This window comes from Aristolochia californica, unplaced genomic scaffold, assembly GCF_029961685.1.
Source record: "Aristolochia californica isolate CCGP_79_NKW_82.1479 unplaced genomic scaffold, dmAriCali1.0.hap1 SCAF_2, whole genome shotgun sequence".
In the NCBI taxonomy this organism is placed as follows: Eukaryota; Viridiplantae; Streptophyta; class Magnoliopsida; order Piperales; family Aristolochiaceae; genus Aristolochia; species Aristolochia californica.
This window is the reverse complement of record NW_027181881.1, coordinates 3925434-4067444: the sequence shown is the minus strand read 5'-3', so window position 1 is coordinate 4067444 and position 142011 is coordinate 3925434. Positions and strand designations below refer to the sequence as shown.

At 37.7% G+C, this 142011-nt stretch overlaps 11 protein-coding genes, 1 long non-coding RNA gene and 1 pseudogene across 19 annotated transcripts; 7 read left to right on the top strand and 6 right to left on the bottom strand.

Annotated features, from left to right (window-relative positions):
• Positions 1-916: 916 nt before the first annotated feature.
• On the top strand, positions 917-9110 carry LOC137955396 (kinesin-like protein KIN-7A). Its single transcript, XM_068802320.1, has 15 exons — positions 917-1070; positions 1624-1875; positions 2093-2182; positions 2667-2767; positions 4555-4668; positions 4754-4835; positions 4905-4972; positions 5214-5273; positions 5364-5488; positions 5608-5803; positions 6093-6230; positions 6437-6529; positions 6784-7635; positions 8048-8349; positions 8640-9110. Exons 2-15 carry the CDS (start codon positions 1644-1646, stop codon positions 8971-8973), a joined length of 2787 nt encoding a protein of 928 aa, XP_068658421.1. The 5' UTR covers positions 917-1070; positions 1624-1643; the 3' UTR covers positions 8974-9110.
• Positions 9111-11574: 2464 nt separating this feature from the next.
• LOC137956181 (eukaryotic translation initiation factor 3 subunit K-like) lies at positions 11575-15001 on the top strand. The gene is made up of 8 exons (XM_068803556.1): positions 11575-11803; positions 12735-12791; positions 12918-12968; positions 13081-13143; positions 13330-13380; positions 13465-13531; positions 14157-14239; positions 14572-15001. The coding sequence occupies exons 1-8, from the start codon at positions 11684-11686 to the stop codon at positions 14773-14775; spliced, it is 696 nt and encodes a 231-aa protein (XP_068659657.1). The 5' UTR covers positions 11575-11683; the 3' UTR covers positions 14776-15001.
• A 19842-nt stretch (positions 15002-34843) lies between these two features.
• LOC137957059 (small ribosomal subunit protein uS2-like) lies at positions 34844-37907 on the top strand (annotated as a pseudogene).
• A 1081-nt stretch (positions 37908-38988) lies between these two features.
• Positions 38989-47840, bottom strand: LOC137955439 (phosphoinositide phosphatase SAC2-like). The gene is made up of 16 exons (XM_068802379.1): positions 47152-47840; positions 45763-45967; positions 45487-45652; positions 44724-44946; positions 44123-44199; positions 43820-44007; positions 43634-43731; positions 43414-43547; positions 43176-43304; positions 42567-42927; positions 41109-41230; positions 40867-40980; positions 40456-40644; positions 40035-40205; positions 39689-39797; positions 38989-39575 (listed from the first exon to the last, which is right to left on the bottom strand). The coding sequence occupies exons 1-16, from the start codon at positions 47245-47247 to the stop codon at positions 39459-39461; spliced, it is 2499 nt and encodes an 832-aa protein (XP_068658480.1). The 5' UTR covers positions 47248-47840; the 3' UTR covers positions 38989-39458.
• Positions 47841-50873: 3033 nt separating this feature from the next.
• Positions 50874-52791, bottom strand: LOC137957055 (GDSL esterase/lipase 1-like). The gene is made up of 5 exons (XM_068804757.1): positions 52527-52791; positions 52173-52291; positions 51729-51959; positions 51378-51636; positions 50874-51232 (listed from the first exon to the last, which is right to left on the bottom strand). The coding sequence occupies exons 1-5, from the start codon at positions 52789-52791 to the stop codon at positions 50937-50939; spliced, it is 1170 nt and encodes a 389-aa protein (XP_068660858.1). The 3' UTR covers positions 50874-50936.
• A 748-nt stretch (positions 52792-53539) lies between these two features.
• On the top strand, positions 53540-70937 carry LOC137954956 (uncharacterized). Of its 3 annotated transcripts, XM_068801848.1 has the most exons (12): positions 53540-54520; positions 56326-56602; positions 57061-57246; positions 58591-58743; positions 61865-62407; positions 62522-64744; positions 64892-65100; positions 65202-65357; positions 65640-65874; positions 68775-69088; positions 69885-70771; positions 70857-70937. In XM_068801848.1, the coding sequence occupies exons 1-11, from the start codon at positions 53742-53744 to the stop codon at positions 70195-70197; spliced, it is 5388 nt and encodes a 1795-aa protein (XP_068657949.1). In that variant the 5' UTR covers positions 53540-53741; the 3' UTR covers positions 70198-70771; positions 70857-70937. The 3 variants fall into 3 exon arrangements, with proteins under 3 accessions (XP_068657949.1, XP_068657950.1, XP_068657952.1); XM_068801849.1 differs by lacking the exons at positions 69885-70771; positions 70857-70937 and adding an exon at positions 67796-67845 and having other exon boundaries at positions 68775-68885; XM_068801851.1 differs by lacking the exons at positions 65640-65874; positions 69885-70771; positions 70857-70937 and having other exon boundaries at positions 68775-68885.
• On the top strand, positions 70901-78423 carry LOC137954957 (uncharacterized). 3 transcript variants are annotated; one of them, XM_068801852.1, is made up of 11 exons: positions 71020-71059; positions 71276-71458; positions 72379-72845; positions 73254-73457; positions 74139-74196; positions 74396-74458; positions 76697-76772; positions 77467-77582; positions 77661-77750; positions 77834-77965; positions 78067-78423. In XM_068801852.1, the coding sequence occupies exons 3-11, from the start codon at positions 72427-72429 to the stop codon at positions 78202-78204; spliced, it is 1296 nt and encodes a 431-aa protein (XP_068657953.1). In that variant the 5' UTR covers positions 71020-71059; positions 71276-71458; positions 72379-72426; the 3' UTR covers positions 78205-78423. The 3 variants fall into 3 exon arrangements, with proteins under 3 accessions (XP_068657955.1, XP_068657954.1, XP_068657953.1); XM_068801854.1 differs by lacking the exons at positions 71020-71059; positions 71276-71458 and adding an exon at positions 70901-70969; XM_068801853.1 differs by lacking the exon at positions 71276-71458 and having other exon boundaries at positions 70970-71059.
• On the bottom strand, positions 78359-79123 carry LOC137954958 (17.4 kDa class III heat shock protein-like). The gene is made up of 2 exons (XM_068801855.1): positions 78703-79123; positions 78359-78617 (listed from the first exon to the last, which is right to left on the bottom strand). The coding sequence occupies exons 1-2, from the start codon at positions 78961-78963 to the stop codon at positions 78360-78362; spliced, it is 519 nt and encodes a 172-aa protein (XP_068657956.1). The 5' UTR covers positions 78964-79123; the 3' UTR covers position 78359.
• Positions 79124-82163: 3040 nt separating this feature from the next.
• On the top strand, positions 82164-82919 carry LOC137956995 (auxin-responsive protein SAUR76-like). Its single transcript, XM_068804687.1, has one exon. The coding sequence runs from the start codon at positions 82249-82251 to the stop codon at positions 82621-82623; it is 375 nt and encodes a 124-aa protein (XP_068660788.1). The 5' UTR covers positions 82164-82248; the 3' UTR covers positions 82624-82919.
• A 5814-nt stretch (positions 82920-88733) lies between these two features.
• On the bottom strand, positions 88734-95497 carry LOC137957256 (uncharacterized). 2 transcript variants are annotated; one of them, XR_011113327.1, is made up of 5 exons: positions 95265-95497; positions 94614-94761; positions 93377-93537; positions 92543-92657; positions 88734-89266 (listed from the first exon to the last, which is right to left on the bottom strand). It is a non-coding gene; the product is annotated as an uncharacterized lncRNA (long non-coding RNA). The 2 variants fall into 2 exon arrangements; XR_011113328.1 differs by lacking the exon at positions 93377-93537.
• Positions 95498-97138: 1641 nt separating this feature from the next.
• Positions 97139-97877, bottom strand: LOC137957261 (putative glutaredoxin-C14). The gene has a single exon (XM_068805015.1). It carries the CDS (start codon positions 97709-97711, stop codon positions 97394-97396), a length of 318 nt encoding a protein of 105 aa, XP_068661116.1. The 5' UTR covers positions 97712-97877; the 3' UTR covers positions 97139-97393.
• A 17660-nt stretch (positions 97878-115537) lies between these two features.
• LOC137956957 (glutaredoxin-C1-like) lies at positions 115538-115849 on the bottom strand. Its single transcript, XM_068804631.1, has one exon. The coding sequence runs from the start codon at positions 115847-115849 to the stop codon at positions 115538-115540; it is 312 nt and encodes a 103-aa protein (XP_068660732.1).
• Positions 115850-125671: 9822 nt separating this feature from the next.
• On the top strand, positions 125672-140153 carry LOC137956414 (membrane-anchored ubiquitin-fold protein 3-like). Of its 3 annotated transcripts, none has more exons than XM_068803900.1 (5): positions 125672-125759; positions 126126-126315; positions 126410-126618; positions 138490-138657; positions 139753-140153. In XM_068803900.1, the coding sequence occupies exons 3-5, from the start codon at positions 126486-126488 to the stop codon at positions 139806-139808; spliced, it is 357 nt and encodes a 118-aa protein (XP_068660001.1). In that variant the 5' UTR covers positions 125672-125759; positions 126126-126315; positions 126410-126485; the 3' UTR covers positions 139809-140153. The 3 variants fall into 3 exon arrangements, with proteins under 3 accessions (XP_068660001.1, XP_068660000.1, XP_068659999.1); XM_068803899.1 differs by having other exon boundaries at positions 125672-125896; XM_068803898.1 differs by having other exon boundaries at positions 125672-126315.
• The last annotated feature ends 1858 nt before the right edge of the window (positions 140154-142011 follow it).

Below are 142011 nucleotides of genomic sequence, written 5' to 3'. Positions count from 1 at the left end.
GAACATGAATATCGTTGTAAGTAGGAAAGGCATTTAGAAGCAAAAAATAATGAACTTTACCTTGTAAGAGAGTTGTAGGAAGTCGATTTATCAAATATATTGTAGTTTAAAAAAATTTCATCCCAAAAACTAGTTGAAACATTAATTTCATATAATAATGTTAATCCTGTTTCAACCATGGAGATTAGACTTTTTAGTATCAATCTAATCACTTGGAAAAAGATGAATAAAATTCATTTAAAAATAATTTACTTGTATATAATTCTCATTATATGAAATCCAAACAGTTAAGTATATGTAATTTGACATCTTATGAGATGAATGTGAGACTTTTTGCAATTAAATGGTTCTTTTATTGCCTCTTCCCTTGTAAAATTCGAATGATTAATGCCTAAAATGAAAGCCATTAAAAAATGTGAACGGCTTTACCTTTTAATGCCATGATTGCTTTCCTTTTATCACCGAATTGTAAGCTTACGGTGTGGCATTTAAATAAAAAGATTAGAATTCTAACGGCGTAACAGTTGTTGAGCGAGAATCCGATACGAATGAAACGGAAAATTTTTAAAACCCGAGTCTCTACAGGAAAAATCTTGAACCATCTATGAAGATCGACAAAAGGAAAAGATTAAAATAACAAACTCATTTAGTTACCGCGCAAATGGGTTTTTATACTAAATGAAAGTACTTATTTACCCCCACTTGGTCGAAGAAAAGGTTAGGTGCAGACCCAGAATGGCAGGGGTGGGTTTGTCAGTCGACAGTAACGAATCACTGGTTCAACCGCTCACCTCATGAGCGCGAACAAAACGGAAAAGGAGACGACCCATTAAACTAGCCGTTACGCTTCACTGAACAGCTTTCTTCAATTTTCAGGGATTGTGAATTCGAAAACACTCGCTGACTGCAAGCTCCTGCAACGAGCGCTCCTCTATCGGGTATTGGAAACCGGATTTTCCCTTGTTCTTGACTCTAAGACTCTCTTTGTGTTGGCTTGTGGCGTTATGTCGAGTTCATCTTGCTTCATCCTTCAACTTGGGTTTTCTTGATTCTGAAAAACGGTATTTCAGGTGATAGTCGAAATCTCTGGGATCAAGACTCTGCATTCTAGGTTTTATTTGTGTCTTTTCTTTTTCGTTCCATTTTCGTTCTTTGATGTACATATTTTTTTTGGTATGTGTCAGGATGTTATTTCTTATTTTTTTATTTTTTTATTTTCCGATGTTCATTTTTCGTGTGAGTCTAAATTTGAAGAAGCAATAGTTGTTATACCTCTTTACGTATTTCTGAAAACGCAGCAGTCATTTATCAAGTGCAGCTAAGGGAAGTCATGGTCCAATGTTTCTTTGAATTATTTGAATTTAAGATATGATTTTAACTTCCTTTAATTCTTGCTTGTTGGATTTGTTGTCTTGGAAATCAAGCTTTTAGTTGAAATTTTTTTAGCTCAGGATTTTCTGATTCGTCCTTTGGAGTAACAGAATTTCTTTGCCCATTTTCTATTGTTTCGATTGGGTCTTACTTCAGATACTCATTCCCGAGCGCTTGAATGTCTTCATTTTTCTTGTTTTTCCTCCAAATTTTAGTTTGAAGATTATCCACCAAATTAATTTCCTGTGGCAGGTAATTTACTTGTCAATGTAATGATGACATCAAAGGACACCTCTACTCCTCCAATAAAGGTAGACAAGAATCCGTCATCCACTCCTGGAGGTCTGAAAGTAAGTGAGGAGAAGATATATGTTACAGTCCGTGTGAGGCCTCTTAGTGAAAAAGAACAAATGATAAATGAAGAAATAGTTTGGGAATGCTCAGATGATCACACCATCTTGTTCAAGAATGCACCTCATGAGCGCTTAAATACTTATACTTTTGGTAAGCAAGGCAATGATTAAAAGAAAAAAGAAGTCATTAGCTAGAAAACTTCAAGGTCGAGACATTTTTTTGGCTGCATTTTAAGTCTTTATTTATTGTCAAATGAAAATATTGAAAATAAAGAATTAATCTTCTCATTGAGGTAAGCCTTTCTATGTAAAATTGCTTTTTCCCCCTTCCTTGTCCTCTGTTAATGATTCGTTTATATTGGTACCAGATAAAGTGTTTGGTCCAGCGTGCTCAACTGAGAAGGTCTATGAGGAAGGAGTCAAGGATGTTGCTCTATCTTCTCTTACTGGGATCAATGGTACCTAAAAAGTTCAAACAGAGTTTCTGTGAATCCTATATTTTTTGTTTCACTTTTGCTTGTGTTGGAACTTTGATTTAAAAAAGTGGCAAGGATGGAGGACACTCAAGTCCACCCAGGGTGGCTGCACTGGCGTTTTCCCTCTTTGGAAAAGTCTTACAAGATTGCCATTTACTCCCACCCTATTTTAAAAAATCCCATATCTCAGATTTACAAAAAAAGAAAGAGAAAAAACAGAGAGAAAAGCATGATACATAGAAAAGGAAAAAATATTGTAGAGTGAAAATCATTGAAATTATGCCTTTAAATCTAAATACAAAGGCAAAATAAAAAAGTGGATGCACTTAACTTATATGGACTTGAGGACATTCCTATTTCCTTTGAAAGAACCATTATGTGGAAATATATTGTCGAATCCAGGCTGTCTGATTTTTTTTTATTCACTACTTTTCTTCTTCTTCTTCTTCTTTTTTTTTTTCTGCAGCAACTATATTTGCATATGGACAAACGAGCAGCGGCAAGACATTTACCATGAAAGGGATCACTAAGAGTGCCATAAATGACATATACAAACATATTGAGAATGTAAGTTTAATATGCAATGAGATACAATGATACAGATCCACAAATTGCTTCTCTAAGCTTATGTTGAGCTTGTTAAAAATGATTCTTTGCTAATTACTTGAATGGAGTTCATGTACCTTGAGCTTGTATAATTTGACAGTCATATTCAATTTTTTGGTGAAAATGGACTCTGAGAGAGAGAGAGAGAGAGAGAGAGAGAGAGAGAGAGAGGTCTGAATATAATTCAAGTGGATGATGCTTTTGAAAGAGGCAAGCAAAAAATATTGCATAGTTTGCTTATCTTTTTCTCACACATTCACATCACGACATATACACACAGAGAGACACACTCACACATGCATAAGAAAATAATAGGTATAACATCCCAGGATGAGCAACATAACATGATAGAATAATAATTGTAAAACTCTAATATGACTGGGATAACAGTATCTGAATGATTTTTTTGTCTCACTAACTTGGTATGTTCAAAGAAAAAGTATAGGCAACCAAAGGTTATCTTAGGATTTTGTATGTGAGTTGCATGAAACATTCCCTTGATGAAACCTTTTTTAATAGGAAGTCTTTAACTTATCCTCTTGAAGTTTCCCCTGAGAATATTTAAATAGCTTTAAAGATGATTCATGGAAGATACATGTTTATTCTAGAGCCATATACAAAATTGTTATAAAATACCTGTTTCTAATCCCTAAGTTGGATGACATGTTGGACCAATATGATGAAGCTTCATTGCTCATGAAGATAGATCTCTCAAGTCGAAACAAGTACATAGAATAGGGCCTGGATGAATGGAAAATAAATTTTAAGAGTAGGGAAGGACTTTCATGAGAGTAACGTCAGAAATTCTGAGGCCTTTTATTGACAGATTTGTTGTTCTATATTTTAACGACATAGTGGTGTAGGGTCATGACTTTTTTTTTCTTTTGGCAGTGCTTTAAAAGTTCTTAATGTGTTAAGGATGTCTTTTTTTCCTCTTGGCAGTGCTTTAAAATAAGTTCTTCATGTGTAAGGAAGGAGGAGCTGTATGTCAACCTAAAGAATTACAATTTCTTTATGCCACCAATTCTCTTCTTCTTAGGTTACAAAGTTTTGATAGAAGAAATTGAACCAGACACTTCAAAAAGAGCTATTAATGATTGACCAGCACCTACTTCCTTATCGTATATGTAATATTTAGTGATTCCTCGTGTTTGTTAAAATACTTTTCATGATGGAGTAAAAGAACTCTTAAGGAAAAGTTTGTTACTGTGCTGCTAACCTGATGGTGCTGATCTGATATTGGTTTCACTGGCTATTCTCTTCTGTCTCTTCCCTCCTGTGTCTTGGTCCTCTCCTCTGCACTTATGTTCAATAAACTAAATTCCATAAAGTGGAGTTACTAGTGCTTTTTCTCTGATTATGTTTTTACATATTGGTTTCAGTGTCTATTATCTTCTACCATTTTCCTCCTGTGTCTTGGTTTTCTCCTCGAACTTGTCTTTTCATGCCAAGTCAGCTGAGTAAATCAAATAAACTGTCCCATAGAATGGAGTTCCTAGTGTTTTTTCTCTAAATATGTTTTATATACCCATAATGAAACGTGTATTGTAGCTAAAATAATCTTTCTTTTATGATTTCTATTTAAAAATTAGTTTTCCTATTTGAGTCATTGTCAGCAACTCATGTCTGAATACACTTGGTTCTTTTTATGAAAGAATTTTTAATGTCTGCCACTTGTACCCACTTTTTTGTAATAAGCATCTGATTACAGAATATATAACATTTATCCACTGGATAACCCTCTGCAGAACCCAGAGAGGGATTTCATCATAAAAATTTCTGCTTTGGAGATCTACAATGAGACAGTGATGGATCTATTAAATCCAGAAACTGGTCCTCTTCGGCTTCTAGATGACCCAGAGGTATTTAGATTTTGAAGACCAAGAAAATTTGATTTCTGTGATCCTTGTTCCGTCTTATTGACTACTTTTTACATGTTACTTGTAGAGGGGGACTGTCATTGATAAGTTAGTGGAAGAAATACCCAAGGATTGTCAAGAATTGCAACATTTCATAAATCTTTGTGAAGGTATGTAACCAAACCTGATTACTGCTTCATCTCATCTAGTTCAGCTTTGAGACCTTTTGTATTATGCAGCTCAAAGGCAGGTTGGTGAGACTATTCTGAATGACTCGAGCTCAAGATCTCACCAAATACTGAGATTGGTTAGTTGAATTACCTTTATCTAGTTAAAGAGCAACATATGTGTAATCATGGATTTTTCCGCCAGCTCTGATTTCATTTTTATATCCCATCAAATCATAGGCTTACCTTTTAACAAAGGAGCATGTATTCTAGGAATTCACCATCTTTTACTTTCATTTACGTATACTGTCATTTCACATGGATATTTTACTTTGGCCATTGATAATATTTTATCGATAAGCTATATTACCTTCATTTCAGACAGTGGAGAGTAGTGTTCGAGAAAACATGGAGTGTATAAAGTCCTATATAGCTACTTTGGTAAGTTCATCTTCTTTCTCCTTTTTTAAAAGAAGATTATTAGAATACCTTCTTCCGGCACTGTTAATCAAGGATTACAGGATTGTGCAGAATTTTGTGGACCTTGCAGGAAGTGAGCGTGCCTTACAAACGCTTTCTAGTGGAACTAGGCTAAAGGAAGGTTCTCACATCAATCGAAGCTTGCTAACTTTGACCACTGTCATAAGAAAGCTTAGGTTAGCCATCTATATGGTTGATGTGGTTTAGAGTTTGAAGATTTTAACTTTTGAAATCCTTTTGTTTTCAATAACTGATGTAGTTTGAATTAATCAAAAATTCATTTCCCCTCTCACAGTGGTGGAAGAAGGGGACACATACCTTACCGTGATTCAAAGCTTACAAGAATACTGCAGACGTCTCTTGGGGGAAATGCACGTACTGCAATCATATGTACCATGAGCCCAGCATTAGGTCATGCTGAACAATCTCGTAATACCCTCTTGTTTGCAGGTAGTGCAAAAGAAGTAACAAACAGAGCCAGTGTGAACATGGTATGGACTACACTACATGAACTTTACATGACCCCATTTTATATAGTCATTGACATGCTAATATGACAGATGCATAATTTAATTTTGATATTGCCATATGCTGTTTCTGATAACGTAGCTTTACATACTCCTATTAAACACTTTTTATTCAGGCAGAAAATTTTTATGAGCTTTAATCTCCTGAGAATAATGAAAATGGATTTCTTTCCTTGTGTTGCTAAAAGTGAATAAGTGTAATTAGTGTTTTCGTTTGGGTTGTTCTCTGATGAGGGAAGTTTTATTTCAACAGGTTGTTTCAGAGAGGCAACTAGTCAAGCATTTACAGAAGGAAGTGGCAAGGCTTGAGGCTGAGTGCCTTAGGTCTCCAGAGACACCTTTGACAAGCTCAAATATCCTATTAATGGAAAAAGATCTCAGAATCAAACAGGTACCATGCTTGCCAGTTTAGTGAAAGCTGGGACTAATAAATCTTGGCAGAACACAAGCATCAGGACCCTTTTTTTGTGGATGCATTAATACCATTTGACAAGCATTCTACTGTAATAAATGCATAAATATGCTCATTTTGGGGGACTCACTTCATTAGTTTTCTCTCTGTAAACTTATGATTCTTTTTGAACACCTGTCATGTAGTTGGAAATGGAAGTGGAAGCTATGAAACATCAGAGAGACATTGCACAATCTCATGTGATTGAATTGCAAAGAAAAGCACAGCAGAACAACATGGTATGACAGAACTTCCATTCTTTCTGCTCTGCCCTCCATGTAAATTTTTTTATTTGTTTTTCTTTTTATTTTTTATTTTTTAATTAATTCCTTCTCATATTCCTTAATACACACACAGCAAAGGTACCCCAGACATCTGTTAGACTTGAATAAAAGACCTCACCTAAACCAATCCTCTAATATGGCTATTGACCCTAGGCTTACTCCATAAATTTTAAGAACGAGTATATTCTAATTTTGCTGGTCATTTGCAGGGTATGGACTTTTTTAAATCTCCTAGTGGAATAGTAAAATGCTTGTCTTTCTCTGGGGAAAAAAGGAGTAAGAAAATAGCTAAAGTATCGGCGAAGACACCTGTGACAATTGTGCAAGAAATTCAAAAGCTTGAACAGATGCAGAAGCAATTGGCAGAAGAAGCAAAGGGAGTACTGGATGTGCTTCATAAGGAGGTCACATGTCACAGACTTGGGAGCCAAGATGCTGCTGAAACCATATTGAAGTTGTTGGCTGAGGTTAATGTGACTCAAATCCATAATAGGAATGATGAGGTTGGAGGCATTTTCATGAAGCATAGTAGTGATGTAAACCTCAAAGAAAAGATCACTCAACTGAACACTCAAGGAAGTGCAATTTTTAGCTTAGAGCAGCAGTTAGAAAAAGTTCAGAAATCTATTGATCAGCTAGTGCTATCTCAGCCATCTATTGAATCATCTCCCATCTCAAACACTGAATCGAGGAAGAAGAAAATGCTTCCATTTGCCTTGCACAATAATGTTATCAGGCAAAAAAAAGAAAATTTCCCATGTTCACCTCTATCATCTTCTGAGAAGGTGACTGAGAGGGAGATTGAGAACCGTGACCCTGAGAATGATGGACTTGTTCAACATATTGATGCTACTCCAACAAAGGGTAACAGCAATGACGGTGCCTTCTCAGGGGACAATACACCAGGTAATGGGCAGTCAAGTTCGGTTAGTGTCAAGAAGATGCAGAAGATGTTCAAAAATGCATTTGAGAATAACTACCAGAGCATTAAGGCATATGTGGTTGACCTAAAAGAACGCATAGAGAAGCTTCGGTACCAGAAGGAGTTACTTGTTTCCAGGGTGAGCAACACTTGTTTCATTCGCTCATAGCTATTCTATTTCTGTTTGGTGGTAAAAACTCAGAACAGTTTCTGCTTAATCCCATTAAAGGGGACTGGCAGTTGATTGTGAAATCATCTAGTTGAAAGTATCCTTTGATTTATGTTGGTGGAACAGGACATATTTGGGATGATTTGCAGAATATCAATATCATATTTCCACTCTTTCTTCCTAACCATTAACTCTTAGTAATTTTGACTGGGATTAAAAATTAATAGGACATTTTCAGAAAAGAATATACGTGGATTTGCTTTTCTGAACTTATGAACAGATCTTGCATTCAATATGATCTTGTGATGCATTGCGTTTTTTTTTTTTTTGAAGTCCACTTCTTCATGCTTGTCATGTTTTCTTGACTTATTCACTTCACTAGGTATTGGCTCTAGAAGCAAATGAAGATGTGGAGTGTGAGATGGAAGCACACGATTCCCTTTCATCTTGGCATTTGGACTTTGAGGACAAAAGAAAGCAGATAATCATGTTATGGCACTTGTGCCACATCTCAATTGTTCATCGTACACAATTTTATTTGTTATTCACAGGAGATTCAGCGGATCAAACATACATGGAAGTCGAGCTAAATAGATTAACATGGTTGGAACAATACTTGGCAGAGCTTGGCAATGCAAGCCCAGCACTCTTAGGAGATCAGCCTGCAAACTATGTTTTCTCAAGGTATAATTGCAATTATTTTCTTAAAATGGAGAGTATTCCAAAGGAGGACTAAGGGAGCACCCGCTTGCCCTGTCACTCCAGAAAATTGAGGACCATGCAGTACTGCCTGAGAGATCCATGAATATGACAGGGATGACATAACTTGCTAATATTGCCACTGGGATAAATGCCTCTTACCTTAATTTCTCACTAACTTTAGATCCTTTAGTAACTGTAGCCAACTTTGCTTTGTTGAGCGAATAAGTCCATTATTTGAATCCCTTTTTTTGTTTTTTTTTGGTTCTAAGCAGCGTCAAAGCCTTGAAGCAAGAGAGAGAATCCCTTGCTAAGAAGGTAAATTCACAGTTAACTCCAGAGGAACGGGAAATGCTTTACAGGAAATGGGAAATCCCTCTTGATGGAAAACAGAGACGGCGTCTTCAATTGGTTGATAAGCTCTGGAGTGACCCAAAGGATATGCAACATGCGCAGGAGAGTGCTGAGGTAGTGGCAAAACTATTAGGATTCTTTGAAGACAAAGATCACATCTCAAAGGAGATGTTCACACTTAGCTTTGTTCCTCCTGTTGACAAGAAGTCTTGGCTGCCTGGTTGGAATGCAATCACGAACTTCTTGCATCTATAATTGAAGTATTTTTGGTTTTGGGTCCCGTCTCTTTCTTTTTTAAAAGATGGCAGCTTGTATATCAACGGTACATGATTGTGGATAGCTCATCAACCTTTCTTACACATGCATGGCTGGTTAGAGGAGAGTACTGTTTTATGTAGTAGATGAAAGCTTCTCAAACTGAGCAAAAATTAAATGTTTCTCTTCTATTAATTAAACAAAAATAAATAAAATTAAAATTAAAATTAAAAAAATAAAATGTTTATAATATTAAATGGCAGTAAAAAGATATATAATATATGCATAATAAGATCCTTCCTACATAAGTCTATAAAAAATTATCTTAAACCGACTCACGTAACCTGACTCAGTTGACTATCTATATACAATAAGGGTCTGTTTGGAACCCCTAGAAAAGAAAAATATAGAATTTGACATTTATTATTCTAAAAAATAGTTAATAAAAATGAGATGATAATCAAATTCTCATTTTCAAAAAATATTTTTTGGAAAAATAATAATTAAAATTTTATTTTTATTTTATTTTTCATAAGTTCCAAACAAACCCTTTATGAAAAAAATAAAAAAAATAGAATTTGACAATTATTATTCTAAAAAAATAGTTAATAAAAATGAGATGATGATCAAATTTTTATTTTTTAAAATTATTTTTAGGAATAATAATAGTCAAATTCTTATTTTATTTTATTTTTCATAAGTTCAAAACAAACCCTAAAGGGGGGTTTGTCCACAATGAACTTCAAATGAATTGAAGATTTCAATTCATCTTAAATAAATTGATTTAACTTGTTTAGTATAGACGAGTTAAAGTGCATTGGAAAATAGATTTCAGTGTTAGTGCCCCAAAATGAAAAATATGATATAAAAAATATTATGAGTAACTTTTTGTAATATACTTAAATATAACAAATTGATATACCTAAACAAATAAGGAACCAAAATAAATATGGTTACTACACTTATAAGTGATTTAATGTGTAGTATTAAAATATATTAATAAAATATTTAATTAATACTATATTATATTACTTAATAATTACAGTTTATTATAAATTAATATAATAATTACGTGTGACTAGAATAAACTAAAAAAAAAATAAAAAAATAACATAAGTGAATATAATAAATAATTTTTTTAATAACATAAGATATATTTTAACATTAAAAATCACTAATTTAATACAATAATTAAAAAATAAATATAATAAACAAATAATATATATTATTTTATCAATAACATAATATATATATATACATATTATTAATTAATAGTATATCGCAACAAAATTTAAAACCATTGGTTAATTAATTATAGCAATGGGATAATTAAACCAAAATAATTTATCAAATGTTTATTTTAATAATACTTTAATTATGACTATTAAATCATTAATTTAATACAGTAATTACAAAATTAATATACTGAATAAATAAAACATAATTATTTTATAAATAAAAATATGGATTATTTTACAAAATAAATATAATGAAGTTATGAAACTAGTTTAATTTTTCCTAACTTAGGAAAAATTAAACCAACGTTGTCTTCCTCACAGCACTAATAATAGAGGGAGACAACGATGACGGAGGCGGCACTCCAACGGTACGCCGAGAGGGAGAAGAGAGGGAGGCCGAGAGGCTCGACCTCCCGTGCTTTGTGATGGCGACTATGCGACGGAGGCCAAGAGGGAGAAGAGAGGGAGAAGATAGAGGGAAAAAAAATTCGGGGGTGGAAGGCCGAGAAGGGAGAAAATATGCGTTGTCTTCCCCACAACACTGATAATGGCAGGAGACAACGACGAAGGAGGCAGCGCTCCAACGGTACGTTGAGAGGGAGGCCGAGAGGCTCGACCTCCCATGCTCTGCGATGGCGGCTATGCGATAGAGGCTGAGAGGGAGAAGAGAGGGAGAAGATAGAGGAAAACAAATTCGGGGGAGGAAGGCCGAGAAGGGAGAAAAGCCGAGCGGGAGAAAAAAATTTCAGAGAGAGGGAGAACAGAGCGAAATGAGGGAAAAATTTTCATTTAGGGGAGGGAGACTCTCGTCCTGCGTGCGATTCATGTGGATGATTTACAAAATAGGTATGAAACACGATTCCCCCATTTTTGCCTGAGAAGATTACCTGACATGATTCAAATGAAGAAGATATCATTTTGGACTAACGGCCTAATCAAATGAACGGAGTAATGCGCACGTAATTCATATCTGCTTCATTTTGGACTAACCCCCCCTAAGTGTTATTTGATTTTCATTTCGTTTAATAAGCAGGTAAATGGGTAAACAATTGAACGGGTAAAATTACTCAATTATTTATAAATGTAAGAGTTTTTATTCAATATCATTTATGTTTAATAGATGGTGGACAAGAAATTGAATAATTGGATAAAATTAACACTCTTACTCGAGTCCTCTCAAGTTTTACTGTCCAAAGGGGTGACTTTATCCGACTCGGGTAACCTGACCCAGTTGACTATCTGACTCCGCATCCGACCGGGGTTCGGCGTCCGAGTCGCATCCGAGTCTGGGTGGCTCAACAATGGATTGTATCTCTGTTTTTCTTTTCTTTTTCCTTTAAACTATCGGGAGAGTTTTGTAGGAGTACCTTATTACTCAACTGAGAACCGAAGCCCTAGTTGCAGGTGCTCTTCGGAACTTCATCGTTATACTCTCTGTACGGCAATTTCCAACTTTTTCTTGGCTGGTGGCCATGGGCAGGGAGAGGGAGGTTCAAAAGTCACAGGTCTCCTACACAGTGGAGCAGCTCCTCGCCCTAAACCCTTATAATCCCGACATCCTTCCTGATCTGGAGAACTATGTGCACGAGCAGGTAAGAGGAATTTTATATTTTCGCCTATTCGGGACGCTCACGTCCAATTGGACCTTTTATTCAGAGAAATCAAGTGCACAATGCGTTCAGAAATTATTAGTATTTTGATTGGTAATTCAGGGGAGCTTATTGCTTTCTGTTTATTTTCATGTTTTCAAGGGTTTGCCATCTACATTTTTTTTCTTTTGGCAAATGAAAGAGGTCAATTATCTCTGGCGTTTCTTTGTGGGTTTTTTTTGTGTTTTCTTCTGTATGCTGTTGCTACTATCAGAAAAGTTTGGCTTTCTGGGAGCTTTCCTTTACAAACACCTGACCTTAATTGGTTGGGAAAGCTCAACGACTTGACGACGCGTAGATATTGGGTGCAGCGTCAGGTGCCGTCGGATTTTCTTGTTCTCGCCTTTTAGCACTGGTTGTATGTAGCTTTTTATACTCATTCAAAATCTTGAGAAAAATAAATAATTTGGACAAGGCTGACCAGAGGATATAATAAGTGTCTATGAGACAATCCTGGAGAAACAAAAGAGATATTTTTTTGCGTGATGAACACGACAAAACAGAATGGGTATTTATGACTAATACACGGTCTGTATGTTAAGTTTGTGTGCGTGAGGCAAAGGTGGTCACTTTGCAAGTATTGGTGTTATGAATCATATATTGAGGAATTAGTATGTTGGATGGCTCCTAGTAGAGTTCTATATCAGCAGAATCAGTTGATACAGGCCAATAGCCCAATAAGATACTCGAGTCTGTGCTATCATCTTGTTAAAAACATTTTTCAGGTACTTTATAAACTAATCCTGGTAAGGGGGACCTTGATCACATGTGTTTTGCATGGTATGACGTCTTCATGTCCTGCATCAATCAGATTTATTTTGCCTCTTTCAATTTACTCTATGTGATGCAGCAAACTTGTCCATTTCTGATGTAGGTGTCATCGCAAACATACAATTTGGATGCAAATCTTTGCCTTCTTCGACTCTATCAGGTTGGAGATAGAAAACCTAGATACACCTTCTATGAAAAATATTCTCTTTACCTGTTTTATTGGATGATGTGCGACACTGGTGAGCAGAAAAGATGTGGTACTTACATTAGTTGTCTCTGTTTATAGTTTGAGCCAGAGAGGATGAGCGTTCAAATTGTTGCTAGGATTTTGGTTAAGGTATGCTAATTTTTTTCCCCATTCAGAAGATCTGTTGAATCTATTTAATTTAGAGATTCAAGGTTAATCATAGTATCCATTGTTTATTCACATTTTTTTTGTCTCTCAACAGGCGCTCATGGCAATGCCAGCTCCGGATTTTAACTTGTGTCTCTTTTTAATTTCAGAGAGAATGGTATGTTCTTCATTTTAAATCATCTTACCTTCATGCCACACTTTTGGCAGTTGCATATCCAAGCATGGTAATCTGCAACAACGGCCTGTACCTTGATGTAGAGTATTAGGGTTTCGTCTTGCATTTTACACACAATTAAAATGTATGTTACCTTTTGTATGATCATTGTTGTTGGTTTTTTGTCAGCAAATGGAAGAACAGTTCAAGACTCTGATTGTTCTTTCGCATTATCTTGAGGTATGATTAGTGGGGTTCTTTTACGTATGTATATCTTTGAGATAATGTTTGCAAGCTTTTTCTTACTCATACATCTCGCTGTAGACTGCAAGATTCCGTCAGTTCTGGGATGAGGCTGCAAAGAATCGAAGCATAGTGGAAGTTGTACCAGGTAATAAAAATTCTCCTCTATTGTATAAATTTTATGCTCATATTGGTAATTAAATTACAGAAACTTGGAAAACATTTGACATCCAGTGCATTGGAGGCCTCGATATATGATTTTTGGGTTTGGCAATTTTAGTTGATACACTTCTTACTAAAAGCCATCTAATACATGTCACTGTTGTACGGAACAAAAAAATAGTTGTACCGAAACACCTCTTTCGAAACTTTAAAAGTCATCTTGGTCATTTACTCAATGTGTTTCCAATTTTTAGGAGTATAAGTTGACACATTTATCATTTTTATGAGAAATATAACCTTATTGATTGCTCTCTTTTGGAAGGATCAAGCTGATCAATGACCTATGGGTTATAAATAGGTTATCGTATTTGTTTGATATATAAATAGGTTATCTTTGTAGTTCTAGAAAGAAAAATGTTATCTTGTATCCTCATTTTTTTCAAGGATTTGCTGTTTGCGAAATAGGGTGCTTCTACTTTTTTTTTTGGGTATGATTTACCGTTCTCTACTTCCCCTGGCAAGGACGTGTGCATTGATGTATATGGATACGTGTTTATTTGGTTCTAGTGCATTTCTTTGTTGATCACTGTTGCTCATATTGTGCTTCTCAGGATTTGAGCAAGCAGTCCAAAATTATGCCATTCATGTCCTTCAACTTACATACCAGAAGGTTCCCCGGGCTGTGCTTGCAGAAGTAAGTATCATATGTTTTTTTATGGTGTAATTGTTATTATTGCTGCTGTTGTTGTTATTGTTATTGTTATTGTTGTTGTCAACGTAATTATTTTTTTAAATGTTGAACCCATAGCCTGGTGGTACTTGAACCAAGGACCTGACACCAGAAACCCCCCATGGGGCCATTGTGCCAAAGTCCAAATTCACTTATTATATTATACTTATTACTAGGCCTAATAAAATTATAAATTGGAAGTATATGTGATCTAGATGCCAATATTGTTTGCTATGACTTTGCGTCTACACGACTTGCATGAAATTAACAAATCTATTTCTTGCTTACTGTACCAGGCTATTAACATTGAGGGCCTCTCTTTGGACAAGTTTCTGGAGCATCAGGTGGCGAACTCTGGCTGGGTTATTGAGAAAGGTCATGGCCGAGGTCAGCTGATTGTTCTCCCTCGTAACGAGTTTAACCAACCAGATCTCAGGAAAAATTCAGCTGACAGCATTCAGTTGGAGCAGATAACCCAAATTTTCCCCATTCTGGGCTGATTTTTGTCATTGATACTGTAGTCTTCCCTGACTGAGTTCATCCTTCTTTATGGCACAAGACAATCATCATTCCCTTCGTATATGTTGATTCTTCTTCAGAGTGAAACTAGTTTCTGATGGAAGACCCTGAAACCGAAGAAAGAAAAAAAGAGATTTCCTATGGTGGTGTAATACTTTTAAGGGCCTGTTTGGAGCCCACAGAAAAAAGAAAAGTGAGAGAAAATAATTTACTGTTGTTTGGTAATAGAGAATCATTGAGAGAAAAAAAAATAAGAGAAAAAATTATTTTTTTAGTTAATAAATTTTTTGTCATAAAATGATGGAATTTAGGGAGAAAAGAAAAGAAAAAGCCCTTTGAATGATCCAGAAATGGGAATGAGATATATAATAGTGTTTGCATATTTGTGTTTGTCATCGTCACACTTGTTAAGGAAGATGGATCATGCTCAACCGTAGATGAAGGGGTAGATGTAGTGGTTAACTGACAAAGTCTGAAGTAATTGTTGAATCCTAAGCGGTCTTACTAAATTTCTTCCTTTGTTTGTCAAAAAAATGGTTTAAATGACTACAATGAATGTATTTTAGATCTCCTCTATCACTTCAACCATGATTTCGTGTAGAAAAATCTATCCTTTGGCCTTTACTATTGTTTTTCTATCCTTTGGCCTTTACTATTGTTACGTTTGCCTCTACCTTTAAATTTGAATGATGAGTGAAGATTAAGTGTAGTTGCATTAGCCATCATGATATCCCTCTTTTAGATGTATTTGCTAGAGTTCTTTTTGTCGAATAACTCTATTATAATAAATAATATAGTTTTTTAAATTAAAATATAAATAATTTAAAATTTAATTACTTTCCATTTAGTCTTGAAGTGTAAATATTGCACTTGAGCTTTCTCGAAAAGATTAGTAACCAAACGCCTCGCATGCCCATCCGTCGTTAACTGAGAGCGATTTGTCAACAAATACAGAAGGGAAAGATAATTTATTGTAAATTAACATAAATTTATTCGTATAGCAGTAATTTGCTCATAAAGAGATAAATATTGTAATTTGATACAAATAAAGCTGAAAATTTGATTTTTATATCATAATAAATATAAACTATTTATTATTTATTTATTAGACTATTTATACATGCAACCATAAATGGCTTCATATTCAGATTCGGCTGTCGTTCGGCACCATCCAGTGGAACTCACTGAAGGAGAATTTTACAATCAGATAAGCAAAAGCAGAAATTATACAAAAATACCAGAGAGAGAATTGCTGGAGTTCACCCATAATTTTCGCGCTGTTGTCAAGAAAAAAAACGAAGGGTCATCTTCTTTCGTTTTTCAATACCAATCGAGATTCAAAGAAATGCAGAAACGTAATTGGATTCATTGTGCGGCCTCATGGTTTTCCCTGCATGAGAAAAAAACACAAAATGCAAGCCCAATTGCAGTAAGATTTGATAAGAAAAATACAAATAGTTATTTACGGAACTGGAGCAGAAAGGTGTCTCATGTTCAAGAATCAGAGTTTTCTTCATTGAACCAATTCCTTGAGGAATAGACAATCGACAATCTCCACAACTTATTAAGCGATACTCAGATTTTGCACTAAAAAACCCATCCAAATCATAAAAATAATCTTCGGTAAATACCCGGGATAATTTTTTCTTTAATTTCGGAAACGGGTAGCCAATACGAGGAGAATCATCAATGCGACAGACGTGAAGAAAAAGAAAAGGAGATGAATCCACCAAAAGATTAGCGGATTCGCTCTTGCCATATGGGCGCGACCAATCGTTACTGATTCGAAGAAAGAATTTAGGCACCACATAAGAAGCGCAAACAAGAAGAGGAGACGCCGACCGGAACGAAGGGGAAGAGGAGGGAGTGATCGTTGTAGAGAGGAGAGAGAGATCCTTACCGATTCTTGCGCTGAGAGAAAGACCGGAAAGAAGATGTAAAGAGAGGTGTTGAGGACGACTTCGAACGGTGAGGACGCCACGCCATCACCCCTTCCACTCCGGGTAACGTTCGTGATGAAAACCCAAAAACGTTACCGGGAAGGGAAGAGGTAGCGGCGTGGACTTCTTGGCTGGGTTTCTCGGGGCTTCCAGGTAAGGGGTGGAAGGAGACGAAGGGTTGATTTCCTCTTTTAAAACAGGCCGAACGAGAATATGGAGTCATTGAGGAAATAAGGACCATTAAGGGTACGTGTGCGTAAGAAAACTATTACATTGATATTCGTCTTATGAAATTGACTCTAGAAATATTGTGCCTCATTTGATACATGTGTAAGTTATTTATATTCTGAATCAATTTTTTTTAGTTGTAAATGAATTGAGTAATGATTTTTAATCCTTGTGATGAATTGCATTTTTTAATGTAAGAATATCAGTAAGTTTAATGTATGGTTTGTGTTGAATTTAGGACCTCAAGCTTGAAACCTCGATCGAGATGAGAGAGGGAGAAGAGAGGGGAGATAGAAGAAAAGAAAAGAGCAAAGAGAGAGAAAACTTTGGTAGAGAGGCCATAAGAGAAGAGGGAGAAGAGAGACTTTAGGTTGGGAGAGTGATTCTTCAACCAAGACCCCTATTTATACTATTTTCATTATATATTTAGGGAAACTCTTCAATCATTTAGGATCCATAATTATATTGTTGGGGTTTTCTGAGTTTCGGAGAGACGACGGCCAGAGAGAAAAATAGAGAAACAGAGCTGGAGTTCGAAATTTCTTGATTATTCCATACTAAACCTAAGTTACAAGAAGTTAAATACTTCAAACAGAAAATTACAGAAAAGGTCTAAATAAGACCAATATTTACAATTCTGTCCCGAATAAAATCGGAACCTAACAAAACTCCTCCTCCCAATTTATGAGGCAGAACCCTCAACCAAACCCGCTTTGTCACGACAAGCTTCAAGCTCCGAAGGAGGTAAGGACTTTGTCAACATGTCGGAGCCATTCTCACTCGTGTGAACTTTCTCCAACATCAATTCTTTCTTTTCAAGCACATCACGTATCCAATGATGACATAGATCAATCTGCTTTGATCTCAAATGAAATGTGGGATTCTTGCTCAAATGGATTGCACTTTGACTATCACAAAGTAACACATACCTCTCTTGCCGAATGTCCAATTCTTGAAAGAACTTCTTCATCCACAATAGTTCTTTGCATGCTTCGGTGATTGCAATGTATTCAACTTCAGCTGTGGAGAGTGCAACACATTTCTGTAGTCTCGATTGCCATGAGACAACACCATTCACAAAACAAACCAAATAACCGGATGTTAACTTCCTCGAGTCAACATCTCCGGCCCAATCGGCATCCTTATATGCCTCCAGAACTGGTTTGCTAGCCCAGTAACAGAGATAATAACCCGTAGTATCGCGAATGTACCGAAGAATCCATTTCACAACATCCCAATGAGCTTTTCCAGGGTTGGAGAGATAACGACTTTCCACTCCAATAGCATGAGCAGTATCCGGCCTTGTACACACCATTGCATACATCAATGAACCGACCACGGATGCATACGACACCTTCTTCATTTCTTCTTTCTCCTTTTCATCCTTTGGACAATCATCAAGTGTCAACTTGAGATGACTACCAAGTGGAGAAGAACCCGGTTTGCATTTGCTCATATTGAACCGTTCAAACACCTTTCCAAAATACCTTTCTTGTGACAACCAAAGTTTGCACCTTTCCCGATCTCTAGTGATTCTTATACCAAGAATTTGCTTTGCGGGGCCTAAATCCTTCATTGCAAACTCATTCCCAAGTTTTTCTTTCAAAGCTCCTATCTCCTTTGTATCATTACCGACAACCAACATGTCATCGACATAGAGTAAAAGAATAATGAAATTACCACTAGAGTACCTTTTCATGAAGACGCAATTATTGAAAGTGGTCTTGCTGAAATTGTTGTCACACATAAAGGATTCAAATCTTTTATACCAGTTTCGCGGTGCTTGTTTCAAGCCATAAAGGCTCCTCCTCAATCTGCACACCAAGTCCTCTTTGTCTTTTTCAGCAAATCCCTCGGGTTGCTCCATATAGAGCTCCTCCTCCAAATCACCATGGAGAAAAGCGGTTTTCACATCAAGCTACTCAATCTCCATATTCAAACTAGCGGCCAAACCGAGTATAACCCGAATAGAGGACATCTTGACCACGGGCTTAAATATCTCCTCAAAATCAATCCCCTTCTTTTGATCAAATCCCTTCACAACTAACCGAGCCTTGTACCTTGGCTTTGAATCTATGCCATTTGATTTCAAACGAAACACCCACTTGTTCCTGAGTACCTTCTTACCCTTAGGCAATTCAACTAACTCAAATGTGCGATTTTTATGCAAGGAATTCATCTCATCTTGCATAGCTTCAAACCACTCACCCTTTTGCTCATGACACATAGCTTCTTCAAAGCTTTCAGGTTCACCACCGTTAGTGAGCAAAACATACTCATGTGGAGAGTATGTTGAAGTAGGCCTTCGTTCACGATTTGATCTTCTCAACTCTTGTAAAGGTGGACCTTGATTTTTTGATTGCTCACCTTGATCTTCAGTTTCGGTATTCTGGTTGCTTTCAACTTCTTGGTTACTTGAGATGGGTGTAAGATCAACAAAGTGACTAGAAGAGGTTTTCACATTTTATGGATTTCCCAAATTCTCAACAGTTTCTTCTTCAAAGAAAACTACATCCCGACTCCTTAACACCTTCTTCTCAATCGGATCCCATAGTCTATAACCAAATTCGCCGGTTTTGTAACCCAAGAAAATACACTCATTTGTCTTGTTATCAAGCTTAGCTCTTTCATCTCTAGGAATGTGTAGAAATACTCAACAACCAAATACCCGCAAGTGTCCATAAGATACATCTTTATCGGTCCAAACCCGCTCCAGAACATCACCATCTAGTGCATGAGAAGGTGAGAGATTAATCAAATGGACAATGGTATTCATCGCTTCACCCCAAAAAGCTTTTGAAAGTTTCGAATGAGAGAGCATACACCGTATTCTCTCACAAATTGTGCAATTCATTTTCTCGCCCACTCCATTCCGTTGCGGATTTTGACACCGTTCTTTCAAGGTTGATTCCATTAACCTTGTAGAAGGTTTCAAATGGCCCGCGGTACTCACCACCATTGTCAGATCGAATGCATTTCAATTTTTGACCTGTTTCTCTTTCAACTGCAGCAATGAATTGTTTGAACACTTCCAAAAATTGATTCTTTGTCTTCAAGGCATAAGCCCATAGTTTTCTAGAATGACCATCCACGAAAGTGACAAAGTAAAGAGCTCCTCCAAGTGTGCTATCACCCATGGAACAAAGATTGGTATGAACCAAATCCAAAACATTTGACTTCTTAGTGGTAGGACTTCTCTTGAAAGCAATTCGATGTTGCTTACCCACCAAACAATGCGTACATGATGTCAGAGATGTACCATCACTCGGCACACAATCCTTTCTAGCAAGAATTTGAAGCCCTTTCTCACTCATGTGACCTAGCCGCAAGTGCTACAAATCGGTTGAGTTACCATGTACTGCATTCACCTTGCCACATAATTTAACCCACGTTGTATAAAGCGAGTTTGGTTTCTCACCCTGGGTAACAACAAGAGAGCCTTTGGACAACTTCCACTTCCCGTCACCAAAATGACTACGGTACCCTTCATCATCAAGAGCACCAACAGAAATCAGATGAAGCCTCATATCTGGCACATGTCGAACATTCATTAGAAGTAACTTGCACCCCACACTGGTCTCCACACACACATCTCCTATGCCGGAGATGTAGCATACCCCATCATTCCCCATTCTTACCTTGCCAAAATCACCTTGCCTATAAGAAGTGAACAAGTCACTTTGAGAAGTGACATGAAATGAACTTGCTAAGTCTATCACCCAAGTGGAGTCTTGGCTTGTGAAATTGACAAAACCGGCATCACAAGCAATGATCACTTCACCGTCATATGCAGCGGCAGCTGTAGAGGTGCTTTCCTTCTCATTCTCATCATATCTGTGTCTAGACTGATCCTTCTTCGTCTTTGCCTTCAACTTTTTGCACTCAAACTTCATGTGTCCCAGTTTTTGGCAATAGTAGCAAACAATGTCCTTGCGAGATTTCGATCTCCCTTTCGACTTATCATTGTTGTCATGTCCGTGAGAGTTTCTATGTCTACTCCTTCCACGATTCTCAATAGCAAGAGCAGTTGACTCATTTGTAATGCCCAACTCATTACGCCTCAACTCCTCATTGAGCATGCTATCTTTCACCATGGCAAGAGTCACAGTACCATTCGACGCCGAATTGCTCAATGACACTACAAGAGTCTCCCAACTATCCAGTAACGAACTCAAAAGAATCAAGGTTTGTAGTTCTCCATCTAAAACCAATTTCATAGTAGCTAGTCGATTTACATAGTCCTGGAACCGACTCAAATGCTCACTTACTGATGAGCCCTCGTGATACTTCATGTTCACAAGTTTCCAAATGAAAAATGCTTTGTTTTGGGCTGTTTTGCGCTCATACAAACTCTCAAGTTTCTCCCCCAACTTTTTGGCATTGGTTTCTATTGAGACATGATGAAATACTGAATCATCAACCCACTGTCTGATCAAGGCTACGGTTTTACGGTTGGATAAATTCCAAACAACATCAATTTTATCCCTAGTTTTACACCCATTACCAGTTCATAGGCATCCTTACATAACAGGAAATCTTCCATTCTGGACTTCCAGATGGAATAATTGGACGAAGACAACTTAATCATCGTACCCTGATTTTGATTTCCCTCCTTCATTCTAGCAATTTATTGATAAATTCAGAACACAAAAATTACTAGAATGAAATTACAGGAACAACGTCGTCAGACTAAGCGCACGACAAGCTCCTCTCCTCCTTCTGCCGGCAATAGCGACGACGTCGCAAGGTTACTACAACGACAACAACGAAAAAGTCCCACATACTCTCCTCTCTCTCTCTGGCAATAGCGTGTATGGAACGGCATTCCATATGTCAGCTAACCGGGAGGCTAGCATGCGGCGACGATGCTGGGGTGATACGCAACGGAGAACTGAGACCCGACGCAGCGAAAGAGGCAGCCACTGTTTACGACAACGCCACAATCAAACTCCGGGGCGGAGATACTCCACCCAACACGGAAAATCGATTGGGAATCTCCCTGCGTCGTTGCCGAATTGGTTATTCCAGCTCTGATACCAGATGTTGGGGTTTTCTGAGTTTCAGAGAGACGATGGCCAGAGAGAAAAACAAAGAAACAGAGCGGGAGTTCAAAATTTCTTGATTATTCCACAGTAAACCTAGGTTACAAGAAGTTAAAATACTTCAAACAGAAAATTACAGAAAAGGTCTAAACAAGACAAGTATTTATAATTCTGTCCCGAATGAATTCAGGACCCATAATTATATCAATCATAATTAGCTAAATTACAATAATCAAAGAAAGATCAATCCATTACATTAATAATGGAAGATTGTCAAATCTTCCATCTCATGTGATGAGGATTCGACCTTGTGTGATGACTCATCATGCCACTTCATGTGGTGACTCATCATGCCACCTCATGTGGGCACAATAGGTTTGGTCCCACCTTTTAGCAGTTTGATTATAATTTAAAATTGAATATGAAAACTTGTAAACTTGAGTTTCCTTGATTTTTCATTTGTTAATTTATCTCTAATTACTAAGTGGTCAGGACTAGGATTTACTAGGAAAATGCCCACCTATCTATGTGGATGTTCTTGAGGAATAAGGATAATTGGGTAGGTAGTGCATAAGGACTTATATTTCTTTTTATCATGACATGTGGAACTCTCAAGTAGGGACATCTAAAGTTCTATATATGCACAAAAATATCATCTAGTAGATAGAATGTTACAATCATATTCAGATTCGGCTGTCGTTCTGCACCATCCAGTGGAACTCATTGAAGGAGAATGTTACAATCAGATAAGCAAAAGCAGAAATTATACAAAAATACCTTCCTGATGGAAAGCGAGAAGGAGACAGTTTAATGATTTTCTTGATCAGGACGCTGATGGAAACATGAACCCTCAACTCAAGGGACTGAAAAAGAATATAATCTCAAGGCCATTCTGAAAGATGAGAATTGCAGGAGTTGCATCCATAATTTTTGCGCTGTTGTAAAAAAAAAAAAAGGGTCATCTTCTTTCGCTTTTCGATACCTATCGAGATTCAAAGAAATGCAGAAACGTAATTGGATTCATTGTGCGGCCTCTTGGTTTTCCCAGCATGAGAAAAAGAAAAAATGCAAGCCCAATTGCAGTAAGATTTGATAAGAAAAATATAAATAGATATTTACGGAACTGGAGCAGAGACTGCGAAGGTGTCTCATGTTCAAGAATCAGAGTTTTCTTCATTGAACCAATTCCTTGAGGAATAGACAATCGACAATCTCCACAACTTATTAAGTGATACTCAGATTTTGCACTAAAAAACTCATCCAAATCATAAAAATAATCTTCGGTAAATACTCGGGATAATTTTTTCTAGGAAATTTCACTAAAATACCCATTTAAAATAAATTATTTTCAAAAACACCGACGTCATCAAAATATTTCTAAAACTACCCAAAAGCGATAGGGCACTAAAGCTGCAAGTAAGCTCTCGGGCATGCACTAATGCTTGCTCCTCGCTCCGTCCAACTCGTGCTTCTGTCAAGTGAATCTGACGAAGACGCGATGCGCTTATTAGAATGTTATTTTTTTTATTTTTTAATATTTATGTTTTTACCCTTTTACCCTTAGTCATTGTATTTAACCATAACTTGTAATCTGTAAAGTTACGAATCAGAAATCAAATTTTATTTCACTGTTCGTCTTCCCGACGACAGAGCTCAATGACTCTTTTCCGTTTGAGGTTTCAATATGGTATCAAAGCGATCAATTCTCATTCTCTGATTATCTCCAGACGACGGACCTCTACTCATCCATTTCCCCAAAAAATTTCGGCGACTGGTTTAGGCCATCGATTTTCCGGCAGCGGCTCACTCCGTTGATTATTTTTTCATCTGGTTCGGCCATCGGCCTCCTGGCAAAGGTTAGCCCACGCCCCTCTAATTTTATCTCGTCTGGTTCCGTTACTGAGAGGACGGATTTTGACGAAAACTTCCGGCCTTCGACGACCTATTTTTGGCCTTCGGCATTCTACAGTGGCTGATTTCTCCCTTCGTTGGCTACGTTGGTTATCTCCTGGCAAAGAGGTTAGCTTTCACACCTCTTTTAATTTTTTTTTTCTTCTCTTCGTCTGGTTCCGCTGTTGATTAGATTTCCTGTCTGGGCGTTTCCGTTCTTGAGGAGATACGAAACTGTTGGCAGTGGTATTGGCAGTGATCGATTGAATTTTTTTTTGAGGCGCTACCTAACTGGCTGGGGAAAATATTTGGTTGGATCTGTTAAATTTTTTTTCTGGCTGGTCGCGAAGGTATTTTTTCGCGCAGCATTCACGGTTGACCTTTGGGAAAATATTTGGTTGGATCTGTTTGGTTGGCCGATTTGTGTTAAGATTTCTATTGGATTGGTGCATTTTTTTTTGCGTTGCATTGGTGGACTGCTTCAGTCAGCGCTCCATGGAGACTTACTCATCGACGATTGCTCCCGATTCTGGTCGTCGTACTAGTGCGTCTCGTTCCGTTTTTGAAGAACCATTGAACCCATATTATATTTACCACTCGGACAACCCCAGGCAAGTTCTTGTCTCGCAGCTGCTCACCGGTGAAAATTACATCAGTTGGAGTCGTGCGATGTTGATCGCCTTATCTGTGAAGAACAAAGTGGGTTTTGTCGATGGTTCCATACCTGAACCTCAAAGTGCTGATCCTATTTTGCTTAACTCTTGGACCCGGAATAATAACACGGTCCTCTCTTGGATCCTAAATTCGGTTTCCAAGGAAATCTCTGCGAGTGTTATCTTTGCTGCTTCTGCCCGAGAAATTTGGCTTGACCTTCGGGATCGTTTTCAACAGCGCAACGGCCTGCGTATATTTCAGCTTAAACGAGAATTGATGACCTTGCGTCAAGACAAGGATTCCGTTAGCACTTATTTCACCAAGCTGAAAACCATTTGGGAAGAACTAAGCAATTACCGCCCTAATTGCTCTTGTGGGACATGCTCGTGTGGTGGCGTTAAACATCTTACTGATTTCCACCATATGGAATATACTATGTCCTTCTTAATGGGACTTGATGACTCTTTCTCCCAAGTTCGTGGTTAGCTGCTCCTCATGGATCTGATGCCCCCTATTAATCGTGTTTTTTCTCTGGTTGTCCAAGAGGAACAACAAAGGAAGACTACTCAAGCCTCGTGTTCGCATACTCCCACTGACACGATGGCCTTTACAGTTAAATCTGGGAAGACAGACATTCATAAACCTGGCTCACAGTCCTCTTAGAGATTCCAATCCACTTACAGTGCCCCCCGGAATCCGAATTACAATGCTCCTCGAAATCAGACTTACAGTGCTCCCCGGACTCAGAACAAGGACATATATTTTTGTACCCATTGCAAGATTGCTGGTCATACTATCACTTGTTGTTTCAAGCTCCATGGCTATCCGCCTGGCCCCGCAACCAAAACCCACCAAAATCCTCATGCTGCTGCTCATCAAGTTTCTATTGCTAATGATAGCCAAGGCGCTCCTTCTGTTGGAAGCTTTGTTCAGAATCTGGACCCTACTCAATATCAGCAACTCATGTCAATGCTTTCTACATACCTGCATAGCTCAGCAACAGTCACTACTACTCTGACATCTTCTACATCCAAATGCTTGGCAGGTACTTATTTTTCTGTAACTTTAAATCCTCTAATTTCTTCACCTCAGTCATGGATTGTAGACTCAGGAGCCACTAGACATATCTGCTCTCACGCTCATATTTTTGTTTCCTTGCATGCTATCCCACACACTACTGTTACTTTGCCCAATAACTCTCAGTTTTTGGTCCACTTTGCTGGTGATATTAAATTGCATTCTCACCTTATGCTTAAAGACGTACTGTTTGTTCCTCAATTCAAATTCAACTTGATCTCTGTTAGTACTTTAGTTACTAACTCTAACCTCACAGTAAGTTTTCTTCCTGATTGTTTTGTTATCTAGGATCTCTGCACCCAGAGGACGATTGGCAAGGGTGACAAAATCCAAGATCTCTATGTCTTCCGTGCTCAGAATTTGAATTATGTTTCTCATGTTTTTGTTAACAATATTTCTGCCCATGTTTGGCATAATAGGCTAGGACACATTTATTTTAAGAGACTTGATTTTTTGAAGGATCAATTAAACTGCGATGTAACTAGATTACATAAATCAAATCCTTGTTATATTTGTCCTCTCGCTAAACAACGTAGATTATCTTTTGAATCTCATAATCATTTGTCAGCATCTCCCTTTGATCTTGTGCACTGTGATATTTGAGGACCATATCAAACTGTTTCCTATACTGGTCATCGTTTTTTCTTAACTCTTGTCGATGATTGTACTAGATTTACTTGGATTTACCTATTGAAGACTAAATCTGATGTTGTTTCTGTGATACCGCATTTTTTTTAACATGGTTTCTACGCAGTTTAATGCCAAAATCAAGGTTTTTCGATCTGATAATGCACCTGAGTTATCCTTTATTGAATTTTTTCAAACTCATGGAGTTTTGCACCAGTTCTCATGTGTTGAAAGGCCTCAACAAAACTCGGTTGTTGAACGTAAACATCAACACTTTTTCAATGTGGCTCGATCGTTGTTTTTTCAATCCCGCATCTCTGTCCCTTTTTGGACCGAGTGTATTCTTACTGCGGCTTTCTTAATTAATCGAACTCCTTCTCCTCTCTTACGCCATAACACCCCCTTCCATTTGCTCTATAACACTTCTCCTGATTATTCCATCTTCCGCGTCTTTGGCTGTTTAGCCTTTGTTTCCACCTTGCTACTCATCGCACCAAGTTTCACCCTCGTGCTCTGGTTTGTGTGTTCCTTGGTTATCCAACTGGTGTGAAAGGTTATAAATTTTATGATGTGAAAACCAAATAGGTTTTTCTTTCCAGAGATGCTGTGTTCCATGAGGAAGTTTTCCATTTCCATACTATCACACGTTCAGATCAACTTAATGATCCCTTTCCTGATTTAGTTCTGCCTCACTCCTCCCTCCAAGCTCATCCTTTTCCCAACCTCAATTCTTCCCCTATTCCCGCTTCCCCCGTTATTTCTGATATTCCAGTTGCTGGTCATCCACCTCATGATCTTCCCACACTTGTTCCTTCCTCATCCGCTGGTGCTCTTCTTCACACATCTACTAGGAAGACTCATCCACCTCATTACTTACAGGATTATCACTGTAATTTACTTGTTGGTTCTCCTCCATCTGTTCCACTCTCTCAACCTTCTCCAATCTCTAACTCCATCTCTTACCATGCCCTTTCTGATTCCCACAAACACTTTGCAGTCAGTCTCTATTCTCAGGTTGAACCTCAATATTATCATCAAGCAGTGAAGTGTCCTGAATGGAGGTTGGCTATGCGTGACGAGTTGGCCGCTATGGAAGCAAACCACACCTGGACCGTCACTCCTCTGCCCCCTGACAAACATACCATTGGATGCAAATGGATTTATAAAATCAAACTTAACTCTGATGGTTCTCTTGAGCGCCATAAGGCTCGTTTGGTAGCTAAAGGCTATACCCAACAAGAAGGTTTGGACTTTGTCGACACTTTTTCTCCAGTAGCCAAATTAGTAACGGTGAGGGTTCTTCTTGCCCTTGCTGCCTCCCATGGTTGGCATCTTGCTCAACTTGATGTCAATAACGCCTTTTTACATGGTGATCTTTTTGAAGAAATCTATATGGATCTCCCTCTTGGCTACCTTCGACAGGGGGAGTCCTCTTCCTCTCATAACAAACTGGTTTGCAACCTTCACAAGTCCCTTTATGGTCTCAAACAGGCTTCACGCCAATGGTACTCAAAATTTTCTCACGTTTTAATCACCTTTGGTTTTCTTCAATCGAAATCCGATTACTCTCTTTTCACCAAAGGACATGGCTCCTTCTTTGTCGCCCTCCTGGTTTATGTGGATGATATCATCCTTACTGGTCCTTCATCTAGTGCTATTACTGAGTTCAAACAATTTCTGCATACTCAGTTCAAGCTCAGGGATCTTGGTTGTCTTAAGCACTTCCTTGGTCTTGAAATTGCTCAGTCCAAGGCCGGTATTGTGCTTTCTCAACGCCATTACACCTTACAATTACTTGAAGACTCAGGTTACCTAGCTTGTAAACCCACTAGTATTCCCATGGATCCCAAGCTTCCTTTAACTGCCACTGACGGTGACCTGCTTCCTGATATAACCCACTATCGACGGCTTGTTGGGAAATTTCTTTACCTTACTTTATCTCGCCCTGACATTACTTTTGCCATTCACAAGCTCACTCAATTTGTGGCCCAACCCCACCTTCCCCATCTCCAGGCAGTACATCACCTGCTTCGTTATCTCAAGACCAGTCCTGGTCAAGGTTTGTTGTTTTCTTCTACTTCTTCCTTGCAGGTACGCCCTTACTCTGATGCTGATTGGGGATCATGCCGATCTACTACAGGCTTTTGCATCTTCATTGGTGATTCTTTGGTCTCTTGGAAGGCCAAAAAGCAGACCACCGTCTCCCGCTCCTCCGCTGAAGCTAAATATCGAGCTCTTTCTTCCACTGCCAATGAACTTATTTGGTTACAACAACTTCTTCAAGATTTTCAAGTCAAAGTTGACTCTCCTGCGCTGCTCTACTGCGACAATCAAGCTGCAATTCATATTGCTTCTAACCCTACATTTCATGAGCGCACCAAACATATTGAGATTGATTGTCATTTTGTTCGTGAACGTGTTACTTCGGGAGTCCTCAAGTTACTTCCCATTCGTTCTCAGTACCAGCTAGCCAACATGTTTACTAAATCTCTCCCTTCTACCCACCTTTTTTCTTTGTTGTCCAAGATGGCTGTCAAGGACATTTACAAGCCACCTTGAGGGGGAGTATTAGAATATTATTTTTTATTATTTTGTAATATTTATGTTTTTACCCTTTTACCCTTAGTCATTGTATTTAGCCCTAACTTGTAATCTGTAAAGTTATGAATCAGAAATCAAATTTTATTTCACTGTTTGTCTTCCCGACTTCGCCTTCCCGACGACAGAGCTCAACGACTCTTTTCCGTTTGAGGTTTCAATAGCGCTCTTTCGTCCCATCGCGCATGTGGTCTCCTACGCCGAAAAAAGTTTGTAAACCTCTGCTTCAGCAGTTTTGCTGGCAAACCATTTTGTCTTTGTTGTCTTTCGGAAAGGAGAAGGGAAATGGAAGAATGAGTTGCCGGCTATATCTATCGAAAGGAAAGATAAATAGGGGAACAGGAAGAATTGTCACAGCACGGCATGAGAGGAGTTATAACCTTATATTTTGATATTGTCCTAGAGAGGTTCTCAAAAATTGATATCGATATGGAGACCTTGAAGGGAAGGATGGATAGCATGGAGAATGGTCTAACTACTGGCAAGAAATTTGCTGCATTGGAGGAGAAGTTCACTCTCAGTTTGGAAACTTTGAAAGGAAGGATAGATAGCATGGAGACTGGTCTGAGCACTGGCAAGAACCCAATTCCGAGAGACCATTCGCAGATCAGAGGGGGAGATGAGTTTACTAGACACACAAGTTTTTCGGGTCAGCAAGGACCCTTCATTCCGGAGGGACACCTCAACCAGGGGGGAGGCACTGTAACTCTCATTCCAGATCAGAGAGGAGGGGACCATTCGTATAACAAAGGGGGAGATGAATTTCCGAGGCGCACGAGTTTCTTGGGACAGCAAGGACCCCTCATTCCGGGGGGACACTTCTACCAGGGGGGAGGCACTGTTCCGAGGTATACTAAAATGGAATTCCCTACTTATAATGGGTCAGAAGACCCTTTGATATGGTTGTATCGATGTGAAAAAAATTTTAGCCATCAGTGAGTCCCAACCTATGACTGAGTCAACGTAGCTGTTTTCCACTTAATAGGGGAAGCACAACTTTGGTACCAGCTAGTTGAGGTTGATAGTGAGGTGGTAGATTGGGATGAATTGAAGCGACTGTGCTCTCTCCGTTTTGGTCCTCTGGCTTACAGTAACCCTTTGGGAGATTTGGTTTTATTACGCCAAACTGGGGCCGTGGAGCAATATCAAAAATTGTTCCAAGAAAAATTAGCACGAGCCAGCAATATGGTACAAGTGGATCAACAAGTTGCGTTGTTTACAGCAGGACTGACTGAGGTGTTAAAGCTTGAGGTGGAGCTCTATGCACCTGTTGACTTATCCAGCGATATGAATATAGCTCGTGCTTTAGAACTGCAACAGCAGGCACAACACAGACGACCTCCATGGTCAGGGGAGCGCATTCCTCCGAGAAACAACACAGGTATTACTTTGACTGGGGATCCGAGATCTAGTCATCCTACACCTCCTTATATAAAAAAATTGACAAGTTCTGAGATGGTGGAACGGCGGGCTAAGAATCTGTGTTACAACTGTGATGAACGATATCGGGTTGGGCATCAATGCAAAAGATTATTTTTGATCGATAAGGTTGAAGATGAGGATATCGAGGTGACAGAGGATATGATTGAGGAAGAACTACCGGACATCTCCCTGCATGCCATTAATGGGCAGCAATCGGCCACAACTACGTAGAATGGGAGCGACTTGACAACTTCCACCAGGTCTACCCAGCTTCCGAGCTTGAGGACAAGCTCGATTTCCAAGGGGGGGCAGATGTTATGGACTCAATAACACTGAGTCATCTACTTTACTTTTATTATTTATGTTGCTTTTAATTTCGAATTTTATTGATTTGTAATAAGACTTAAAGGTAGGGGTAGAATTGGGTTTTATAACCCTAACCTATGTTGATATTAATTACCCTATTTAAGGGGTAAGGATGGAGAAATAAAGCAAGTTCGGAATTAGCATAAGTTAGGGTAATTTAGGTTCCTTCTAGGCTATCTATTCTAGGGTTCTTGGTGTGAACTCTCTTGGGGGTTTGCTGCATCCATTGGGGAGTCTTTGAGGAGATCTTGGAAGGAAAAGGAGAAGGAATCAGCCTTCTCTTCCATGCTGCAATAGTTATCCATCTCTTCCACGAACCAGCAGTGAGGGAAGGAGGATTTGCGTGAGCCTTAGCATCAAGAAAGAGATTTTCGAGTTGCTGAATTGAAGGAGGTCTTCAAGAAGTATTTTTATTTATCTTTTCCGAGTTTAGAAGAGCTAGAGACTGCCCTCTTTACATTCAGCATTGGTAGTTGCATAAATTCAGAAACCCTATTCATTGACGTGAGGAATAAAGTGGGGTTTCATAATTGGATCCTTAAAATAATCTCTTGATTGAATTGGTACATCTATAATTGAGAAAAGGAAACTCCTTTTCAATTAGAACATGAAAGGAAAAGTATAAGAGAGTTCTTTTTACAAAAAAACGTGATAAGAAACCCTCAAACAGTGCTGGATTCATATTCAACTCGCCGAGTTACTAGATCCATGGCTAGGGACCATAACAAGTTATAACCTTATATTTTGATATTAATAGTCCCGCCAAAGCACAGTCACTGTAACAAGAGCAGAAAAGGAAAGGAAAACCCCATACGAAGCCACCGGGTTAGCCTGCAGCTGATGATCCGCAGAAGGGTAAGCCATGAATAATCAATAAAATAAAAAAGAGAGAAATACGGACGTAGAACGAGAAGGAGAACGATTCCTCGGCATGAGGAGCGAAAGAATGGCTCGAACACTAGGATCCTATGAAACCAGAGCGTCGAGTTCATCACGAGTACTAGACATTCACTTTTTTGGGAGGAGTCGTCGGGACGGACTCAAACCATGTGTTAAGAAAAGGTTGCTGAAGGGGATCAAGGCCTGGTGCCTTTTCTCCAGGACGTGATCACCTTTCATTCCAATATCAGAAGCCAACTTCTGACTGTAGGGTAAAGAGATTGGTGCGGATAGTGGAAGCCTAGGATCATTGTCATGGTAACTGTCTGGTTCATCTCAAAGATCCTGTTTTGGCAGCGTAGGTTAATGGGGGTCGAATGCGTATTCGTTGGGAAACTGCAGCGAGGTCTCACTTAGTTACTAACAGAGGTGTCTCAGTTCGGGTAGAGCGCTGTAGTGATACGGTCGATACGCTTGGTCTATTAGCCATGTCCCTGAAGTAGAAACTGTTCTATCCTTTCTCAACGAGCTCTTGCTGTTCTTCGAGCAGCGCCCTCTTCCTGTTTTCGAAAGAAAAGCATACGATCTCGTATGCATTCGCTCCATTCTGACCTATTTCTTGCTCAATTCTCTCAAGTCTGCTCGCGAGATCCATGGCGACTCACTTTCTTGCCGACTTCTAAGTTCCCTTTGCCAAATAGGCGTTGGAGGCAAGCAGTGTCTTGGTTCCGATCATTTCAAACCAGTACCCCACTGGCTTCTTTGAACCGTGCCTATCCTCAACTTCTGGAACTGAGAAAGAGAAAGCCAAGCCTGAACAAGATCGGAAGAACTGATCGCTTTCTACAATAAAAAATAGTTATCTAAAAGCTATGTTTTGTTTCTGTGAGAATGCCTAGACCTCCAGGAATTTTGGAAGCTTCACATGCTCCTTCGATGCTTTGATCAAAAGACTGTCCTCCGAGTTAAACGGGGCCGGCGCGGGTCCTCCGCGTGGACTACGCGTCGACCCCGCGGTGTCGGTGTGGCTTACGCGTCGAACCCGTGTCGCATAAGTGTCGCATACGTGTCGAACCTGTGTCGCTTACGTGTCGAACCCGTGTCGCACCCGTGTCTAATAAGAGTGTGGACCCGGGTGGACTACGTGTCGACCCCGCGTGGCATACGTGTCGAACCCGTGTAGCTTACGTGTGGATTACGTGTTGAACCCGTGTGGTTTACGTGTGGATTACGCGTTGAACCCGTGTGGCATACGTGTCGAAACCGCGTGGCATACGTGTAGAACCCGCGTGGGTTACGTGTCGAAACCGCGTGGTGTCAGCGTGGCATACGTGTTGAACCCGCTTGGCGCCCGCGTGGACTACGTGTTGAACCCGTGTAGCCTATGCGTGGCGCCCGTGTGACTTACGCGTCGACTCGCGTGGCACAGCGTGGCATACGTGTTGTCCAGCGTGGCACCCGCGTGGTACCGTGAGGGCTACGTGTCGAACCAGCGTGGCTTACGCGTGGCCTCCGCGTGGCCTGATTTTTCATATATCTTTTCTGCTTCCTGCCCAACCGAGAAGAATCGTTGGAGTTTCCCCGTTGTTCTCATTCATCCCCGTTCTCATGTTCCTGCCCCTGATAGAGAATATACTCTTATCGGTTGCCCCTTCTTATCTAACCTATTGGCTGCCTCCACACCGTCTTCCTTATGGCCAATAAGGTGAGTCGTGGCGGTTCATCCCTTCCGTCGAGCCAGAGAGGGTAGGGAAGCTCACTCCCCTCTAGCGGCCAGACGCCTCTTCTCAGCTTTCCTTCTCTCCAATTTTGCACCATCCAGTGGAGAATGTTACAATCAGATAAACCAAAAGCAGTAATAATTTTATTGATCAGGACGCCAAGGACAACATGAGGCACTCGAAAAAGAAAATAATCTCAACCCATTCTGAATTATGAGAATTGCAAGAGCTGCACGCATAATTTTCGCACTGTTGTCAAGAAAAAAAATGAAGAGTAAAGATTTTGGGTCATCTTATTTCGTTTTTCAATACCAATCGAGATTCAAAGAAATGCAAAAACGCAATTGGATTCATTGTGCGGCCTCTTGGTTTTCCTTGCATGAGAAAAAGAAAAAAATGCAAGCCCAATTGCAGTAAGGTTTGATAAGAAAATACAAATAGACATTTACGGAACTGGAGCAGAGACTGCGAAGGTGTCTCACGTTCAAGATACAGAGTTTTTGTCATTGAACCAATTCCTTGAGGAATACACGATCAACAATCTCCAGAACTTACTAAGCAATACTCAGATTTTGCACTAAAAAAACCCATCCAAATCATATAAAGATCTTCGGTAAATACCAGGGATAATTTTGCCTGTAACTTCGGAAACGGACGGCCAATAAGAGGAGAAGCATCAATGCGACAGACAAGAAGAAAAAAAAATGGAGATGAATCTACCAAAAGACTAACGGATTCGCTGTTGCCATACGGGCGCGGCGAGGGGAAATACCGGAAACAATTTAGGCACCACATAAGGGAAGCGGCGAGAGGAAATAAAACAAAAAAAAAGGGGAAAAAAGAAGTGGCGACGCCGAAACGGCGCGGGAAAAAAAAACGGAAAGAAGGGGAAGAGGAGGGAGTGATCGTTGTAGAGAGGAGAGAGAGATCCTTACCTGTTCTTGCGCTCAGAGAAAGACCGGAAAGAAGATGGAGAGGGAGGTGTTGAGGACGACTTCGAACGGTGAGGACACCACGCCATCACCCCTTCCACTCCGGGTAACGTTCGTGATGAAAACCCAAAAACGTTACCAGGAAGGAAAGAGGTGGCAGCGTGGAGTTCTTGGCTGGGCTTCCAGGTCAGGCGTGGAAGGAGACGGAGGGGTGTTACAAGAAAGAAAGAAGGTTTAACTAGACCTCGTCGTTTGTTATTGTTTTAAGAGGTTTAACTAAACACTATAAATCTGACCCAGTAATTAGTCCAATGAGTTAACTAGGTTTTGTTGAGTCCACTCCTCGTGGGCTTGATTGCTGATTCATTTGATGATTATGTTAATTAATGTTAGATTAATATAAACCGGTTCCGCCCCTAGAAAATTTACGAATGTTACCCAAATCGGACCCGACCGAAAAGAATGTCACTTGTTTCCCGGTCTGAGGTGGTTAATGGTTGTTAGCGCGAGCAGATCAGCTGGGACACATTCCCGCTCGTTGGTCGTTATTCGCCACTGAGGTTAGTTTCGCACATTTACTACGTAACCCTAGCGCCTTGCTATAAACCACTCGTTATCTTCTTCCTCTACTACTGTCACTAGGGTTTTCAAAGATTCCGTGAACCTGGTGGCCATGGCGACGAGAGAACTCTCTGAGAAAGAGGCGGACATTCAGATGATGCTTGCCGCCGATGTCCATCTTGGCACCAAGAACTGCGACTTTCAAATGGAACGATATGTTTACAAAAGAAGATCTGACGGTTAGCACATATCTTTTCTTAATTTCTTTCTCTGAAATTCTTCTGCGTGGCAGCTGCATTTTTTGCACTTTTAGTGCGTTGACGTTTTTATATTAGTACACTTTCTAATAACTGATAGAAAGTTAATTTTGGTTCCATGCTATTAGTGAAAGAAGGGAATTAGGGAAAAGAGTCCAAAGTGGTAATGGTTATATTTCCTAGTTTGAGTAAGGGATTTCAGAAGGTCATTCGTCTCAGACGAAGTAAACGTAGCAAACTCTCTTTCTTTCCCACTTGTAGTGCAAATATGATGATTATAACTGATAATTTGAAATCCACATTTACAATATTCCTACGTTCGAGTAAGTATGATCTTGTGTTACCAAAGTTGAACGTATGAAGAATACATCTTTGAAGTTCTTTCCTTTTATTCATCATACGCTAGTTTACAGTTGTTTGAGCTTACTGAGCTTAATACGCAGATTGGTTTATTCTGCATGAGTTGTTTTATGACAATGGGATGAGAATTTTGTCGAATTGTTCAAAACCAATTAGACCAAGGAGGAACTTGCCAATTGGACGTTGTTAGTTTCATCTCTGTGCCTTAGTGTGGCAGTTGGCTACATATGAAGATTTTATCATAATTAGTGGCTCACTTGCCTTGTGAATACATATGTATTCTTGGCTTAATTTAAGGGCAAGGAGGGAACTTCCATGATAAGTTGTTGAATTTTAGTTCTCTGCAGAGTATCTGTCTCTATTATGCTTATAATGTTGAATAGAGTTTCTTGGTACTTGATCGAAGTAACACTCTCTTTTACCCTTAAAAGTGTGTTTTAATGGACACAGTATTCTTTTTTATCATTTTTATGATGAAAGATTCTAGGTAAATGACTCAAGAGGATCCTCAAGGAGTTGATGAATGTGGAATTTGAAGTAAACAAGTTGGTGTTTGATTTCAGGGAAATTTTGTGGGTCTCTCTCTCTAGGGAGATGCATTTTTGACAGTTTAGAAGCTTGACAAATGCAAGTGAAAATTTACTTGCAATATTAGTGTACGTAGTTTTGGTTTTCTACCTTGCTGGTATTTATTGTGCCTGAAATATTTTTTTATATACTTTTAATAGTGATTGTCTATATTTTTTAGGCATTTTTATCATCAACCTCTGTAAACCGCAGGACGTTATTGTGCAATCTGCAAGACCTTATGGACAGAGGGCGGTCCTAAAGTTTGCATAGTACACCGGTGCCCATCCCATTGCAGGGAGGCACACTCCTGGTACCTTCACTAACCAGCTCCAGACATCATTTAGTGGGCCTCGTCTTCTTATCCTAACTGACCCTAGAACTGATCACCAGGTTTCATTAGGTCACTTCTGAGTGCATAACTGTCATGCAATTTACCAAGGTCATTTGTTCTCATATTCTTGACAAATTTCATTTGGCCAATTAAAGAAGCTGCTTTTGGTAACATCCCAACCATTGCCTTCTGTGACACGGATTCACCTATGCGGTATGTTGATATTGGCATTCCAGCAAACAACAAAGGGAAACACAGCTTTGGTTGTTTGTTCTGGTTGCTAGCAAGGATGGTTCTGCAGATGCGGGGGACCATTCTTCCTGGTCAGAAATGGGATGTGATGGTATGTGCAAATTAAGATACCAGTTTTGGTCCTTTTGTACCTGTTTATTTCTGTATAAGCCTTTCTAGGAAAATGCCCTGGTACATTCGAATGTGGTTTTTACATTTTGAGTTCAGTTTGCAACTTGTGGTTTCCTTGTGGTAATGCTGATATGGTGCTTTCATTTCTAGGTTGACCTGTTCTTTTACAGGGATCCTGTGGAAGCAAAGGAACAAGAAGAGGAGGTAGCTCCAGCTCCTTAATTTGAACCCCCCGGTTACTCTGCTGCAGCACTTGGTAGTGCAGCAGATCAGTGGCCTGGCCAAATTGCTGATGCCCAGTGGCCAGCAGATACAGCCGCAGGACCTACTATTCCCACCATGCCTAGTGTTGAGTGGGCTGCTGCTCCAGGTGAATACTCGAGCTCCTTGTGGAAAGAAGCACCTTTTTCATCTCTTAATTTCTTGCCTATGGCCTTAAACGCTCTAACTTTTTATCTTTCTTTCCCCCCCATTCTGCTGTTATGCTTCCTCTGAGTGGCTCCCGCGTGATTTTTATATCTAATTTGATCTGCCAGCCGAGTGAAGACTTCAAAGTCCTTCTCTGTTGTTTTCTTGTATGTAAGGTCCATTGATCTTATTGAAGCTAGTTTTTCACTGAAAGGTGCTTCTTTCTAGTAGCTGATCTGTACCATGCAGTTTATTATAACGATTCTTCACCGAGAGTACTAACTAGCTGTTTGACAAGTAATATGCTTCTGATAAACATAATGTTCCAGGAGGCACATTTTTTGTTCATAAATCTACAGTTTTTTTTTTTTTTTTTCTTTTTTCTTTTCTGGTAGTTGTTCACAAATTCTTTTGTATCGAATGAAAAAATATTGTTCTCATCGTTATTTTTCATGCAAAATATTAAACACTGAAATTCGATGTTGCAGTAGCCATTATTAACAGTGGTAATTTATTTGGACTAGCAGTTGCTTCTGGTGATGGATGGGTTGCAGCTGCTGAACCTCCAACGGGCGCAGCTGGAATCGAAGTTGTAGCGCCACCGGCAACTTCTAGTTGGGAGTAATGGCAAACACCTAGAAAATATTGGTGAGTAATTTGTTTTCTTATTCGGCTACCTGCCACTTTTGATTGATTCAGAGTTGAAGAGAGAGGCCACGTAGAAGGCATTTTCGTGTGACATGCTTGTAAAACCCAAAATCCTCACTGACTTCCCTTCATTTATTCTTTTTTCCCTTACCGGATTAACAGAACTCATTGGCTTGTTCTTACCCATTTCTTGCAATTATTCATCCGGTCAAATCGATTGTGTTGATAAGAAGCTTGAAGCTCAGGAAAAGTATAACACGTTGCATTTTTGTAGATACTTGTTTGCGTGGAGCCCACGTAAATGGTACTTGCACATTTAAATTTTCATGAGTCCGTTAAAGCATTACCTTGCTATTTCTGTGATTATACTTAAAAAGAAATTTCATGATTGGTAGCATTTAAATTTGGCTATCTGTTTTAATCAGTGTGAATTAAGTGATTGAAAATAACAAATAATCTAGTTCTTTTTAAGTTGTTTTTATGATATTAATGTTAAAGCCTATGATAAATCTTGAAAGGAGGCATGTGAATAAGTTTATCGTTTCTAGTGACTGTCATGAATTTGTTAATCAAATACAAGCCTTGTGATAGTGGTTCACAACCCTTTTGGATGATTGTTACGTCCATTTGGAAGATATTTTGCACCTCGGAATTTAGTTCACAAAATAAAAAGGTCAAACAATATCTACTGTAGTAAATATAAACACTTGGGACGTTCTGTTATCAATTACTAGGTATACGTACTTAGACCCACTAAAACATTTTCAACAATTAGTTTATTATATCTTAATTGATTCACAAATGTAAGGGTTACTATTTTTACATTAATTTTTTTTTTTTTTTTTTTTTTTTAACTTACATAGTAGTAGTAGGCCACCTGTACATTTAGAGGCCTATAGCTTTAGAATCCGAGTTTGGCATATATCAATTTGAATTTCTTTAAAATGGGGTTACTCTTTTTTCGTTTTTTGCCTCTGATGCTTCTGCCTTTACAAAGGGGACTCCTTTCATTTTCGAAACTCAAATTTTGATGGCTCAACTTCTTTTGTCAATATTTCTATTACAGAAGGGTTGACTCCGTCTAACATGGGTGAACCCCTCTAGACTTTCTTAGACTCTTTTTTTAATTCACAACTCACTTTTTATAGTTGTTACTTTAATTTTTCATTTTTTCAACTCCTTGTATTGTATGTGTCTAAACTCCTCTTTTTAGCCTTCATGCATCAAATCTTCATATTAATTCTCTATTGAAATGTTTGACAATTTTTCTCGATTGATAAAAAAAGAAGTTTAGAGAGCACGTAGTGAATGCTCATATGCTTAATCGTCAACTGAAGCCAAAAACCAGCAGTTCAGCTCTAATATTAAAGCCGGAGTCGGAAAATACAGATGAAGAGGTGGCCTACAGTTTACGCAGGGGTACTCGGTCCTAAGCATTTACGAGTAAATAACAAAAATAAAGGAACTGTAGATGTGAGGCTCAAGTGAGCAAATATATGTGATGTCTATTTACATGAGGAGAATTTGGGGGTCCGTAGAGAGCGAATAGGGCTCTGAAAGAATTATGGCTATCTTTTTCTCATCACTTGTATCTGAACTTCAACCGATCGTTTTGTGGTTGAGGCAGTCGTACAAGAAAAGGAGGATGTGGAGAGAATATCTTACAAAAGAATTGCTGGCTGTATGGTCTCGTCCCTTGCTCTTACCTCTACTGGGATTCACTTTGCTGAGTCTTAGAGAGGTCGGTCAGATGAGGGTCGAAAGAGATGGAACAAAATCTTGAACTTGCGTCAATGACATATCGTCTCACCGTAATCAACCCAGTGCACAAAACTGTCTGAATATTCGTCAGGAATCTCAGAGTTTCGGCTTCTGTATGACAGCTCTGTCTCCTTCTTCACTCCTCCCTGCAAAACAAAATACGACTTAGGCTAGTAGAATAGGACAAACAAAACAACAAAACAAAACTATCTGATGTCGGCACTAAAGAGTCACTAATCATCAGCTAAATATTACTAACCTTGACGATGGATCCATTTTCGCTTGGAGTCGGGGTTGTTTCCATGCTACCACCATTGACAACACATTCTGATGATAAACTAGGAGTAGGGGAGTTTATGATTCCAGACCTACATCAACGAAAATTGGAAAGGAAATGAGTTAACAAACATTTTCACCATTCTCACCTGCTATCTTCCTTTTTTATCCATTTTTCTGCATCCAATTGATAGGATAGATTGTTCATCATTGTGTCACCACTTATGCCAGTAATGTTACTGCATATGTCTACTTCATACCATCTCGATAGAGGGCACTCGCTAAACTTTCCACTAGAGAAAGAGAGAAAAATCCACATGATATCGTACCGCTCATATGCTTCTTCCTCAAATGAATTCCCAGAGGATGAAAGCCAGTCCAAGTCAAGGAAATTTGAGCAACTGGCATTCTCATCTAGCCCATGCTCACCACAATAAATATTTTCGGCTTCAAGGCATCTGTCTGAAAATAGCAGCCTGCGTGTCATTGATGGGGTATACCTGCACAAAAAAGAAAGAAAAAAAGAATCAGCACAAAATGCAGGTCATGGACGAATAATAAGAGATAAAATTGCCACTTTATTTCTCCTTCAAGGACAAAAACGAAAATTTTAAGACCACGATGGATTGGAAGAGAAGGGCAGAGGAGCCACTGGGGAATGGGCTATAGTGTGCATATCTAATGAACAAAAAAAAAAGAAAAGAAAATGATTGAGACCACTATCAAAAAGGGGGGAAAAAGCCCACCAACCTTGAATATGATACATCACTTCCACAAGTTGAGATTTCTGGAGTGGATTCACAAAGACCCTTTTCTGTAACTCCTTTATCCATCAACGCAGAGTTTGAAAGTTTGCTTTTGCCAATGCTTCCACCAGATACAGGTGTGTTGCTTTTACATAAAATGTTGCCATCTGATAAGGATCTTTTGAAAAAAGACCTATTTCATAAAAAAAATTGAATTTTGAATACAACAAGATAACACAAGCGGAGAAAATTATAGAAGGAAATAAACGGAGGCAATGTCAGATGATAACAACTTGGTTCCTCATTTCACGTACAGTACTTGAAAATATTATGTCAGCTTAACCGAGTAAGGAAGCAGAGGAAGAAAAGAGAAGAAAAGGACAAGATTTAGCAGCAAGAATGATGGACATGATACCTTGCATTTTCATCTGCATAGGTATTTGCACGCCTCCCAATGTGATAATGTACGTCTGAATCCAGCTCCCAGAGTGCTGGTTTCCCTTGTTGGGGTTGGTAGTGGCCCAGAAAACTGCTTACTCAGGAATTACAAATAAGATACATTAGTCAAACAGAATAAAAACAAATCAAATATTAAACAGCAACAAACCATGGGATTATAGCTAGCACTGCTTTAATAATCAACAGGATGAAGCTTACACATTAATCGCATCTTGCTTTTCAGCATCCATGTAGGCATTACTGTAATATCGCTGAAGTGTCCTAAAGAACTCCTGGGATTGAGTTGCTGCTTTCCACTGACCTCTTCTTTCAGAGAATATCTATGTTATAAATATCATACAAATATAGGCCAAATCAGAGAAGAAATTATAGTAGCTAAGATGATAATGCAAATGCCATTTTAGGTATCAAACTATTAAATCGAAATTAGAATGCACATATCCATTGGCACATAACTCAGACAAATTAGTGTATCCAAAAAACACAGGCTATGAAATACCAAATCTGGATTTAGCCTGCACCCACTTGGGAAAACCAATTGAGTGTTGGCAGGAGAAGGTGGATCCCTCTTGTAAATGAACCAGCTTTCCAGTTTCCCTCCACCCCCTATGTCTTGCAATTTCAGACCCCAAAGAAGAGGATGACACCAATTGAACCTGGTTCAACTAGATGGGCAGGTCTACCAGTCATCCAGTCCAGGTCTGACAACACTGGTTCTGACCATCCATGAGCTTCTTTTGTCTTTTATTTAAAAGACTTATACACGTCCAAATATGTCTAACAGGATTACAAATAAAAGCAAATAACCGGAAAAAAAAATCTAGCAATTATATAATCAAAAGAATGCATTTGTCACTTCAATGTCAGCATGTGAGCTAACCGAACTTTTCAACAACATAATAGGAAAAGAAGTGTGAAATAATGACAAGACAAAAAAAAATGCACATATTCAATAAGAGAAAGACAGGCTTTTGTTGCTAACTTTCTTGCAGCATTCAGTTCATCATTTTCAAAGGACTAGAAATTTAACCTCATAAACATTTTTCACTCTAAAGAGGAAATACAAGATCTGCAGATTGAAGCACAGTGAGGCCCACATTACAGCATCTATTTTTAGCTTCAACATAATGGTATCAATGTCCTAAGAAGACCATATAGTCCTCAAGTGAATATAAAATATTTTACCAAAACTCAAAAAAATTGATCAAATTACAAAATATCCTCAGTTATTCAAGTGCTAGGAAAGGAGTGGCTACAATCTTTTATGTGTGGTATTTGGGTGAGAATGAGTGGAATCGCTGCAGGTGAGTTTAAAGGGACTTTGAGATAATAAGCTTTCTCTCTATAGGTCAACATTATCTTGTAATTGTAGCTTATTCCACTTGCAGATTAAGCACACAAGTAGAAGGAAGGGCATACACGTCACTGACAAGGATGTGAATCAAGTGGCCAACTTTGTAAGCTAAGACCCATTGAATCGATGAACAAAGCAAATTTTCACTTAAAGAATTAAGAGTTAGTACAATTCATCTGGCACCAATAAGAAAGCATCAGAAGAGTCAATTCATGAATCAAACAAGATAATTTTAGCATTTACATAGGATAAAGTATTGTTTTCTTTTTTGTCCTGAAGAATAAATGACAATAATATAGTACCTTGTTGTGTGCAGCAGAACCACCATACTGAAGTGCAAGTGTATCACCCATTGTCTCATAAAAGCTCATCAAATCATCAGCCAAGGGGGCATCTAGATCAATTTTGGGATCATCAATTAGTCCCAATGCATGAAGCTGATGTCCTAGGGCTGCCAAACCATAGGCATACTGTGCCACATTGGTACGATCCAAGCAGTCTATACAGTTAGTACGGAGCACCCCTCTTTGGAACATGGGTTGTTTCACCAAGCTGCTTCCATTACTTTCCACATTATCTGGCTGCGATACAGTTTCTGATATATCTGAATCCTCAGTATCATTACTACCATTATTTTGTGAAGAGTTGTCAGACTCATCAGTTCTGTAGGACTAACAACTAATTAGAAATCAAATAAAGGAAAAAATTAATAATGTAAAACATTATTCACACAACTTTGCGGGAAAGAAGAGAAAGTAAGGGCCTACACAGCATTATAATTTGCACAAGAATAAGGGCAAAGAATCAGTTCACATTTTGGCGAACAGCAGTGAATTCTAATATAAAAGAAAGTATTAAATGGCTGACATGAATTAACCAGAAGTTTTAAGTAAATTCAGTGAAGTACTTACTCGAGATATTTTGATTTAACGGCTACGTCAAGTTTAAAAGGAGGATTAAATTGACAGTAAAAAAATCCCGTTAGGTTCAGAGCATATGCAGCAACTTTGCCAAGTAATAAAAGTACATTCGTTGCTTTACTGCAGAAAAAAACAAATTTATGCAGTTAGATACGACTTTCACAATAAGAGAGGCCCATTGAAAGGAAAGATGGAGATTCCAGTGTAGATGGAAAGTTAAATACAAAACCTCCTAGAATGTTTGTGCAGATCCCAGTGTAGGAATTTCAGACGGTTCTCCTCAGAAAGATTTTTATTAATAAAAACAATTGCATTAGCAAACTCTGCACGAAGGATAGATTCTCGAGGCTTCTTCTCACGTGTCTGCACATAGCAAACAAGCAATGAAGAGATAAGGAAAAAGACAATCACCAATCCAAAAGTATTGCACAATGATCTAAGGAACCAACCTTGATCAAGTTCAATATTATTATTGGATTTCCATATCTCTTGACAAGATTTTCGAAATGAAGTCGAGTAGCTTCATAGTTTGCGTCCTTCTTCTGTACTGGAGAGTAGGACAAGGTGTCAGGAACGAGAGGTACAAGTACATGGAGAACCAATAACACAGTTCGTTTAACATGTCTAGAGCTTACAAATTATATCAGGCTTTATATTAAGGCGCGAAGTCTCCTGAGACCAGAAAAGCGGTATTGAGCCTCTATTCTGCACAACAGAACTCATTTGTACTGCACACCCTTCAGGTACATCTTCGAACACAATTTGTTCTGTCTCAACATCATTAGCTACTCTACCCTTTTCATTTACACCACGTTTCAAATACCTGGAACCCCCAAAAAAAAAAAAAAAAGGGAAACAACAAAAAGAAGTTTGACCTGTGTTTTTAGTAAGTTAGAGGACTTTAAACAAATATGAGAATGTAAAGGATTTAGACCAACCTCGTCCCAGCAAAATGACGCGAACGCCTAGCAATGAGTGTCAACTTAAATTGCTTTCGTCCTACTGAAAGTCTAGCCTGAATTAAAAAAAATAATGGCATGATAAGAAACCATAAACAATAAATATAGAATGAAAAATACAATATAAAGCTAAAATGAAAAATGAAATAAACTGGTTTAATGTGCAAATAAACAGCGACCAGTGACCATTATCAGCAAACTATTAGCTGACCTAGTAACTGCTTTGAGTGAGTCTATAATAAGCTGTTCTGAGCAATTATACTTGTCTTACTCTTATATAGCTTGGATATCCCTGCATCCCTTAATTAGACTGGCTATCTTAGTGCTAATCAAAGGCTTATAAAAGCATAATTTGAAGAAGCAGGAGAAGCAGATTAAGAACAAGGAAAAAAAAAAGACGAGGCAGAGCATATAGGATCCTCATTGCTAATTACTCATATGAAAATAAAATTAACTCAGTTACTGAGTGGAGTTCTGAAGATCATAAATTTTTATAATACAGCATGCATGGTAGCACAAAAGAAAAAATATTTGAGGATTCAGAACTGGGAATTGAGTACCCAGAACATCGACAGATCACCTGTTTGAAGAAGCCATACACCAAAGCAACAGTCCATAGAGTATTCTTAAGGTGATTCCGAATTCCACGAGTCAAAAACTCATTCCAGACAAACATTGTCTCATACAGAACTTGACCTGTCTCATCATTACATAAATTCTTCTGAAGGCTACACATAACATGATATGAGTAGCTGAAAAAGAAGTCCTTTGTAAGATCCACAGTGCATAGGAGCTTCTTGTATCTATTTCACCGAAAAGGAAAAAAAACACAAAATTACGTGAATATACGACATCTCTGAGTAGAATTAAGGAGAGAAATTAAAAAAGAATAACAAAATATTATGATTTCAAGCATAAATACTATTTCAAATTTCTAAGCTAAATGGAAAAGTAAAATGGGGTAAAGAAAACTGTAGAGCTTAAATGATAGACATAGGTCTCCACTGACTAGAAACAATATTAACCTACTAAGAAATGCAAGGTTCCTTGAAGAAATCTTGAGATAAGTCAGCTTATGCCACAGATTTAATGACAAAAAAGAAAAGAAAAAAGAAACAAAGAAGACTTACAATGAGCACAAGGGTAGTCAGAGAAGTCCTCCAATTTCACAATTTATTTAAAAAAATTGAATTTGAAATGAAAGGATAGTAAAAAGCATGGGACATACTTTTCTAGATACAAGTCAATGAATACAAAGTTCTGATACTACTACTACTACTACAGAGTCCTCTGTAAGTATCAATATGGACATTATACATTTACATACAGAATGGACATAAGACCTGTTCTCGTTCTTAGAATAAGTCATATTTGACTGCACAGAAGAATTTGGAAGTGGGATCATTTCGCTCTTGGTGACAGCATAAACCATATGGCCACAAATAGCTCCTATCTGTCTTCTTTTTGTGATAAGCAGCATATAATAAGGCCCCAAAAACTTTATGAACCCTGAAGAATAACAGAAATATAAAGATGTAATAATTGTATAATAAATACCAATGGAGAGGAGAGTTGTATTCAGATAATTATTCAAAAAAAAACAATTCAAATTCACACACCTATAATTCCATAACAAGTGGTGACAAATTTCAGTCCACCAGTGGACCGATTTCCCTCATGTATACGCTTCAAAAGATCATAACACTCACTTTGTGAATAAGTGGTAGAATCTTCACGAATGTTCAACTCAGTAAGTTCCAGTCTGTCAATCTTTAATACCCTCCAGAGTGTTCTATTCTTGTTTCTGCCAATCATATAAAATTTCTGTTGCACAATAAACAAGAATTAGATGTGGTTTTCTTTACCACCTCCACATGTTTATAACTATTAAAACCTAGGGAGGATAAAATAATCCATTGAAAAATTCACATCAATTTATAAATGACAAAAGGTCAATTACCAAAAAAAAAAAAAGGAAAAAAAATCAACAAGAAATGACCAATACAAATTAATCTGTCACAAATACAGTTAAAATTAAATCAGAGGAAAAACAACTAAATATCTAATCAATAGCAGATGGTACACCACAAGCTATTATTTCATTCAAGCCTAACAAGCATTTAGAAGCCAAAATAACAGTTCACTACCTTGGAACACCAACAACCAAAACTTCTTTAAAAGAATTCTTACACATATAGAGCAGAGGAAAACATGACATTGAGATGCTGAAAACAATACTACTAACTAATGGATTGACAAACACAGGAAAACCACAGAGAGAGTTTTAAAATTGAAAATAACCAAAAAAAAAAAAAAAAAAGTTATCAGCAGTGGTCAAATTAAGCCCTCTTTAGACAATTAACAAGCCACGCAAAGGGTTAAATTGTCCTTATAGAGCAATGCAGTAAACAATGACAGAAAATCATCATAAATTGCAAAGTAGCTTCTTACTTTCGGTGTAAACACCAGGATGCATAAGAAACTATCATGAAACTGAAGCGAAGAAAGAAGATTTGAATAGATATAGTAGTAAAATAAATCTCCAGCTAATTTAAGAAGAAAAACCTCTTGGATCACAGATTATGTTAGGAAGAGAGTTGAATATGAACATACAAATGACTCCGAGGAGAAAACAATGTAGGATTGGATCAAACAAACAACACAAGCAAAAATTGGAAGTCCGCCAGCGAAGGGAAACACGGGGAACAGCTGTTTGATTCAGAGAGAATTAATTCAAAGAAGCAACATGATTGAGAAAATATTCATGATCGTAAACCACGAAACTACGCAATGTTAAAGCTCGGGCAGCCAACAATTGCTTCTGAATCCGGGGAACCCGAAAAATGTAAAAAGACGTCGTCTTCAAGAACGAATTCAGATCAAAGGTAAGTTCAGCTCAGCATCAGATCAAAATACGCCGAACAAAAACAGAAGAAAGACCTACTTTTACAGAAGTAAACACATGAAAACGTATAAAAGGATAGAATTAAGGAAACAGAAAATCTTACTGATCGAGTCTCGTAGAGCCTGAATTTCTGCAAGTAGTCGCTGCTCCGGTACGGGACCTCTTCGATCCGAGCCGGCGGCTCGTTCTCGGTCGCCATGGTTTTGATCCCGAGCCTGAGCTCGGGAACAATCAGATGAGCATCCGAGGACCAGATCTCACCACAATTCAGTGCTCCAAAAACCCTAACACGGCGCTCGGTTGCTTCAGATATAGCATTTTTCAACTCCTCACGCCTCGTGCAACTCCTCGTCTTCCATTCACGAGAAGAAACGAGAAAAGAAACAAAAGGAAGCTTTTTTTGGGGAGGGGACTGTTAAGGGTCTGTGATCCTCAAAAAGGCCTTCGAAACACGAGCTCGGAAAGCGAGGAAAGGCGAGTACGCCGAGGGAGAAAAAAGGAAAACAGAAAAAGAAAAAGAAGAAAAAATCAGAGACCTGTGATAAAAAAATGAGATCAAGAGCTTCCTCCTTCCCTCCCTCGGTCCGAGTTCGTCTTCCAGAAGTTTTCAGATCGTGCACGAACAAAGGAAAGCCACAGCTTCGGAGACTCAAATCCACAGAAAAAAAAAAGGAAAGGGGAAAAATCGATTTTGATAGCTGGCCTTTTTATTGACACGGCCAAACAACCAAAATAAACCAAACTCCCTCACTCCTCCTCTCCACCCCCTGATTATCATTTTTCTTTCTTTTATTTCGGTAGCCGAAAGCGTACGTGAAAAACGCATGGAATTGCAGAGCAACAGAAAAATTAGACCAAAATAAATTTAAATGAGATATTATTGGCAGCTCCAAATGTTGCATTAAATGGCTCTGCCTCTGCCTCTGACCCTGACTCTAACTCTACCTGTCCCCGACGGGTCCAACTACTAGAATCGTCCGAGTCTAGACTTCCATCGTGTTTATTCTCCTAAACGAACTTCATCAATTCTCAGTTCCCCCAACACAATATTAACGGATTACCTTCGGACCCGGATCCAGGATCCGTTAGTAAATCCGTTTTTCTTTTCTTCTATTGTCGATAATAGTTTTCTAGTTAAATAAAAAAGGGCATTAAAAAGAGGAGGAAAATTTCTGCAAAAAGTTTGCTTGAATAAATAAAAAAGGACACTTGGACTGTAACTTCTCAGCATAGTCGACCCAAACCTAAAGCAAGAAGAAACTCCACCTTTCCTTGCACGACTCGACGCTTGAATTCGTTCACTGGATTGCTTGCCCGCACCGATGAGAAGTCGGAGTTTTATATTTCTGTAACCAAAGAAATTAGACAAATTTAATGAGAAAACCAAAGAAATTAAGGAGCTGGAAGCCTAGACCAATAGGAAAACAGAAAAGGGTGGACACGTATTGACAGTTGTCTTTCCAGTGATTTTTCGACATGTGTGTAGACTTAGCACCTGGGTGGTATCAGTTATGCGCTAGCATGTTTAGCGCTGGTCACGTGTAAGCAAAGATGTGGCTCCTTCGGAAAATATATTAACAAAATAATTTAATCCAATTAAAATATAAAAGAAAGACCTTATGATTAATAACATAATCATTTGGTGCGGTGGCTCTATTAATCTTCCGTCAGTTTTTGCTAGCTGTTCACGTCTCTGCCAACCGCTTCGTCATCTCCGTCTTCGTATTTGTCGCCTCTTTTTTTATGTATTAATCTATTTAAATATCATTTTCTTGAATATTTATGAAAAATATTCATGGGTGATGGACCCCACCGATGATGTGCTGTTTGGAGATCGCGAACGATCTTCGTCATGTGGTCCCCGTACGCTGTTTGGTTATTCGTCTAGATTTTTATAAACTTCCTAATAAATTAAATTATAATTCGAAATAATTGACCTTAGGTCGGCTTTGACAATTCCTCGAGGTTTTTTTTCTTTTCTTGGGTTAATTTTTTTATCGAGTGCGGCTCATGGGAGTTCCGACCGTGCCACGAGTGAAGGTCTACTGGGATCGAGTGTAAACGGGAAGAATGACGTGGAATATGGGGACGTTTCAGTAAGGAGCACGTGAAACGAGCACGGTATCTTGTTCTTTCCGCCGACAGAAGCGCCACGTGTTGTCTCGGTCGTCCTTACAGCTCATGAGGCCGACGTGGACACAATGGGTTGAGGACGAGCAATAATTGAGAGTGTGGAATCCCGAAGCAGGCCCCGACTGAGAAATCGTCAAACCACACGTTTTTTTTCGTGTTCAACCGGGTTCATTCGAATAGGTCGGCAGAACAGAGGAAAAAAAAACTAGTTGACCCAGTTGAGTTTACTGAATTAATTTGATAACCTCATCGAATCAACTCGGTCACTATTGACACAAAAAGAAGTTAAAAATAAAATAAAAATGTAATTAATAACGGTAAGTAAAATTAAATAAAGTAATGATGATATAAACAAATAATTAAAAAAAGAGAACCATAAATAACATAACCATAAATAAAGAAATTTTAAATTTAATATTAATTTATTGGTAAAAATAAAAAATAAATAATATATATTATGAAAATATAATAAAAGGAAATAAAATATACATTTTTTTATTAATTTGCCATTGATCCAAGACCCAACCCTCAGGATTTCTCTTTTCGCATCCACTTTATCGTTTTTTTTGTTTGTTTTTGGCCATCATCGAGATGACATTCTTCGTGAATCGTCTCTGGATTCAACGTTGCAAACACCGAAGGAAGAAATGAATCCTTTATCAGAGGTAAAATGCGTCTTCTCTTCTTTGTCTCGGTCGCCCTTAGCTTGCTCACTCTGCACCCACTTATCTTCTCCTTGCTCTCTTTGTTATATGCTTGTCTCCCTGCTCATCTCTCTGATCTTCTTCTCCTCTTTGCCTTCTTTTCAATGCACACATTAACACAAACAAAAAGATTCGCCAGGTAAAGTAGATCTGAACCGACTCGATTCAGGCGGGAATTAGGTTTTCCCTGGCCCCATAAGTTAATTTTATAGCAAAGTGTAGATTGAAAACTAAGTCAATTATAGACTGTCATAAAACATCAAGACTTACTAAACCTAGAATCATGCATAATGATCAACAAAATGAACTAATATTGGTTGTAATGAGATTTGATCAACAAAAATTGAACTATATCAAGTATGAAAATACAAAATTTTTATGTGCTCAAACAATTGTCGTCAGAGTTAAATACCTCCTTTCCTTTGATAATCCGAGGAAATAAAAAGGTAAAGAAGGTCTTCACAAAAAGACACGCAACGGTTGCATACTGTCACCACTTTAAATGGTTGGCGGCAGTTGGCAGGGAGATGTGGGGGAAGATGAGATAGGGAAAGCGAGGGGTTTCGCCATCGAAAAGGATAAAACGAGGAGTGAAATCACTTGTGTTTCACGGTTCTGAAATGGAAAGCCAAACCTGCCAATCTTAGCTGGAGAAAAAGAAACGGGAGAGGAAAAGCAAGCGACGTGGCTCTCAAATAGCATTGAAAACGGCTCATCGGAGGTGGCCGTAGATGTTACCAGGCTCATCCTCTTTATAGAAGTCACGCGGTGGCTTCCACCCACTTGTATTTTGTAGCCAAATTCGAATAAATGGACGGAAAGATTTGAGTCGTTGGGCAAGACGATCTGGGAAGTCGCGTTTCATCATGATCTTAGTTAGATCTTGGAAGGGAAACTGAATTTGCAGGTATTGGAAGGAGGAGAAATCTTGTTTTATTCAGGGAATAGCACAGCAACGTTTGAAATTTATCACAGTTTTACTAAATAAACCGGCATTCTCATCTGAAATTAACGCAAATCAATGAGAAAGGAGAGCAGAGAAAAAATCCAGTCACCCGCGAGCGAAACTGGAGTCTTCACTGTCCACGACGTCAGCTATCGTGAGTTTTTCGTTTTCGAAGAAGAGTTTCTCCAGATTGTAAGGACCCACGGCCAAAGGTGGTCCACTCCAAAGGGCTTGGGCGAACTGCTCGTGAATCTTCTCCGTCGGATGAAAGGAGTCCCACCATACATGATCGTTAGGATTGTCGCACAAGTCGTAGTCGGCCGGAGTTTTGTTCCCACCACAGGTGAAGATGCCTCCGAACGGCCCCGTCCCACAGCAAGCGTTCATTCCGTCTTTGAAACCTTCATGCTCAAATCATGCAGTGTCAGAAGATACAACTGTTATGTACAGTGATTGAAATGGCAGCCTGACGCCCTCACTCCCTTCACCTCATTTGCTGAAATTGCAGTTTACTGACTCCTAGGAATGATGAAATCTAGAATTTACCGTATTTCGTGGGGTGAGTGATTCTGTCGCCAAGCCACTTGTAGAAGTTGGAGTTGCAGAATTTGAAGCCTGGAAGCAGATGATCGAGGCGGGTGAGCACGGACGAGAGAACATCGTTATGTGCTAATGCGAGCGCTGAAACATCTTCGAAGCATCCACCGGCTTCGGGATTGGGGTTTAATGCTCTCAACGCTGGCAGGCAACCCAGTGGCGACAAGCTTAAGAAGCCGAATTTCCTCCCACCTTTCGCATACACAGTCTGGTAATGATTTTTTCAATCTCTGGTTATCGGATTTTTACAAAGGAGAAGGAGATTTCGTTGTATGAGTAAGTGTAGCTGGCGTACTTCACCTGGATTGCTGTGGTGAGGTTGCCGATGACCATTCCTACATAAACTTCTGGAGGGTATAGCTCTCGTATTTTAGGGTTTCCCATGTAACCACCCATGTACTCGTTACTTCCGATGCTGAAATAGTAAACGGCTTGTGATATCAGCTCTTTTGCCTGTGCTTCTCCTAGTTTTTCAGTTAGTTTGGTCTGTACTTCCTCGAAGTTCTTGAGCTGCTGTTGAAGATCAATCGTCTGCAGAAATGCCAAAGAGTCATGAGATTTGATTTTTGTTTTATTTGAAAATTTACACCGGTTCGTAAGCAAAAAATGTTCTAATTTAATCTTCGTAAAAAAATTTAAATGTTTAGTTGGTTAAAAACATTGATTTGAAATATTTACGATTCCTGTCATCTATGGAACCTTTAGTTACGGAAAGGAGCAATCAAGAACAAAAAGCTCAAGTACCAAGCCTTGGTTAGTTTCAGGAAGAACTCCTGCTCCACCGGACGCGAAGTTGGCCCCATGGACGAATTCAGCAGAAGGTTGCCGGAACGGAGGAATGACCGGAAGCCCGGCATAAGTTGCTGCATCAATGCACTATGAAAAGATTATCCAACCGCGTACCCCAGATTGAGAAGAAGGCCTTTAACAAGACTACAATGTCTTTTCCTTCTCATTTTCCAAATCCAGATAGCATTTCGCCGTGGCAAGATTTGGAAACGGGGAACTGTATTGTGTTGGCTTTCACAGAATGCAAATGTTAAAATGAAGAGATAGTTAAGCCAGAAACTCTACAGATTTGCAGTGATTATACATTACCCAGAAAGTCCACGATCACTCGACCATCAGAAAACCGTCCGGTTGGTTCATCAAAGAAGCCATTTTGACCGTAAGGCAGATAGTTCGCTCGGTTTTCCGGGTTGGTGTGGATAAAATTGTTGTTTCCGGGATCCACAGTGGAGTCGCCAAAGATGAAGAAAGCGGAGGTTGCTTGCCGGAGCGAGCGGCCATTGACCTTGAATAACACTCCTATGAGGATTGCAGAGACGATTAAGCGAGTTAAGCAGGAAACAAGCTTAGCCATTAGGAGATTGATTGTGCTTTCCCTCTGCTGAATTTGTCCGACTTAAGGGCTCTCCCTTGTTAGCATTGGCGATTACTTCAATGAAACAAGTTTATTTATTTTATTATTAATCATAAACCGTCTCCATGATTCTTACACAAAACAGTGCAAGCAAATTTATCGTCGTTGTCTATGTTGAAACATTTTTTTGTCGTGCAAATCCACAAGATGAAAAGATGAGAGTGGGGGTGGGGGGGATCTGAGGCTGGTCCCTCTAAAATTCTGTCAGAAAGAAATAGTCCAAAATCACTAAGGAAGGGCTCGAGCTGCATAAGACAATCCATTTGGGCAATGAACGGCTCATCTTCTTCGTTGCCGCTTTTGGCTTACAGCTCGTTGACATGTCAACTATTGCCGTTTTGGCTTATCCTTCTCCTCGCCTCTCAGCCGCCCATTTGTCATTTCACTTCCAATTCACTTCCCCGTGGCCGTAAGAATTTGTCTGATTTTACTTCCCGCTCTAAGTCTTCTGGAAACTGGAAATGAACGGAACATGATTAAGAATCAACGGTCTTTGGTGATCTAGTGTGGTTATTGATCAACGGCTACAGGGTTCGGTTACGTTTCTGACGTGGCGTGTGTTTGTTTTTTCGCGGGAAGGGAAAAAGTCTTTGCGTCGGCACGAATCTTGTTTGATCTGGCCACCTGTCGCTGGACGTGGCGCGCTCCCTCCGGAGCTCTTACTGTCTCGATCTCTGCGCTTCAGCCTCTCTGGAGATATTTCTCTTCGCCCCACCCCTCAACTGGATCTCAATTCTCTCTATCCGGAACTTTCTTCTGTTTTCTACTACTCTTCTCTTTTGTTTTGTTCCTCCATCCATTATTGAAGGAGTGAAAATAAGAGAAGACACTTATTATGAACTACTTTCTTAGAAGGAACTTCATTTCTTCTGTCGTCACCGATCTTGAAAATGAATTTTCGATCGAATTCTTCTCCTCCGTGGTTTCAGTCTTCATTTCTGAGCTCTAGGTACCTGAATTTTCCACTGGCAACTCTTCAACTTCGCGAGTATAGGGTCTGGAAGAAACGGCGGCTCAAAACCGGGCGAAATTTCATCCTTCCGAGTCGTGTAGGACCGGTAGCGTCCCTTTCGTTTGATAGTCTGTTCCATAACCTGATTTCTCTGTTTCCTTCCCTGAATTCTCTCGACCTAATGGCCCCGGCATTAGGCTTCGCCGGTGCTGGTGCTTTATATTTTTCCAGACGCAGAAAAGAAGCAGAATCTGAGAACTCCGTAATTGGGGAGTGGGTTTTGGTTGCGAGCCCGACGCCGTTCAACCGATTTGTGTTACTTAGGTGCCCGTCCATATCTTTCCAGGAAGCTGAGCTTTTAGAAGGTGTGAACGAGAGGCTAATGAAAGACGAAAGACACTTTATGAATTGCGATATGGGAAAAATTCCTGCTGCTAATTTGGAAAAAGATCGGTTTGGTTTCGAGGAGAAGCTTTTATATCAGCGAGTTTGCATCGGTACCCAAGATGGAGGTGTGCTATCTTTGGATTGGCCAGCAAGTTTGGATTTGACGAAAGAGCACGGGTTGGATACAACTCTCTTGCTCGTTCCGGGTAATGCTGAAGGCAGTATGGACAAGAATGTAAGATCTTTTGTTTGCGAGGCACTGAAATGTGGGTACTTTCCCGTAGTAATGAATCCTCGAGGATCCGCTGGTTCACCTCTAACTACGGCTCGGTAGGTTTTTTGTTCTTTTAATCTGATAGTTCAATTTGCTCGTTGATAGTAAACTACGTCTTTTTGGATGAGTAAAAAATATTCCTCAGGCTTTAAAATCTTTTCCTGCTGGGTAATATATTATCTTGTTGCAAAGATAAAGCTATAGTTCCTGTAGGAATTTTTTCCCACTTTCTCCACAGGAACCTCATATTCTTTTCTTCTGCAAACCCAGTTTCTAATAGTGGAAAATACCTTATTCGCTGTCTCTGTATCCGCTGAGCTTGTTAGCTTTTCTGTACAATCGCAACGCCACATGTCTTATCTAATTATCTTTATTTGTGGAAAGTGTAGCAGAACTTGACGGCAAATATTTAAGCTTTTAAACAATTACTTTTCTCATTAATGCCCCTAGCAATCAATTTTTTTTTTTTTTTATAGAATTTTTCCGTGCAATTAAATTGGTGTCCCATAAAGGCTCGAGCTAAATGGCTTCATTAATGGATATTTTCAGGATAGAGCCAGTCATTGCAATCATCAATATGGTTTAGAACTTCCAGTTGATGCAGAATGGGAGACTGTTAATTTTTAATGGCTGGGAAGTTGATGCAAAATGGGAGATTGTAGATTTTTAATGGCTGGGAAGTTGATGCTAGTAATGATTTTTAAAACTGCAATTTATGTGAGCTTAGTATAGTTTATAATGTTTTTGGATTGAAAAAGATAGTTCATAATTGCGCAATGGAACTGCTCCATAAAAAACAAAAAAGAAGCTCAATGGATGTTCCTATTGGGATCAGCAGTCGTTTTTTTCTTTTGGAGAAGTTAGCAGTAGAATTTTGATTAACGTATTCTAGAAAATATGAGTGTGATATGGATAGAGGGCTTTATTTCTCAAAGAGACTCCTTCTGTTGTCTACTCTATTAGCTTTTGCAAGAGCGATTGATGTGAATGTGTTTTACAGGAGAAATGCTGGGGTATGTGAATGTGTTTCACAGGAGAAATGCTGGGGTACTAATGTGCCTATTAATATCTAACATGTTTTGCATCCAGCACTTTCAACAAGGTTAAGACTGAATTCTACAAGCAACCTATTGGACAAGATGTTCTATATGGTCATTTTGGATAGTAAGAAAACTATATTTACTGAAATCAACTCTGGCAGATATGTGAAAATGGAGAATTTGAGATATATGTGACAGAAGTAAGGAATGTGTGATTAAAAAAATAAAATTTAACCACATTTAGGATTGATTCAAAGAGACAAAGAAATGTGAAACAGTCATGTGAAATGTTCTAATGATGCTGAGAAGGTGTTTCTTCTAGTACTGGGTTGATGACCTAACCAAAATAGAGGGAACCTGTAAACGGCCTGCATGAATCTTGTCAGGAAAGACTTGAGAAAATGCTAGCCTAACTAAGGATTTTGGAATAACAGTGAGCGAGCAGTGGAAAAGGAGTCTCATAGCTACTCCAGACGTGGTAGGAGCTAAGTTTTTTAGTGATTACTGAGAAAGATCAGATGGTGACATTACAAGTCTAAATATGCAAGTAATTGTATACCTGAATATGAGGAATATTGGTACTTAGACTTCTTTAACTTGCTTATACTCTCATTTTGCTTTGTGATGGATTGGGTTATCTCTGTCCCACCATCTGATCAACAACTGCTTGGTACTTGTCTTGTAAACAGATATTTCTGACAAAAGAAAAATAGTTACGAGTGTTGGACAGATACATTTAGGGGTTTTCTTCTTGCCTAATACATATTTAATTATACACTCTCTTTCATTTTCTTGACTACTTTTAACGGGTTTGTGCATAGGCTGTTTTCTGCAGCTGATAGCGATGATATTGCCACTACTATACAATTCATTAGCAAGTCTAGGCCATGGTCCACAATGATGGGTATTGGTTGGGGATATGGTGCAAATATGCTGACAAAATACCTTGGTGAAGTCGCAGAGAGGACACCTCTGACAGCTGCTGCATGCATAGATAATCCTTTTGACTTGGAAGAAGCTACAAGGTCATATCCACATCGCATTATTTTGGACCAGAAACTCACTGGTGGATTGATAGATATTCTGCGTGCTAACAAGGTCGGAATTGTTTTGATAGAATATGTCACTTTTATTTTCTTTTGTTAAACAAAAGGTGGTGATGCACCATCATTTCTTTTGTCTGGAGATGTTTTTGGGTGTGTGCGTGCGTTGGGGGGAGATTGATCGTCACTGTTTGAGCGTGATAACTTTGCTTCTTTGCTACTTTTGATTTTTCTTTTGTTTAACAAATGATGGCGATTCACCATTATTTCTTTTGTCTGGGATATTTTTGGGTGTGTGTGTGCGTTGGGGGGAGGTTGATCGTTACTCTTTGGGTGTGATAACTTTACCTTTTTGCTACATACAACTGGCAAAGTGAGAAAGTATCAGCACCTTTCAGTATTACCTATTTCTGCCAATCTCAAGCTTTGATGTGGTTTAGTTGCATTGTATCTTCATCTCTTTATGATAAGAATTCTGAAATGTGATTGGTCTGTCTCAAATTCGATGTTCAGGAGCTCTTTCAAGGCAGATCAAAAGGTTTCAATGTCCAAGATGGTCTATCAGCCACTTGTGTACGGGATTTTGAAGAAGCAATATCTATGATTTCTTATGGTTTTAAAACTATCGAAGAGTTTTACTCTCAGTCCAGTACAAGGCAATTGGTTGGCAATCTAAAGATTCCTGTCTTCTTTATACAGGTGTGCAACTTGAACCTTTAGAAGAAGATCTGGGTTACAGTTGTTGTTTATCTTCTGTAAGATTCTTTAACTGAACTCATGTGTAAAACATCCAAAAAAGTGGAGAAATCGTCTTGCTTGTGAACCTTGTTTAAGTAATATTGTGCATTTTCTTATAAATGTTTTAAAAATAATTGTCGTGGGTGTAGGTTCCCTAATAGGTTGGTTACTGAATCTGCAAAAAACATTGATCCTTTTCTCAATCATTGTGAGTCTGGGCCTGTGATTGCTTTTCCCTTTTTATCTCAATACCCTTAAAAGAGATTTCCCAGCGTATTTAATACCCACTCCACTTTCAACTGAATAACTTGTCTTTTAGTTTAATCTATCTTTGGAGTTATTAGACTCAGTGGTACTGTGATAGTTTTGTCATTTTACTTATGATTGTTTAGTCTTTATATCCTCTCTCTCATAGGTTGCATATGTATCAGTTTCTGTTTTTCAAATTGATGTTTAGGCTACTTAATCATGATGTATTCATTGTGAAGGAGAGAGAGGGAGAGGAGGAGGAGGAGGGGGGGGGGGGGGGGGGGGGAGGTGTGGTGCATACATATCCTTTTTTTGTAATCTCACTTAGAGTCAACATAAATAGGGCAAAGGGTCAAGCTTGAAGCCTAACTCTTGTGTGGCAACTCTAGGTTTCCCCCTCCTTGTTTTCTTCTCTCTTCTCTTCTCTTGCTTTCCAACCCTAATGTTAGGAATTAGACGCCCTAATTCCAAACTAACGAGAGTAATAATAATAAGATTTATACAGGTTTGCTTCAAGGTGAGACTACATCTTGTCTTCTGCTACTGCAGTATTCCACTTTGAAGATGAAATAGTTTACAAAGAGAAATCGTACACACTTACAAGTGTTTTTCTCTAACCTTTCTCGGGCTGCAAATCAAATTCCTTCTACGTGATGATAATAAAACCCTAATAGCAACGCCCCCAAATATAAAGGAAAAATTAGGGCAACCGCAATACATGAGTAAGGCGTTGATCCGCGTATTGACTCAGTGTAAGGCGTTGATTAGGCTCCACAACTTAACACCTAATTTGCAACTCTACACTGCCTTTAATGGTATTATAATTGGTTGTATGTCGTACGAACTCTTATTGTTGATTTTTAACAGGATTTATAGAGCTAGGATATCTCACTATATCAGCACGAAACAAGTGATTTTACTAGTGGACCATCTTAATACATTTTCTGAAACAAATGATCCACAAGAAACATGTCTATCAACGTGTGTTTGCATGAAACTTGTGTATGTTTTGACCAACAAGCCTTGCATTTCTCATATTTTCTTATATTTTAGCAGAGTGATGATGGGACAGTACCACTTTTTTCAGTTCCACGAAGTTCAATATCAGAAAATCCTTTTACAAGTCTGCTTTTGTGCTCATGTTTACCTCCAAATACTGTCACTAGGGAGAGATCTGCAGCCCAATGGTGCTTGAATCTTGTCATTGAGGTACCAGGTTATTTCATTATTCTTTAAAAATATTATTCAATTACTCATGTTATGCTGAGTTTGTTTGCATTATCTGTTGTCCTAATAAACATGCTATCAATGATTTTTTTACTTTGAAAGGAACTAAAAAACAATAGTTTCAAACTGTGAAATTGTGACAGGAGTGATCTCATTATCCAGCTATTTATTTATTTATTTTATTTTTGCGGTGTGTGGGCCCATCACCTTGAGGGCGTGATCTGGTTTACAAAATGAATGTTTCTGCAATTAAAGTTGTTCAAGTGGGCTTCCATGCATTGGAAATTCATGATTTCATTACTTCCTTTCAGCATTCTATCATGTGATCTTTCTGTGTTTTTTCTTCTGTTTTAATCTTTTCTATCCCGATTTTCTTATAAGAATGTGTCATATTTTTCTGCCCTTTGCAACATGTTGAATTTCTGGAAAAGAGAAAAACTTCTCTGACTTAATGTATTTTAAGTACATAAGCCTCTATTTATAATAGAGGAAATAAGTACAATCCAATTACAATTAAACTGTCCTTGTATCAGTAACACTTAAAGTTAAACACTAAACGATAAGTCCTAGAACAATTGAATAATTGAACATAAATAGAAGACTAACATAACTGAAACACCTTTAAGTGAGACTCTTCTGTGAGACCTCCTCCTATGAGACTCCTGTAAAACTTCACCATAATAATTTCTAGTTTTATGAGACTTCTTGCTGTGAGTGTCATGTAAGACATTTTCATACCTGCTCTTTAATACTCCCCCTCAAGGTGGAGTTTATAACTTCCAACTTGCAAGGAAAAAAATTCTTGGTCTTTAATCTTCTTTTGTTGAAAAAAAATCTTCCTAGATGCAAAATTTTTTATATTTTGTTCTCCCCCTTTTGTGAATATTTTGTGTCACACAAAAATTACCGCAACATGTGGAATAAAGTACCTCTTTCTTGTACTTTTTCATCTACTTCTGTTCTTCAAGTTGGGGATAAAAAAGACATATAGACCCAACTTGGACAAAGCACAATGTGAGAGAAGAAAATCACTTCTAGCCATACGATAAAGCTCCATACACTAGTTAAAATGGTCATAGTCTAAAACACACTCCGCTCAATTTCCAAGGCGGAAAAACTGATCTTTAGGGCTTAACAAAGAGACTATTCACTTTTTAAGGGTAACTCAAACACAAATCACCTATTGGGTGAAGGACAAAAGACTTGACTCAAGCTGGATGTTTGGGCATACTTTTATACTTTTTAGGTAGTGGGTCTAGGTATTGCTCTGAAGTGATAAAAACATAAGATGCTAAACTAAAAAAAAACATTAGAGAAAAAACAACTTTAATTAGAAGGAGGCGACAGTGCAACACTCATACTTCCAAATTGACCTTTTTTTTTTTTAGAACTAGGGGAGACTATAACACTGAAACCTAATAAACTTGACCAATTATAACTTTTTTAGGGTGACCATATTTTTCGAAGTTAACTATTTGGAAGATGCACAACGAAGTAATAAATACGCAAAACTTAAAAACAATATTGAAACAAGATATTGCACACCTTGAATGAGTACATCATGGAGTGATTAAGTCTGACCGAAATTCTCTGATTTGAAGAGAAACTTGGCTAAAAAACTCATATATTAGGAGAAAAGGAAACTCAATTCACTCAATGCATGGAGAGATAATAGGGGAGAAAATAGGAAAAAAGAAGAGATTTTTGGTAGAACTAACATTTGGTATTTATGATATCGATATCTCTAAAAATATAGTTCAGGATTACAAACAGTTTGTTGCTAAAGAAACTAGACTCAATGAGCTTTAAATTGATACCTAATTTGACATAAAAAGTTTCGTTCTTGAATATTTTAGGACCTCTTGATTTGCTACGTTCTGTAGCCTGACCCTTGCTGACTCCAATGCAAAATCTCCTTAAATATAGATCAAATTGACATAAAATTTTCTCTTTCTGAAACTAGACTTGGATACCTTTTATCCAAGAATAGCTTTTCTTCATAAAGTATACTTCTTTTGAGAGAAAGATTTTGATAGATTTAAGACTCTTTAATCTTGCCCAATTGAGTACTCTTTCTTCTTTGGCCATCATGACCATTGAATTTTCTGAAATCGATATCTCCCTCTAGAAAATTGAGATTGAGAATTTGTTGGATAGGTAAGAAAATAGACTTAAAGATATTTGCTTTGATATATAATTTTTTATATAAAGTCTTGTTCTTGATGGCTTAAACGACTCGAAAAGTGAAGTTTTCTGCTGCTGCTCGAACCTCTCTTGCAGTTTGACCTTTTTTGTTTCAAATATCGATTTCTCTTTGTAGAAAACTCCTATTGACAAACTTATTTTTGCGTAGACTTGAAGATCTTTCCGTCAATATATAATTTGAAATATGAAAAGTTCAGTATGATGGTGCAAACCCCAAGAAAACAATGAGTTTTGGGACATGAAAGAAAGAAAAAAAATAGAATACGAAACTATACTATTGGAGATGATATATTAGAAAAGGATAACATTCTCTCTATCGGTTGACCAAGTCAACTCACAAAACCTGCTTTGATACCATGTTGAATTTCTATAAAAGAGAAAAAGTTGACTGACTTGATGTGATTTGAGTACATAAGCCTCTATTTATAGTAGAGGTACAATCCAATTACAATTAAACTACCCTTGTCCCAGTTACACCCAAAGTTAAACACTAAACAATAAGTCCTAGAACAACACCTTTAACTGAGACTCTTCTATGAGACCTCCTCTTGTGAGATTCTTGTAAGACTCCACCATAATAATTTTTGCTTTGTGAGGCTTCTTGCTGTGAGAGTCATGTAAGACTTTTTTCATACCTGCTCTTCAATACAACATTTTGCTCTATCTAAGACATTGAGACTAGTGCTTGAATTTGAAGAAAATCTTTTTAATATGGTATATTGTTTAAAGTAACTAAAGGAGCTCATAGCTATTAGTCAATCAGCAAAAGGTGCTTGAATGAAATGCAAAGTGTTCTTCTTCTGATTATCTTGAATTTCTCATTTGCATTATGATGTGATGCCAAATTTTTTGTTTGTTGCCAGTGATTCTCTGATGTCTATCCATGTGGTCCCCGCAGTGGCTCGCAGCTGTGGAGCTTGCTCTTTTAAAGGGTCGCCATCCTCTTCTTAAAGATGTGGATATAACCATCAGCCCATCAAATGGGCTTGCAATGGTTGATGCTAGGTCTTCAGATGAGAAAATCTCTACGAGGAGTGATATCCGGAGCACTTATTATTCGAATGCATCTTATTCAAGTGACAAGTATGAGAGCAGGGGTGCTCTCTTGAACCAAACACGATCAGATGTTTTAAATGGATACTCCATGGATCAGATAAAAGATCTGGTTGAAGCAAGTGATATTAAGGTTCAAGATAACTCTACCAGTTATTTTGGAACAAGGATGGACTTACAGAACAAACAGATCAGGGAAAATTTAGAACCAGAAGTCGTGGAACAGCATGAGCCATTGCAGCGGTTAGATGGCGGTAATTTAGTCAAAGAAGAAGAGGAAGATTCATCGGATGTTGAAAGTGGCCAGGTACTACAGACAGCAGAAGTTGTTATGAACATGCTTGATGTAACTATACCTAATACCCTTTCAGATGAGCAAAAGAAAAAGGTAAAGCTTAATTGTTTGCATGCCCATACTTCGTTTTTTGCTTTATCATCTATCATATTGATTCTTTTACATATCTAGTCTATGCAAAATGCATGACTTGATGTTCTCTTCCAGGTTTTAACAGCTGTTAGTCAGGGAGAAACGTTTATGAAAGCCTTGCAGGAAGCTGTGCCTGATGATGTCAGAGGAAAGCTAACGTCTACTGTTTCTGAAATTGTACAAACTCAGGGAGTAAACCTTGAAGGGCTGAAGCGTATCCATTGGGTTCCAAATGTCACATCAGAAGTAAAGTCAAAATTTCAAGAAAAATTTAGAGGGAAAAATCTGCAGGCTGCGACAACAGGTTCAGAACAGGCTTCAGGGAAATCTCAAAAATCTTCAGAGGATGGTAAGTATCAGATGGATAACATTAATGAGGGCACAATGCATGATTTTGATAAAAATGATTCTGACGACGGAGAGCAGGGCCATGGGAAAAGTGAGGTTTCTCAAGAAAAGATTACCCAACCTTCTGGGTCGATTGAAACTGCAACAGATATTGAGACGGTTAACCATTTAAACAAGACGGCAAAAGTTGTAGATGTTAAGGAAGATCTTGGTGAGCAGCAGAAAACGAATCAGAAAAATGACGAAGCAGAGAGGCAAAGTGCAGAAGATCAGACAATTACAAAGGAGGAGATTTCTATCCAGAAAAATGAAGAGAAAGACCAAAATATGCCTTCTCCAGACAATGAATCTGAAACACCATCTTCATCTGTTTTATCTTCTGGGGATGTTACAAAGATGCAAAAAGACGAGAATGAGAGTCAGAAGAACGAGGAGAAAAATGTTGAGGTTACAAACCAAAGCAGCTCTGTCAAAGCTGAGGAGTCGTCTTCGCTGCCTTCGGTGCCCTCAGAACCTTCACATATAAGTGTTTCTCAGGCATTAGATGCGCTGACAGGATTTGATGACTCCACTCAAATGGCTGTCAACAGTGTCTTTGGAGTCATTGAGGACATGATTGATCATCTGGAAAAGGAAACCAATCATGATGTCAGTGGAAAAGACGACAAGGATGAGCCATCTACTTTTGCCTCTGAGAGTACTACTGGCAAAGATGAATCTAAATTAGGAAAAGGAGGTGTAAATGAAGTAAATGTCCAATCTCATACAACTCAAGTAGATGAAAAGCCTGCAGAAGATCACCATGTTGCAGAGTCTCATCAAGATACTGAAATTCTATCAGAAGAAAAGAAACCCAGCCCAACCCTAAATTCAGCATTCATGAACACCTTTGCTGGGTCTGAAGGTAATAAGGTTGGATTTCATCAATCAGGGGAGAAATTTAGGAGTCCAGATGTTGGTTCAACTTTAATGGGGGAAACTTTGAGCAAGGTTATATCTGGACATAATTTTCCTTTGTATGTTACCATAAATCCTTATCCAAACTTACCATACAAAGGATACGTCTCTAAAATGTTTCCTCCAAAGGTGTCAAAATCATTAGATTTAGATTCCACTAATAATTTATTTCTTGAGTATTTCCCTGAAGAGGGTGAATGGAAAGTGTTAGATCAGCTGGGACAGACTAGAGAGTCTACTGATTACTGCAAAGGTAGCAATGAAACAGGACAAAGCACACAAACACCGTTAGAGAAAATTATAGAAACATCTTATGTAATATTGGATGATGAAAATGAATGCAAATCTGCTGAAGAATGTAAGACATTGGATGATTTTAATGTAAAGGACACTGGGCCTGTACTTCAAACTGGTGGAAGAACAGATTTGAATAGCTTGGTGAGCAATACTGTATTAGACACTCTGAAGGTTGAAGTGGGTCGGAGACTTGGGATAGCTGATACAAAGGTTATGGAGCCAGATCTTTCTCATGATCTAGAAGAAGTTGCAGAAGCAGTAGCTCTGTCATGTACCCTGAATGAGAAATTGAATGGATTATCAGAACTTGAGGACTCTGCTGGAGAGAAGTTTCAGGGGCAGCATATTGTAGAAGCAATTTTAGAAGCTGTGCAGAAGACTGGCCACTTGAGAAGAATTCTCCCCTTAGGTGTTATTGTTGGATCAATCTTGGCAGTGCTAAGAGAACATTTTCATGATGGTTTTCAGACTGAGGCTAAAGGTCAAGGTGGGAAGTTGGTGGATCAATCTCATGAGTTGAGAGCTCAGACCAAACGTAGTCCTCCAGTTGAGCAGAAGGATCAGTCTGCTGATTTGGATGTATTGCTCGCTAGAGGGACAAGGAAGCCTGAAAGTGAACATAATAAAAATGAGTGTGTCATGGTTGGGGCTGTTACTGCGGCTCTGGGTGCTTCTGCCCTAATGGCACAGAGGAAGGTAAATTATCAAGGTTATCTAAATTCTTTTACTGCTGTGTGACTAGTGTAATTGCATCTATTGCTCTTTTTCATGAATACAAATTTAGTTAAAAGGAACTGAGATTGACTCAAGCAATTGGTTCGCTTGTCTACCATGGATTCACAGCCAAAGGAGCTCTCAATACCCATCAAGGACACTGAAGGTTCATTCAGTCATACTCATGACAAGAAATATTCTCAGCAAGTGCATGACAGTCTTGAGGCACCAGAGGAACGAAACCAGAACTGCATAGTAACCAGTCTTGCTGAGAAAGCAATGTCGGTTGCTGCTCCTGTGGTACCTACAAAGAGTGGTGGGGAAGTGGATCAAGAAAGGTTAGCATCCTTGTCACTGAATAAAATTGATTTCTCAATCTCAACTTGTCATATTGTTTCTGTACCATAGCACTTAGCCTATATTTTGCTTGTTTATGCAGGCTGGTTGCCATGCTGGCAGACTTGGGACAGAAAGGTGGAGCATTGAGGTTGATTGGTAAAATTGCTTTACTATGGGGTGGGATTCGTGGAGCCATGAGCTTGACTGACAGACTAATCTCATTCTTGCATATTGCTGAGCGCCCCTTGTATCAAAGGTAACTGTGACTTATGTACATTTTTGTTCCAGTAATGAAGTTTATGTTTAAAAAAGAAGCAAAGGCTTCAGATTCTGTCTTTACAAATTCTAAACTAAGAGCCGTCAAAAGCATCAGAATATCCTGAGTTTTGAAATTATCATTCTCAATGAGAGAGTCGGTAATTGCAAAATATATTTACTATACCACCTACAGACATTTAAATAATGGCATAAGAAATGAAGGTAACTGTCTTTTGAGCTATAGCCTTACTGAGTCCGGTGTTTTTCTCTTCATTCATAGGATTCTTGGATTTGCCTGCATGGTGCTGGTTTTGTGGTCACCAGTTGTGGTTCCGTTTCTTCCGACACTTGTGCAGAACTGGACAGCACATAATCCTAGTGGAATTGCAGAATTTGCTTGCATCCTAGGTCTTTATACTTCTGTTATGATACTAGTCGTACAATGGGGCAAAAGAATTCGAGGGTATGAAAATCCTCTAGAGCAGTATGGTCTAGATATCACATTGTCATCGAAGGTATGGGCTGTTATGTTGCAAAATTATATTTGGTATTAATTTGTCCCTGTTAAAATACCCATTCAGGGGTATTTTGGTCATTTTTATATTTTGTTTTATCCTAGTTTATGTCTGTTAGTTAGATAGTTACTTTACATACTTATGTTTCAAGTTTCATTCAAAACTTGTATTGTAGGAGTTATATGACTTTTTGTAACTAAGGGCATTTTTGTCTCTGCAATAATTATCACTTAAACCCCTAATGAAAGAGAGAGAGCGAGCTTGTGCTTTTCTGGCACGAATGCCAACACAGCCAAGCTTCTTCTCTCTTCTTCTTTCAACTTTTCCCTTCTTTCTTTCTCCTTCAAACCTCTTCCTTTACTTGGTATTAGAGCAGTGCGGGCAATCTTGGGCAGATTTTCTCAGTTTTGTGGATTCTTCCTCTTTGTTCAGCAACTCTATTGAAGGTTCTTCCAGAAAGTTTGGACTGGTAGGGTAAAAACTATATTTTTTCTCTTTTCTTCCTGCCATAACCTATTGGTTGATGGCTTCTACTCTCAATTAAATGCCTACATGATGTTTCTATTCCCAAAATCTGTGGCACTTACTACTGTAGACTCCTCATACTTATGGCACTATGCTTGGGGTGTTCATCACCAGTTAGGGCGTATCAATCCTTTCCTTCATTGCCGTATTTCTTTTGATTGTGAGTCCTATCAATTGGGAAAATATTGTCGAGCAAGTTTCCAAGTTATTTCTAGTCATAGCTCCAAATTGTTTGAATTAGTTCTGGTAAGGAATAGTCTCACATGGATTAGTGAGTACAAAGATCTCGAGTTTATTAGTTGGGAAAGAGGTTTCCTAAGTTGGCGAGTTATTTTGGGAGGGGCCTTGGACCCAACTTCAGATGGTATCAAAGCAAGTACTCATATGTGGACCTTGTTGAGCGACAAAAGAGGGCCTATACCTAAACTATTCACTTGTAGAGCCACTAAAGAGGGCCTACACCTAAAATTATCCACTTATATAGCCACAAAAAGGGCCTAAACCTAAATTATCCACTTGTAGAATCACAAAAGAGGGCCTACACGTGTGGGGGAGTGTTAAGGAATAGTCCCACATGGATTAGTGAGTACAAAGATTTTGAGTTTATTAGTTGGGAAAAAGGTTTCCTAATTTGGCTAGTCATTTTGGGATAGGCCTTGGATCCAACTTCTAAAGTTCATTCTGATGAATAGGGTCCATGTCAGCTTCGCGGTCTATTTAGATTTAAGTATTTTGTTTCATTCATAGATGATTTTAATTGGGTAACTCGGTTGTATCTCCTACAGAAGAAATTTGAAGAATTTGATGTAGTCATGCATTTTCTGATTGAATTAAAGAAACAGTTCGATGCTTGAATTAAAGAAACAGTTCTGATTGGGGTATATCAATCAAAAGTTTTCTTTATTTTATTCTTCCTATGGTATTACCGTCAGACATCTTACACATATTTTCCTCCACAAAATGGGTTAGCAGAATGTAAAAACAAAAATCTCCTTGAAGTTACTCAGACTTTATTATTATGTATGAATGCGATGCTGTTTTAACCTCTTAATTAATCGCATGCCTTTATATGTTTTGCATGGTCAAGTTCCTCTATAGATTTTAAAACCTAATTGTAAGTTTTTCCTTGTATATTTGGGTGCACTTGTTTTGTTACACGTGTTGGGCAATCTATCAGATAAGTTGTCACCTCGACCTGTCAAATGTTTCTTTTTGGGATATTCTTGTCAACAAAAGGGGTACAAATGTTATGACCCTATTCGATGAAAAATATATGTTTCAGTTGTGTCTCTTCTTTTTTAGCAGATTCCGTATTTTGCATCGTTTGTTGAGTTTCTTGTATTATCTGGCCTCTCTATAGATAGTTTTGTTCTTATGACAGTTTTGGATGTACCAGTCACATCAGGTTCTTCTTCACCTCTTCAAGTCTAAGCAGATGCTCTCGGGGTGAGTTACCATGTACTGTACCTCCAACAGCTCCAGATCCTAAGCCTTCTTCTCTAGATCAACCATCTTCCTCTTTACCTTCAGGTCCATTCCGTCAGATTTGGAACAATCTTGTACTTCTCATTTTTTTCACAAAGCATGTGTCCTTTGATTTTTTGTCCCCATCTTTTAAATCTTTTGCCATGTCCTTGCCTACTTCTTCTTTTCCTTGTTGAGTGCAGGATGCTTTGTGTTCTCTTGAGTGGAAGCAAGTTATGGATGATGAGATGGGTGCTTTAATGTCCAAGGGAACATAGCATCTCTGTGATCCACCAACTGAAGCAGCTATTGTTGGGTGTAGTTGGGTGTAATGTCTGCCCCGAGTTCATCCAAGTCCTGATCTGACTTGAGCAATCCAAACTGGGTTGCTAGGTTCCCGAGTCTGGGTCGGAACACCATGGTTTTCGCTGATTGGGTTATTAAGAGAAGACTGAGCATGAAACAGGGGACTCATCTTTTGTTTTGGTTTATCTATATCATAACATAAGCTGTTAGTATAATGTGTTTTGAGAAAATTTGAGTTACTAAGCAACACACACATGTAATGTTCATTGTGGCTGGTTTTATGCTCGCAAACACGCACACGCACACGCACACGCACACGCACACACACACACACACACACACACACACACACACACACACACACACATACACATGTACACAGGTACACGCAACACTTATATAAGATACTATTCTGTAGTAACGGTTTCATCAGTTAATCTGTTTTAATAATATTTCTTGGACCACCACCATCCACTAATTGATGTTACAAGAGTTGTTTTATTCTTCCTGTTCTGGTAGTGTCCATATTGCTTTGGATTTGTTCACAGAGTTATAAATTGAATATGAATGGGTTTGAATTAATATTTGTTCTTTATAACATGCAGCTGTATGATTTTCTCAAGGGTTTAATTGGAGGAGTAATGCTTATCCTTTCTATACATACGGTAAACGCATCGCTTGGTTTTGCACATTTCGTTCTGCCTGCAGTCCTTCCTTCATCTTCAGAAAGGATCATTTTGTGGCTCAAAGTTATTGGAAGAATATCACTACTGGTTGCTCGAGGAATTGTTCCAGCAATTGGTCTTGCCATGGTAGAAGAGTTATTGTTCAGGTCATGGTTGTTGGAAGAGATAACCGTGGATCTTGGTTATCACCGAGCAATTATAATATCTGGTCTTGCCTTTTCTCTACTTCAGAGGTATGTATCTTGTGTGGTCATTGTTCTTCTTACTACTAGTATCTTCCTTTATTTTTGTCTGACGTTATGTCTAATTTCGCTACTTCATGAGAATCATTCTTTGATTACTTTTTTGTGTTTTTGGAGCACGCCGCACTAAGAAATATATGCTGGGTTGTCATATAGATTTCTAGGGCATGTTTTGATTCCAATCAATCAAAGTTTTGTTCTCTGTGTCATTCTCCTGCCTGTTTTGTTACTTAACCTTCCAATTGGAAAGGGATGAAGGAAGGCATTTGCATTCCTGTGGTATACTCAATTTTTCCTCCATTATCCTATCAATCAGAAAGCGTGTTTTTTTCTATTGCTCATTTTAGACTAGGAGGACGATGGTGCTGGTTCACTCTTCTACTTTCTACCTGTTGGTGTAACCAGCTACATGCGTTTGAAGAGCAGTTCTCCTCTACTTTCTCATACATCTACATGTCACAATGGATATCTTTTGAGTGGTCCACGTACCCCTTTCTTCCCTTTCTACGTTAAGGAATGTGGAAGTTCTCAAGTTCGTCAACCTCTTCTCATCCTCTCTAAATATCTTTTTGGTCCTCCAGCTATTTCTTGATTTGTGTAATAATTGATGATCCTTACTAGGTGCTTATGATGGTTGAAGATACTTTTCTGGGATTTCAATCTCTTTGCTTTAGCTACTGAAAAATGAATAGATATTCAATAGGTTTTACTATCTCTGTTTGGTATATGTCGGTACATAAGAATAATCTGGCATTGATTCTAATCAGTAATCTTAACATGATTGTAGGTCCCTCTCTGCTATACCGGGGTTATTACTCTTGTCTCTCGCTCTGGCTGGAATTAAAGAAAGAAAACATGGCGAACTCTTGGTGCCCATCGGAATGCGAGTGGGTGGACTGATAGCCACTTTTATCTTACAAACCGGTGGATTCTTAGTATATAGGTCCAGTGCGCCGTTTTGGGCCACTGGAAATCATCCTTGGCAACCATTTGGCGGAGCCGTGGGTCTCGCCTTCTGTACAACTTTGGCTGCTCTATACTGTCCCCGTCACCACCCAAAAGTAGAAACTTCTCAAGTAATCTGCAAAGAGGAAAGGTGATCGATTAAATAGAGGAACAAGTACTGAACCCTTGATCAAGGGTCAGCTATTGCAATTACATTGTCCAGATCAATACGCTTGGGTTGGTGTTGGATGCATTGAGATGTCCCAATGGGCTGATTCTGGGACCGGGATTAGGGTTCAGGTTAGTGGTCGGCAACAGTTTTAGGTTTATCCAGAGAAGCAAAATTTGGTCCATACGACAAAGAAAAGAAGGAAAAGAGTTTGGTGATTTTGGAGATTTAGATAAATCCTCGCTGTTGGAGATCAGCTTAAGCCAATCGAAGCATCTAAACGCAATGTATAGATTTTGAGAGTTACGCCTTACATCGTGTAAGATAATGAACAATAAAAAGCTTCCTTGTGTTTCCGGAGCTGTATGCTTGATTGGATATTCTTTATACCTTGAAATGATCTTCGTCCTCACAGGCGTTGCCAGGATTTGGAAGTTTTAATTCTCACGTCTGGCCAATCCTTGTCCGGAGCGTTTACGGTCGGGACTTGCGAGTCGTAACTGAGATTGATTAACAGATAATACGTGGGGGCCGTAGCTTAGTTCCAATATCCATGAAAGGTAATAGGAGCTGCTAACGAATTTCATGTCGACCTGACCTTTCAATTGCCGCTACTGAAAATCCGACAGGCTTAACTAAACATAGGTTGCAAAGACGGAAACGTGGCCCGACTCTCGCCTTAATGTTTTGTAGTGCAATGATAATGACATTCCTTTGCAAAGACGGAAAACATGGAGAAATAATCCAATCTCAAGAAGGTAATTTTTTGCTGGCTTCAATTAGGGACAGGGCGGAGAGAACACTGGCTGAATTTTGTAGAGTACGCCGACTGAATCAATCTCTAGAAGGTTTCGTTTTGTGCACTTCTGTTTTACATTGCTATCGGTTCAGTTCGTCTTTCTTAGTTTTCTTTGGCTGTTTGAGTGCGATTTTGTTCTAACACGCGGAATTGATTCATTCAACGGTAGTCGAAGTCTTAAGTTCTCAAGCAAATGTTTGTGATTTGGCTGCTTACTTCCGCTTTCCGTTTGGATACCTTTTTTTGCTGCGCCATTCTTTTTTAGGAATACCTTCTTTCTGATTGATCAGTTCATGATGGAAATCCAGCAGAAGATTAGATTTTGCGGGGTTTCTTGTGCATTAATCTGAACTGAGGCGTTAGTACCCATTGAATTGTTGGCTCCCGGCGATAACCTGTGATCTATTCGGAACTGCTCCGAAGTGAAATTCTCGCCAACCGTGGTTCGGTAAGCGGCTCTGGTCAACCATTATTAAATTGACGACATGAAGTTGCAATCAACCGTTACAATTTTTTCATTTTCAGTTACATGATGCTCAGAAGTTCGTCTTGAAGTGTTTCACTTCCTCTTGTCGCCTTCTTTTTTTATGGCTTGTAAATGAAAGTTCTTAAGACAGCAAAGCAGCGTAGTGGGGCATGGCTGCCAGGTGGATGCGATTGGTCAGCTTTTCATGCAGTTTTTTGTTAGAGATATGTGATTTATCATCTCTATCAGTTTTATATCCTATATGTTCTTGTCCGGCTGCTTTGGCTTTCATCCCTGTACCCTGTTTTAGTGCCTCTAATCCTCTTATATTCCAAATACATTTGCCAGTTTTATTCTGAAAAGACCAACTGAGGCAACAAATTTGTTGAAGGTGCAGTCTTGTTCTACTTATAGAGACCACCTAACTTTGAAAATTTTAGTCCTCTATTCTGCCGTCATAAAATTATGTTGCCATCTCAGCGTGCAAGGTGAAGTTCTTCATTATGCTGCCATTTGAGCAGTGGCTTCATTACTTGGCTCATGATGACATCCAGTGTCTAGCAGGGCTTGTTGATGTGGAATCACGCCTCGTTATTTCCAAATTTTAACCTAGGTTAACAGAGACCACCATTTGAATTAGTTGGTAATTGACTATATCTTCCAAAATGGGGTTACTATCTGCTGAGATGATGAATATTTCTAGGTTGAAAATTCATTATCGAAATTATGTGCTTAGATCTTTTTCTGAAAATATTTGCTGTTTGATTGGTGGGACAATTTGCTCAACTTTCTTTCTTTACAATGTCTATTTTAACAAGATGCTGGATCTTTTTTTTTTTTTTTTTTTTTGAAAGTGCTGGGCTTGGATTTTCTTCTTATGGTACATCAATTTCTTTCGGCAGGGACATTGTGGAGAACTGCAGCTAAAAGCAAATCATTGGGTGTATAACATGGCAATCTTGATATCTTCTTCACCCAACATTGATCTCAGAAGATCTTATGTGCATGAGTCCAGATTACATGAACATAAATATTCTGCACTCAAGTTTTTAGGCTTTGTTGCCAACAAAATCACAAGAAGGGACCCTGGATATACTGCTACAAAATTGAAATATTCATTTAGTACTGTAACCTGTGCCCTCTCCCAGAACATTTTATTACCTTTTGTGAAAGAGAGAGCCTTTGCATCTGGTCCATCTTACAAGATGGTTTCCGATGGGTATGTCAGACGAGGAAGATCCAAAAGTAAGATCTATGAAAGGTTAGATACCTGTTTGGTCATTCCCCCAACCAATGGTAAGAAGCCTCGTGCCATCATCAAGTTCTTGGGAGGTGCCTTTGTTGGTGCAGCTCCAGAAGCTACATACAGGTGAACCTCTTAAAGGCCTTCTGTAGCTGCCTTGTTATTAGCCCATTTATATTTTCATCAGTGTGGCAGCACTAATAGCTTGATGGACAACAAGATGAAAGAGGTTGTACATCTTAGGAAACAATTTTGTCATACATCTTGCAACAAAAAAACTTGTCATATATTTTAAGAAACAACTCACAAATTTTTTTTGTCATACATCTTAAGAAACAATTTTGTCATAATCATGTATGCCTTGTGTTTGTGCAGTATTTTATATATTTGTGCTGATAAATTTTCTCTTAAGACCTATTCAAAGAAACATCATTGCTCCAAGTATTTCTTACAAAGTGATAAACTATAGGATATCTTTTGATTTTCATTTTCAACGGCTTCAGTCATGAGCAACAATGTTGTCCATTTGTGCAGCCATCTAATCTCCTTATTGGCCAAGGAAGGCTTCCTCATAGTATCTGTTCCTTATGGTGTGACTTTTGATCATGCTCAAGCTACAAAAGAAGTATTTGAAAGATTTCATGCCTGTATGGATATGCTTTACACGTGTGGATTACCCCATGCCAACATTAGACCAGATGATCTCATTCATCTGCCTTTTTACTCTGTTGGTCACAGGTAGGATATTCTGATTCCAATTTGTTTAATCTTGTAAAATCAGAATTTTGTTGGATAACAGGTACCATTGGCATCTTGTAGATTCTCTTGGTTCACTTAGGTACCATTAGTTCACATTTTTGGTAAGACTTGTCAGGTTGAATGGAGGTAGTAGCAACCCTTGGAGGTAAACCAAAAGAAGAATTCTTTTAGATGCTGCATCAGTATTCTTGTTTTGTTGCGTATTTATAATTATATGTTTGATGCCTATCAATTAGTGAACTGGTGATTAGCATCTTGTTCATGTTGGTTATAACACTGCTTAGTCATGATTAATATTTTGAGAAGGGGCATTAGGAGTGTATTTTAGTTGTTTCAGTATTGAGTCTGACATATTTAGTACCGCCTAAGGGTTTAGTGTGATAACTAAGGCCACATCACTATCATATTATACCCATTTTAGCACATCAGAATCTTTTTGCTGAATGCCTAATCTTTCCATTAAAATTATATTTTGAGCATTTTGTCCTAAATTATTTGATGTGTGGTTTTGTTCAAGCTTGTATTTATGGTCTCTTGGGATGTTGGGGGGTCAATAGATTTTAAGCTGATCTCCTGTATAAGTTTTCTATTCTTGACAGCTATTTCTTCCTTTTGTATATATACTCTCATGCTATTCTTAATACAATTTACTACTAGCAGCAATGGGGCACTACTGCAGTTGCTGACTGGAAGCTATTTTACGGAAAAGATACCAAAGGTTGCTTCTAGTCATAGTTTGGGTTTCCCACATGCTTTGATTTTGATGACTACAATAAGTTTCACTTTTTAAGTAGGGAATGTATCACAAAGTATTATTTTGTGAAAACACAGTGCAGACTATGAAGTTCCCTTTAGTTTTGATTAAGTGACAGGATGATGGATTGTAACAAAAGATTTGACCTATCTTCTTGTGGAAGGCTAATGTCATAATCTCCTTCAACAATAGACCAGCATCAGAGGCAGTTCCGTACTTTGAGCAGGTACTCCTCTTTTATTGAATGTTGACAGGGTTCTGTTTCGCTAGTATCTTAGTCTACCTTTAGTAGACGATTTCAGGATTGTTATTTAGGTATAAATTGTTTTTATTTCTATAATATGACAAGTTGAGTGAGAATAGTCCCACATTCATAAGAGTTAAAAGTGTTATTGGGTTATAATGTTGAGCAATAAGACTCTTTAAGTGGCTAGTCATCTAGGGATGGAACTTGGCTTAATCCTAACAATAGTATTAGAGTAGGATGTCTGCTAGGACCTAGCCTTAGTTTGTGCTCCGTTGAGCTAGTGCTCACGTCTCAAGCCTTTTAAGTGTAAGCCAGGAGTTGAGGGGAATAGGTCCCACATCGATAAGACTTAGAAGTGTTATTAGGTTATAATGTGGAGCAATAGCCCTCCTAAGTGGCTAGTAATTTTAGGACGGAACCGGGTTCAATCCTAACATGATGCAGACTATTTTTTTCAAAAATTGAGAAGTGCCAGAAAGCTGACATTATATAGAAGTAATAAATTCACATATGCAAATAATACAGGAATTCTAGGATTCTTAGAGCTACATACTCTTTGGGTCTTATGTTATTTGGATATCTTTGTATGGTTATCTTTCTTCTTTTTCAAATAAGGGATAATTTCCAAAGATGGCCTTCATGGAAGCCATATGTTCAAATGCATGCGACTACATGCTGTAAGTTAGTGTAAGGCTAAATTTCAAATGTGGAAATTACCCTAAAAAAATCTGGTAAAATATGACAAAAATCAAAGTTTAGGAGGCTTAATGATCTCTGCAATAATCTGTGATTGTAAATTATATCATCCATTGTCTTTAATGGGATAAAAAGATATTTTCAGTATGATGTTCATGGTAAGATCCATTCCATCCAAGGAATAAGCTAAGTAATTTGCATTTGTTGGTATATGTACCAAAGAAGCAGTCAAGGATCTATAGATGTCCCTAGTCTTATCTAAAGTGCTCAAGGAAGCAAGGGGTAAGTGATTATAATAATCTGCCTCAGTCATGAGGAGCTTAGTAAAGTGATTAACTTAAGACTCTAGGGCCTTGGAAAAAGTGACTTCCACCCTACTTCCAGAGAGTCTCGGTGATTGAAAGGCGTAGGCAATCTCAATGGATTACCATTAAAATCTTAGATAACCCCAACACCATCAGAAGAATTAACATGACCTTGGAGCTGCTATCAAGTTGAGCTTAAATGAGGCCCGTCAATGTGATTCTCAAATCTAGGGTTCCACAAATCTAATCATTGATCTTCAGTTGTCTCTGATAACAGGGCTGCACACATCCATGGATTCTGTGAACTTGTTAGTCAGAAAGCTTTTTCAGTGACTCCACCAATTAAGTAACTGGACTGCTCAAGTTTCTCTTATTCCTTTGTTTTAAACACTCAAAGTGATTATTACAATGGTAAGGTGTAAAACTTTCTACATCACTTTCCCAATGGGATTATTGTTCAAGAAGAATAGAGGTAGGGCGAAAACAAAATTGAAGACTAAACTTACGAAGAAAGCTGCTCCTAATCTGAAAGGTGAAGGGACAATAAACCAAGAGTAGAACCACATTCTGTTGTTCCTCATCACGAAGCTTGCAGGTTCTGTACTCAATGACTCGGACTTCCAAACTAAAACTTTTTAATCTGATTGCACCAGCAATCCAGTTGATTCTAATGCTAACATATAAAACTCGAAGTCCTAACTCTGTACTCGGCAACCATGATAGAAACATTTCCGAAGTAAAGACAATTGATAAAAAGCATTCTCCATCGAGGCCTTTGTTGGAATTTGTCCCAACACCTACCTTGATCAGCACACAGTGGTTCTGGGAATTCTGTTAAATGACATGGGTCTTTTGATTTGGGTTTAATTATGTAAAGTATGCCGTCAGTCAGCGGTGAATGGATTGAGAGTGAAGAAAAACATATGTAAAGGAGATTTAGTTGGTCTTAGTATCTGCAAATTAGTTTATTGCTTTTGAAAGCATCCTTTAAATAGATATCTATAAATGGATGTTTCTAATCTGAAGTTCCAGCTTGGTAATCCTTGTTGTTTTCCTAAAAGTAGAGAGAGTTGCATCTATAGTTGGAATCCTTTCTTCTTTTATATCAATGCCAAAGTACTGGTACTGATACCCTGTCAATATGGAAACAAGAAAAATGAAAGTCACCAAGTTATCTTCATTTTTAGGTTCTAAGTTTTTCTTTTGTGTTTTGCAGTTTGGTCCTGTGGTTAGTCAAATGATGCCAATTGTGGAAGCATCACCCTTCTATGAGATTGCCAGAAGTACTTCAGGTGATTGATCACATCCTATCATGTAGTGCCTACTTGTTTCTTGGTGAGAAGTAAAGCTATTGGTATACCTTCCTGGTTGCTTATTTTCATGATGAGTGTGAAGCAGATAAAACAAACTGGGGGAAAAAATCCTGTAACTAGTATTCTCAATACGCTTTAAGAGTTGCATTTCTTCTATTCTGATAACTTTGTGAAAGACATTACTCTATCCCCTTATGATAGAGAGACTTATCATCTCTGGAATCTAAGGCTTAGACGTAACTATTTATAAGAACCAGTTTGTCTGTTCTTTCTTTTGTTCGTTGTACAGAGCCTATTTTAACACTACGCTTCCCAGCTTATTCAATTCCCTGGTAAATGTGGAGAGTGTGTCCTTCAGATACTCAAAAAGTTCACCTCCCTGTTGATGTTGTGTGACTAAAAATTAACTGTTGTTATTTGGTAACTTTTTTTTAAAACTTTTATTTTCAGATTTAATTATGTTTTATGGACATTTTCTGTGATAAAAATTATTGCATACTGTTTATATGTGATTCATAAGTTGCTGAAGCATCTCAAATGCTTCATCTCTTCAACGAATGAAAAAAGCAACTCACTCAAAATACACTTTATACAGTTATTGTTCCCCAGTATCTGTTGTTTACATCTTATAAAAATGTTGCATAGAACCCCTTAAGTAACTTGCGGTTTCCAGGTGATGCTTGGAAAGCTATATTTGACACTGCTGGAGCTCTTATACAACAATACGATCAAGAAGCCTTGGTTTCTTTGACGAAGTTCCTGGATCAGTTGCCTTCAGTAATGAGCCAGGTCTACCACTTGCTCTGCCCAACTTCTTTTTCTGTAGCACTTTCACGATTACTAATTCCCTGTTGTTATAATCTTCAGGTCACGAAGGGTGTATCAGAGTTCAAGCCTACACCTTCAGAAAATCGTGATTGCTTCAAGTGCTCTTACAATGTCCCATATACTTTACTGGTATTTCTTTTGGCCTCTTGGAAAGAATTTCAAACTTCTTCCCAGTGCTTTCTCTGGACTGGGAATGAAATGCTTCTGTGCAGGTAAAATTCAACTTCGATAACATTGATCAAACTGATATGATGGAAGAGATTTTGAAGCCTCGTGTTGAGTCCATAGGAGGGACGCTGAAAAAGGTTTCCTTGCCTGGAAACCATCTCACACCTTGTATTCAGGTATGTGCTTTATAGGAATCAAGATTTTTAAAGTCAAATTGTAATTTATTGCCTATTCACCATGAGTCGATTGTTAAGGTGACAATGAATGTTTTGGTTAGGATATCCAATGGCAAGTTGGTGATGTGTACACTCCTGCGGATGCTGTTGCCCAGGTTTTGAAGACTCTAACGCTGAATGACACGAAAGTTCTTGCAACGATTGTTGTTAACTGGCTTAGTGAACTGGAAAATCGATGAAATGAAGTCCTTCCAGCGACATTGCAAAATCACTTGTTATCTTTGTACGTTTTCGTGATTTTTCAATTTTACCTTATAATCTGTTACATAAAGCTCCATGTACATATGATCTGAGTAAAAATATGTACCTCAACGAATAGAACAGAATGACCATATCAAGATACAGTGACTTCCCGAGTCTTCGCCTTTGGCGGTGGAGGCAGCTTCTCGACAGTGATCGTCAGGACACCGTTCTCACATTTCGCGGAAATGGCACTAGTATTAGAGTTGTCCGGAAGCCGGAATTTCCTCAAGAATTTGGGCGAGGATTTTCTCTCCATCCGCAGGTACTTGCAACCTTCGTCTTCTCCCTCCTTGCGCTTTCTCTTGCCTTTACCTCGGACCACCAGGATGTTCTCATCTTCCACGGTTACCTGCCAAATCAAATCGTAGTTAAAAGAGATGTAAACACCAGAAGGTGCGTCATTGCTTTGATGGAGCTGGACTTGCGCTTCCTACCTGAATGTTGGACTTAGATATTCCCGGGACATCGAAGTAAAAGATGTACTCCTTGGGCGCGTCGAGTATGTCAACCGGAACAGAGAACAAGCCTCTGGATTCAGGATTGTCTTGAGAGTGGGAGGTGGAGAAGAACATTCTCTCTACGCTCTCCAGCAAGAGAAACAAGTGGTTCACTGCACTTAATCGATCTCGAGAAACAAAACAAACCTGTTCTGATTTCGTAAAGAGCTCCGATCGATGAGAAGCAACAGCTGTCATCAATTAGGAAGACAAAGCCGCAAGCTCGCTCGCTCGCTTATTAAGAGCTGAACAGGAACGTTCGAGAGTAGAAGCCGAACAATGGAGAAGAGTCCCGGCCAGATCTTTCTGGGAAGTCCTCTCCCGACTGTCTACGTGTCTGTTGTTGGAGCCTGCCGGTTGCACGTAAGAGAAATCTCCTTTTAATTGTCTCATTTCGTCTCTCGTTGGTAGTGCATATAAATGAAAAAATCTCTTAGGACTCTGGGAGGCTTTTATAACATGAATTTGATTCAATCTCTGATGCTTTGGGTGATTTAGCTCAGAAATAGAATTAAAAAAACCAAATTAATAATAAGACAGAAATCACCAAAAGTAAACTTTTGCTCTAAATTCTATTTTTTCCTACCCCTGCCTTCATACACTAATAGCAAGTTTTTGATTCCAAGAGAAAGCAAGCCGTCACTCTTCCCTTTTAACAACTGTGGCCATTTTGTAGGCGAAGAGGTGGCTCTGCCTTTTCCCTTTGTTCCCATGAGAGTTTTTTTTTCCTCCCCTTCTTTCTCACAAATGGGAATTAGGGGAGGAGGGGTGCCGTGTCTTTCTGATCATTTAGAGGTCAATTTTGATTTTGGATTTGATAAAGTATGGGGATATTCTTCACCTGATCCATCAATTTGTGTTGATAGGAAAAAGCTAATTCATGTTATAAAATAACTTTGGGTCTTATGTGAATGGAGCCATCAAATCGTTCTACTTCAAGGCACATAGTGATAAAAAGAAATTTTAATGGATTTTCCTTAGCTAATGACTATGAAAGATAGAGAAACCCAAAAATGTTAGTTCTATTCATTTTTTTTCTTCTTATGATTGGAAGGGTTTTTCTCTACTTTTGCTAGCTCCTTTTGCAAAAGCAGGCTATCATCTTCCAGCTTCCCCTGTGCTCATTGCCCAGGGGGCTCCTCCCACCTGGTACAAGTTCTGATTTGTGTTGGATCGATATCAAATTAAGAAGATAAAGTGAGTCATTTGCACCAGTATCTGCTTGCTTATACCAAATTCCTTCGGTCTCACTCCACCCAGGGATGTGGGGACGTTTCATCATTTCACCTGGTACAAGTTCTGATTTGTGTTGGATCGATATCAAATTAAGAAGATAAAAGTGAGTCATTTGCACCTGTATCTGCTTGCTTATACCAAATTCCTTCGGTCTTACTCCACCCAGTGATGTGGGGACGTTTCATCATTTCACTCGGTCGTTTCAGAAGACTTTCCTTTTTTGTCTAAAAAAAGCCAAAGCTGTCAATGGGTCCTTAATGGTGTTAACCACGAAAGCCGTCGAGACGTGCCCGAGAGAAAGCCATGTCTGGTCCAGTCCTGTCAGACTCCCAAATCGTCCTTGCGTTATCTGCATTCCTTTTGTTTTGTTTTTTTAAAGCACCAGGGTGCAGTTGTTAGTGGAATGGAAAAGGCTAGCCTAAGAGCAGAAGGATGGTATACCAGAAAACAGACGCAAGATTAGCTGAAGAAGATGATGCATCAAGACAGCCTAGGTTGAGCAACCACTTCAGAGATCAAACGACTATAGAAGGTTCGTCGGTGGAAGACTTCAACTGCAAAACATGATCGTCAATGCCGGTCTTCTTCACTTTGAGAACCCAAAGGTAGTTCTTGGAGGATCCTAGAGATGAAACTTCTTGTCATCAGATTGAGGGTCGTTAATTACTACAACCACTGCTCTCGAGATCATTTTGACGAACATTTGACGTGCAGAACACTGCGCTTCAGAAAGTCATTCATCATTTAGTCATTCTTGTCTGCTAAAACAAGGGGAAGCTGGAGTGAATCACGTGAACTTAACCTTTTTCACTGGGGACATTACACTTCGGATGTTCTCGTAAACAACAAAACACCATCACTGATGGGTTTAACACGTATTGGAGGCTCAAGCATCTGTACATTTGGCGTATATCCGAGCAGATTTGACAAGCAGACAATCAAAACAATCTATATATGTGGTTGGATCACCTAAAGAAGAAAGGAATATTATGCATTGTCGACTGCAAATGAGTCAAGACGTCCTCTGGCATCGATCCATCTCTCGTTCAAGCTTTTCGCACCTCACGTGGACAGAAGCTTCCACCAGGAAGATGATGAAAAACCCATCATAAGTATGCTCTCAGATAACCATTAAAGAGGAGAGGAGCAAATCTGTTCCGTAGTCTGTAAAATTACAGCCTTAACTGATCTGATGAACATGAGATTGAGGACACAACCATCTCATGATTTGTAAAGGTCAAATATTAAAAAAGTATCGAAGAAGATCCGGGGGCACAAGAGTTTCGGGGCAGGCGCATGTGCCGAAGCAAATTAAGTCCAGCGACTCCAGTCTCATGTCAGTTGATTGGGAAGAAGATTGTAATCGCTTAAACCTTTAAAAAGAAGGAAATGGGGCGCTAATCATCACATCAATCACCTGACAGGAGACTGTAGCAGAGATCATGAGCACATGCTCCTGACCCTGAAAATCTTACATTCAGATTTCCTTAATTGATAGGTATCAAGATCAGATTGGCGCAGCGGAAGCGAGTGAGATGGAGGAAGAGAAACAGAGGGAGGCGCAGATTCCTCTAAGTTGGTGATAACTGATGTGGTTGCTGTGATTGGTGCTCATGGTGTCTGGTGAAAGAATCAAATTGCAGAAGATGACAAAACGAACACCGGAGTTTCAACTTTCATTTTTGCAATAAAAGATTAAGACGTGGTGGGGAATCTCCACTGACTTCTTTTTCTTAATTCTAATTTACAGCCTTCGTTGTTCTTCAATCCATTTAAACATGTTTTGTAGAGGTAGGTAAACCCTTGATTTTAGGAAACAAAGTAACTAAATCCTACCCTTAAATCCTCCTCCTCTCCTACTTAATATAAATGGGGCCCACGCTGCCACCCACCACCGCTCCAAATGGTACCGGTTGAAAGACTAGAGGGGTAGTTTCGTTAATGAGAAGGCTTTCAGGGGTTCTGTTTTTGCTAGCTTGCAGCAGAAAGAGAAGTCAAGCGGCGTCTATTTTGTCGTTTTGTTATAGGTTTTTCTGGAACTTACCGCCGTTAATTTCTGTGGGCCCATGGGATGTCTGATCGTGTAACCATCTTTTCACCCTCGGCAGCTGATTTATAAACGAAGCTTCGCTCCTTGCTTCCTCGTCTCTCTCGGACTCCCTGTGCGCCTCGGTTTCCTGCTTCTTCCTCCGGATTTTTATTTTCAATATTCTTACAAACATCTCCGCGTCGCTCCTCTTCCAGACCATGGGCAAAGGCGGGAAGCTCGGCAAGCTCATAAAGAAATGGCACTCCTCCAGCAAGCTCGGCCGGTCGAATTCCAGCACAATCGCCGCTAATCCTTGCGAGGACTCGTGGCACCCGGACTCGGACTCACTTGACAAGGTCCCCGGCAAACTCCAGGCCGTCTACGTCGGAAAGTCTCGCCGGAGGTACCTTATCAGCTCCGAGCTTGTCGACCACCCTCTCTTCCAGGTCCTTATGGACAGATCCTCCGGCGACAGCGAGGCGATGACGGTCGGCTGCGAGGTGGTGCTGTTTGAACACTTGCTCTGGATGCTCCAGAATGCTGATCCTCAGGCGGAATCCCTCGACGAGCTCGTCGAGTTCTACGCGTGTTGAAGGATCCCGGCGGCGTTTCGTTCGTGAAAATTGAATGTATTTATGTTACTCGAGTATATTGTATTGTAAAAGATGTAAATTTTTGAGAGTTAAGAGGTAACGGACAATAATATACCAAGTAGGAAGCGGAAAGGAAAACTCGTCGTCGACTGGGACGACGAGGAACGAGGATTAACCCATCTGTTAGGCGGCTAATCGTAGAAAAACAAGGTGGGATTATTGTAGTTAATTTTCATTTTCATGTATCTCTTCTTCCTAGACTGATTCTGTGAATTTATGATAAGCTCCATTCGTCATATTTCACTCTCTCTCTCTCTCTCTCTGTTACTCTGCCAAGAAGCTAAAAAAAACATTCAGTTCAGAGCAGAAAGCACAAAATCTGGACTGGATGTACTGATTCTCCCTTCAAGGTCTTCATTTCTCCTCTACATTGTTCCTTTCAACAACAGTGATCCCACATCCATTTCATAACCCGACAGGAAACGGGATCAGAACCCATTTCAGAGCAGGATTTCGTAAACAAAAAAAGGGTAATCTTTCTAACAAAAAACGAACCTGTTTTCAGACCTGAACTCGCAGATCAGTGCGAGCTACGGACTGTTCTACATTTGACCATCAACCCCTATTGAACCGGTTGCTGGAATCTTGCAACGTGTCATATCCGATTTCAATGCTTGCTTACTAGCGAGGGCCAGGATGATTTCACGGTTTAACCGAGCTGAACCGAACAAAAACCTTTTTCGCACGAGTAACTTGAAATCTTGTTTGGAAAGCCGAGAAGTTATTTAATTCCGTTGCCAATGATTGGGTTGTTGAAGCTCGGAAACCCTAGCTTTTTCCTGACCATCAACGCAGCAAAACATTCTGCCGTCCCAACCATCTCTTCCGTCCACGGTTGACCCATGATCGTCCACTTCAAATTACTGCGTGACTTTTGGGCCTCAACACCAGTCCAGAAAACGACAGTCGGAAACGCTAATCTTCTTTTCTTCTAATCATCACAACTTATACTATTTATCTCATTAAATATTTTGATTAAGCCTCAAACAGAAATGACGGGCTTTCCTTTTTGAACTAAGAGAGGATAGTGGGCCCCCTCTGGTTTCTTCTTGCACACTCTGGGCAATGGGCCCAGAAAAAAGGTGTCCACCTTTTATAACGAGACGTGGGTAGTTACGTCTTTCTACTCCAAAGAAGCTTGCAGACCGCGCATGTGATCCGCTGCGACAAATCCAATTTGGGCCCACTCTGCCCAGTGGTTCATTTTTTAAGATAGATTTTACCCTTATAAATTCTGTGGGTTGAGAAGTGTGAAAAAGAAAAAGGCCCGGGAAGCGTCGGGTCGGCCCACTGCAAAAGGACGATAGGAACTGACGTGTGTATGACAGGGAGGCGAAGCAATCGCAATTGTACGGTACGGATCGGCTTGGCTAGCGCGTTGGCAGAGCCAGCTGTGTGCCTGTCACAAAAAAACAAACCACGTCCGATCTTTTTCCGAAACGAAACGGAAAAACCGGGAGCTATTGCTTAACAGTTAATCCTTGGTCCTGTTTAGCTGTAGATGGGTCCGAATGTTGAGCTTTTCCAGTTTTCCTCGTCCCAAAGATGAAGATGCTTCTTGTTAGCGGAACCGACATTTACAGAGTGGATTAGTGTTTGATTGTAGATTACTTGCAGCATTAGAATCCTTGGCTTTTGTTTTTGTTCTGGTAAGAAGAACATCCAACTCATTTAGCGGCAGATTTGCTTTTGTTTGTCTCCTTTTTCTGAAAAGCACGAATCATGATTCATATAAATACCGATGTGAGATGGAGAGTAGTGCTTTTTCTTTCCTGTTCCCGAATTATTAGAGATGGGGTGAGTGTAAGCTCTGCTGGTTTTCACTGTGAATCCTTCGTTTTGATATTTATCGACGTAAGAGACATTCTCGCAAACAGTTTAAGATGAAAAGAGCCCGAAATGCAATGCTCGCTAGAACCAGTCTCAACGACATGATAAAGCTTGTTGTGATGGCCCATGTAGCCAGTTCGAAGAAAGTGAAAGGAGCTGAGGCAAGCTGTGGAAGAAGAGGCAGCAAAAATATTTCGGCCAGTTTCGCCAACGGAGCCCATGGTTTGCTGCTCGCCGGATGCGGGACAGTCACATGCAGTGTCTTTCGTCTCGTCTTGTTCGGAACCCATCAGTTTGATTTCCTTGTCTCGACGAGAAAGCTTCCCCTCGTGGGTGCGACTACCGACTCACATTGTCTCTCTCTCTCTCTCTCTCTCTAAGTCATTCCTTGGTTTGTCCGGGCCTGTCTTCATTACTACCCTCGTGGGACGAACCCACCGAATCACCTGGTCTGCCGTTGCTTCCCCTTGTCAAGGATGCGCGCACGCCGAAAGCCGGCAACTTTAGGTGGTTTTCTGGGTGATCATGGGTCGTCAGTTTCATTGTTGAGAAGGAAAGGCTTAAACGAAAACGATGCTGCATGCTTTCAACATTTGAACAGCTCCAACCAGGGGAGATTGATTGAAAGAAACGGGAAAAGATCCAAAAAAGAAAAAAAAAAAAAAACAGCAAATCTACAATTGGGTGGCGGAGGAGGGGTGCCCCCGCCGATTTTAAGCTGGCAGAATGTCAAGACTTGACTTGAGAACACGTAGAGAGAGAAGAAGGGGGACCCATGTGAAGGGGGCACGTGAAGCCATGCATGGCCAAGTGATGATGGAGCAGTACATGAGGCCCCCAGTTAAGAAGGGAAGAGGGGGGGAGGGTTGTCTTGTTGCTGATTTCGATGGGATCGTGACAAAAGATACAGACATTAAAGCATGTGTTCACATGTACATAGATTTTTAAGTTCGCGAATGCTTGTTGTCTCTCTCTCTCTCTCACTCACCAGAGAGCTTAAAGTTCAAAGATAAGTGTGGACTTAAGTCTCTCTCGCTCTTTCTCTCTCTCATGCTCACCAAAGAGCCTAAAGTTCAAAGATAAGTGTGAACTTAAGTCTCTCTCTCCCTCTCTCAAAGAGACAGATGAGTGTGACCAAAGAGTGCCTAAAGTTCAAAGATAAGTGCGAACTTAAGTCTAACCTTCTCTCTCTCTCTCTAAGAGACTCAAAAGAGAAAGATAAGTGTGACCAAAGAGTGCCTAAAGTTCGAAGATAAGTGTGACCAAAGAGTGCCGAAATTTCAAAGATGAGTGTGAACTTAAGTCTAACCTTCTTTCCTTCTTTTTCGTTTACTTTATAAACAAATATGAAACATATTGCAACTTGTGTCCCAAATGAGTCGTTGCCACATGGGAAATATTTTAGCTGATGTGACTTTTTGTCCCAAGGTGGAAAAATTGAATCTACTATAACAATTTCTTACTAAATACTAAATATTTTTTAAAAATGTAATAATAGGGTGGAGAACTCTTTTTAACATGTTATTGTTTGGGGTGGCATCAAGACGAACTTCAACATATATTTAAAATTTTTCAAAAAATACATGTCAAATAAATTGTATATAAAATTATACATATATTTTATATAAAATTGGGCATAAAGGTGACATCAAATTGAGATGAGCCCGAACCTTTCTATGTTCGAGCAGAACTTGATTTAAATATTTTGAAATCAAACTCGAGCCTAAAATTGTGATTGACCTCAAGCCTAATAATTTTAACCGAGTTCGAGCTTATTAATTTCGATAATAGATTAGAACACACCAATATTAATTTTTTTTACCCCAAATGTTGTCAAACTTATTTTGTAATTTCTGAATCTGGCCATAAATTTACTATGGCCTCCTTAGTGCCCCTGGTTGAAAATTTATATTACAGAAAAAAATAGAAATGTTTTTACTATGACACATATTTCTAAAAAAAATCTTTAAATAAAATCCTATTACTATTAGTGACTTACTAGAAAATTACAAGAAATATTTTCAAATTTTCATAGGAAAGTTAAATGGATCTCTTATTGTCTATTACAGGGAAATAAATAAAAAGTAATAATTAATCTAACATATTACTATACTTATCGATAATTTTTTAATCAAATAAAATGTCAAACACAAAATTGCTACAAAAATTGCATCATGCTAAAAATATTACAACATTAACTATCAAATACTTATTCAAAAAAATTCTATACGATTTTCTAGCCCATCTACAGGAAAATCTTACTTAAAAAAATATATAATTTTTTTAATAAGAATTTCCAATTAGAAAAATGTTTCCAAAAAACATGAGGCACTAATAATCCCTAGAAACATATTTCTACTAAAAATATATTTTTAACATTTCTTGAAAAAACCACTAATAGTCCCTAGAATCGTATTTCTACTAAAATATCTTTTCAATTTCTTTAAGAGCCATGAGGAAGGGACAACCGGAATTCAAGAAAGAGTTTTTTTTTCTTGCTTATGATCTCGCATGATGTTTTCGCATGTAGGGGGAAAATTATTTCTCCCTTACTTTGCTCTGGTTTTCCGTTGAGACAACGGGGAGGGGTTTCGCAATACCCCCCCCCCCCCCCCCCCCCCCCCCCCGACTCCCAAGCCAACTCGCGAGCTTTTGAACCGAACCATGGTTTAGTCGAGTTTGGCTTGTTAACACAAACCGGCTTTATCTGGATTTGGAACTCGATTCGAGATCTAGATAAATAGAATCAAACAGAGCCGACCTCGAGCCACTCGCGAACTGGCTCGGTTCAATGCCACCCCTAGTTATTGTTATATCTTATTCCATTATTCAACATATTTTTGTCACATTAGTATTTACTAAAATTAAGCATATATTTGATCCTTTATTGACTCATTATAAACTTTGCATTTATTGATATTACTATAATTTGTATACAATAGACATGATTATTTGAAGTTTTTTGTTTTGATGAAAATAGAACTTGTCATTTTGAACTTATTAATTAATAATAATATAATTTAAATATTAAAAATATATGAACCTAAAACCATCTAAATTTAGGTCCATATATAAAAAAAACATACACAAATGAGAAAAATCAAGTCCAAGTTGTAACACTAATATATTTATGCAAAACGAGTAACCTGTAATTGGATAATTAGATACAGAATTATTTGAATCCTGATTAAGAGCAGGTAACCGAATTTGATAGCCCGTTACTGAAACTCTTCAAACTCGTAATTTAATCTGGAAGCTTGAGTCTCAGTCAAGGAAAATAGTCTTGATGGACAACCATACACGGCCAATCCATCTGAAGAACGCTCCTAACCACCAAAAAGGGCATTTCAACACCATTATCAAACTCCACACACACACAGTAACGCTCAACTGGATGAGAAACACAATGATGTCCACAACCAAACATAAAACATCGATCACAGATCCATAAACCCGTTTAAAAGACGCAGAGCTTGAGATTCTTTCTTCTCCCTCGTTGTCATTACCTCTTCCGCTGGCAGCCTCTTCTTCTTTGATTTCTTCATGGTTTCCTTGGATGAGTTTGTGGATGGGCTCTTTCTTTGGGAGGAAGACGGTTTCTACCAGGCCTATCGCTTCCCTTTGAGCTAGTTCGACTGGGGAAGGAGGAAGGCAGTTTGCAAGGGTTTTCAAGGCAAGACAATCTTTTTCTTGAAGGGGGAATCTCAGAGAAGACGACAATTGGGATTTCTTCCTCGCAGGAGCGCAAGAAGAAGACGTGGGGAGATTAGGGGTCGACAACTTTTGTAATCCCGCTGCCATCGCAGTGAACTGTAGGGGTTTTGATTCTCTACAACGAGGCCTTCCAATTTATTGGCTGATGGGGGAGAAGGGAGTGCACTTTCCTGGCTGTTAAATCTAAAAAAACGCCTTTATCTTTTCTGCCAATCTTTTCATGGAGAACAACACAAATCGACCTGGATTCAAGTGGCTGTGCTCTTAGTGCGTTTTGGGCGACTTTTCATGGACTCGCCGTACCGTGTTTAAAAATTAAAGATTCTTTAGGGAAAAAGTATAAGGTGAGCCCCTATTATCTCAACACTGTATGCTGGTTGCAAATTAAATCTAATCGACTACAGAAAATAACTACAGGTAGAATCCAAGCCCTGGGATCAGGCAAATAAGCCTCTTTTAATCAAAATATTACATTTGTTAATGTAGATTGTCGACTGAAACGACCAAATAGTATAGCTGTGAGGAGAGTGACGGTGAATTAGGACAATGCCTATGCAACATGGACCAAGCAGAAAAGTAATAGAAATAAGGATAAGGATCAACTTGTCCATTGACTGAAAAACACAAGGTTGGAACTGAAGAGCTCAACATAGAGAGGTTGAAAGAAGGAAACCCACGATCTTATTAACATGGAGGGTTTTTCCTGAAAGATTGAACCCGTTGAATCTGCCTGTTTCATCTATGCAACTCAGACAGCTTGCACGAGGCAGGAATTGTCACCGTTTCCTCCAAAATGGACATGGCATGCACCGCATCAAAATACCTGAAACAGACCTCTTTAGGGTGTCTAGTTTGAGCTTTCTATAACTGCAAATAGGACGAGCTCTAGTTTGTCTGTTTCCATGGTGGAAGGAGTTTAAAAAGAGATTAACCAAATTTGAAGAAGCATTGCCAACTCTGATCTTATTCTACCCAGAAAACTGCTCTCTTCCTCTTAACCTTTTCGATATGACACAGGACTAGAGATAAAAAACAGTACCTGTAAATACAAGGAATATTAGAAGTAAGAAGCTTACAACAGAGTAGCTCTGCCTTGACAGAGTCAATTTTAAATGAAGTTATGGTAGTGCTTTTTGATTAAGCGCTCCTGGTTACTGGCCGCCATATGTCAAGTAACAACCCAAAAATGGATGGTCAATTGAAACCACTCCAAAAAGCACACAACGAAGGAAAGAAAGAACCTTGAATCAACAAAATAGTACCTAGAAAATGAAAGAAACAATATACACGTTCATATTTACAAGAGCATAAACAACCGGTGGAAAAACAAATATGAAAACTTTCAGAGACTCTTCAAGTTAAGTCTCTTCCCACCCAAAAACATGTTTCTCTGATCTCCTCGACAGAGCTGCCTAAACGTTAGTTTCACTGATCTCAATCATATCCAAAAAGATTATTTGCACATTCAAGATCATGCATTGCTTTGGGTTACTCAAGCAATCCCAGTATTTGTATAGCTTCAAAAATATGTGTTGAATTTCTGAAAAACAAATAATTCACTGACTTGTAGTACAATGAACCTCTATTTATAATAAAATAAACAAATATAATCTAATTACAATTAAACTACTCATGTCCCAGTAACACCTAAAGTCAAATACTAAAAGATTAAGTCATAACACAATTAAATAATTGTACATAAACAAAAGACTAAAATAACTAAAACACCTTTTAACTCAAACACTTTTGTGAGACATCCTTCCATGAGACTCCTCTCTTAGACTCCACTATATTAATTTTGGTTCTGTGAAGCTTCTTGTTGTGACAGTCATGTAAGACTTCTATATCTGATTTTTAACACTCCCCCTCAAGTTGGAGTTTATAACTTCAGCTTGAAAAAAAAAAAATTTGGTTTTCAATCTTCTTTGGCTAAAAAAATTCTTCATATTTTTCCCCCTTTAGTGAATATTTTGGTCACATAAAAATTATCACAACATGTGGAATAAAATATCTCTTTCTTATACTTCGTCTATTTCTCCCCCTCAAGCTAGGGACAAAAAAGACATAGACACCTAGCTAGACAAAACACAATATGGGAGAAGAAAATTATTCTTAGCTATATGATAAAGTTCTATACACTAGTAAAAAAAGTCCTAGTTTGAAACACTCCACTCAATTTCAAATACAAAAAAAACTACCAAACTTTAGGGCACAACAAAGAGATTATACACTTTTTAATAGTTGCTCAAACACAAATCACCTCATAGGTGAAGAATAAAAGACTCGACTCAAGTTGGATGTTGGGCATACTCATATACTTTTTAGGTAGTGGGTCTATGCATTGCTCTGAAGTGATGAAAACACAAGATGATACTAAAAAAAAACTAGAGGAAAACAAATTTAACCGAAAAGAGGCAACTATACAACACTCATAATGAATCTAGAATGTCACATTTTTTTTTGAAAAACTAGGGGAAACTACAATAGTAGAACTGAAATAACTTAACAAAATTTAACCAAGTAGAACTTCTGGGTGGTGACCACAATTTTTTGGAGATGGCAATGCGGATGATACACAACCAAGTAACAAAAACATAAAAATTGAAAACAACATCCAAATAGGATATTGCATACCTTGAATGAGCACATCTTCGAGTGATTAAGTCTGACCAAAACTCTCTGATTTAGAAGAGAAATTTTTTTAAAAAACACAGACTCTAGGAGGAAAGAAAACTCAATTCATTTCAATGCATGGAGAGGTAATAAGAGATAATAGGATAATGAGAGATTTTTGGGAGAACTGACATTTGATACTTTTGCTATCGATATCTCCCAAAATATAGATCAGAATCACAAATGGATTAGTTCTTAAGAAACTAGATTCAAAGAGCTTTAATTTGATGCCCAATTTGATATAAAAAAATTTGTTCTTGAATTTGTTAAGACCACTTGATTTTTTTTGCATGACTCTTGTCAACTCCAATGAAAATATCTCCTTACATATAGATCAGATTGATATGAAAATTGCTCCTTCTGAAACTAGATTTCAATATCTTTAATTAAAGTATAATATTTCTTAATGAAATATACTTCTTTTAAGAGAAAGAATCTGATACATTTTGGACACTGCAATCTGGCAAAACTGAGAACTCTTTCTTCTTCGGCCAGCATGACCATTGACTCTTTCGATATTGATATGTTCGTCTAGAAAACTCAAATTGAGAATTGGTTTTATGAGTTAGAAAATAGACTTACACATCTTTCGTTTGACATATAACTTTCCATATAAAGTCTCATTCTTGATGGTATAAAACGGCTAAAAAATTGAAGGTTTTTTGCTGTTGTTTGAATATCTGTTGCTATTTGACATTTGTTGCTTCAAATATCAAATTCTCTTTGTAGAAAACTCTGATTGCCAAACTTATGTTTGAGTAGGAAAGTAGACTCAAAGATCTTTCCATCAATGTACAATTTGCAATATGAAAAATTCAATATGAAGGTGCGAACACCAAAGAAACAACGAATATTGGGCTAGAAAAGGGAAAAAAAGGTAGAATACGAACCTAAACTACTAGAGATGATAAATTAGAAAAATATTATATTATCTTTGTGGGTTGACCAAGTCAACTAACAGAACCTGCTCTGATACCCTATTAGATTTATGGAAAAGAGAACTAATTCACTGACTTTTTGTAATTTGAATACAACAAGCCACCATTTATAATAGAGGAAACAAGTAGAGTCCAATTACAATTAAACTAACTATGTCCCAATTACGCCCAAAGTCAAATACTAAAAGATAAGTTCTAACACAATTAAACATTTCTATTTAAACAAAACACAATTAAACAACTGAATATAAATAGAAGACTGAAATAATTAAAACACCTTTTAACTGAAACACTTTTGTGAGACATCCTTCTATAAGACTCTTCCTAGACTCTACTATATTAATTCTAGCTTTGTGAGGCTTTTTGCTGTGAGAGTTATGTACGACTCTTCCATACCTGCTCTTCAACAATATGTATTGCTTCACATAGCCCAAATAGTTACAACCTATACAAGAAAAAAGTAGGGACAAAAAAATCTTTCCTTTGGGCAAAATGGGAATAGCAGTCCACTAATATACCCAACCTTCGCCAAATTAGACTTTGGCAAGGCATAGCAATAAAGGCCACTGATTCCATGAGAACAAAAGTAGAAAACATGTAAAGACTGATTCCATGAGAACAAAAGTAGAAAACATGTAAAGACTGATTCCATGAGAACAAAAGTAGAAAACATGAAAAGAATCAATTGAGAAGAAAAAGCATACCATTCATATTCTTCTTTGAGCCACATGGGCATATGGCATTCCAGCTCAGTTGCCTGCTCTTTGCCAAATTTGATCCAGCAAGATCTAATGGTGTTGAGCCCACCAGCTTTTGCAGCTACAAAATGAAAATGAGACTTCAAATTACAACCAAGGGGGATAGATAACGTCAGTAAGGTAGCTCTCTAAAATCACAATCTTAATGAGCTCCACCCGACAGAACAAGTATGACTGTAATGGTGAAGGACACTGATACGGTCACATGCAATAATCTGTTACTTTAACCTCTTATTCCATGGCAAACAGATGACATAACCATTCAATTTAAAGCAGAAACAATAGGAAAATCCTTATTGAGTGCACAAGTAGGTCTTGAAATTTGCAGGTCATACTCAAAGACTAAGGACCTTTGCTCCATTCAGCTAAGCATCTAAAGTTTCTGATGGTGGTAGAGAATTACATGAAAGCCTTCTCCATAATATATGGTGCATCACAAGTAAGGATGGAAGATTTAAGCAGGCCCAAGGAATTTGCTTTTCTCATTAATGCAAAAAGCAAAAGCAGAAATAGAAAATTTAGAGTAAGCCCTCTATTCTAAGTAATCTGTGTAAGGAATTATTGCAATTTAAAAGGGCAGAATCAGGAGTTTATTGAGAAAGATACTGTATAACTCTTTCATGTCCATCTCTATTTTATTTTTTCGTTTGATTCCCCTTTAAAGATTTGGAACAGAAGGGAAGATACTATATAGAATACAAAATTTTGAAGAGCCAAGGCCCTGAGGCAGCACAGGTACTCCTAGGTCTGTCTGCATCTATTTTCTGACTAAGAGTGTACCTCAGTCCAGGTCTTTGGCAGTGGTTTCCCTTCTTTCTTCAAAATTTCAAGTTTCTTCATTGCCTGCTTTACATATGTGAATTTCGCCAATGCATTTTCAACATCAGCTTGGTACAGTTACACTCTTTGGCAGCAATTTGTTTCTGCCTTATTTGGATGCTCTACAAGAAAACAGCAATACTTCATGCGGATCTCAAGTTGGACATGCCAATAAAATGTCAGGATAGTAACTAGTATCAAAATGGTACTAAATCAGTTGATTTCGTTATAGATTTGTGTACATTATGCAGATACTCAAGTGATGAATTCCTTTTTATTTATGCATTTCTAAATTGTGTAACTTATTAGATAAAAGAAAGAAGAGGTACAAGAGAGTGATTAGGCAGGATCAAAATGTGACCTCCTCAACCAAACGAATTCAAACAGCAAGAAAAGACAAATCATTATGAAGACAAGAAGAAAAATCCTATGACAAAGTGTTCACAAGATACTTCTTGCACATTTAGGAATGTGAGTTTTCAGAAGATGGGAACAGTTCTAACATAAGTCTTGAACATCGTTTCACAATAACGACAAGCCGCAGAAGGCTCATTGAGGCTTCTATCCAACTTGTTCCGATTGATGAGTCCCCCCCCTACTACTCCAAGTATGAAAAAAATGAAGAACATAGTCTATGTTTGTCAAAAACACCACAAATTGAATATGTATCCTTTCACGATCAAATGATTTCCCCCTTATGCCTGTTCCTTGATGGAAGAATCCTGATTATAAAGGAAAAAGAATGATGAGAAGTTAAAAGAAGAAATTATGAGCTGGAGGTGGAAGGTGATTTTCAGTTGTCATCAGTTGGACTTCACGCAAAAAGGAAAAACAAGCACTTATAACTCCTTCACAATAAGTAGTTCTCTAAGCAATGCCTTGTTGTCAGGACCTACCTTCCTATAAACCCATCATGGCCCTAGAGGTCTCAACGTAAATGTTTTGTACTTTTAATGTACATGCTCGTGTCTTTGGGTTCTTTATACATTTCCCCTTTTTTTTTTTAAGTGGCGAGTTGAATATGATTGAAGGGAAAGAGTACAATGGGCACTCCCCACATGAGGGGAGGACCAAAGAATTTCCCCTTTTAATACACAAAAAATCATATTAATGATTTAAAAAGAGAAAAAGAAGATAAACAGGGCGATGAAGTAAGAACAGTCGCAACTGTTCCTTCAACAAGAAATTAGAGACTGACCTCTCCAGTGGGATCCAGTGCTCCATGACATCGAATTACATCTTCTTGCTTCTTCAAGGCTTTTTGAATGTAGCATCGCTGCTTCGACCAACAATAAAGTTCTTAAAGGATCCAACAGTTTTTGCCTTTTTCAACTCATCTGCGTATTCTGATACAGAGAGACAAGAAAAGTAAGAATATGCAACAAATGACCGGTCTAACACCAATACTATCCACCCGAAGGGCCTGCCAAGAATTGCCCTGGATCACACTGCAATAAGACGAGAGTTTCTGATATATGACAACGAACTACAGCACAATGCATCTTCCTATTGACCCATCTATTGTTGTTATCAGATATTATGCTGAACAATTTCTCAATTCGGAAATCATCTTGGGCCATCCTAGAAGCCCTACTCGGTGGAATGTCCATTTCGACTAAAAAAAATGAAGAGAAGGATTTCTGATGAATAGTTTCCATCTCGAAAGTTAGATACGTCACCCCTACAGATAATTCTATATTTGGCATAACTCTCGCAAAATGCTTTATTTCAACCACCAGAAGAAAAGTTGGGAGTGTTGTTGTTGTTTCTTTTAAGTTCTACCAATGGCATACACTAAACAGCTAGAGTTCCAAATAGCTAACTTTCGCCATTCGAAGAAAGCACTTACTAAGGACTCTGTAAAGACTTCGGGGTTCGATTCTGCGGACGGCTTTTTCCCGGTAAAAACCCCTTTGATATTGTCCACCCAAGTTGAGCCCAGAGAGACGGTCGAGGAAATTGATAGTGAACGACATGAATCCGCAGCAATAAAAATGGGAGGGAAGTTTCTCCGACTGATTCTACAGAGTCTATGGGCCATTTCTTGTTCCTACTCCATTTTACGACCAGTGTTGATAGTGGAGCAGCTGGGCTCATGCAAATAGCTTCCGTTCAAGTACTTTAGGGTTATATATCTGCCCTTTGCTTCATAAAGTCAGTAAACCTCGTAATTAGTTTAATAAATATAGTTTTAAAATAAAATTTTAAAAAGTAGGATACATTTTTAAAATTAAGAATCTAATTTAAATTAAATTTAAATTTTATAAAATATAAGAAAGTATAAAAAATACATAAAGTTAGTGTTAAAGGTGTAGTATAAATATTTTATATTTTTAAAATATCAATTTATTGTAAAATAAATGAGGAAAAATAAAAATAAAAAATATATATAAAGATACATAAATAATATATAATAATAAAATTACATAGATATTTGAATTTTATATATATTTAAACAAAGTATTAACTATAGAATGGAGACATACCACTTATGTGCCCATGCAAATCACCTTTATTTGAAAATAATGTAGCTCTATTCCTTTTAACTATGATTAACTTAATTAAATAAATTAGTTCTAGGTTAAATAAATTTAATTAATTTTATCACCTTTTATCTACCTTGGTTACCATCTCTAATGTGTAGACGTATAAATTTTACTAAATATGACTAATTAGAACCATCCATTAACTTCAAAATGCTTTAAAACCTAAGAATAAAATTTTAAATAGAAAACACTCAAAAACCTCACAAAAGTCTTATAAACTATGTTGCTTCTATCTTCAACATCCCCTCCTATTGACACAAAAGAAAATAAAAGAAAACAGAGAGAAAAATTTATTCTGTTGTTTGGCAGCAGAAAATCATTGGGCGGAAAGAAAATCACTTTCTCTTAGTTAATAAATTTTCTCTCACAAAATGACGGGAGAAAAGAAAAGAAATAGAACTTGAAAGAAAATTTTAATCATCAAAATTTAAAATATTACTAATTTTATTTTGTTTTTCATTTTCCACGTGTATCCAAATAAGAGAAACTACATTTCTCTCTCATTTTCTTTTCTTAAATCTATTTAATTAAATATTTATTTTCCAAAATTATTATCTATTTATTTTATAAAATGTCTTAACTTATAAAAATATTTAAATCGATAATGAAATGGGTTATTTAAATTATAATTTTTTAAAACAATTATTATAAAAAATATTTATTATTATTATTATAAATAAAAAAGTAATGAAACGTGTACCAACAAATAAGATTTTAAAACCTAATTTAAAAAAAAAAATTACAAAAGAACTTAAATAAAAAAAAAAATGGGAGCAAAAAATTCATGCTGATGTGGCATGGCGTTGACGTGAAAGTCTATGTGATTGATGATGTGGCAATTTGATGACATGGAATAAGCTCCTTTAGGTGATAATGTGGCATGATGATATGGCAACATGTGGTGGTTAAAGTTGATGTGTCATGTTAGACTTTACACTGGGCAGTTGATCGGTCAAAGTTGGGTATTTTTACACTGATGGACCTGCTTTGGTCATCAGTTTTCATGAATACACCCAATTTTTGCATTTGAAACCCTGGAAACTGCATAAAGATTTACCAAATAAAACAATAAAAGTTCTTGGTACCTCTGAACCAAACACATCTTATTTGAACGCTGAATATATAGAACCAACTGGCCCAGGTGAACAAGTCTTAGTTCATCAGGAGCATCTGGTACAGTGGCAAATTCTGACTAAAAAGGAGTTAAACTGGTTAGTCTAGTCTTCTAAACCTAATCGAGTTGAAACTACTAGATCATTATATAGATGCATGCAGGCAACGAAATACTACTAGGTGTCACTGTTCACTGCTTAAATGCGACTAACTAGTAACTGCACAGAAGAGCTCCAGATCTTCGTCTTGGTCAAAGAGTTCGAACTGTGGATGCCAGTAAAGGGTGAACGTATAACATCAAAAAAACCCACTAAGAATCCTAATCCCGGGAGAGTTCAGTTGCATCCTTGATCATAGGAATGAGGGAGCCCCTGAGATGGAGAGTCATGACCTGCTCCGTGGTGCCCACGAGTTGGCCGTTGATGAAGACGACCGGCACAGGCGGAGTCCGACCTTCCAGAAGCTTGATGAGCGCCGTCTCCATCTCCTTTCCGTTGGGATCCTCGTCCAGTTCGTGAATCGACGGATTAGCTCCCAGCTCGATGAACAGCCTTTTCATTACATGGCACATGCAGCAAGACGTCGTGCTGAAAATCAGCACTGGATATGTCGAAGCCAATGACTTCACCCTCTCCATCTTCCCTACGCAGAAACGACGGAGACAAAGCTCTTCTCTCTGGGAGGTAACAATTACAGAAACAAAGTCAACCTGCTTCTCTCTTTTGATTTTCTTTTTCTGATCTACAGCAATTGTGGCGGCCGCGATCTAGGGCCGCCAATCAGGAACGGAAAGCCTACCAGACTTAATTTGTAGGATCTTGAAGGACTTGCTCTCGTGGAAGAAGAGAGTTGCTTTGGAGGCGATAAACTTGAGCTCGCCATATGACTCATTTATACGCATATGGAAGGTGGAGCGGAATGACTTTTCGCAGTGCAATATGTATAAAATAACGGTGTTGCTTCGATATTTACATGTGTCGTTGTCATTTATGCACTCTTCTTCGATTGTGACCAAGAAAAAGCTTCCTATTCGATTAAAAAGGAATTCCGGCAAGTTGTTGGAGATAACATCCAGTCTCCACCAAACCCTGCTCAGGAGAATCTCCGCACGAACCCAAATAACTAGAAAAATGCTGCATGTTGCACGGCAGATGAGCAGTGATCTAATTCAAGAAGAATCCAGAGCCATCTCGGAATCCGGTCTCTGATCGAGGGGTGCACAAGTGTGTTTCCCAATCATTCATGGAAAAGAAAATTGGAGTTTACCAAAAGTGTAAATGGAATAAAGGCGGTTCAGCCGGGAACGCCCTGAATCGCAGACTCGTGAATCATATGAAAGTAAAAAATTGAGAAAGAAGAATACGGAAATCGAATCCCATGAACGTGAAATTTTAGCCACAGGGAAAAGGATTCCGACTATGAAAAAGGGAAAAAGAGATTGATCCTTTGGGTTGAGGTGACGTCCAATTATCCTCCCACTTTGCACTATGGAGGAACTTCTAGCTTTAAACCACGTGGAAAATTCTAAATGAGGAGTTTGATGAACCGGTGGGACCTGCAAATCCAAATTATTCCACTGGTGAATGTAGTGGTGAGGTAAATAGCATCTAGGTTATTGCTCGGTTCAGATTTGCAAAACAACAAATCCTTGAGATAGAGATAAAGATAAGAACTGACAGAATTTGAGATCGTCTCAAATTGTAACTCTGAAGCGTTGTAAACTCTGTTGTAGATTACGCTACGATACCTGTTATAATCTTACAACACTTCAGAGTTACAATTTGAGTATAAGAACTACATGAACAATTTGGGATCTAACCATAGGACTAAATGTTTTGTCATAATCAATGCTTGGAAGTTGGTGATGTCCTTGAGCTATCAATGGAGCTATGAATTTTTGAATAGCTTCATCTACATGATATTTCATTTTGAAAATCGACTTGGACCCAACAATGTTGCATGTGTGGAGTTTTTGGAACCAATTCCCATGTATCATTTTTGCGAAGAATATTGTACTCTTCTTGCATGACGGAATGCCAATGAGGTATGGTGAGAGCTTTTTTGTTTGAATTAGGTTCTAAGACATGTATGATCATGTGAGCTTGAGTAGTCGCACTAGCCATACTCTTAACTCTAGTCATCTTAGGATGGGTGTTAAGAGGGGTAGGAGTGCTAGATCGTAGGGGTGGGTAAAGAGGTAGGACTATTTCTTAGTGATTAGATGTGAGAGATGAATTCACTTACCTCAAGAGTATTGGAAGAGGATACATTAAACTTTAGAGGAGTAGTATATGGAAACTTCTACATACCTGGGTTGCTGGTCATATGAGTAGTTGCACCGGTGACTAGAAACCATTGAAGATCTTCCTTTAGTTTGGCAATGGTGAGTGTTGCTAGTGCTTTGGGAATATTCTCAGATTGGTAGCTATGGTTAAACCAATGCCAACTCATTTAACATGTATGATTAGGCTTGTGATCTAACAACATATGAAAGTGGAACTATGGCTGGTGGCTTGTACCTTATGATTGGTAGTGGGTGGAACCAGTGGCCTATCGATTGAAGCTTCCTCCCTCAATGATGGTTTATTTGGGTTTCCATGTGTCCCATGCATAAACCTACCCTCTCCAATAATAGTTCCTCCTTTTCATGTGTCCCATGCATCAATCTACTCTCTCCAATAATAGTTCTTCTCCTTCCATGTGTTGAAGAACAAGTATGGAAGAGTCTTACATGACTTTCACAACAAAAAGTCTCGCAAAGCTAAAGAGACTAGCCCTAGCAATAAAGTCGACTCCTTTATCATTGAAATTCATATTTTCAAATGTCAGACCTAGATATAGATGTTGTCGGTTTCTAAATGTAAATGGCCTACCTGGATATTCAATAATAAAAATAGAAATTAATGCATATCATCCCATAATTTTGAACTTTTAACTTTTCTTTATTTTTGCTAACTTATAGAAGTGTCGTTATCTAGTCATAACGTCTAGTTTTTTCTAATGTTGAGGAGTTGTTGCCCTAAAAGGAAAATGGTTTTTGCCACAATGAATTTCAAAGTTCCCAAGTGTTCTCATTGGACTTACAAGTTTTTGTCTACTTCAAAGCGCAAAAGGAAGTCAAATCTCGTAGGTTTCTCCATAAAGCAAAGTATTTCAAAACTCATATTTTTAAAATATGATTTAAATAATTAGATCTCTAATTTATGTGTTTGTATCAAGTTATTTTCACATCACATTGAATTCAACATTTGCAATTTGAATGGTTGATTGATCGACTCCCTCATAAAATCAGTCTTGTAGCTATTATAAGTGCCTTTTAGTTTTTCAAAACATTTATTATTTGAACCGCTAAATCACTAGTAAATTCACCTTAATCGGGGTATAATGTTCTTTTATTGATTTTGAGCGTATTATCTGATTATAAGAGGCATTATTGTGCTGAAATTAAAAAGCAAGTAACCCTTGCATTTGTAAATCAATTAAGACTTGATTAAGTTGATTGGTAAGTGCTAAAAAAATCCCTTTGTAGGTCTAAATACTTATGCTTAGCAACTGTTAGCAGTAAGTCCCAAGTGTTGGACAAGTATTGCAGTTAGATCATTGAGGTTTGTTGTTGAATATGCCGTTTGACTTTTACTTAGGGTTTTTAACTCATGGTGAAAATTCTTTGGGAATGGATTAAAAATCTGAGAACCAATTTCCATTCTAAAACGTCATAAAGAACATAACAAAAAAAATTTAAGACAACAAGACGAACTATCAAGCAACTTAGTCAGTTACATTCTTTTACTGATCTTGATGGGGTTTCTATGCATTAACCATTACCAGCAACTTCACGCTCTCACCAATAGGGTTTGACATATTTGATCAGTCCACCACTAGTAATCAGCAGCAGGTTCTTACAGATTAAGGAATCGAATTGTTTAGATAAGCCAACTGTTTCCAATTAAGGTGACTAAGGGTATCTGAGATAGCCATTTGCTGCTTCGCTCAGAATATATTGAAGAAAAGTAGAAAACTCTGGGGCCAGTAGGAAACTGAGAGAGAAATAGAGTATAATCCACCGGTACGAGGTCAATGATTCTTCTGACGTTTGAGCAACAGCTCCCTTTCACCGGAAATTTTCCCAAGCTGAAAGAAAGAAACAAGGCAAAACTGATCATCTTTCGAAATTGTTCTGAAGCCCCTAAAATGGATCGAAGAACCAAGAACCTGTGCACTTTGTGTCTCAAGTCTCGATTCATGACCTCAAATCTTCTCCACAATCGATCTAATCTACCTGGGGAGGAACCACTTTGCCGCTCGTACTCTTTGGAATCTATCAACAGTTGTAAAAGACAAGAGTGAGATCGACTCATCAACTTTTCTGTAAAAACGAAAGCATTCATGGCATCTTTTTCTTCCTTTATTTGTAAGCTTTATTCTTTCATATGTACATATATATCAGAAACAAATTCCAAATGTGATGCTACAATCCGAGCCCGCTCTTCTTTAGTTCTATTCGACTTATGTGAACAGGAGTTGACATTCCTCTTCCACTCACCTACGTAGCCTATGTTATTCCATTAGAGATGACTAACCAACTTAAGAAACTTTTTTCCCAACTAAACCTCTTTCAATATCTTTGTATTCACAAATTCATGTAGGACTATTCATTAATACTACTTGTATGAGTATCTGCTCTGATACCATGTGAAGTTGGGTCTAATGGTTTTTTCTCAACTAATAAACTCAAGATCTTTGTACTCACTAATCCATATGGGATTATTCTTTAACAGAGAAGACTGGCCCAAAGCTTCTGACTGCGAACTATCTTCATTAGCATTTTTTACATTCATTTTATTAGATGCAATTTTAGATTATTCTTAAAGTGACTACTCTTTTAGAATGGGGCTTGAGAAGTTCACGTAGGCATTAATCAACGGGATAAAAGATATCAGAGATACTGATTTTGATTTCTTTTAGATTAGATCTTCCACTTTGATATGGTTGACATGAAACTATATACGTTCAAAGAACATTGATTTGATTTGTTCGGCTCTCCTAATCGAGAGAAGATTTGCTGAGACCCATTCGTGTGAGAATCAATTAGTTCCATTCAGTAGATTGTTCTTTTGTTGTCAGCAAATCCAAGTGCTGCAAAACCATGGACTCCCCAGAAATAGACAGCAAAAACGGGATGCACACAATTAAAGAATCAAACGTGGACAATTTACAAGCTTTTCTTTCGGATGTCAAACACGAATTTATCTTGATTAGGAAGAAAAGTATTTGAATGATCCTGGAACAAATCTTCTTTTAATTAGTCAGATCTACAGAAGGACAAACTCATAAAGTGGAGAACAATGCCATTTACTTTGCTTCACTGAACTAACTTTCGGTGGGATGATATCTTGAGGCTCCTCTCAGAGGACAAATCTACCCAGATTGTTTTAGCATTTTGCGGAAACTCGGATTCAGCCTATCCCCATCGCTGTATTTTTTTCTTTAAGATTAACTAAAAAGTTTATTTAGCCATTTTAACGTTATCCAGATGGATAAGGAAATCGACGTTTTAGATTTGATTCACCTCTGGAAAGAGATTTTGAAAAAGAATGCTGGCTTTCCGACCTCTGATTTCTCCATGAACGACTGTACAAAAAAGCAACCAGACGAGCTCAACCTTGCCATGACATGATCGCTCATTTCTCCCTCTCCGTCTTCACACTCTTTCGTGCCTTTTCATCGTCTCGAAAACCTGAACCTCAGTACGAATCTTTTCCCCAACTCGCAAAAGATGTTTTTCCAACCTGAAGCAGATATCCCCAAGAACATAAATCAAAAAGGAATGAATAAACAAGATTCTCATAATTCCCCAGTGTGGTGGACCCTGAGAGGACTCGAGATGCGGCGGATGCAGTATTGCAAGTGGCTTTCTTGCTTGTAAAATCAAATAGCACTATGTAGCCAACGGGATCGACGTTGATGCAAGCGGACCCATTCGCTGATATAATTCCTTGCTGCTATTAAAGGTAGTCGGCTGCAAATCATCCACTGATTCCTTTGAGATTTTGGATAATAAATCTGATCCACAAAAGGAATTAGATTAAATTCACGACCGTTGTCCTCACGTTTAAATAAGTGAATCAGGACGTCAGCTTCATCTAAACGGCCTCTTCTTCCAGCAGTGATTTCCAGTTCCTAGTCTCACTGCACCTTGATTCTCGACACTCATCAGTTCTGTGTTCTTCATTTCAGAGTAATCTGAAGGATAAGTTTCACTACAAGCAGTAGGATGGGAGGGAAGGCAATTAATATAGAGACAGTGTTGAGGTTGGTGTCTCAAAACGCAGTGGTGATGTTCAGTAAAAATTCTTGCTGCATGTGTCACGCCACGATGATGCTCTTCTGTGAGCTTGGAGTGACCCCTGCAGTTTACGATCTGGAACAAGATCCAAGAGGAAGAGAGCTGGAGACTGCACTCGCCAGACTACTGGGTCGTTCGCCTCCGGTTCCCGCTGTCTTCATCGGCGGTGAGCTGAAGGGCTCTACTAGGGAGGTCATGGCTCTGCACCTTCGCGGAGATCTCGTTCCACTGCTGAGAAAAGAGGGCGCCATATTCGGAACCTTTTAGGAAACCGACCACCTCATGAATTTGGCAGGAAAGAATGGGAAGGATCTCATAGTAAGCTTAGAAGGGACCTTCAGATAGATGTTTCGCATATTTTACGTTTTTCTTCTTGTTATAGCGGATTTTCATCTCTGTGCTACATGAATTTTCTAAGAATACAGGTAAATGTTGACTAGGAAAACCGTTAGGAGGATCATTTTGGTTCTAGGACTTGATTTGTACCGACAAACCCTTCTATGTGAACAATTAAGACTGCCTTAATGCAGGTAAATATATGGTAATAAATAGCTGTCAAAAAGTTCTCCAGATGAATGCAGAATTGAAGCATAATCCAAATGAGAGTTCTGCTTGGATAATGGTGGAGCTACAAGAGAGTAACGAGATGGTTGATAAGAACCATTAGTCCTTGAGAATAGAAGTCTTATTTGTCAATGACATGAAAGTGTACTCCTCACAAGAAGGATAATAATATTGCTCATTCAAATCTATGAAACATATACAAGACGATCTCCAAGAGTACCTCATGATAAGGGATAAACATAACCGCTTCAGTTATCGGATAAGATCCCATGTTTTATTTATCTTCTCATGTAGTTTATCTTCTCAATTCCAAATTGTATAAATACCACCCTTAATCAATTGTAAAGGTGTAGTTTAATTCATCATCTAGTGTGATTTAGTTCAATATCTAACTTGGTATTAGAGAAGATCGATCTTCAGCATCTGCTATCCTCCGATTTTTTTCCCACTTCCTCTAACTCTCCATAACTTACCCTCTGACACACCCTCCCAAATTAAACCACCTGCAACACTTCATGTGAGCCGTGCGCATGCGTCACCCCTCCTCTGGTGTACCACCACTGAAGGCAATCGAAGTTACTCGCGCAATTCTACTCCCATTTTCCCTCCTTTCACTATCGAAGTCATCTCCATTAGTTTATTTTCACAATCCATGCCACAACATTACACCAAATCGTAGATCCCTAAGAAACTCCGTCGTCTCTACAAAAAGTTCCTTGCTCCCCTTCCACTTCACCGTAACCTCGCTCTCTCCTCTAGAAAGAAAAAAAAAAAGCTCCCTCCTTGCCCGCCTCACCCTCTCCCACCATCGTCCCTGGTCCGACTCCTCTCCCGTCCCCTGATGCCGCATACCTATGCCCCTTCATGCAAGAGTTTCCTCCAGACTAGTCATCGCATCTCTTGCCACCATTTTCGCCTCCACCGCTATCGACCTTCATCGACCATCTGCAACAACCATCGTTGCTCTTTCTCGCCGTCGACAACCTCCACCCATCGCACCTAAAGAACGACACCACTCACCGATGGGCTCTTTCTCTCCCTATTGGGTCACACTGGTGCATCAGCCACTGAATGGCGAGTCTTGCCTGCAACCACTGCTCTCAATCCCCGCTAGGTCTCACCGGTGCCAGTGCCATGCCGCACAGCCCCCGCGTCGCCTTAGCAGAACCAAGCAAGAGAGACCTAAGCTTAAGGGAATAAATTAATCCCCCTATGCATAATGCGAACTCACACATGCGACGAAAACAAAAAGAGAATGGTGGTGTTAGTTTCTTGGGAACAAAACCCGAAGAAGTCTACCCCACCTGTGTTTTATCAAAAAAAAATAAAAAATAAAAAATGGATGATGCATTCTCTTTTATTCCATCTGCCCCAACTACTACCAGTGTCGTTGCTCTTCCACATCTCTTCACCTGACTATGCGTTCTCTCCAATCCGTCCCCTCCCCCAGCCGCTACCAGTGTCGCTACTCTTCCACATCTCTTCATTGATCTATGTGTTTTCTTCGATTCCTCCACCTCAGCCGCTATCAGTGTTGCTGATCTTCCACATATTTTCACTGGATGATGTGTTCTCTTCGATTCCATCCACCTCAGCAACAAACAATGCCACTACTCTTCCACATCTCTTCACCAGACGATGCACTCTCTTCGATTCCGTCCACCCCATCTGCTATCAGTGCCGCTGCTCTTTCACATCTCTTCATCGGAAGATGCACTCTCTCTGATTCCATCCGCCCCAGCCACATCTATCAATACTTCAGACCTCATCAATGAAAATCATTACAAATATTTCTTCATTCTTCCAACTCTTCTATATGGTATCAGAGCGATCGATCTCTTTGAATCCTCCTTCCTGTTGCTGAAGAATCAGAGCCGCAACTCTCTATCCTTCCCTCTCTAAAAATCTCGACTCTTTCTCCTCTTTGGCTTTGTTGAAGGTCTAGAGCCGCAACTCTGTCCCTCTCTCTTTGTTGTCACCGTGAATGTCTATACAACCGCACTCTCAGGCATCTTTGTCGTGGGTGACTCAACTCCTACAAAACCTTTCGAAAGGTGAAACCTTGTGGTTCAGTTCAATATCTAACACCTCATACTCCAAAACAACAAATTAGCAACAGTAGGAGATCATATAGAGCTACTGTAAAGGAGTTGGGAAGGAAAAGAGGAAACATGCATTTGTAAGAAGTTATAAGTAGGGTTATAGACAAGTAGCAAATTGAACAGGCAAAGATTATTCAGTTATGTACACATTATGATTACCCTAAAATCTATTTTATCATCCACTTTACATAGAACAGATAAAGAGGACTCCACTACCAATTTATTTACATTATGATCTAAAATACTTTTGGTCCGGTTTGTTTTTTGGATGGTTCAAGAGTTGTTCACATGACATTTTTGCCATTTTGATAAATATTTATGTGGTTCATATTGTTCTAAGTTTTCTTTTATGCTTTGAGCATGATTGTGTATGAAATTGAATTCATTTTATAATTTTTTTAAAAATTTATTGGGTAATGCATCTTATATAATTAAATCTATTTATACATTTTACGTCTAATTTAATTAAATAATTTGGAAAATTCCCAATGGGTAATGTGTTATATAAGAATAAGTTATGTATGTATGCATGTATGTATGTGTGTGTGTATATATGTAGACTAATTTAATTAAATGATTTGTAATATATTCAATGGGAAAAATCTTATAAAAATTAAATTTCTTTCGTTTGTTTTTTAAGGGTTAATTTACATGAATCCCCAACAAGTAAGAGTTAGTACTAGATGGATAGATGAACTGATTAATGTGTTCTACCAAATTAATTTAAGAATATTGTGAGTTGTAGGGGCATCTTTTCCTACATCCAGTGGTGACTCTAATTTTGCTGATATTTTAAAATCTAATGTGCTTGATGGGACAATTATGTGGACTAGTCACAAAGGTTAGATGATATTATAGTTCTATGGATCATGTGTAATCATTTGAGTGGATGAACCTTCTAAAAGTCCTTCATTCCTAGTGACTAACCCAAGATATAAGAAAGAGTATAATAGGGATTTGAAAGTTATAAAAATTAAAAGCTAGTAAATGATGTCTCTTGGGCTTATATCTTTGCTAGACCCAATTAATCCCTTCATGTGACATACTTTAGAACTGGGCTTTCTCAAGGAAGCTCAATTTTTTTCTTCCACAACTACCCTAAACTAAAATTTTAATTCTTCGTGGGGAAGAAACAACTTGGAGTCTTTATTTTTAAAGAACAAGGTATTAACATCCAAGTGAAAAGTATCTTGAGATAAAGTTTTAATTCCTTAAGTACCCCGAGTAAAGTTATAAAATTATTTACTTTTCATTATCCCATATATCATTAAAATTTTTAAAAGGGGCCTTGTAGGTATAAATCCCCATGAGTCAAGTTCAAGGAATTCATCCTCAACCTAAAACCTGATGAAGTTTTTATTCGAACCCCATCCCCAACCCACGGGGTGGAAACTAAAACCCATCCCTAGTTTTCGGGTCAGGTTGGATTACATCAGGCTCCCTCCAAAACTCGACCCAAAGCCTAGCCCTACCCATGACATCCGCAAGTCTAGGAGAGGTTGATCCCTCATCTACAAAGATAGACCAAAGATGAATTATTAGTTCTCTTAGATGCATTGGTCATTTTCTTACAAGTGAGGGATTCTACATTCACCTTCTATTGGCTATCCACCTACCATTCAGGAGTCGTGCCATACCACACTTATTGTGTGAATAGCCACATGCACACTTGTGATGCCTAATGGCACACCCACTTTATCCTCTAGTGATGGACCCCTAATATAGCCCAATATGACTCCTATCCTATTATCCGGTGATGCTCCACCCATTTAGCCAAAGAGCACTCCTATTTTGTCATTTGGGGGAGGAGATTTGATTCATCCAAAAGTCATTGGAGCCATCACCGTAGACCTCTACCTTTTCTTAGTTTTGGTTTTTATTGTATTGTTGGAAGAGCTTGTAGTGTTTGCCTCCCTTGATGTCTTGGCCAGGGGTGGCTTCAAACTGAGCCGGGTCGCGAGCGGCTCGAGTTCGGCTCGGTTCGATTCGGTATCTCTTGAGTTCGAGCCGAGCTCGATATCCGAAATTGGCTCATTTAAATTAACGAGTCAAGCTCGACTGAAGTCAGGTTCGGCTCAACGGCTCGCGATCCGGCTCGTTAATTTAACGAGCGACGGATTCAGGGGGATTTGGGAAATTTTCGGCAGTCTGCCATTTCCCATGCTGCTCTTTCTCCCGATTTTTTTTTTCGGTCTCTCCCCTGCACTCGGTCTCCTCATTCCCTTCTCTCTTCTTCCTCCGAAAATTTTTTCTCCGTCTCTCGGCCTCCATCTCCCTTCTCCCTCTCGCCACCGGTGCCTCTTCCGCCGCCGCCGCACCTAATCCTTCGCCCCGCGCATCGCCTTCTCTACCTCTCATCGTCGTCGCCGTCAACTCCCGTAGCGTCGCCCTCACCTCGTCGTACCCCAGCTAGAGCAGCTGCTCTGAACCCTCTCCCATCGTCGTCACCCCCCTATCACCGCCTACTGCCGCCGTCAGACCAGCCGGGCACCACTCTCGCCGGAATGACGCAGAACCCCCAAGATACCTAAGTTGAGGGGGGAAATTATTTTCCCCCCTCGACGTTCCGTCCCGCACAGTGCGAACTTGCACGTGCAGTTCTTCACACATGCGAGTTTCGCACGTGCATTTTTTTTATAAAAAAAAATTAAAACTTGCAAATCCTGCTTGTTTTTCCTCATGACGATGCAATTTTGTTAGCCCAAACCACCTCTAGTACTGCTTTTCCTTCGGACGATGTAATAATACGTAAAAATATAGTGTGTTAAAGTTAGCATATGATCAAATTTTCCTGTTTATTTATTTATTTTTTATAATTAATCATGTGCACAGTTGATTGGCTCACGTAATTATTGTATTAATGTACAATAAACTTCAATCATTAAATAATATAATATTTAATTTAATTCATTAATATATTAATTTATTTTAATTATACATTAAATTACTTATTTGTGTTGTAATCATGTTTTTTTACTTAATTTGGGGTTTAAGTATTATGTTTTAATTAATTATACTATTATAAGTTCCTCATTTTCTTGTTTTTTATATTTTTCTCATTTTGGGACACTAACACTGGAAACTGTTTTTCGTGTACATGAACTCGTCCATACTAATACCAAGTTTGAAATTGAATTTTATGTAGATGAATGAAATGAATTTGAAGCAAGAGATGAAGATGAACTTCAAATTTTAAGTTTGTTGACTAACCCCCCTTATAATTCTCATATCTGCAGTAGCTTCAAATTTTACATTTAGTAATAGACTCATATCGTTCTTCCTTGGCACCAAATACAATTCAAGCTTTGATTTGTGGCAATGATTGGGTTTGGGCTCTTCACGGTGTAAAAAAAATCAAAAGGTGAATTTTTTTATTAATTATTTATTATGATATTTTTTAGTATTTTTTTTGTTTTATTCATTAAAATTTTATTTTATGATTATAACCTGATAAGAAGAGTGTAGAGATAATGCTACTAGCTACATGATTTTTCATGTTTTTCTCATCATGGTAATTTTAATATTTTTAACGACATTAAGTAACTAGTAGTGGAAGAGTATTTTTTTATCTGACAATAACTAATTTTATTTTTTTGTTTTTGTCATAGGTGGAGATTTTGCTCATGCAGGGACGTATATTATTTTATAACATTAAAATAAACAACTATAGTTTGTAAATGTATAATGGATTTATAGTTTTTATTTGGGTGATTGTAAATTGATAGTGATATTTCATTTAATTTTGTTGCGTTTGATTATTGTATGGAGTTTATTCATAATGTTATGCAGGGTATGGAGTGTTTAGACTATTTTATGGAGTGTATAAACAATTTCATGGAGTGTTTATGGAATGTATAGACATTTTTATGAAGTGTTTATGGAGTGTTTATGGAGGTATTATGTATATAAATTATGCCCAATTTTAAGAAGAGGTCATGCCGAATTTTATAAAGGTATTATATACATAGATTATGCTCAATTTTAAGTAGAGGTCATGCCCAATCTTATGCATGTATTATATATATATGTTATGCCCAATTTTATGTAGAGGTCATGCCCAATTTTATGTAAAATGTATGCATAATTTTATATACAATTTATTTGATATATATTTTTTGAAAAGTTTTAAATGCATGTTGAAGCTCTAGCTCAGCTCGAACATAGGTAGGTTCGGGCTCGGCTCGGCTCGATGCCACCCCTAGTCTTGGCCTTGTATAGCTCATTTTTTACTATTGAGCTTTTCTGTATTTATGGAGATATTTACATTTTGATGTACACAAATACATCTTGTTTCTTTTTCTCCATTGACTTGGTCTCAAGATCCTAAGTTTTCTATTTCATTCTTTATTTGATTTTGATGATGCCAAAACTGGGTGGGTTGGGGGAGATTAGATTAAAATGAACATAGAAGTGGGAGAAATCTCAACAACTACAACGAGTTGGAATCAAAATTTCATAGTAAGGATGAGTTAAGTTTGTAAAAATTAATCAATGCAACAAGTCGTTATGGCTGACATCCAAAAACTTTCTATTTAACCAAACTCATCCCAAATAGAGAAGAACTATTGCTACTATGAATTTCAAAGTTCTCAAGTCTTCTCACACTATTTGAGAAATTCTTGCCTCCCCCAAAGCTCAAAAGAAATTTAATAAATTTTCTCTACTGAGCTAAGTATTTCAGAGCTAGTTATTTTAAATCTTGATTGAATTCTTAGTATGTAATTGCCAAACGTGTGCCAAGTTATTTTATAATCATATTTGATTCAGCTTTTGTAACTTGAGTGCAAATTTGCCTGACTTCCATGCAAAACCAGTTTTGCAACCTTCATATGAGGATTTTATTTTAAAACCACTAAATCATTGAGCTATTAAATATACTGGTAGATTCAACATAGGATTGGGTGTAGTATTTAGTGTTTGATTTATTGTAATATCTGCCTATTAAGAAACATTATTAAGTTGCAGTTGAAATCAAGTAACCATTGCAAGTGTAAACCAATCAAGAGTTAGATAAGCTTATTGGTAGTTGTTAAAAAATTCTTTGTAGGTCTATGTGCTTGTAGCTAGTAGTTGTTGACCATAAGTCCCAAGTGTTGGGCAGGTGTTGTAATTGGACCTTGGGGCTTATTGCTATAAATTCCGTTTGACTTTTAACTTAGTTAATTCAACTCCCAGGTGAAAACACGTTGGGAGTGGATGTAGTAGCCAAAACAGGGTTGTGAACCACTATAAAATATTGGTGTATTAACTGTTGATTGATTATGTAGATTGTCTGTTTGTTGATTGAATTGCATTTGACTTGAATTAAAGTTTGAAATAGCCATTAAAATAAACCTATTCACCCCTTCCTACCCCCACCCCCCGGTTTTATCTTCATAGGTACAAGAGAGGATCTTAGAGAGCTTTAGTGTGCAAAATGCTAAACCAATTTGCAAATAATTAGTTGATCATTTCAATTTTTCATCTACTTATCACTAAAAGAAAGAGGTGGAGAAAGCTTATATGTCTTGCATCCTCACACAAGTGTAGTATATTATATTATTTATGCCATGGTATTTAATCATCTAGAGATTTCTCATGCAAGCAAAGTTGTTAGAAAGAATATATCTAATCCTCAAAAGAAACATTGGCAAGTTATGAAGTGGATTTTTTAATATTTGATAAGTACATCTCGCACTCTTTTGGAATTCGAGAAAGATAATTGTACTATAGTTGGCTTGTTGATTCAGATTATATTTGGGATGTAGATTGTAAAAGGTCAGTCACAATTAGCTATGCATACTCTCTTATAAAGTGAATGTGCTTTTAGTTAGAAAGCTACTTTACACATGTTTTTGCATTATCTACCACAAAGGCAGAGTACATGGTAGTGACAAAAACTATTAAAGAAGCTATTTGGTTGTGTTCTTTATATATATGATTATTTCGGATGGTGTTATTATTGTTTATTATGATAGTCAAAGTGTCATATAGTGGACTAAGAATAGATTGCATCATGATAGAATTAAGCACATTGATATCATTTTTTCATTTTGTTAGTGATGTACAATTGCACACGATAATATTATAATTGTTAGGAATTATAACACCCTAATTTCAAACTAACGATAACAAAAAATAATAATCGCGGAAGAAATGAAAAGTAAACACAAAGAAGACAATAAGATTTATATAGGTTCGCCTCAAGGTGAAACTACGTTCTATCTTCTGCCGCTGCAGTAATCCACTATGAAGATGAAAAATAGTTTACAAGAGAGATCGCACACACTTATAGGTGTTGTTTTTCTCTAACCTCTCTCGGCCGCAACTGATGCTATAGCGCCCCCCAATTATAAAGAAAAAACTAGGGCAACCGCTTTACAATAGTGAATTTCAAATTGCCCTTAATGAAACAACAGTTAATATATCATGGACCGGGCGGGGGCTCCGCCCCCACTCCTCCAGGAGGGGGCTTTCAACCCCCACAATGACCTACTGCATACCGACTCAGGGTAGGACATTAATTAGGCTCCATAATTTAACAATAATAAAGAAGATTGAGACTACAGATAAATCTGATAAATATGTCAATTAAGTCATATTGGAGGACTTAGTAGGATTTTTTTAAAAGTTTGACGAAATTCAAATCAAGGTGGAGATTTTTTCAAATGGCACCTTGAATTACAAAGATGTCTAATTTCATGTTGTTACTATAGATTTTTTCTAAGGTCAATAATGGAAGGCAACATGCCCTTAAGTTGTGGATTGGAGCCCACTACTAACATTTTCCAGGTTAAAGGGGCGGAGGTCCAAGCCCATAGTATCGCTCCATTTAGTCATTAGGGATGCATTTAGATAATTGGATGGTCAAATATAATAAGTGTGGTTTGGATGGCTGCTAGGGCTTGAATTCTCTCTTAGAAATGTCATGAACTTCAGTATTCATAATTTCCTTTGATAGTGGTCCATTCTTCCTTCTTGCTTATGGCTGAAGGCTAAATTGGCTTGGGCACATTACATCCTATGTTGTGTTGGGTGACTAGTTTCATGCATGCTTAATAGGGCCCTATGCTTACTAGTTGTGAAAATGTCATCTAACTTGGCTACCCATTTTAGGGTTATACCTTGACCCAACTTTAACTATTCTAAAGACACATTTGTTTTTGTTTAAAAAAATTATCTTCCCAAGAATAGTGCCAATTAAAGAGTAGTGCCACCCAACTTTAATAAATCTCAAAGACACACATTTGCCAAGAATAGTGCTAGTTAAAGCATATTGCAAGGGCAAGAATTAGTGAATGATTGTAGCGAAGTATTACCACCAATTCCTGACAACTGACAAGGTGCAAGAATATGGTAAAAGCAAAAACATGTCAAACAACTTTAAGATGGAATTTGTTGCTAGTGTAATGTACCTTAATTGCTTCACGAGAAAAGGTATAAGTCACAACCCTAGAATGAAGAGTTAGTCATTTTCAGGTGCATAGTGTTTGCATATGTTCCCAACCAAAAGTATCAGAAGTCCGAAGATAAGATAAGAAATGTATTCTCCAAATTATCAAAAGTATCAAAAGTTTTCGGTGTTTTTTTTGTCATTTTTTATAAGTAATGCCACTTTATCACATTTGATTTGTTGCTTGGATAGAGTGCAAATTTTGCATGGATACGACCTCCCATGATGAACTATTAAGTATAACTCAATTGTGTTTGAAGAATGCCTCAAATAATTGATAGAATTATTTAATAATTGCTACAAGGTAATGATTCTCACTTAAAACATCGATCATGATGAGCACAGGAACATGTCAAATAATATGTCACAAGAAGTAAAAGAAGTTACAAGCTTTTAGTTAGTCATTTCAAAATTTTCAAATGTATTGTGAATGCATATATTTCAAACCAAAAGTATCAAAAGTCAGAAGATAGGGTAATAAGTCTCTTCCTAGAAGTGATGAACAATCTCAAGCATCCGAATTATTGAAACATCTTTGCAACAAAGTCATGATATCTAGAGATGTCAACACTACTACAAGGACATGTCACTAATAAAGATAGAAGGTTAACTAATAGATGTGTCTTCTTTTGATTGAGTTGGGATTCTTTAAAGCAACCTTGAGAGAACTACCAGAAGAATCAGTATTTGCTTCTCCTATGATTGATTTGCATCATCGTTTGCTATACCGTTTGTTGCAGCAAATCTAATTTGTGTATAAAAGAAAAGTAGGTTTGCCCTCAAAAGTGATACTTGTCATGTATCTTTATTTATTATAGCAACAAAGTTAACAAGTTCATATTTGCGGCTCCTAATTGAACTATGTCTCAGCATGAGACAATCAATGTTGTTCATTCATATAGGAACCACATGAACGGATGGTTTTGTGTCCCATATCCATCCAGTTTTGTTTAACAAAATACAAACTTATCTACCTGCATTATAGAGAAAAAATTGTAATCCCACACATAACATAAGGTGAGGATTTACTGAAATAAGAAATTTGTAGAGCCACTGTAAAAGGAGGTTATAATTGTTCCATTGAATAGATCACTTTTAGAATTGAGAGTGAATGAGACTCACTCGAAGTTAAAAATTTGATCTCAACGATTCTTTTTGAGTTGGAAACTAGACTCAAATATTTTTCCAACGTTATATAATTTTATATGAAACATATGGTAATAGAGTTAAAAATCCAATGAATAACATGAATTGAGAAAGAGACTAAAAGAAAAATGAGAAATTCCTTTGTTTCTTTTTTTTTTTTCTTTTTCTTCTTCTTCTTCCTCCCTTTCGTCTCCATCTTCTTCTCTGTTTTTCATCAAATGAAAGATCTTGGATCCGTCAAACAGAAGTCAGTCATGAAAGATCTTTGATCCCTCAAACAGAAGTCAGTCACGAAGGGGTGGATGGCTTTCACTCAAGATACTTATCATAATTCACAGCGTTTTCTTTCAGTAGCTCGACATCTTCTTATTTCAACAAATCCCAGCCCCTTTTTTTTCAGCATTTTAAAATCACCCAAGTAAGAATTGCCGTAGAAATCCGTGGAAGAGAAAGGTAGAAATAGGGACTCCATTCAGAGGACAAGATAGCGGACCCATGCTTGTGCTTTGGCATTTGTAGATAAGGAACAAGCCCAGATGTGACTAGTACAGAATCACGTCATGTAAGTTGACAGTACAAGATACCATACCATGCAACTTTATGATCTCGTACTTATATTCAGAGATTAAATAACAATATGTTTGTTCTTCATGTCCCCTTAATAGTGATGAGGAAGAATCCAAAGAGGCTCCTCGGGCATGCTCAGATTGAAAAGAAGAACCCAAGCAAATTACAGAAATTTTTCTGACTCCTTTTTTAAAAGACGGAGAATACAAGGGGAAATACTGCAAATTTTACACTGAAACTCTCAAATGCAACCTCGTTACGCAGCTTTACCGTTCTGAGATATCGACCTAAGAGGAGCTTGTTTATCTACAACCACAGAGCTCCTTCTCGTTTGAGGAGCGGCACGAGTGACCCACTGAGGTGGAGAGACATAACCTGGTCGATGGAGCCGATCAGGCGACCACCGATGAAAATGGCCGGAACGGACGGTCTACGACCCAGAAGATTGGCGAGAGCCTTCTCCATTTCTTTCCCTCTGGGTTCCTGGTCAATCTCGTGAACAGCCGGACTCACCCCGAGATCATAAAAGAGCCTCTTGATCGAGAGACACATGAAACAGGAGCTAACACTGAATATCACCACGACATTCTGGGAAGCCAATCTGGTTATTGCCTCCATCTCAAAATCTCCCAGTTTTCTAGACGACTTCAAATGAAAACTCGGCTGGATAATATGATTGCAGCAGGCCGGAGAGCTATCAGAAACAGAAAAAGGGCCCTCGTTACCAAGCTTGCAGAAGATTCAAACTTTGGGAGCAACACAAACAGCCAAAATGGTACTGGCAGTGACTCAGAAACAGCGGTAGGGTGAGCTAAAAAACTGAAAAGATGAACGGAAGTTTCAGGGGACTCGAACAAGCAGCAAAGGACTCGGTGTGTTGGGGATAAGATCCGTCGTCCTCCTATTTATACAGTCTGCCAGGACGGTTTTTATGACAAAACGGCTAAAACCGAGAGTTCCAAAGATATTCTGGGTCATGCCCAGAAATGCTTTTTATCACCGAAGTCCGAGATTTAAATAAAGTTTCGTGATGGAACTTGATAGCTATCCATGGGCCTACTCGCTCCATGACACAGCAAGGAGCAGACGTGGTTGGTCAGAAGGCATATTTACAAAAGGCGGATTTACTCTCCTTTGCCACTAACAAAAGCTGATCCGGGACATCAATTCCTATTACAGCAAGATGAGCATATCGTCACAGACTGATCTGCTGATGCGCACGCCACTTTAGGGTTGACAAATTGACAAGGAAATGCTATCTGGATCAATCGTTTCCAGTATATGAGTTCATGGATAAATGAATCTGAAGACGATCGAGATCGTCAGAAGCCACCGAAGCACTGCCCCGTGTAATGTCTCAAGAGTCAAGAACTCGCAGACGCTCCTTGCATCAATGCTGTTTGTACAGAGGCATACAGGGGGCATTCTGAATGATATGATCTGGGTTGACATACTGTGGAACCTGCCCGTGCAATCTCAAAAGGCTCTTCGGTGAAAGGGCTCGAGGAATGAGGAAACAGGGCTCCTTTTCCTTTGTGGCCCTCTTTCTCTTTTGCAATATTCTTTGGTATCCAAGAGAGGAGGGTAGGCCTCTGCGTTTGTTTTACGATATAGGAGGAATAAGATTAGCCATTCGTACAGGAATATTGCACCGCCTCAGCGACTGTGATGCCACGAGTCGAGTTCGATGTTCTTTTATATTGAGATCAAAGCTGAATTGAGTTGGTAAATATATATCTCAGCCACCAACGTCCTCCATGATCGTGCATTGAACCAGAGGTAGTGAGAAGATACCTTTCAAAAGTTTTATTCGCATAACGTTCTGTACCTCAAATGGCAAGAGAGAAATTCTGATTGTGTCAAAATGAATTTCCGAGCTTCGTAAACAGAAATGGGATACGATCGACCTGATCCATCGACTTTATGATCGAAACAAATGTTTACAATCTGGGGATGGGCATTCGTGAAAGAAAGATTAAAAACAGACCAGTTGAAAGACTAAAAGATTCGATAGATGAAAATCTTTCGATTCATGATGAGCAATGGGGGAAAAGAAAATCTTCCACTGGGTCTTCTTTTGATTCAACTCTCATTAGGAGAAAAGTCACTTTAGTGATGGGATAAACGATTCTTTTCTGGGAATGAATTCCGGGGAGATTGGGTTCGAATAATGGATAATCCTTTCGCGGAAGGAGGAGACAAGGGTGTCACAGTTATTATTGTGGAGATTTCTTCTTGGCTGCCATGAAAATTCCTGTGTACAATTGTCAACTCTAAGTGGGGGAGTAAGACAATCATCCCATCCCCTCAGAAATATAGTTTTGTCAGAGAGTCCCCGGTCGAAGTTAATCGCTCGGCCGGGTAGACATGAACTCCATACATGGTAGATCTTTCTGGCCAAGTGATTACTGGGTCGAGTTTAATGGACTACTGAACCCATTAATGACTGATTGAGATTGATGGATCCTGAAATTTCTCTCGTCTAACTTCTGTTGTTACAAAAGATCCCGATCGCTTGCCACCTCTTCATGTTAGACTCCTAATGAGTCTTTGTTATAAATTATTGAACTCCTAATTATAAATTCTATGTTAGAGTGACACAGGAGAGAGAAGAGAAAACTGGATCACCATGAAAAAGAAGGAAAACGACTTGTCTATCCCAAATATGATACAGAAACGAGATCTTGGTTCAGATTCCTGATATTTGCTGGAGATATATCAAAACTGATTCGATAGTATCTATCGCTTCTAAAAGCAAATGGTACGCCTTCCACATCGGGACTAGACCAGATTTCTCCCACTGAAATTAAGAACTAAAAACAAAACGATATTTAAACATCAACTGCAACGTCTAATATAAAGATCAAAAGACATTACTAACTCTGCTGGGCTTTAGGTTTAAGCTTTCTACCGAAAACCGTACAGTCCGTGGCGATCGGTGGATAAGTTTTTATTGCGTCAGATCCTGGTTGAGATAAATTTTTATTTTACCTTCTTTCTTTCATGTTGTTGCGTTCGGTAGCATACGATGGATTCAACTGATCTCTCATAGCGCAACGAAACTCAGTTTGTGCTTCTTCTGCTGACTAGACTTGCATCCATGGACATAAACACAGTTATGCCTTCTTGCAGTCGATGAGCAGGCTCTAATTCCTCGATCGAAGTAGCAAATTAGAGGCAATATGTTACGCCTGTGCTTTTTTTTGCTAGAATCTCCCGTTTCTTCTTTCTAAATGGATTTTAGTTCTACATACGCCGCATGGACTCTTTTTCTTATCCAAAACGGAAGTCGCTGTCCATTAATGAACAGAAATAAAACTGAAATTCCACCCGAGTAGTTCATCAACATACCCTTTTCATTTTTTCTGCAAATCGAAAGTGCGAAACACCACTCCTACGGCTAAATAGGACGACCGCGGAGCCCGACTTAAATCACCAGAACAAAGATTTCTACTGCTTGTATAAAAAAGCTCCCCATCTTCTTTATCTTCTTGGTGGGAGCATGATTTCACTTATTTCTTCAAAAATGTTTCAAGCTTTAATTGATCAGACGGAAAGCGTGATGAGATTGGCCTCACAAAATGCGGTAGTGATCTTCAGCCGGCTCTTTGCATGTGCCTCACCATCAAGACACTCTTCAGCGACTGAGTTAATGCTACTGTGTACGAGCTGGACGAGACCCAAACGGCAGGGAGATGGAGAAGAAAAAGGACTCGACCCCATGAACAAGAACCAACCTCATGCTGTAAAAACTCAAAAAAAAATTAATGTCTTCAAATTTTGTGAATGACCGTAGATTTACCTTAGGATTAACTGTTATGGGAATCACAAATAAGCAAACTCAATTAAACAACCAAATGCTCGTTATGGAAGTTCAATCATACAACCACAACACAAGATTTACGTGGAAAACCCCTTCAGTGAGAAAGGAAAAAACCACAGACAAATCAGAATAATCTTCCACTATGAAATATGGGCTTACAATATCAATTTCTCTCAAGTTTGCCCAAACTTGAGGTTTACAAAATCATGAGAGAAAACAAGTTTCTAATTCAAACTCATTCACAATAATTGAGAGATAACCAAATAAACAAAGGTTAGAGATCACCGGATATGGAGATTTCACCAAAATAAGGATGTAGAAAAATACAACTTTGGAGAAGCTTCGGAAAACCTTCTTTATTTTCTTCCTTTCTTTTCTCCTTTCTTCTTCTTTCTCTTCTCTTTCTCCTCTCGGTCTAACCCCCTTTTTCTCTCTCGGCCGAACGTCTCACTCACGGCCAACACACTTCTGTTTCTCTCGCTCACGGCCAACACCCTTCTTCACTTAGGGTTTTTCCTCTTTCTTTTATTTTATCTCTTTCACATGAAAGAGATTAGTGGTGGGTCCCACTCATGGGCTCCACTTACTAAAAACAACATTAACTGTGATCACGTATTTGAGTGTGATTGTAATATTTGCTTATTAAGAGACTCAGTTGAGCTTTAACTAAATAAGCATCTCTCTCATTTTTAAACTGATCAAGACTTATACAAGCTTATTGGTAGTTGCTGAAAATCGCTTAATTAGGTCTAGGTGCTTGCACCTAATAGTTGTTGCTCATAAGTCCCAAGAATTGGGTTGGTGTTGTAAATAAAGCTTTGATGGATTTTTTTTGTTATAGATGTCATTTGGTTGAATTTAGTGGATGTTTTAATTGATCGCGAATACTATAAAAATTTATGGTGTTGTGGTTGATTGATTGATTTTATGGTTTAAATTGCTCATTTGTCATTGCTTTGGTTGTAAGGGCAATTAAAATTTTGAAATAGACTTGAAAATTGGATAAACTTATCCATCCTTCTCTCTCTATAGGTTTATCCTTGCGGGACCTTTCAAGTAGTATTAGAGCTAGTAGTCTCTGACATGATCAAAACCACAACAATTATCCATCAAAGGTTAACTCTTCCCAAACATTTGCCAGAGACATGTCAATAACAAAACCTCATTTCTTTGATGCAAACAAGTATTCTCATGGTAATATAAAATAAAATATTTTCTTCTAGGATATGAGTTTGATATATGAAAGATCGCCACTCAAAATCCCTACTTCTCATGAAATGGGAATGCGATAAAGAAGATGAAGCCGAGAAGAAGAAAGTATCCCTGAATCACAAAGCATTGAATTTGCACTTGTGTTTTCGTGCTATGGAGCATTCATGAGTTACTGATGCATCTAGTGTCAAGGAAGTACGAGACAAACTTGAAATAACACATGAGGATCCCTCACAAGTGAAGGAAACCAAGGTGACCATTCTCATAAATGATTTGAAAATTTTGAGATGAAGCTTGGGGAATCAATTAAGAGTACGAGGGAAAGATTCAATGGAATCTTAAGCAAACTAACATTATTAGACGCTACCTTCATCGACAAGCAAAAGGTGGATAAAATCCTTAGAGGCCTACCCAAGGAGTGGATCCCCAAGATCATAACCTACCCTTTAGAAGCACCTAGACCTACAACAAGATAGCTTAAAAATTTTGTGATTTTGTTATGAAAGCTAGAAAATATTTGGGTATTTATAGGATTAAATCTCAATGTGGAGCTAGTCATTACCTATATTTAGGTTGGTTTCTAAAAATCCAAAGTGAAAGAAAAATACAAATCTCCTTCCTTCCCTTCTTGCTAGAAAACCCCACGCCTCAAGTCTATGCTCTCTCAAACACATGGGCGAAGTCTCCACCTATGACAAAAACAAAATAATAGAAATTATTATTATTTGATAAAAATACTCTTCCACCACTAATTACTTTCATGTAATTGGAAATTAAAATTCTAGGGAGCAGTATCTCCATAGAGTTCTTCTCAAGCAACAATCATCAAACGAAACTTATTTAATGAAACTAAAATGTTTACACAAAAAATATCATATTGAACACTTATCCAACAATAATTTAACTTTTGATTTTTCTTGACACTATGAAGATCGTAAATCCAATCACTACCATAAATCAAAGTCTAAATTGTATTTGGTGCCAAGGAAAAAGGATATGGGTCGATCACTCTACCTCCAACACTAAAAGTAAACTCTAAGGCTACTGTAGGTATGGGAATTGTAAGAATCTCTACTGGCATCTTAAATTATACCATATATTTTAATTTATTTACTTTCTATGATTTTAGAACATCAAAATTATATTGTGAAGTCTACTCACAAACATATACACTTTCTTCAAGATAATTATCTAAATTTGACTTTGGTAAAGTCACTACTTCCACATTATACATAGTTACATATTCATCATAAATCTCAAATAAGGTCTGCAACTAGGTTATATTCATCATAAATCTCAAATAAGGTCCACAACTAGGTTATATTCATTCTAGCTTCCACCTTAGAATATATCTCTAAAAAAAGTTTTCAATCAACCTTAATTGGACCTTTGGATCCAAAATTGAAGCTCAATAACAAGTTACATTCACCCCAAAACTTCTCAAAATTTCTTTTATTTTACTATCCATGTCCTAAGGAAACCGTTTTTATTCAACACCCTATGTATCTCAATGGACTACAAACTAGAAGCAAGGTAGGCAATCCCAAAAATTATATTAGTGATTGTATTAAAAATATTTAGATCTCATACATCATTTTGACATTTTTCTATTCATTAGGAATTGGCAAACAATAGTTGACTCTGTTAAGAGATAAATTAAATTCATAAAAATTTCATAAATAAATTATGTAATAAATTAGAAAATTAATGACAAATCAATCAAGAGATTTATTTGTTATAATTTCCTAAAATCAAGAGAAAATGTTTATTGATTTTTTATTTCTTAAATTATGAAAATTATAATCTTTAATTAAGGAAATAAATAATCCTTCTTTACCCTATAAATAGGCATGTATTGATTGTAAAATTTAATTTTTATTCAGCAAAATTTTTCCCTCTCTCATTCCTTCCGAGAATTAGGCATCTAGGGTTGAACCAAGTAAAATTAGTTTGCGCATTTTGTTCCTTTATCATCAATTTCATTTTCACATAGAAATTTATTATGGTATTAGAGCCAAAGGTTTGATTTGACTTTTTTTCACAATTAATTTTTGCATAATTTTTTTGTATTATTTATTATGTTATTTTTCATTCAAATTGATTTATGACTTAGATAGATCGCCTTACTACGAAAATTTTGCCTCTTGTTTCATCAAAATTCATTGATAATTTAAATCATTTTGCCTCTTGTTTCATTTAAATCATTTTTTTATTGTAATATCATATTTTTTATTTAAATTGAAGAGTTATTTTGAAATAGGACTCAAATCTAAGTATTTACCTTCTTGTTTTGTCAAAATTCACAAAAAATGATGGTGTAATTAAGTTTTTAAACTCTCTTGTTTTGCATCAAGGGCAAGACGAGCTTGGCTCGCGCTAATGGGCACGTTGGTTCGCACATCCAGTTTCAAAAACTGGCTCCACCTTTGGAACATGTGCAAACCCAATACGATGGTACCGAGTACATTGCGCTTAACTGCGTGTCTATTCGACATGCGGTTTCATTTCAGACTTGAGGATCCGCTACACAATATGATGCATAGTACTGGATCCGAGTTCGAAAATCAACAGAGAATCTGCCTAAATACAAGGCATTCACTTTACTATTCGTATCGCAACCTGCTTCAGGATCCAGATCCAACACGCGATCCGAATACAAGATATGACCCGTTCCGCTATCTGTTTACTATTTTAGTCTAGTTTTCTCATTTTTTAACTCGGACCGAACCAATTTTTGGTTCAAACAAAAAACTCTCATATTTCCCTCATTTTTCATTCAAATTTTATGAAATTATTTTTCCATTATTTTTTGAAAAAAAATACTCTTTTATTGTTTTTTAAAAAAGGGGGAAGAACTGAGAAGGCATTTATTTATTGAATCGGCATGGAGATATTTTTTCTTTGATATTAGGTATAGGGGTTGTGTGAGGGATACAATCTCATATCTTAAACCAATTTCAAATATCATAGTAATATATTTTTCAAACACCATCTACCACTATTTCATTCCATTTTTTATCACATTATTTTCATGTATAAATATTTTTTAACAGGATGGATATAGGAAGTGCTAGTTGGATGGCCCCCTCCATAGTCATTACCATCTCATCAAGATTTTCTCCATCTCATATGATACTTCATCGTACCATCAATGACACCAAACACAAAGAAAGTCCCCTTCACAAGACGAAGGTTTTATCTTGTAAGACATCAAGTTGTATTTCCTCTTACCCCCAATTCAACATGACTAATTATTGTAGCTTTCAATTTGCTATCGATGAAAAGCCCAGTAATAACCATGCATTTTTTTTAAAATTTCCAAGGATTAGTGGCGAGACTAATCTTGTTAATATTTTTTTTATGAAGTTTTAAATTTTTTTTGTTTGCCTCATACAACTCCACACAGTCTTCCTTAATGGTTTGACAAGACTTTTTTCATACTTTAAATTTTTATTATAAAATTAAATTTATCCTCTTTTACTATCATGATGGATGCCCGTGCATAAGAATCCAATGAACAATGACCACTCTCATTCTAATTTGATCATATTTTCTTCTAAAATCTACAAGAGGAAGGTCAACTAAACTCTGATTAACATTAGACCCCATTGGTTGAAAGTTTATGGATTTTTGTTTTCTTAGCATCACTTTTCTACTAGGACACCATTTCAAAAATGTCGATATGAATGTAAGGTCACTCCACTACTAGTAATACTCATTTTTTTTAGTGAGAAAATCGATCTTTTCTATATAGAAGTGAGATCTCTTTGAGTTCAAACTAGACATGAGACTTTTTTTGTCTTTTTGAACCCTAGACAACATCGTCTTCTTTTTCATTTTGGGTACCTTCACTTGAGTTCTCTTCAATTGCATTAGTCGTTTGACAAGGGATAAGACTCTTATGGAGTTGAGACATTATGCATGATCATACCAGGACTAGAACTAGTGTTAGCTATGTCTATCGGATGAGAAAAATAAGATGAGATTCCTATTTATAAAAAAGTAAAATAAAAATAAAATAAAAATAGAAAGTAAAAAAATTTGGTATTCCAAACAACACACACAAATCCAAAAAAGGAAAGATAAGATGAAAATATAGTGAAAAGGGCAGAAATATCATAGAAAATAACAACTATAAACACTAATAAACATAGAAGGGGTTGAGAAAGAAGACTATAGAAATAGGGCAGAGAAATAAGTCTGAATTCGAATGAAAGTCAGAAGAATCAACTCTCTCAAACTTTAAAAAATTAGGGTATAGGCAAATTATATGCGAAGTAAATAAGCTGACTTGTGAACTCATGAATTGGACCTAGAGTTAACCTCGTTTACCCTAGGGGGTTAGTGCACTTTGAAAGTGCAACGAAAAGTGAAAGTGAATGTGAATTATTTAGTGAAAGTAAAAGTGAAAATGAATTACTTTTTGTGTTAGTGTGTTTAATGGAAAGTGCAGTGTAAAGTATTTTCTTGTATTAGTGTGTACAAGAAAAAAATTAGTGGAAAATGGAGAATGAGTTTATTAATAAAAATCTATGATAGATTTTATTTAACTTTTTAATTAATAAAATAAGATAAATAGTTTAATTTTTTTAAATTAAATATTAAAAATAATATTACCTAAACCAACATAGTTAATTTTATAATTTCTAGATACTTAATCAAATTCTTACTTGTATAATATCTAAATTATCACTCTTAAATTAGTAGTTTAATATACTATTAAAAGTCATGAATATAACAAATAAATAAATAATGTATTTTATTAATAAAACAAGATAGATTTTTACTTATTTAAATTAATACAATAATTAAAAATTAAAATTAATGTATTATTTTAATTAATTATAAAAAAAGAATACTTAAACAAAAATATTTACACTAGATACTTGATCAAATTCTTACTTTTAAGATATCTTAATTATCACTCTTAAATTAGTAATTTAATATAATATTAAAAATATAAATAGAATAAATAAATAAAATATTTTATTAATAAAATAATATGAATATATCCATTAAAATTCAATTGAATTAGTTTAGTCTCAATGTCGAGCGTCAAGTGAAACAACGAGTGACATTGAACTCATTGGTCTTATGGAGTGTATTCACTTTCACTCTCCACTTATACATTGCACTAACACTTTTGGAGTGACTTTTCCTAGTGAAATTGAATTATGAGCTGTTCTTCTTTCTCTTATTTAATTTGAGATTTAGATAAATTCAGCATATCTAAACCAGCGCCGATATTGAGCTATTTGCGGTTTCAGGTAAAACAGAGAAAGCGCAAGTAGTTCGCACTCGTGTGATTCTCGCGTGCGACGTGGTCGTCCATGGCGCTGCGCTATATTTTTACGTTCTCCACACTAAGGTGGCTGGGGTTCGCGTGGAAAAGAGAAAAGAGAAGGAAAAAACGACATTTAGGCACCGACATTTTAGAAAACCCTAAAACAGACTTTGAATGATAAAATCCTGAAGTAGACACGTCTCAGTCGGGTAGATAAACTAGTTTGCTTCTCAATTATCGGAGTTTCGTATGGTTTTGCCGCATGCTATCTTGATTCTATGCTCTGTTGCTTTTAGCTTTTTGAGTCTGAGGATGACTTGAATCTTCTTCGTCACTTTTTTACTGCGTGAGTCGTTGATATTGAGTTTTTTTCCTCCGTTTGAATTTGTTAAATGTCATCAGCTAATTTGATTGGTTCTTAGAGATTAGGAAGAATCTTTTACAACTTCTGTCCTGTTCGTTTGTTGGCCTTCCGAAATGGATAGGATGCTGAGATACCACTGTCATTTCCAGTTTGCCTTTATGGCGTTAATCCGGATTTCTCATTTTGGATGTTTCTTGCACGTAATCAATAGCTGCCGCTGCTGAGAGAAGCTATCTTCTTCTGCGAAGTGCCCCTTGCTGTAGTTTTCGTCGGGGATTATTAGTTTAAGGTCCTGGATGTTTTGGCGCGTGAAATTGTAACCGGGTCTCTCTGCCCACATCCGGACGAATGAATAGCATTGATTGTTTGATGTGCTGATGCTCTATCATATGTCTGCGAAGGTATAAATGTTTAGTTCTCTTTGTCGACTGTTTACTTTTCTTTGTGCAGGCAATTTGAAATCTGTGCTGTTCTTGGTTGTTTGTGTGTTTATAGGTGGCAGAGGACCAGGGTCTTTGATCGAGAGCAATAACCTACAATTGTATCAGATTTAGAATCGTGCGATCCAAGTATGGCAGATAGAGATGAAAATGTTGAAGTTAAATTTAGATTATACGATGGATCAGATATTGGCCCAAGTAAATATGCTCCATCAATTACCATCGGGAGTCTCAAAGACAAGATAATTGCAGAATGGCCTCCGGGTTAGTGTCTATATATATCTTTTCATTTGGCTGTTTAGGGATGAAATAGAATTTGCTTGCTTTGATGGGTCATGTTGGTTGTTTGACATTACCTATCAGTTGGCGATCATGTTTTGCAACTAATGTGACATTCCTCTTGTGAAGAATCACATATCACTGGATCATATTGTTCCCTTTGTCTCCATTTCTGGCTATTTTTGTCACTTTTGCACCTTACGTTGATTTAACTGAAGAACTAATCAATTTTAGATCTAGAAATATTTTTAGAAACCAAAAGAAGGGGGAAGCCTGAATTTTACTGCTAACCAAGAGACTGATCTTGTACATTATGGCACATGGATTCAAGTGCCACTGAGAGTTTTGAGCTGGTAGGTCGTTGTCAGTGCTATTTTGAGCTCTCTGAGAATCTATTGGTCCAATAAGAAGGTGCAAATTTTCACCCTTATTCTTTAATTTTGCTAAACTAATTTTTCCATTAAGCCCTATCTAGTGGCTGAATATTCCCAAATTGATTTAGACAAATGAGTAATGATGGTCCTCCTCTTGCTGACTCTTTATCCATTCAAACTGAAACATCAACATGCTTCAACCTACTAAAAATCACCATTTTGTTGATGTAATTAGATTTTTGTAGGTCACCCGAATATATATATATATAGATAGGGATAGATAAATAGATAGATAGATGTTCTCGTGATGGAATTGAAAGTTCTTCAGTTGGTGGAGTCTCTGCCTTTTCTACTTCAACTGACTAGTTTGAAGGTTGTATCAAGAGTTGTACTCATTTGATCATTAAGCTATTTCTAATTTTTGTTCATCTAGCTGATCCAGTGGCAAAAAGGAAAGAAGTGACATTTCATTAGGGAATGGAGTTATATGGTTGAAAGTGTGGAATCACAACAATCACTCCCCTTTATTTCACTGGTTTATTTTCTTAGAATTTCGTGTTGTTTTAATATTATGATTACCTTTTAAAGTAGTTTATATCATCACTTTAGGTGGATTATAATATATCTTATCTGATGATGATCCATCATGGGCTATACTTTTTTAAAGAGTTCGACTGCAAGGAACTGAGAACTTAGGTAAAGGATGCTACATAGTCATTTATCCACCAACCACTCCAATAAAGACATTATTGATACTGTTTGAGTTAGACTCTTCACTAGTCTTGGCATGGATCAGATCCTTAATGATTAGCACTAATGATTCAGTATCAGTGCATTTATGTCATTGGCATAGGGGTCATCTTGTTCATTGACTCTGATGGTAACCCAGTCGAGATTTCTCATTGCTCAGGCATTCAGTACACTTCTTTTTCCTTCCAAAGGATCAACATGTTCACCAACTTCAGTTACCACTGTGGTGTATAATGTCCATTCTTCATTTTGAATGCTCCTCAGAATGGTAACACTTTCATGCCAAATGCCTTTGATCTTAGTGGCTCCTTTGTCTTGATCAAGTTTCTGTGCACTTACCATTTAAAAAATAAAAACTGTGTGCACTTTTAGGTCATCAGGGGAAGGTGGATGGTTGATCTCAGTATTTCATTCTTCCTAGAGTCACATTTGGAAGAGTTCTTGTTTTTTTACTTGTTCATCAAAATAAGGAGCTGATGTAAAATGTATCTTGAATCTTCTAAAAAACTTATACTTCGTGCTTCTACTCCTTTACAGAATACTTCCAGGTGCTTCAGATGCTCTTCAAGTGAAATGCTGAGATTTAGAGCACTTGTACTAGGTAAGTCGTGATCAGTGGGTTAACCCTATTGTCTTTAAATTCTACCGGACATTCACTGGCTGCATGCCATAGCATCTCCGGTATTGATCACTGAGAAAGAAAGTGGCAGGAAAGCAAAATCTGAGCAAAGATACACCTTTTTTCTTGGATATTGAATAACCACCCCACTCCCCAATCTCTCCCCAGCATAGATAAATCATCACCACCAGTTCTTCTCTTATAAAGACACCATTGACACCTGTGAGAATTAGAAACAAAGACAGCAACATGAATAATTTTGTGATGTAGGTCAAACAATATCTCCCTGATAGGGCCATGTGGTAGCGTTGTTGGATGGTTTGTGGATTAAGTTATCATATTGGAGTCAAGACCATAGGCAGCAAGTTTTCATCTGGCATGGCTGGTCTGAAGACCTTACCATTTGTCCATTTGCTGACCATGATGCTTATTAGAAACTTTTCCTCAGTCCATAAAGTTGAGAAGCATCGTGTACATGAAATTTGAAGATATGGCTGTCTTGATTTAGTTTTTTGATACGTTGGAAAAATGAATACGCTCTTATGTCTGTATTGTTCTGTATGGCATTCAACAACCATTGAGGGTCCTTTTAGTTTATGTGAACTGGTGGCCCTTTTGGATAACCTGTGTGACTAAGGAAATGGTATATGAGACATAAGAACAGCACAAAAGAGCTCAATGAAAACGTTTTTTTAAAGTGCAAGAGCTCAATAACAACTTTGATGCTAGAAAACTCACTTTGACTCCTATTATCCCACCAATTACATGATACTGAATTGAAAAACAAAACTTTAAGAACACTAAAGTAGGTTGCAGATACATATACTCGGACCTGACACAATATATTTTCTCGTTTAATTTTACCATGATAGTCTTTTTCTCTTTTTTATGGAAACACTATGTCCTTCTCATAATTTAGTAGTTTTAAAACTGTTTTCGCTCGTTTTGGCTCTTCCCTGTTGTTGTCCTAATCTTTTTAATGAAATTGTATTGTTGTTTTAATCTTGAAATGAAATCACTATTCAAAAAAGAAGAAAAAAGAAAAAAATGTTTCATTTCCCATTAAACTTTCTTGAAACATATAATGTTTTTTTAAGCTGATGCAATTTTTTTATTCTCACATTGAAATGAATGAAACTATTTTATATACTATTGTCATGAAATACAATTCTCAGTACTAGAAGTTCATCTGATGTCATAGAAATATAACTTTTCTAATTTGTGATTTCTCTCTTGGCCTGATATCAGTTTCATGTATCATGTCCCTGCCTCATAAAGTGTAAAAGATTGAACTTTAGGGTTTCGGAAAGTGAGAGAAAGAGAGAAATGATGGGAGAATTCAGAGCACTGGAAAAGCTCTGGTTGGGGACCGAGCTCGATCCCTAGGCTTTTTATGAAGTTCTGAAACAAAAGTTATAGAAATGCCCCTTCTCACTTAAAAAACAGTTAAACCATTACATATTCCTACGAACTTATTCTAATTACATGAAAATTGAACTAGAAATAAAATTAAACACATAGAACAAGATAGTGTAGCTAGTGGACTTTATAGTAAGTGCAAAATGATGATATTGCCCTTGATAGGTTTTCTAATACTTCCTGTTAAGGAATAGTCCCACATGGATTAGTGAGATCAAAGATCTTGAGTTTATTAGTTGGCAGAAGAGGTTTCCTAAGTGACTAGTCATTTTGGGATAGGGCCTTGGACCTAACTTCACATGGTATCAGAGCAAGTGGGCCTCCAACCAAATTATCTACGTGCCTACACATGAAGGCCTCCACCCAAATTATCCACGTGCCTACATGTGAGGAGGAGTGTTAAAGAATAGTCCAACATGAATTAATGAGATCAAAGATCTTGAGTTTGTTAGTTGGCAGAAGATGTTTCCTAAGTGACTAGTCATTTTGGGATAGGACCTTGGACCCAATTTAACACTTCCCTTCAAACTGGAGCATATACCCATTAAGCTCAAATTGTTGTAGAATATCCTAAATTCACATCCGCCTTTTGCTTTAGGGGGGGTTAGTCCCCCAAATGGATTTTTGAAGTTCAAGTTCATGTCCAACATGAAGATCATCTTCGCACTTGGTGTTAGTGTTGACGCCTTTATGTACAGAAAAATAGTTTCCAGTGAATAGTGCCCACTCATTAGAAAAACATAAAAAACAAGAGAATCCCTAAACCTGTACAGTACACTTATAATTACAACATAATCCTCGAACCCCAAATTAGGTAAAACAATCATTATTACTACACGAATAACGTATTTAATGTATAATTAAAATATATTAATATATTTATTAATTGAATTAGATATGTTATTGTGCATTAATATGGTAATTACGTGAGTCAATGAAATATGCACATGATTAATTACAAGTAATGAATAAATAACGTTATAAATAACAAAAACGAAAGTAATATGTTTAGCTATTAATTTATTAATAACATATGATATACTATAGCCTAAAAATGAATGATTTAAGAGGAAAAATTAATCTAATCATAACTTTAATACACTATATATTTGTACGTAATATTACCACTATTAAATCACTAATTTAATACAATAAATAAAAAATAAATATAATGAGTAAATAAAGAATTATTTTATTAAAAACGTAATATGGCGTAGTATTAATTAATAATATATTTCCACAAAATTGAAATTAATCAATTGATCAAATGCATATTGTAACTATATTTTATTTACCAGACTTAAATATCTAGTTTAATATAGTAATAAAATTTAATAAATATAATATATAAATAAATATACAACTTTATTACTAATGTAATAAAGTTTTATTGTAATAGCCAGTTCGTGATTAGTATTAAAATCATCAAATTACAAGTTTAGTACATAAGAACAACACATGTTCAAAAACAATAAAAGATACAATCATCAATTATCATTCTACATGCAAGTCGCTATGTCATCTCGAAATTGTGCGGCTCTTGTGGATTCTAATGCACGCTGCCTCCGAAAGCTTGTTACTTGGGTATCCTCTTCCACAAGACCATCGCTATTATCGCTATCTGTATCGTCCATTACACGTAATTGGACCCCATCACCTCCTCCACCGAACTCGTCATCCGAATCATCATCTTCCAAATCAAACATATCATTGTAATCCTCTCTACATATATAATTGTGCAATATGCAACAAGCAATGACAATTTTTGTCTGCATCTTAAAAGAAAATGGAGAAATGCCTTTCAACATTTGAAATCGAGCTTTTAAAGCACCAAAAGTTCTCTCAATAGTATTCCGCAAAGACGAGTGTCTTCGATTGAATAATTCTTTTTTATTCCTAGGAATATTATCTCCAAATTCTTGCAAAAGATAACGAGTTCCTCGATATTGAGCCAAAAATCTTGGTAGATTTGCATAACCAGCATCGACTAGATAATATTTACCTACAATACAAAATATTTTTTACATTAAATAAATAAAGATAAAATAGATAAAAGATTACTGCATAAAAATATATTATTTACCTTCAGGTACAAATAGTCTATTTCAGCGAGTCAATGCGTCCTTTTGTATACGAGAATCAGCTGATGATCCCTCCCATCCAGCTAGTACATAAGTGAATTGCATGTCGAATGTACATGCTACCATCACATTTTGTGAGAGATAGCCCTTTCTGTTCTAGAACCTTGGTTGTTCTTCAAGCGGGATATTCGCTTTGATATGCGTTCCATCAATAGCCCCAATACAGTCCTAATTATATAATTTCAATTAATATTGACTAAATTTGTATAGTAATCTAAATAGAGGGCAAGTGATGTTACCTTGAAGTATAGATAAAACATTGAATTGTTTAAAATACTCTCGTATGTGCGTTCTGAAGGCTGTTTGATGTAATCAAAGTGAAGTTTTGAGGATAACATCCAACACCTTGTTGAAATATTTACTTATGGACCAGTTCGATCTATCAAACATCTCTGCTATGACACTATAAGCTTGTCGTTGACCAACAGTTAGGAGGAAATAGGCAAGTTGTTCTTCCATTGAGACGGTCTTTATCACTGATAAAAACCCTTTGTTATTAAGTATTTTTGCCAATTTGTGAAATACAATTTGATTCATCCTGTAAATTTTTCAAAATTTAACAAGAGATTTGTCTAAGGCCTTTTGCAAATACAACGGACCATTCATCCCACAAGAACGTACACCTCTATTGCCATGGCATAGATAGTATCTTGCTATGACAACAATAATACATGTCAATCCAACCATAATTACATCCATCTCTTCTTCTGTCATAATATCCATGAGAATCTGCAAATTTAATCTTCTAAAAAGTCATAAACAAAAATAATGGCTAATCTTCAATCATAACCTATTCATCCAAACTCAACAATCATATTCACATCCATACTCATCCACCATATTATCCACATAATATATTAAGACAACAAGCATATAAAATAGAAACCTTAACCATACTGATAAGTCTAGCAACGTTATAATTCAAACATCGTCTTTAATACATAACAATCTTCTCAAAAAAGATATTGTACTTAAAACGCATTACAATTAGTTGTTTGCACAATAATTAAGCCACCCGACCCGCTCTGCCACTATCATTTTTACAAACAAGGCCTTCTTACTTGGCGTATCCAACCATCTAGGAGCGTCGTACTTCAGTGCATTTTACAAGTCTGGAATTTCCATGAGGGCATTGATCCAAGGTTCTTCGACATCGCTTTCCTTATACTTCATAACACATTTCATTGCTTCAGCGATTTGGCTAACTGCATCAATTAATTGTTTATTGTCATCAGTGGGCAATTCGCTTATCTTTCTACGACGATGTGAAGATGACCCTTTACTTCCACGAGATTGATTCGTTGTCGAATCATTTCCGCTAATGAATTGGCCTTGGACCTAACTTCACATGGTATCAGAGCAAGTGGGCCTCCAACCAAATTATCCACGTGCCTACACGTGAAGGCCTCCACCCAAATTGTCCACGTGCCTACATGTGAGGGGGAGTGTTAAGGAATAGTCCCACATGAATTAATGAGATTAAAGATCTTGAGTTTGTTAGTTGGCAGAAGATGTTTCCTAAGTGACTAGTCATTTTGGGATAGGGCCTTGGACCCAATTTAACACTTCCCTTCAAACTGGAGCATATACCCATTAAACTCAAATTGTTGTAGAATACCCTAAATTCACGTCTGCCTTTTGCTTTAGTAAACATATCTCCAATTTGATCACCAGATAGCACAGGCTGTTCCAACCTCGTTTTTCAATACAGTATCTCGAATAAAGTGACAATTTACTTCAATATGTTTAGTCCTTTCTTGGAATATTGGGTTCCCTGCAATGAATATAACAACATGATTGTCACAGTTTTCAGTCATAGGTCCCTCTTGGTATGGTTTCAATTCTTTGATCACAGATCTTACCCACATAATCATTGATTGTATGAGCAATGACTCTATACTTAGCTTTAACACTGGAACGAGCTACAACATTTTGTTTATTGCTCTTCCAGTTCATCAGATTACCTCCTAGAAAGTTGTGGTAGACTTTCTGTGAAGCTTAGATCTGGCATGATAAACATCTGAAAAGGTCTCTATCTTCATGTGATTGTCAAGTTTAAAAAATAGTACTTTCTCGGGTACCCCTTTCAAATTATCAAAATCCATTGGGTAGCTTCTAGATGAACCTTGTGAGGACACTTCATGAAATGATTAACAACACTGGCATGAAAGGATATGTTAGGACGAAGCGTAGTAACGTATATGAGTTTTCTAACTAATGGACGATACATTGTCTTGTCGCGGAGTTCACCACTCTATCCATCATGAAGGTCATGTCCGACCTCTCCATAGGAATCTCAATAGGCTTAGCACCCGACAATCCATACTCATGTAGAATGTCTGTGACATATTTCTTCTAAGTCAATACTAGACCTGTTTTGCTTCTAGGTATTTCAATACCCAAAAAGTATTTTAGGGATCCCCAAGTCTTTAGTCTAATATTGTTTTATTAAATGTACTTTTACCTTCTCAATGCATGTTATATCACTACCAGATAATATGTTATCATCTACATATACTAGTAGTACTAGAATACCAGATGATCTCCTTCCGATAAAGAGTGAGTGGTTATATGGCTCCTAACAAATCCAATAAATATGACTACTTCACTAAATTTATCAAATCATGCCCAGGGACTTTGTTGGAGACCGTATGTTCTTTTTTTTGTCAGCATATGTTGTCAGTCTCCCCCTAAGTAATATACCCAGGAGGTTGCTCCAGATAGACTTCCTTAGCCAAGTTGCCATAAAAAAAGACATGTTTAATATCAAGCTAACACAACGGTCATCCCCTTGTTGACTATGATAGACATAAAGATCGAACCAAAGATAAATGGGCAACGTGAGAAAAGGTTTCAAACACATCAATCTCATATGTCTGTGTGTAATCCTTGGCTACCAATCGAGCCTTGTACCATCCGATAAATCCGTATGGCTTATACTTCACAATGTATACTCATATATAGCCCACAACTGTAGTACCAACGAGCAGGTCACACAATTGTCAGGTGCCCCTATCTAGTAGTGCCTCCATCTCAACATCCATAGTTGTCTTCCACTAAGGAGAGGAAAGTGTTGCATGTGTAGACGAAGGAATAGTACAGGAGGACAAGGAAATAGCAAATTGTCTGTACTGGTCAAAGAGAAAATCAACCGACACAAAGTGAGACAAAGGATAACGAGTACCTTTTCTAACACCTTTCTGAAGAATGATGGGAAGGTGAAGATCACTGACCTTAGGATCACTAAACAACGAGGGTTCCTGGTCTAGTGTGAGAGAGGGAACGACTTTATCTTGTCTCTTTTCGTATGTGATATACCTATAGCAGCTTCTCTGCAATAGCATCAAGAATCGGATTGGGATCTCTTCAATTGGAGTGGGGGCAACAACTTCACCAATAGAAATGGGTGGAAACACATCTATGGAAGACTAGAAAAGGAGTATCCTCAAAAAAATGTCACGTCTGCTAAAATAAATGTTTTCTTAGTAGATGGCTAGTAGCACTTATATCCTTTCTGTGAGCGTGAGTATCCCAAGAAAATACATTTGATAGCCCGAGGAGACAATTGGTCCTGCCAAATACGAGTGCAAAACATACGCACCTAAAAACACAAGGAGACAACAAAAATGAGTCGACTAATGGTATTAGCACATGTATAGGAATTTTACCATTGATAATAGAGGAAGGTATTCGGTTAATGAGGAAACAAGTGGTGAGCTCAACAAAACTCCAATATGATTTCGGTACATTCATATGGAAAAGCATGATAAGAGCCACTTCTAACAAATGACGATTTTACGTTCAGTGACACCATTTTGTTGTGGTGTAAAAACACACAATGACTGGTTATAATAACATGACCTTGACAGAATAAGTCAAACTTTTGATTCATAAACTCAAGACCATTATTAGTGCTAGAAGTACATTAATAGAAGTATCAAACCGATTTTTTATTCCATTATAAAAAAGTTTGAACACATCAAATGCTTCAGATTTCTCCTATAGGAGATACACCAAGTACATCGACTGAAATCATCAATAAACGAAAGAAAGTACTTACAACCAAAAATACTAGGCACTGGACAAGGATGAATAATATTAAACGAGCAACTGCTTCATGATTGAAATGGAGTATAGGATGTTTAGTGATACTTGCCTAACTGACACAAGTCACACTGAAAAAATAAACTTGAAAGAAATGCAAAAAAAAGCTTAATCAACTTTGTAAGAGAAGGATGACCTAACCGTAGATGCCACTATAGAGGAGAGGCTGCAGAGTGCAATGCCTGTGAAGTATTTGGTGAATGGCTCTCCACATCGTATAATCCGCCTCTCTCATGCATGGAACCAATCCTCATCTTCTTAGTAAGATCCTGGAAAACACAGTGCAAAGGATAAAAAGTTACAAAGTAATTCATTGATTTGGTAAGTTGATTTATTGACAACAAATTGAGAGGATTTAAGAACAAGCAAGATAGACTAAAGTGGCAGAAAGGTGGAACCAATGTATTCATTCCTTGTATTGAAGAAATGGATCCATTAGCCAATGTTTCTTGTTTAATAATAGTTGACTCTTTTAAATTAGAAAACAAAATGGACATACCTAACATGTGGGTAGTAGCTCTTGAGTCAAGAACCCAGGTGGAGAATGGATGCACATAGAGAGCAAACGTACCTGAATTAGCCAGTGTGACTGTAGGAATGGAAGACGGAGTCATAGATGCTAAAGAGGAAGCAGCACTCAGTTGTGCCATGCGTTGAATAAACTGCTGCATTTCATCAGATGCACCAGGTACTACATTCACAATAGACTCAAGAGACATATCAATGCTCTCATGAATGAGGGAATCAGCTTAAGTGGGTGTACCAACTTTTCCCAACATTTGTTAGAAAAATGATTTGTATGGCTATAGTGAGCATATTTTTTGTTTTACCTAGTATCACCTCTGCCCTTCCTCTTCCTTGATTATCTCTTCCTCTATTTCTAGTGCTTCCAATTCTGCCGTTAGATGGCTCCGAGGAACCTTGAGAATTCAGTGCTGAATGGAAAACACTTATCTCATGCAATATACCAACCAACTCATTGTTATATGCAATGATAGACCTTTGACTTCTCTTGAGGCTAAACCTGCTGGCATATAGTTCACAAACTCATGACAAGTTGCTTTTTTTAGCATAAGTTGACTCTAAGGATTTCCGCATCTCCTTAGTTGTGTCATAATTCATAACTTGATTCCTTAAATCAGAATCCATGCTATTAATTAGCAAGGTCATAACCTGACTATCCTCGGCTTCCCAATCATCATTGAATGGGACAGAAGGATTATCGTTGATGAATTTTGACTTCTTCTCCGCCTTCAAGTATAATATGATTGTTTATGACCATCTCAGATAGTTTTCACCATTCAGTCTCTTGAAAGTAATCATATTAGTATCCTTCCCTTCTGAGTTCGTAGAAGTCCCTCGAAGGGGTAAAAACCGCACCAGAATCTACCATGTATGCTGCAAATATGGACTCTAAACAGTCTCAAAACTAGCACAAAAAAACTCTAGTGCGCAGGTGTTGAGGGCTCCACTTCTCAGAAAACTTAAAGGTTTTTACCAATTGGGAGTACCAGTCTGCCTTAATATGTAACTCACTTGCTGTTGTAAGTAGTACTCAGAAATTCCACAGATTTCTCAGTTTTTTAAGGGCTGATGTCATCCAATCAAGTGATGATGCAGGCAGTTTAAGCCCAATAATAGTCTGCGCAGCAAGAAAAGGGGAAGAAATTCCAATAAAGAACTCTCTTTTAGAGCATAAGTCTAGTCCTATGCACTTAGATTTGCATAAACCAAGAAAGAAATTAGGGCTGATGCAAGTAGAACCCAAGATGATGCAAGCAGAGGACCCAGTATTGGGGTCGCACAATGCAAAAAGAGTGATTTTTTACGTAGTAAACTCTCATGTGGCAGTAAATAGTTTCAGAACTGCTCAACAGGTAGTAGGAGTCATCAAGTTTAAGGTTATGGCAGGAGAAAACGCAAAAGTTCTGATTTTTACCCTCCAGTCAAGGTAGATTCAGAAAATTCCCTTTCTATGAAGTCACTAGTTTCAACGGAAGGAACTGGAGAAGAATGAAGGGCTCCAATCAAGTTCTACGGCTCTGATACCATGTAAAAGAGTGAACTTTAGGGTTTTGGAGAGAGAGAGAGAGAGAGAGAAAGAGTGAAAAGACAGGAGAATTCAAAGCACTGGAAAGAGAGCCCCAGGCTTTTTATAAAGTTCTGCAACAAAAATTATAGTATTGCCCCTTTTCACTTAAAAACACTTAAACCTTTATCTCTTCCTACATACTTGTTCAAATTACATGGAAATTGAACTAGAGATAAAATTAAACACATAGAAGAAGATAGTATAGCTGTTGGACTACATAGTAAGTGCAAAATGATAATATTACCCTTCAATAGATTTTCTAACATAAAGCTTGTGCAATGCAATTATTCAATGACTCATTAAATCAACAAGGGATTTTTATTGCTTTTCTACTAACAATTTCTCTCCGGTTCTTAGATAAAAAAATTGCTCCTAAGACAACGAATGATTTGAAGCTCATATATGCTGGAAAGATCTTAGAGAACAATAAGACACTTACGGACTCCAGACCTTTTGGTGAGCTTCCTGGTGGGATTATTACGATGCATGTGGTTGTACCACCTTCTGTGCCCAGGAAGAAGACAGGTATATTGAATTTGTGCACTACAATAGCAAAGCTTTTTTTTTTTTTTTTTTTTTTTTTTTTTGAAAATGGTGTATACTTTTTCTATAAAAAATGATCATGATACAAGAAACAATGAATTTATCTTATTGTTATTATAAAGGGGAAGAGTCTTCCGTGAGTAAAACTGGGTACATAATCTTCAGCTAATAGATCAGAAAGGGCTATTGGCTTTGGGCTGTGCATCCATTCCACTGTCTAAGCTGATGAGAATATCGGATATTTCATTGAAGGCATATCTAAGCCTGCAAGGAGGGTCCTTTGATATCCAACTTACAGCATTGGCTGAGTTGAAAATTCCTGTGCATAAAGCCTCATTCCTTGTACAGGGATTGAATTTCAGCTGATGTTGAGTCATGTATGCTTATGGTACCAGACTAGAGTAAATGAAAATCATCATGATTCCTAATAGAGCCTCCCAGCCCTACTGGAACCAGAAACCGTCAGAATTAAGCTTTAGCCAACCCATTGGAGGATGCTGTGATTTTGCAAAAGAGGCTGGTGGGGATGATCTTGAAATTGCCCGTGCCTTTTATAATTGAGCTAGCAATGGAGATATGCTCCTAAGAGATTGGAAAGCTTATTTGAAGTTTCTACTCTGAACAACATGGTCATTTTCTGGTAGACATTTTATTAGAAACTCTGAGGGCATGCTCTCAACAGATCTCTAGAGTGTAGAATGTTTTATAAGATAGAAGATACTTCGGCTTTTAGTAAAGACTAGTCCAAATTTATGAGAGTCTATCAAGGTCCCTGTTTTGTTTGTACGAAGCGCCTGAATGGAGAAGAAGACTAGTCTTTAGCTTGCTAAAAAAAATTATTTCTAGGTTCACATATTTTGCTCTCTTAAACTTTCGCCTTCAGAAGAGGGCCTGAATACCAAGGCACCCATCGCTATACAAATTACACGCACTTATAGAGATGAAATAGCTCTATTATTTAATTTGCATGGCACCTGTAGCTTTGGAAGATTGGGAACGCGATCATGTTATGTCTCTCTCCTGTGTGTACCAAATGTTAGTGACAGACTGACAATCTTACTGCTGCTACAATTGCAGATAAAAAGCTAGAAGAGTTGCCAAAGAAGACCGGATGTGCATGTACCATTATGTAGGCTACTGCGAGATACAAATTTGTTGAGATGCTACTTTCCGCAAAAAATTGGAAGAGGCGCGTCTTTTTCCCCCTCGTTTGTTCCCCTGTTTCACATAGATTATGCCGAGTTTGCTGACTGTTAAATTTTGTAATTCTACTGCATTTGTTACTATAATTGGTGCCTGTTCATTGTAATATTTCCGTTATAAACGCCAGATCACTTCTGTCAGCTATTGTAGATATTTTTAACTTTCCTGCTGATTGGATTATGTTCCGATGTAGGGGTGGCATCCAATCAAGCTGAGTTCGAACTTATATATGTTCGAATTGGGTTTGATTTAAATACTTTGAAATTAAGTTTCAGCCCAGCCTAGCTTTAAACCTAAAAGTGGAATCAACCTCGAGTCCAATAATTTTAATTGAGTTTGAGTTCGAGTTTTAATGTATATTTAAAATTTTGTATATAATATATGTTAAATAAATTATATATGAGATATCTTCTAGAAAATATTTTATGTTTGATGTATATATTAAGTTAGACTTATAATTTCTATAATTTCAAGTTTTAATTGAATTGGATGTATTTTTTTAAGTGTTTGGCATTAGGTGTCCAATTGTTAAAAAATTGATGTGATAAAAAGAAAAATATATGGAGCCAAGACATTGTCTTATGCAAACTCTTATAAATTAAATGAGTAAGGGTAAAAAAAATTGATAGGGCATTTACCGGAGTTGCTTATTCAATAGCTTTTAGAGTTATGCCAAATAATTTTGGATCTTTTTGTGGCTTGCAATATATATTTGTCCAACACATTATAAACCGACTTAAGATGTTGAAGAAAAATTTTGGTACACTTAAGGACGTCCATCATAATAATAGTAGTGGATTTGGTTTTAATCAATAAAGCATGATGTTTGAAGTATCTCCACAAGTGTGGAGCAGTTACATAAAGGTATGTTCATACATATTTTATTTTATTTATATTTTAAGTATCCTTTGTATACTATTTTTTTTTTAAGTATCCTATTCAGATGCAAAACAATAACTATATAAGCATATCAAACTTGGGAGATAACTTTACTTCCCATGAAGATGGTACTAATGAAGTGGAAGACACTCAAGAGACAATAATTCCTAGAACATCTACTTTGTATGGACCCAGTAAGGTGAAGTGTAAAAAAAAATAGGTTTTTAATGAATATCTGAAATCAATCAAGGAAAATCTAGATGGACTTACAACCATTTCATTAGGGAACATTCAAATCTCTCAAGCACGTGACTTGTACAATGAAGTGATGAAGATTCCAAAACTTGACAAACGTGTTAAGATGAAACCCATATGACTTCAAATCTCTTCTTCTTACATATGTTATTCCTATGAATGTGTTGAGGGTTTTTTTAAATAGATCTCTTTTTATTACATATGTTATTCCTATGAATGTGTTGATGCATTCTTTTGCAAATCTCTTCTTTAAGATAGATGTTATTGAATAGATCTCTTTTTTCTATAGAATTTATTCCTATGAATGTATTGATGGGTTTATTGAATAGATCTATTTTTATTACAGATGTTATTCCTATGAATGTATTGATGTTATTCTTATTAAATATGTTATTCTTTTCTTAGTATTACAAATATTTAAGATAGATTTTATTGAATAAATCTCTTCTTGTTATTCATATGAATGTGTTAATACGCCAGGTATATAGGGACAGGCCAAGGATGGGTTAAATTTAAGCTAGTTTACAAGAACATGGGGGACAAGTTGGAGTTAGGTTTAACGTTTCAAGTTTTTTTGTGTTTGGGTTTTAGCATCAGGGATCGAGATTGTGTTCAAACCTAATTTATGCCAAGTAGACTAAGTTTTCAACTTGTAATGTTCAATTATTACTGTTTTAGGTTAGATTAAGGTATTTTATAATTAAAATCTCCAAATATTATTTAAGAATATTATTTTAGAAAATAATTATTATTATTCTTATTATTAAATTATAATCAACATTTTATAGATAATATTAATCTTATTGAATAAATAAAATTTTATCTATAATATTTTAATAATTATAGATATTTTAATTTTTAGACTTATATATACCAAAAATTTAAAAATTATCAATTTTCTTTCTTTCCCTTGTACATCCAAACAACATAAACCACAATGAACATCTATCTAAACAAAAAAAAACTCTTTTTTCTTCTCTTTTCGTTTCTAGGGTTCAA

Coding starts and splice junctions, on each gene's coding strand:
- LOC137955396 (XM_068802320.1), top strand. CDS start 1,644: ATGATGACATCAAAGGACACCTCTACTCCTCCAATAAAGGTAGACAAG. Junction 4,836..4,904: donor TTTCATAAATCTTTGTGAAG/GTATGTAACCAA, acceptor TGTATTATGCAG/CTCAAAGGCAGGTTGGTGAG. Junction 5,489..5,607: donor ACTGTCATAAGAAAGCTTAG/GTTAGCCATCTA, acceptor CCCCTCTCACAG/TGGTGGAAGAAGGGGACACA.
- LOC137954956 (XM_068801848.1), top strand. CDS start 53,742: ATGAATTTTCGATCGAATTCTTCTCCTCCGTGGTTTCAGTCTTCATTT. Junction 54,521..56,325: donor TCACCTCTAACTACGGCTCG/GTAGGTTTTTTG, acceptor GTTTGTGCATAG/GCTGTTTTCTGCAGCTGATA. Junction 64,745..64,891: donor CCCTAATGGCACAGAGGAAG/GTAAATTATCAA, acceptor ATGGATTCACAG/CCAAAGGAGCTCTCAATACC.
- LOC137955439 (XM_068802379.1), bottom strand. CDS start 47,247: ATGGCGACCGAGAACGAGCCGCCGGCTCGGATCGAAGAGGTCCCGTAC. Junction 40,645..40,866: donor TATGCAGATGAAAATGCAAG/GTATCATGTCCA, acceptor TTTATGAAATAG/GTCTTTTTTCAAAAGATCCT. Junction 40,206..40,455: donor AGTGATGTATCATATTCAAG/GTTGGTGGGCTT, acceptor TTTTTTGTGCAG/GTATACCCCATCAATGACAC.
- LOC137957055 (XM_068804757.1), bottom strand. CDS start 52,791: ATGGCTAAGCTTGTTTCCTGCTTAACTCGCTTAATCGTCTCTGCAATC. Junction 52,292..52,526: donor AGTGATCGTGGACTTTCTGG/GTAATGTATAAT, acceptor GCATTGATGCAG/CAACTTATGCCGGGCTTCCG. Junction 51,960..52,172: donor CTGAAACTAACCAAGGCTTG/GTACTTGAGCTT, acceptor GCATTTCTGCAG/ACGATTGATCTTCAACAGCA.
- LOC137956995 (XM_068804687.1), top strand. CDS start 82,249: ATGGGCAAAGGCGGGAAGCTCGGCAAGCTCATAAAGAAATGGCACTCC.
- LOC137956181 (XM_068803556.1), top strand. CDS start 11,684: ATGGGCAGGGAGAGGGAGGTTCAAAAGTCACAGGTCTCCTACACAGTG. Junction 13,381..13,464: donor TTCTTTCGCATTATCTTGAG/GTATGATTAGTG, acceptor ATCTCGCTGTAG/ACTGCAAGATTCCGTCAGTT. Junction 13,532..14,156: donor CATAGTGGAAGTTGTACCAG/GTAATAAAAATT, acceptor TGTGCTTCTCAG/GATTTGAGCAAGCAGTCCAA.
- LOC137956414 (XM_068803900.1), top strand. CDS start 126,486: ATGGCAGATAGAGATGAAAATGTTGAAGTTAAATTTAGATTATACGAT. Junction 126,619..138,489: donor AATTGCAGAATGGCCTCCGG/GTTAGTGTCTAT, acceptor TCCGGTTCTTAG/ATAAAAAAATTGCTCCTAAG. Junction 138,658..139,752: donor TGTGCCCAGGAAGAAGACAG/GTATATTGAATT, acceptor CTACAATTGCAG/ATAAAAAGCTAGAAGAGTTG.
- LOC137954958 (XM_068801855.1), bottom strand. CDS start 78,963: ATGACAGCTGTTGCTTCTCATCGATCGGAGCTCTTTACGAAATCAGAA. Junction 78,618..78,702: donor TATCTAAGTCCAACATTCAG/GTAGGAAGCGCA, acceptor TTGATTTGGCAG/GTAACCGTGGAAGATGAGAA.
- LOC137954957 (XM_068801854.1), top strand. CDS start 72,427: ATGGCAATCTTGATATCTTCTTCACCCAACATTGATCTCAGAAGATCT. Junction 74,197..74,395: donor TTACGGAAAAGATACCAAAG/GTTGCTTCTAGT, acceptor TTCTTGTGGAAG/GCTAATGTCATAATCTCCTT. Junction 77,966..78,066: donor ATCTCACACCTTGTATTCAG/GTATGTGCTTTA, acceptor TGTTTTGGTTAG/GATATCCAATGGCAAGTTGG.
- LOC137957261 (XM_068805015.1), bottom strand. CDS start 97,711: ATGGAGAGGGTGAAGTCATTGGCTTCGACATATCCAGTGCTGATTTTC.
- LOC137956957 (XM_068804631.1), bottom strand. CDS start 115,849: ATGGAGGCAATAACCAGATTGGCTTCCCAGAATGTCGTGGTGATATTC.